General features: G+C 33.7%; 1 protein-coding gene across 2 annotated transcripts; it reads left to right on the top strand.

The window, feature by feature from the left end:
• The first annotated feature begins 61,149 nt into the window (after window positions 1–61,149).
• On the top strand, window positions 61,150–118,897 carry LOC129218090 (delta-1-pyrroline-5-carboxylate synthase-like). Of its 2 annotated transcripts, XM_054852284.1 has the most exons (14): window positions 61,150–61,476; window positions 80,258–80,401; window positions 82,238–82,348; window positions 82,919–83,089; window positions 86,933–87,151; window positions 90,169–90,331; window positions 92,431–92,574; window positions 92,684–92,901; window positions 101,240–101,377; window positions 113,322–113,517; window positions 114,906–115,027; window positions 115,103–115,289; window positions 116,915–117,010; window positions 118,146–118,897. In XM_054852284.1, exons 1-14 carry the CDS (start codon window positions 61,213–61,215, stop codon window positions 118,310–118,312), a joined length of 2,340 nt encoding a protein of 779 aa, XP_054708259.1. In that variant the 5' UTR covers window positions 61,150–61,212; the 3' UTR covers window positions 118,313–118,897. The 2 variants fall into 2 exon arrangements, with proteins under 2 accessions (XP_054708259.1, XP_054708260.1); XM_054852285.1 differs by lacking the exons at window positions 114,906–115,027; window positions 115,103–115,289 and having other exon boundaries at window positions 118,146–118,891.
• The last annotated feature ends 20,626 nt before the right edge of the window (window positions 118,898–139,523 follow it).

Below are 139,523 nucleotides of genomic sequence, written 5' to 3'. Positions count from 1 at the left end.
AACTAACTAGTAACCTAACCCAAGTGTCAATCACCGATTGGTACAAAACTTTGAACTTTTATTTTTAAGTGTTGAAAAAAACGAGCTGGGGTGTGCATCACATGACTTCCTTTTACACCAATTTAATGTCATTTCCCCATTATTGTCAATTTTAATGTAATTCAATTGTTTACTCTCTAAATATCACCAACAGTGGCCAAATTAAAACCAAATTTTAAAAAATAACCAAATTTTTTGCCAAGTTGGCGACAAAACTTGGCGACCAAAATACTGGCGATATATCGCCAACTGTCCGACAAATTATAACACAACTTGAGTTTACATCGAAATCAACAATGATTTCCCCCCAAAACGGGGCAAAAGACCCCCTTAGGAACATCCGAATGCAACCAAAAGGGAAGATGCACAACTAGACCCACTAAGAGTCTACGTACCAAATTTCAACTTTCTAGGACATACCGTTTTTGAGTTATGCGAGATACATACACACATACATACGTACATACGAACGTCACGAGAAAATTAACTCTGGGGTCGTCAAAATGGATATTTTGGGTGTTTGTACGTTTCTAGGCATATATCCACATGTGGTCGGGTCAAAAAAAAAAAAAAAAAAAAACTCAACATTCATTCTGGGGTGAGAAAAATGGAAATTAAGGCCGATTTTCGAGTGAATTTTTTTTTGCGAATACAACACTCCCTTTTTTGAAAAAAAAAAAGTAAAAAGATTTTTAAAAAACCTAATTTTTTTTATCGGCAAGAAACACTTTTAACGGGGTAAAATTTATTCCTTAATATTACATAATTGGTGTATTAAAGTGTACAAATATATATACTTTTTTTAAGTTAATTTCAAAAATTCAAATATTAAAAATTTGAAAAAACTAAACAAACTAAAGTTGACGTATTTCGGGATTTTTCTGAAAATGCTGTTTATAGGGGTAAATCGCAATCTTACCCCGTCGCGTGGCTAGTTGTCGATGAGCAATTCCATGTCAGATAAATCACCTGCACCGGTTCAAATACCTCACCATTTCCGATTTTCATAAAATTTGGCGCTAAGGACACATACGACTAGATAAGTAATCCTGTCAATTTTCAAAATTTTCAGATTTCTATTCTGAAAATTGTTTGAAATATAGGCCTGTAAAAAAAACTTAAAATGTGCGAAAAAAATGAAAATGTGTTTTTACAAATAACAGTAAACTACTCTCATAAACAGTATTTTTAGAAAAATCCTGAAATATGTCAACTTTAGTTTTAGTTTTTAAAGTTTTCAATCATCATTTGCATTTTTGTAATTGAAATTTAAACTAAAGGAATATATTGCCTCCTCTAATTTCCCAATTATCCAATATTTAGGTGGATATTTCACCCCGTTAAAACTGTTAGTGCCCGATAAAAAAAATACTTGTTTAATATTTTTAAGTGTTCTATCGATGTGCAAAATTTTATTCAAATCGATGATTCACACTTGGGTACGGTTACCAAGTAACCCTACCCAAGTACGGACGGTGAAATGGCCCTAAATGCTTTGTGAAAATATAGTACCAAATATATTTCTTTCCAGAAAGCAGCACTCACCCAAAGGGATATCAAACTCCCTGATTAAAGATATTGAAAAATAAATTAAAAATTCCTTTCACTTGTCCTTTTTTGCTGTGTTTAACACCAAACAGTTTCCAGAAAGAAACGAGCTGATGTGTGCATCACATGACTTCCTTTTACTCCAATTTAATGTGTTTCAATTGTTTACTCTCTAAATATCACCAACAGTGGCCAAATTGAAACCAAATTTTTTAAAAAACGCCAAATTTGTCGCCAAGTTGGCGACAAAACTTGGCGACCGAAAGACTGGCGATATATTTCCAAGTGTCCGACAAATTTTAACACAACTTGAGTTTACATCGAAATTAACAATGCTTTCCCCCAAAAAAGGGGCAAAAGACCCCCTTACGAACATCCGAATGCTAGACCCCCACATCCCAAACTAGACCCCACTAGGAGTCTTCGCACCTAATTTCAACTTTCTAGGACATACCGTTTTTCAGTTATGCGAGATACATACGCACATACATACGTAAATATGGACGTCACGAGAAAATTCGTTGTAATTAATTCGGGGGCGTCAAAATGGAAATTCCGGCTGTCTGTTACTTTCCTAGGCATATATCCACGTGTGATCGGGTCGAAAAAAAAACTCAACATTCATTTGGGGTTGAGAAAAATGGAAATTAAGGCCGATTTTAGAGTGAAAATTTTTTCGCGAATACAATACTTCCTTTTTTGTAAAAGGAAGTAAAAAAAAAAGTCATTCGTCCAGAATGAATTTTCTATTTTGAAACTTGCCATGCTGACATACAGGTCAAGTAATAATGTAATCTATTCTCAACTAAGTGGTTTGTTATTAAGCCGTCAAATGAAATTATTCAAAATTCAAACAACCCAAAAAATATTTTGGCCCATTCTAAATGTACATATTGAAGGTTGTTAAAATATTTCTAATGCTCTAAAACTTTAAATGATTATAATATTAACATATACCTCAGATCTTTTATTAAAAATCTCGTAACTATCATTAATACTTCATAAACTGATTATTTGACATCGAAGGATGGTTAGATATTTTTTCAAGTTCTCTAAATGTTTTATTAAAATAAAGTATCAATCCGGCAACTTTCCCAAAAGCAATATCACACGCCCTGACTAAGGATATTGAAAAATCGTTTTAAAAAGTAATATTTGTTTCTCACTCACTGCTTTTAAAGTTTTACTGTAGGAAATGAAGAAAATGCTTTCTGAGAGATTTATTTTCGCTATGAAATTCCTGCGTAAGCTGTGACAGTATTGGATTTTATCAAAATGATGATTTATGAAATTTTCAAATTTTATGTTTTTATTAAAAATTTTCATGTTATAACTTCTCCGTATTTAAAATATCAAAAGTACGTTATTAGTAACCATTGTTAAAGTTGAAATAATGAAATATATAAAATAATCATATTCCTTTTTAGTCTGAGTTACTTAAGTTTTTTTTTTTTTTCTTTCCTGAATCCGGAGTTACCAGATTTCCATGAACTTTTTGAAGAATTACAAGTCTGAAAATTCTATAGTAATAGTTCCATAAACTATTTAAAATTCGTATTCAGGGTCGGATAACAAAAAAACCTCTCAATTTGAAGCATAGAATTTTATCCCCCCGCCATTGGCATGCGCCTTCAGAAAAATTGGGGTATGCGCCTTTTTGAGGACCCAGTCCGACCCTGAACAGGGCCCTAAGTTATTTCAGGTTGGGGAGACTCTTCTTGTAGCTCGGACAACTTTGTCAACAACAAAATATTTTAAGTTTCCCCCCCCCCCCCCACTATGTGTTTTTTCATCCGTGTGCATGATTAAAAAAAAACAATTGCGCTGTCTATTTTTTTATTTTAACCTTTTAGAAGAAGGGGAATCAGGAGAGGAATGCAGGAACCTTCTTTGAGTTTAGGGTAGAATAACTCCATTTTTAGGGGGTCGGGGGTTTCTCCCCCGGAAAAATTTTTGAAAGATACTTAAAAAATTTCTGCATTTTGAGAACACAAAAACATCAGGAAAAAATAGGATCACTTTTTTACACTTACGCACTTTACTTACTTTTTGCAAATTAAGGCAATACAAAATAAAAATTGCTCTTGGTTCGTCAAATTGTTGATATTAATTGACAGTGAGAAAGAGAGGAAGGAGAAATGATGACGCATTGTCACTTGCTCACATCGACTTTTGATATAGTATATAGTTAGTTTTTGATCATCCCTTCAACCCACCGACAAACACAACACAACACTGAATGAACTCAAAATTGATCAAGATTGAAACAATGCTTAAATGCTTTAAAAGGAACGGTGGAAATATTTAAAAAATACGTTATGAGAAAGTAACCCTAACTATTTGGACAACTTATACTTTAAACACTTGGTAAGAAATAAAATTGAAGCACTTTTCAAGCAGTTTCAGAAACTTTTAAATTATTTTCAAGGCCTCTAGAACAATTAAATTGATTCAAAGCACATTTGTACTTTCCAATCTCGGATTTTTAAATACAGTAAAAACCCTCCTAACGGAAACCCCTCAAGGGCAGACGCCCCTCTTATGTGATCCATTTTTAATTCTCTGGTTCCAATGCAAATAACATTATTAAACCCCTCTCCTACGGACGCCCCTCTACTTCAGAGAAAAAATTTGTCCTGTTAGTGTCCACATTAGAGGGATTTTAATGCACTTGATTGTGTAGTTTTACAGGATTTTTCTAACTTAGTAAGAAACACCTATTATTCTGTACTGCTTGTGTTTTTTAATAACAAATATTGCAGAAAACGAAAAGGAAAGAGGTAATATTTTTTTCTCATTCTAAAAAGATTGTTAGTATGCAGTAGAAGTAATAAAAAAGCAAGCAATAACAGAATAACTTCCAAATTATATAATTCGTGTTGAATAAAATAGCAAAATGTGAACGAGCGAGTCACGCAAAAATATATCTCAAGCAAGCAATATGTTACAGAAACGTGATAACCATGCTTTTTACATTTTTGATGCAAAATGAAGCAAGGAGCTGAATTTGGACCATTTTGGTATTTCCACTCCTCGCCTCGCACTTGATAAGGTTTAAAATTTTCAAGCACATGAAATGAAATTTATTTAAAGTATTTTTCCTTTATTTATGATCAAATCATGAAACCTTTCGAAAGTTGGGTGCTCCCAAAGGAGCGGGGGACCTATAAATGCTATGTTTATGGGTAAATCCAGCACTGATTCTAATCAATGCAGTGACATAAAAGTGCCCCTTTTAGATATGCAAGGACGTTACACATTGATGAAGAATGCTTTTTTCAAAATGTTTCCCATTGGGCGACCGTTTCTACTCTAGAAAAAACACCAGAATTAGTTTTAAATTGTATAAGGGGACTTAAACTCAAATCAGTGCATATTTTAAAATCAGTTCTTCGAAGTGCTCCATTTGCCTGTGTTTTGAGTTTTGAAAGCTGAAAATACAAGTGCTTATGTTTGGTCTTTCTTTTTCTTTTTTTTTTTTTGCCCTTTGTCCATTTTACTAAAATTATGCTCATCTTTTAATAATATGAGATTTTTTTTTTTTTAGCCTTGGAATTCACGCAATGAAAAAAAAAATCTTATTCATTTTTGGTCGATGGTATCAAAAGGGGGCTATGAAGAAGGACAAAGAATTTCTCACTTCGATTTTGATCACTTTCACTGAACTCACTCCTATTGAAACTGTAGGAGGAAAAGTTCCTTCAAACTGAAAAGTCCTCTCAAAAAAAGGGAAATGGAAATTATTTTCACATTTTTATGCCCGCTTCGCGGGCCCCTCAATATCTCATGGACCCCTGTGCAATGCATAGGCTTGCCCCTCTTCTCGATGGCCCTGCATGCCTTTCTCCCCCCTTCCTAGCAGTCGGCCTCAATGACACTGCAGGGGCCATTAGGCATGCGTTGCAGAAAGCAAAAATGAACAACAAGCTGTACTAATGTGGGCATGAATGTAGAACAGGTGTGTTCATTGAAAATGCATTTAGTTTCAGAATGTGGTGGTTTTTAACATCTTAACTGCGTAGCCCGAGCTGAGCTCGGGATCCAGGGCCGCCGTTTGGGTGGGCATACCGGGTTTATAGTACCGGGGCCCCCGGAGCTTTGAGGGGCCTGCAATGTCATAAAGCTGTTTTTCCAAAAAATATTTTCGTAATTTCACTAAAGAAATAAAGCAATTTACTAAAAAAGAAACAAGAAGTTCCGTCTTGAACTAAACGAGCCTACTTTCCCGTATACCCAACACAGCTAAAATCGCAAATTGTTTCAAACATATTTTTTTGATATTTTAAGCTGATTTCTAGGAAAAAAATATGCCTCACCCATCTAAAAAAGTAAATGCGTAAAAAAATAAATAAACGAACAAATAAAATAGCAGCACCTATTCAACAAAGCAGCTAATACGTTTTTCTAGTTGAAAAAAAAAAATCTTAACCGCTTTAAAAAAGAAAAAAAATATTATTAAGCTCATGAAAATAAATACATCATTATACAAAAAAAAAAAAGAAAAGAAAAACGTTTATTTTTCCCCCTGTTGCCAAAAAAAATGTTTTTAACTGAATTAATGTACTTTCCAAAGTAAACAATAAAATATGAACTTAAAAAAATAATTTTTATTGTCGAAAAAAAAAATAATAATAAGGAGGCATCTACCTTCTAGTATCTGATCAATATTTTCAAACACAGCTAAAATCGCAAATTGTTTCAAACATATTTTTTTGATATTTTAAGCTGATTTCTAGGAAAAAAATATGCCTCACTCATCTAAAAAAGTAAATGCGTAAAAAAATAAATAAACGGACAAATAAAATAGCAGCACCTATTCAACAAAGCAGCTAATACGTTTTTCTATTTGAAAAAAAAAACTCTTAACCGCTTTAAAAAAGAAAAAAAAAATTATTAAGCTCATGAAAATAAATACATCATTATACAAAAAAAAAAAGAAAGAAAGAAAGAAAGAAAAACGTTTGTTTTTTCCCCCCTGTTGCCAAAAAAAATGTTTTTAACTGAATTAACGTACTTTCCAAAGTAAACAATAAAATATGAATTTAAAAAAATAATTTTTATCGTCAAAAAAAAAAAAAAAAAAAAAAAGGAGGCAGGACTAAAATTGGTACCGGGGCCCCATTCCTGGTAGCGGCGGACTTGGTTATGTATCCTCCTTCCCAGGGCTGATCCTAGCAGGTGTGCAGAGTGTGCGCCGCACAAGGGCGGCCAAAGCAAGGGGCGGCCGCAGGCCGCAACATATAGTTCTTATAATCAAGCAAAATTCCTCAAGAATTTCTCACAAGATAACTTATAATAAGTATAATAAATATGATGATTTTTAAATGTTCAATTGTCGAAGTATGTGTCGATTTCCCGACAGCATAGCATAGTTTAAGAAAAATAGAATGTTAGGGAACATTGTGTTGGTTTATTGTCCATTAATATCTACTCTTAACACACATGCTTCAATTGGTTGCAAAGTTTGTGACAGAACCGGTAATTAGGCATGGATACAGGGGAGGGGAATGGCCCCCTTCTGAAGCATAAAATGGTGCCGTCTAAAACGAGCACCGAGGGCGGCCACTAATGTTTACCATTCAAGATTTTATAGACCTAAACAATGAAGATATATTTCATTTATTAAAAAAAACTATACTATCGCAAGTATTTCAAACAACAAACTATGTAACCAACAGTGTGTTGAACAATCGTGGATGCGTGGAGAGAAAGTTAAAAATTGCGACTTCCTTGAGAGTAACATAGATGAATGACGAACTAAAATGTTGTACTTTTCCCTCTTTACGACAATTTTTCTGATTAAAATCTTGAATGAACTGCCCGGTTTCAGAACAGGTAGGATAGGCCCTTGCCGAGGGAAGCAAATTTAAATGTAGCTCCAAAACGAAGATCCAAAAGGATGCCATGACCTCCTTGACGAAACTAAAGAAGGCTTGAAATTGCGTTTCTAGGACTTTACTTTCGGAAAATTTCGCTGGTTGAACCATCGCTCTTAAGGATCCAATTAAGTCTCTGATTCACCTCTTCCACCTTAACTTAATCAAACATAGCCTTAAAATGTTGGCTCCAAAATCCAAAACGTGTTTTCAGATCACAACCTTTCCTATCATCAAACGTCATATAAAATTGATTTGGCATTTTCGAAATTTTTGCAGTGGAGGACCCCGAAATCCATTCGCAAACATTACTACGAAAGACAGTCTCAATTAGCGTCTTTAGAGAAGCCCCTAATTCCATCCCTTTCACTTAACGTATTGAAAAACAAACTAAAATTGCGTATTTCAAACATCAGTTTCAAGAACTTTTGGGGAAAGATCCCGAATCCCCCTTTTCTCCAACGCAATCACTATACCTGAAAATTTCGTTTTTAGACGGTTCCGTGGAGCCACAGCTTCCTGCCTAACCTAGCCTGAAATTGACTTCAGTTTCAAAAACACAGTTCGTGAAGGCACACTGAACCCCCGCCCGCTCTTAGTCCCATCGTTATCCAACAATGCTTAAAATACGATTTTGGGACTTATATTCCTAAAGAATTCCGGAGGAGAACTACCAGGCTTTTATGTAACTTTTCACGGCGCTAGGGCATATCCATCAATCGTCGAGGTGAGGTGGACAAAAGTCTATATTTTTCATACATTAATGTTGAAAAATATCCGAAAGATCCGTAGAAGCTTCCCAGTTTTGTTAACGTCACCAAAGATAATATAAAATTGCGATTTTAGAAATATCCGCTTAAGAGCTTCAAAATCCTTCCTTCCCAAAAATAGCCTATAAGGATTTCAGTTCCGAAAAATATTTTGGTTCGAAATATTTTCACGTTTCCCCTATTGTTTTCAAATCTAGCCAAAAACGGATTTTTAAAAAAATAGTGCCGAGAAATTACCGGAGGATAGCCGCCAGATCCCCTACACTGTTAAAAAAATTTCCTGAAAATAACGGAGAAAGTACCGGCAGCAAAGTTGCCGTAAATATTACGTTTACGTTCAATGACTTTCCGTGATTTAACAGAAGTTCCATTTCTTATTTCTCCGTAGTTAAAGTTTTCCGTTTATAAATTTCCCGTGACTAAACGAAAATTCCATTTCTTATTTTTCCGTTCATTTACGATCTTTCTGTGTTTTAACAGAATTTACGTTCCTTATTTTTTCATTGTGATATTTTTTCCATTTCTCACTTTCCCGTATTTAAGTAAAAAGATTTTATTTTCAAAAAAATATTTAAAAAGTTATGTCAAGTATTGACTTTTCATTTCATCAAAAAAATTTAGTTATTTAAAATGATATATAATACAGATATAGTTAACTTTCTAAAATTATTACTTTTTTTTATTTCCATTTGTTACTCAAAGATTTTTTAAATTAACAACTGGACAGAGAACTTACCTAACATAATTTCTACTCCGAGCATCCGTGACCAAAACTTTTTATATCAACTTCAGATGAATCAAATTAATCAAATAGTACTAGCAGAAAAATTGATGGATTTGAATATGACACCAATTATCCCTGCTGATACTGTTCGATATTCCCTTCCTCGTACAGTGTCTGGGGTGGCATGGAAAAACATACATAAAAAATATGATATTTTTATTTGCAGAATATGTCAAATGAAATACTATTAAAAGCAGGTTGACGTTATCATTTAATAATATACCTGATAGAGAGTACCGCATATCTATTGTATTTAAAAACAGAATCATTGACATGCACGTGAAGAATTTTTGATTCAGATGCTGCATGCCCTCCCCCTCCCCCCCAACGATATCCCAATTTTTCACTCATTGGAATCGCAACATAGATTTTCAGTACATAATCATCATACTTAAGCATATCAATATCAATCAGTTCGTTTTACCTGAACTGTTTTTCCAAGAAACTTGCAATAATCTCAAATAAGTTGTTGGATAAGAGCCTAACAAATTGAATTAAGTACTTATTGTTGCCAAAACTTTCATTGTATTTTCAAAGATCATTAATACACCTTTATTTAGAGATTTAAAATAGTGACTTTCAGCATTCCAAACTGTGATGCGAACCCCCCCCCCCCCCCCAAAAAAAAAAAAAACTAAAACTAAGTGATTTTTCCTATCTTGCTCGCACACCTCTCCGGTAGATATACGGCATTTAGCGTTAATGACTTTCAAGAATGCAATGCGTTAGAGCAATAAAAAATAACTTTATAATAGTTCAATAAATTCTAAATAAGCTAACATCGGAATTCTATCAAATGCATATTAACAAGAAAAATACATTTGTATATTAACATGTACAAAGATATTCAACAATACTTACATGTGACCAGCGGTGCTAAATTTAAGTATCTCCATTGCATCTGGATACAAGTAATCCAATAAATAGCCTTTATTTGAAATGGATAACACGAGATCCTAAAACTATTATCACCGCTCTAGAACACACAATATGACTAACGAATAGAATTGTTCAAAGTAGTGAGCAAAATATTAAAACCACAAGGATATTCTAATACTGACTCAGTAAAACCCACATCAAATCACCAAGACGATCAAAACACATCTGCCAGTCTAAAAATGGCGCCGACATTTTTCCAAACCTACAAAGCTCAAAAGCGTACAAACAATTTTGACATACGAGTACTATTACTCTCCAGACATGAAATAGCAAGCTATCTATTTTGTCTACAGCAACTGAGTTGTTATTCTAAATATGCTTTTAATTAGCAAAATGTAAAAGTGCGAATTATAAGCACTATCAAAAGTGATGTTTATCATGACTTGAAGGGTAAACAGAGCGAAGTACAGCACAGCGGCAACCCTAGAGATGGAAAAATTCTGTTTTCGTTACTTCTTTTCGTGATGTTTCTGTTATTATAAGGAAAAAATACGTTTTGAAGCATTACGGAAATATTCTGTTAAAATCAGTCAGAAAACCACCTGAATTTTCAGTTTTTTTTAAACAGTGTACCGTCACCAAAGACGGCCTGAATTTGCGTTTTAAACTTATATTTCAAAACCTTTCGATGGGAGACGATTGAATCTCCCTCCCCCTTTTTCAACGTCAACAAAGGTAACCCAAAATTGCGGGTTTAAAATTTCAGTTTCGGAGATTTTTCGGGAAGAACGCTCATCCTGACTAAGCTACGGTATTAAAAAATAACTTCAAATTGATTTCAATTTTGAAAGAATTTTAGGAAAGAACTACCACATTACTTTCACGTAAAGTCTCAAAAAAGTTCCTAAAATTGCGATATTGACGTCAATTTCGAAAATTTCCCAATCACCTTGAATATACTTGACTCGTTTGTCCTTGCAACCAAACACAACTAAAGATTAACTAAAAATATTTTTCATACGCCAATTTCGATAATTTTCTTGGAGCAATCCTCCTCCCCTAAACCTCTGACACCTCCATCAAGCTTCCCCTTCCTCCGTCCTTTCTCTGATGTCACCGAAGAAAGACAATAAAATGCGTTTTTACGACTAGTAAATTTTGGTATCTATTACTTTCTTCAAAGATATAAATTGTACCTAAGGAGTTTCTTACTGTAAAAAATTTCTTCCTTTTTATAAGATCATATTCTTCTGTCCCCTCCCCCCTTTTTTAAATTCGAACTTGGCATAGAAATTTAAAGAAAGATTTATATAGACGTTAAAGATTAGTCAAAGTATGCAAATTACTCTTGAAAGGCGGCACATTAGGTCTTTGCACACGGGCGGCCGACACTCTAGGATCGGCCCTGCCCCTTCCTCCGAGGACGCCAAGCTCCCGTGAACAGCAGATGCGTTTAGAACAAGTTTCAGATTTGAGAATAAATATTTGTTACTTTTTTATGATTTAATTTAAATGCTAGTATGCCTGCGTATGAAATAATTTCAAAACATTGACAAGACACAAGAATCCATAAATTTTCAGTCAATTACAGAAAACTTGAAACATATATTTGTACATGCCCGTCATTACAAGGAATACACATAAAAATACATGAAAAATGCAGTTACATCATATTTTAAAATCCGGGAAGAAATGGGGAGGGGGAGTTTGAATGACAAGCCTGTATTTATATCCGTTATTTATTTAAAACTGGCAAAAGGTTCGTGGCGTTGCCTATACCAATAACAATCAGAAACAATACATTTTAGAACTGATCTTTCAACATCAAGGTTCGTGACGTTGATGCCTATGCCAGTAACAATCAGAAACAATACCTTTTAGAACTGATCTTTCAACATTGCTCAGAACTCTGTTTTGGTGCAATTATTTTTGTGCGGTACATAAAAATTTCAATCAGATTGGGCTCACTTGACGAAATTCTTTTTAAAACTGACGAAATTCCCTTTAAAATAAACGGTGTTATTTATGCGGTCCCTATCCACCACACAAAAACAAGTTTGAGTGTTGAGCGGCAAATTTCAGATGGCAAAAAACTAAAAATAAAAAATGAAAAACTAAAATTCGAACCTTAGTTTTTTTCTTTGCAGTCCAAACTTCAGCAATACTTGAGAGTATGCTCGATAATTTAAGAAAAAATACATACAGAGTGTTCCGCTTTAACCTACAAGACCTTTATTTTCGCAACCGTTAGTCCTAAATGAAAACTTCCAATTGCAAAAATGTTCAAAATCAGATAGAGTTAAGCAGACATTGAAAGTTTGAAGTGAAAATAAAACTAAGTCAAAAAATACAAAATTCAACTTTTTATACGAGGTCCTAGGTCTTCTACCTTATCGGGTTATTATTATTATTAGTTAGAAGATCTAGGGTCGTATAGGTCTTCTAACTAATATTTAGAGGAATAATCTCCATTGAAAACAATAACTGACAAAGAACTTGACAGTTGTGCGACCAAAACTCAAGGAGATATTCCAGTTTAAAGTTTTAAGGGACCATACAGAAGATGAGATTGGAACTTATCGCCCTTTCAGAAGAATGACAGGTCGTCAAACAGTGGTGGCGCTAGGAAATCCACGACAGGGTGGCAAACTTACCCGACAGGGGGGCATAGCCAAATTTTACCTTTGCAAGATTCCCCCCCCCCCAGAGCCTGATCATCCTGACATTGGACATGGGGCGCATTTCAATTTCAGGAAATGCATTTTGTGCCCCCCTCCCATTTCAGTTTTTTTTATATGTTGAAGCAATAAAATATTTCGATACTTGCGTTTTTACAAAACCGTACTAAGTTTGGTAGTACCTCATATCACAATGTAATATATACATTTAAAAAGTAGAAGAGATATAGTAGTATACGATAAATATATAAATGTGGTTAAACTTTGCAGTAAACTGTAAATACCAAAATGATCTATCATATAACTTTTAATAGTAAATACAGACTGAATTAGGAGTGGTTTTCTGATTTGCAAAGAGATCACACTTTTAAGGCGAATTTTTAACAACAAATAGATTTTTTCCTTGTTTTGGCATTTGCAAAACTATGAATGATATCATTGTACTCTAGATTCTAAGTGAAATCATTATTTATTTTTAATTAACATGATAAATTAAGGGGATTTTAGCCCCCCCCCCTGAAATCTAAGAGGAAGGGCCTATGCCCCACATGCCCCTGCGGTAATCAGGCTCTGCCCCCCTCCAATTCAAGTGATAAAGAAACTAATCATTCTTTGCTTCTAAGAACACGAATTCCCTATAAAAATTAAAGGCAAAAAATAAAAAATTTAAAATAGATAAAATGAAATATGTAGGGAAAAAATCAAATTTAAAATGAAAAACATGAAACTAGGCTTTTGTGAGCAGGGTCATCGCGAGATCAATAAACTAGAACTGTCTGAGAATCAGGAATTGACGAAAAGTCTGACTATGATGTAAAATCATTATAAATGCGTGCTCAACAGAATTTTATGCAGAGAAAGAAACTTAACAACAGGAATTTAGTTGTGCTTGTAGAAATTAGGGGGGTCCGGGGGTTCTCCCCCAGAAATTTTTCGAAATTGTAGCTCTGAAAAAGCAATTTTAGATGATCTTCGGTAATTTCATGGAGAGAAGGATTTGGGTGCTCACCCCCAAAGAATTTTTAGAAATTGAAGTCGAATAAACGAACTTTTAGTCGATCTGTTATGGTATTTTATAGGGAGTGAGAGTCGAGGTGCACCCCCGAAAAAGTTTTAAAATTAAAGTATCGAAAACACAATTTTAGGTCATGTTTGGCAACGTTAGGGTGATGGGGTTAGTGAGCAATTAAGATACTGAGGGTTCCCCCTCCCCCTTCCGTAATCAAACCTTATAAACACACAAATTTACGGAGGCAAACTCCAGGGCTCAAGGTTATAGCGGTGCTCATCAACTAGCTCAAAATATTTATTGAGGAGCAGAGAAACCCACATCTTAAGGCTGCTCTTCAGTGGGAAAGAAAAACGATCTCGCTTGAAAATGGGCTTTTTCTTTAAACGAAAGCAATGTTCATCAGTGAAGTGATTGACACTTCAACAACCAACAGAACGAGCGGTGGCCGATGAAAGTGTGGATCATGTGACCTGTCACATTTTGCAGGGGGACAGACCGGACGCTCCCCTGCTGTGCAGAGTAGTCGAAGGAGGTAATAGCTGACGGCGAAATGAAACCGCAGCTTTTTACAGACCCTTCCAAGGAAATTCTAGTTCTTTCCCTCTTGAGTCTTGACTACATAGGTAAAAGAAAAATTACTCAGTGTAAAAGGCGCGGCATTTTGCAATCCCGCTTGTGATATTAATTTATTTGCATTCGCACTAAAATTAATTTTTGAAACGAAGATTTTTTCCCCATTAATACGGTTCCTGATCTCATCTAGGAAAAATTAACGAATGAATGAATATTTGCAATAAATAAATTTATAAATTCGTTTTATTTTTAGAAAAATGTTCGTTATTGAAAATTGATAATATCAAAAAAGGAAGGAAAAAAAAAGATAGCCTACATGACCACACTGAATTTTAACGAAATGAACTCCAAATTCTAACAAAAAAATATTCTTTAAAAATGGATGATCCTACTTAATAAATCTGAAAAATCGAGTGCCGAATAAAAGTGGGGACTAACTAGTTATCGGTTGGCGAAATTCTTTCACTTCCTCTGCCTGTTTGCCACTCTCCCCAACCCCATCCGAGTTAGCAGTAAACATTCTTAAAAATGAAACTAGATCCTCTTTGCATAGTTAATACTTGATTGTACAATAAACATTAATGCCACTAATTACTTACATTAACCTTTATTTGAACTGATAATATTTATATTTTAGTGCTAAATTAAATACTACTTTGTTGGTTAGTTACCTGTTTTACAAATGTAGTGGCGACTAGAAAAAAATGTGGCTACTATAAATGCCTTTTCTCACCACTGGTGACCAGAAAATTCCCCTAATCTTTATCTTTGAATCCTTTTCTTTTTGAAAAAATATTTATTTATTTATCTAAGTACTATATGCAGATGAGAAGGCTACGATAGCATTTCTCAAGGGGTTGTTATGGTGAAAGTTCTTTCAAATTGAGCATAACAACGGCAAAGTCGCGGACGGCTACGGATAAGGATTTCCTGAATTTGAAAAATTAAAGATTTTTCTCTGATCTTTGTATGCAAGGGTGCTCACCCTGCTCCAAGCTCAAAGGCAAAAATCACTCCTTCCCCCCACTCTCAATGTTTGTAAACTATCTTGCGTTGAAATTTTGCAATAAAACTAAACCTAGCACTTTTAGAGTCTCAGATTCCCAGTTACTAAATTCGGCAAAATACATGAGGTATTACATGCATTATATGACCAAAAGTATTGGGACACTTTCAAAAATTCACAATTTTACGGATTTCTCAAAAAATAAAAGACCAATTGCTCTCTGCTCTGTAATTTTTTTCTCATGAAAAGTATACTCCAGACGTCAAATCCAATAACAATTAAGTCTGATATTCATTTAGGGGACCAGCAACAAATAATCTGTTCTTATCATGAATCACTCTATAACGATGGCAGGAAAGTGTTGCCAGTTTGCTAACAATTCCTTACCATTCGTCGCCTATCCTAGAATTATAGAAATTCGGCTCATTAGATTGCTGATAACTTTTTTAAAATTTAAAGAAATTGCGGTGGAATTTTTTTCATGGATTGTAGGATGTATCTGAGCTTTGAATTATGAACGTTATAAATTGCTATCTTTCGTGTCTGCGCAGTGAAAAATTAATAGCTTTAACTGTTCATATTTCAACAAATTTTCAATATTTTAACTTCAAATTTTATTATTATGTTTCTCTAAAATGCTGTCAAATATTTTAAAAGTTTAGTAACGTTTGACGAAATACTCTGCGTAATATAAGGCGAAAACCTTCAAAAAAATTTTACATTTTTGAAAGAAATGCTTATATTTCCATGGGTATAAGAGATACTTTCACAAAAATATAAAAATAAGTTTTTGATAGATTTTTAACTCATTTCTGAAAATTATAGCTTATTCCCAGCAATTTGCAATGAAAAATTATCAAAAAACTTTTTTACTCAATTTGTTGTCGGTCCCCTAAATGAATAGCAGACTTAATTTTTATTGGAAAATGACAACTAGAGTATACATTTTATTCGAAACAAATTATAGAGCAATTGGTCTATTATTTCTCGAGAAATCCCTAAACATGTGAATTTTTGAAAGTGTCCCAATGCTTTTGGTCATATAGTGTATATAGTGCTCAGGCCCGTGTCCAGTATTTCATAAAGGGAGGGGTTGAAACTTTTTACCTATGTAACTTATGCTGTCAAAGGAAAACTAACTACGCGTGTTGAATAGTTCATTTTAGTTCGATAACTAGGCTTTTTTTTTATACGTTTTGCGTTTTTTCTTTTTTTTTTATGAAATCTTATTTGCACAGTTGAACATTTTGTAACAGCATACATATTTCTTTTATGCCACCTAATTCTAGTTTCTTTTTTTTTCTTTTGTTTTTCCATCAAATAACATTGAACAGGAATTTAATGAAAATAAAAATTGTGTTAAAAAATTGCTGTTCCGCATAGAAAGATTTTTCCTAACGTGTGAAACGACTAATTCATCCAACACTAAAGGCGTACCATAAAAAAAACAGTAAGCAAAGTAACCATTTTCCGTGCTCCTAAGTTTTTTTTTGGGGGGGGGGGACGTCATTGTCTAATATTCGTTTAGATAATTTTCCCTTGCATGCTTATAGCATTGCCGAACTTTCCAGCCATTCCATTTTTTCAAGCACTTAGAAGCGAAGGGGCTTGGACATCCCACAATTAAAGAAAATGGTAATTGTTAAACATGGGGAAATATTAAAGAGGGTGAATACTGTATCAGAGTTTAACTCTAAAATTAATTAAAACTTAAAATACGTTTTGGAAAATCGTTTAATGATTCATTGATTTTTTTTTTTCAATGGGAGGGGTTTAACCCCTAAAACCCTCCCCTTGGACACGGCTCTGATAGTGCTTCTACTTCAACACATTGAGTTTTTATTAAAATTTTCTAATGAGTCTTGTTGGTGTCTGATCCTCGTTAGTTGTCATAATAAATATTAAGGGTTGTCCTTTTTCTCAGAAGGCACGAAAATATTACCTACATGTATATCTGCCTGAAAAAAAAAAAAAAAAAAAAATCTCGAAATACTTAGATGAAAAAAATCTCAACGCCTCGCTCTGCCAGATTTTAAAGTTTTTATCGCTCTGCCTCGTTTTCATGCATCTTGCATTTAATGAATCAATAATAAAAAATAAAAAAAAGGGCAAGAAACAGATTTGCAGGAAATACATAAAGTTGAAACAAAAATGAAAATGAACAGCTTACATTTAGGAAAGCAATTATAGGTACAAGTAAGGGTTCACAATTAAAAAAAAAAAACAAACAAGACAAACTTTTTCTTTTAAGTTCTGTGTTACGCACTTCTGTGCCGAAAAATTATCGTATCATGTCTTCAGTCACAGAATAAAATGAATGTTCTAATCCAATGATTATCAAGTAATTTTCATTCGTATAGAACAAAAATCTTTTTTGAGATCCCACATTTTCTATTCTATTGACTCCTAGTAATATGTAAATACAGCGAGAGAAAGGATTTAGCTTCTTGTTTAGGAGAGGGAACCATTTCTATATTTAATTAACATGATCTTTATCGTAAGCATACTATTTACTCAGAAATACTCCCTATTTTCCCAAGCACTCTGTTTGGGGGCTATGCCTTTTAATTTTCTCGAAATTAAAATTTTTCAAAATGCACTTTTAGACGATCTCTGGTAGTATTTGGAAGTAAGTAAGAGGTCCTGTGATCTTCCACCAGCAAATTTTTGAACTTGATACGCCAAAAACACAATTTCAGGTTCTTCAATTCTGTTAGGAAACGGGGAGTTCGGAAGCTTTCCCCGGAATTTTTCGAAATAATCTAAAAACGCAGTCTTAGTGTGATGTTGGGGGGGGGGGGGGAGGCAAAATTTTTAAAGTGTTATAAACATGATTGTAGGCCATCTTTATTAACGTTGGGGACATGCAGGTTTTTAAAATCCAAAAATGCAACTTTTTTTTTTTTTTTTTTTTTTTTTTTTTTTTTTTTTTTTTTTATGGTCAAAGAAGGACTTTTCACAAACTCCCTTCCCGAAATTTTTTGAAATTAAAGCCATAAAAACGAAATTTAAGACGATCTTTAATGATGTTTTTTTAAGGGGGGGGGGGTGCTTATGTGACCTGAAAACCTTTATGCCTGTAATTAATTTTTTCTACATTGTATTAAAATGTTGATCTAGCTTCTGAGAATGAAAATAGAAAACAGTGAAAACTTGTAACCCCCATTCTATATTGTTCACATTTTAGTTAGCTTTGTCGGCAACATAAGGCTGAAAACGTCATTAAAACTAATACATACAATGCTTAGTAATTCTACCACGGTGTGTTTTTTACATTAACTGAATCATATTAAATTGCTAATATATTTTTCATGATTTTCTATGTATTTAATGAGTATGTTGGTGTACGGAATGTTTTCCGCTATTGAATTTTCCACCTCCCAAACCTTCTAAAGAAATTTGACGAGTCTGGCTCTTAAAGACACAAATAATTTTCAAAAATGTTTGTTGAGCTGTGGAAAGCACTTTATGTGTGTACCATTTGTAGTAACATAAAACACATGTAAAACGATGCAAAATACCCAGTATCTGGAATACGATTTAATCTATGTATAAAAATATTTTTCTACTGGAAGGGAAAAATGTCAACTTTTCGCATTCGACAGCATTGTAACAATGTTCATTATATTGTAAATAAACAATTTGACTCAGAAATATTCCTTTCAAATCTATTTCTTTTCAAACCACAAATTTGAAAAAAAGCAGATGTTGCGAATTTAACAGCTAATAGCACGCATCTACATGGATTCACTTTCAAAAGCACTTGATTCTTCACGAAAGCCTTAGGAAAAGAGGAAAGAAGAAAGGACGTCCAGCGGAGGTCATTGAGGGGAACTAATGAGAGGGTAATAAATCTTACACCCCATTAGCTTTTACCCCTCAAAAAGGGGAGGTAACTATTCTAGGGCGTGGCAAATGCAAAAAGTGAACGTATTTTGAAATTTTTTTCAATAGTTAGAACATGATATTTGTTTAAAAAATGGTCGCATTATTTCAAACAAGATCTCAAAAGAGAGCTGGAAATATTTTGCGTGTCAGGGCGTTCTTAAAATTTCGATAGCACGAGTTGCAGATGTTTTACAGAGCGAAATGTCCAACAGTACCTCGTTTTCGAAGAAATTCATTTTTTCTCGAATTTTAAAAAATCGGAGAATGGACACATCAAAAAAGTAAAAACTAAAAGAAACAGACATGGTCTTGAAAAATACTCAGAAAAAAAAAAACGGATCCGAAAACTTTACAGGAATTTGTAAAACAAGCTCCAACTTTCCCCGTAGGTTAACATTAGATCCGAATCTTTCAGACTCTCAGTGAAGAGCACCCTTAAACAAACAAAAGAAGAGCAACTAATATTAAGTTAAAAAATTCAAAAGAAACTTGAGCCCGATACCTAGCTTTATATTAAGATGAACCTCGCGAGTCAGAACATGTATAAAATTAAATTTATTTATATTTTCTTTCATTATGTTATTTTTCCGGGATAACTTGGGAAAGCATGGAAAAGGGGAAAACGATTACAACTACTAAGTTTTGCTAGCGCAAAAGCAGAATCAAGAGAAAAAATTGAAAATCTTTTGAAGAGCCTATTTTGCTAAAACCCATTACAAGTATTTTATTTGATAACAAATAGAAACTGGAAATGGATCAAAATTTTGGGCTAAAAAATTGGAAAAGGTGCAAATTTTTACGATTTTTAATTAATTTGTATGGTAATAAAAGGTCTACATCGATTAGGCCTAGCTGGTGGTGGATGGAGCCGCCGGGAAACCGGGCTAATCAGATAAATAATCATGATAGTTTCATAGGGGCCGCAAACATATTTCATTCCTAGATTTTTAAATATCATCGTACAAATCACAGCTATTTGGAGGAAAATGTGTGGGCCGCCTAAGCATGTTTGAAATAGAAAATAAAAGTTAAAATGTAGTGAGCGAGATTTAAATTATTGAAATGAATAGTCACACCAGCAGTTCTAAGCAAGATTACGGAGTCGGAAGAAAAATGACCGACTCCGACTTCGGGAAAGAGCCTTCGACTCTGATTCCACAAGAACTGGCATGGTTGCAGATTTTAAGGGAAAATGATCGACTCCGACTGTTGATTTTTTAAACCTTCGACTCCTGACTCCGACTTCTTTACCTCAAAATCAGTCCGACTTCAACTCCTCTCCGTTGGTTCTAAGTTTTTGAAATGTACTCAGTGGCGGCTCGTGCCTTCATTTGACGGGTGGGCCTGCTCTGTAAAGCTTTCACAATAATATTTAAACAGATAAAATGAAGAGAGCTATAGTAAGTAATGCTGAGCAACAAAATATAATCCTTGTGCAGTTTCTTTATTTCGAGCTTCTCTTCCAGCGTCAAAGTTTGAAATTGGTGCTTTACTAAATAATTCACTTGATTAATATTTTTTTTTCAATTTCAAGGTAAACAACCTAATTTTAAAGACAACCAACCCATGCAACTAGTAATAAACAACACACAGCATTAATCAAACTACTATTACACTCTTTATACCAACAACAATCAAGTTGATCGCGCAGTAGTATTAATTTCGACTTAGCCATGCTTCCTTAAATCAAATTAAGAAATCGGCAACAATATTTTATCTAGAAACAGTTTCATTAATTGACAATTTATTCTTCTTGATTATAAAAATCCTTGATTTTTTATTGTGTGAAACCACATTACAATACCTAGGGGCCACATCACATTCATAGTTCAATTCTTTTTTTTTTTTTTTGCATTTAAATAAAATGTGTAATTTTTTGAAATCTTTGCATGCGCTTACTGATTCATCAATAAATTTTTTTAATGCCATTAAAAAATTCAAAACACTTAAGAATATTTCAATTTTATAAAAAATTATAAGGCTTTTTTTTTGTTTTTGCACATATTTCAGAAATCGTTTTTGCTAAATGATCATAATAATCATTTCTTAAAAGCTGTGCATTTGCTTGCTTATCCTATTAAAAATGTTCTGTCGTTAATTATGTAAAAAATCATAAAAGTTCCATAGTAAATTTTGTTTACAAGGATATAAAAAACTCTCAACATTTTAGTAATTTATAAAGTGCTTATCCAATGCACAATTTTGTTAAATAGTATATTGTACTGACAGCAAAACGTATTACGTTGAAGCTGTATCTTCACTATAAAAAAAACCTTAACTATTTCAATAACATGGAAACGCACAAAAAAAAAAAAAAAAAAAGAACTTTGAGAGCTTGAATTTAAATTATGCTTTTCGCAATCGCAAATTGCGATAAGATCCTAATGCTCGTTCGGTTTCTTGTTTCTACTAATGGCTTTTATCGCAACCGTAATTTGAGTTCAAGACGTCAAAATTCTAATGAATGTCAGGGGCTGGATGTTGTATGCTGGTTACTTCTTTCATGTAAAAAGGATTGTGTGATTTCGAGAAGGGTCGTTTATAAATAATTTGATTCCGAAGCACATGGACACCTACCCTATAAGCATAGAAAAATAAAATCAAACGACGGATGTAATCCAACGGTCAAGTGAAAACAATAAGCAATTTGTGATTGCTCAAAAAGAAGTTCATCGAGAAAACGCGCACCTAGCGTGAGTGACTTAAAAGCCAATATTTTTTAAAAATAATTAAGCTAGTGCGTTGAAATTCCCATGATTTGTGAAACAATATGAAGTTTTCAAATGAACAAAACTCAATAGTTTAGTCATTTTTGAGGTAATGTAGCCGCTATGTCTTTTAAGGACTGAAAGCGATGTACCGGGTCTAACAGAAATAATTCAAGTTTGTTCCGCGATAGAATACTTTAACATAGAAAATAAATTAATAGAGGCTATTTTACGATTAGTACTTATTATAAAAATCTGCATCAGATGCGATAAATCCATAAAATTGTAAATCCCTTTCCGGATTCAAGACAAAAGATGGACGGAGGAAAAGAAACCCTTTTTTCATCACGTGGGCTCTCTTTTTTCTGCCCTCCGAGCTGTTTTTTCGTAAAATCCTTCCCCCCACCTTCTGCTGCCCTTCCATGGGCTAGAGAATTCTTGCTCACGGAGGATTAATTGGGGTGGTGCGTCTTGCGGTTTTGGTTTGTCTGGTAGAGTCGTCGTGATTGGTTAGGAGCGGAGATGTGGCTGGGGCAAACCAGTCGAAGCCCCAAGAATCATTCTCAAAGCTTGCAAGCGCGAACGCTAACAGTTGGAAAACTTCTAATATTTTATTAGCGATATGAAAAATGTTTTAGAGATTTAAATCTGTTTCACGCCCCCAATTCTTTGTTTTCTGTTGTTTTTTTAACTGAGATACAAAACGTTATTTATGAATAATTGATTTTTCGGTGCACAATTTTTCTGGGGGGGGGGGGGGGCAAGCTCACCCGGCCCATAGTGACGAGCCGCCCCTGAATGTACTAAACAAAAGTAATGTGTGTGTGTGTGTGTGTTTGTGCAATCCAAAAAAAAAAAAACGAAACTTGATAATATGATCGGCACTATGCTAAACTCGGTACAAACGAAGGTGAAAAATCGCGAATCTCGTTTTTCAAATTCAATGGTTTGCCGTAGTACTCAAAAAGGGCTATTACTACTGTACACTGCCCATTATCCGCGGAATTAGTGGCCCAAGTACCGCGGATAACGAAAGTCGCGGATAATGCGAAAAAGGTTTAAAACCAGAGGTAAAGAAGACAGAAATTATCTTTTGCTTGCGAATGATTGTATTGTAAATAAAACGTGAAACGTTTAAAAGAGATGCGGCAACATTAAAAAATATATGTATTTCAAGCTCTACAGAACTAAAATAAACTAAAATTTAAATCATGAGTAGGAACTTTCCGTCAACCTAAAACATTCAACAGCCCAGAAGTGATAACAGTGACCACAACAAAAAAGACCACCCCTGACAGAGAGTTCTCAATCGGAACAGATGATAAGGATAATGTCGTACGCTCCTTAGGGGATAAAGGGATAAACTAGGGGTCTTCAGTAAACACATGTGTTTTACCGAAATCAGCTGAACGCTTTCCCTTGAGGCACGTGCATACCGACTTTCACGTTTTTTGAAAAGGAGCACTTGTTGTGGGAAAGGGAAAAAAAAAATCTGGGACGAATTGATTTCAGATCCGCGTTTTTGAAGAACAAAATTTTTCAACTATTTTTTTTTCCGAGACTTTCGCGGATAATCCGCTCGTGGATAATCGAGAGTTTACTGTACTTCAAACAATAAGATTTACACTTAATGTTATTTATAAAAATCAAAACATTGAAAATAACTTAAGCGTCTGGTGGACAAAAATATTGTTTCGGCTCTCCTGAAAAGAGCCAATTTTCACATTCGGTAGTTCAGCATAGTGCCGACGATATTACGCCATAAACAAACTTATTAAGTATCAAAGTGATTAACATTAATTGCACTTGTTTCTTTTGTGTAAGGTTTTTCTTTTTTTTTTTAAATTAACTATATACCTAATTTGTTTATTTTTCAAAGTTTTTGAAGCATTCATAATTAGAAAATACATAACCATTAGTTTCAAACTTTTTATTGAACATGCCAGTTGAAATAGGTCATAATTTCAAATTTTAAGTTTTAATTCACTTCCCAGACTAAGGGGGGAAAATGTAAATTCAAAGTCTTACCCCAAAATTTATCTACATAGACCATTTTTGCAGATCTACGGAGTCGGAGGGAAAATGGCCGACTCCAACTCAGGGCCGGATTTAGACTTAACGGGGCCCTAAGCTATTTTAGGTATGGGGCCCCTTTTGCAGTTTTAACAACGTTTCTCTCGGTGGTGTAAGAGAGGCATTTTTTTTCTTTTTTACTATGTCTGTCTCTTTCATCTGATACATACAGCAATACTTTAATTTTTGATGATCGTGTTTTAATGTGTTTTACCTGATGTCCTGTGTTGGATTGACCTTAAGAGGGGAAATGTTATCAAGAAAGTCACACATGACTCCGCTTTAAGTGGAGTACAAAATATTCTCAATTGTAGGGGGTCCGGGGATTTCTTCCCCGGAGGAAATTTTGAAAAATAGATATAAAATTCCGCATTTTGAAGCCTTATAAGATGTAGTTGGAACTACAAAAATATCAGGACAGAAATAGGCAAACAAAAATTTTTTAAGTTATAAACTCTTTGAAAAATTAAGATAATACACAGTAAAAATTGTTTTTGATTCGAAAAACCAATGACAGCAGTCGACAGAGAGAAACAGCGCGGGAAACGAAAAGACAACGCATTGCTTCGTGCTCACATTGGCTTTCGATACAATTAGTTTTTAATCACCCCTCTAATTCACTGACAAACAATTCAACTCCGACTCCTTTACCTTAAAATCAGTTTGACTCCAACTCTCACTCCGACCCCGCAATCACTGGCAGTGTTACAGGCATTGAGGGAAAATGACTCCGACTCTTGGAATTTTTAACCTACAAATGCCGACTCAGACTCCTTGTCTCGAAAATCTGTCCGACTCCGACTGCGCAACACTGCTTTTTTACACTATTTTAGTACTTGAAAAAAAGCATATTAAAAAAAAAAGAATACAGCTTACAAAAAAAAAAAAAAAAAAAAAAAAAAGAAAAGAAAACTTAAGCAAGATTGAGTCTGGTATCAGTCTGTAAGTTGGTTTGATCGATCTCGAAGGAGCAATGTTGACTTTTGAATTGGACTTGGTCCGATCAAATGATTACAGCGCTCTGGGCTAAGCGCAGCTTTTACTTTAAGTTAGAAACATGTGTTTCGACTACAAAACAACATCTGAAAAAAAAAAAAAAAAATTTGGAAGCAAAATGTATGTTTTCAATTGCTTTTAACATATGACTTATTTATGTATTTAATTTTGCCTTTTCCAAAAGGTTCGCCCCTCCGCCTCCCCCAAACATTTTTCTCAAAAAGAACCCAAACCCGATGCATTATCAACCCGACGTTTAATAATCCAATGATTGTTTAGTTGTGCCAAGCCCGAATGTTTAGTAAATCATTCTCCATTCCCAACAAAACTATTATGCAGCCTACAAACGAGATCAATATCAGTTTTTGAGAAAAATGTATTTAAAATGTTAAACATTTATTTGCTTTTATTATATTAGTCCAAAGAATTTTTTTTTTCTGCATTTAGCATTTGCCGACAAGACATCATTGCACTAAAAAATTAAAACATTAAATCTACTTTAGTACACTTCCTTGTATGAGGTAAAAGGATCGTTTACTCATCGATATGTTTTGTTGCAGAATAATCAAAAATAATCAGAAAAGTTGTAAACATAACTATAGTAATAACTTACTTGTAACTTCTCTTTTGAGTGAATATAAAGTACTTTAAATCCTATCAATGAGTGCGGTCTGCGTCTGCGCACTTGACATGCCGATGAAGAGCTGTTTAGCGAATGTAATAGGAAAGCAAAAATCTCCGAAGCATGTTTTTTCTCCGATGGCACCCCCCCCCCCCCCCTCTCGTCTCGTCCTGGCTATTGTCATTCGGTACGTATTTGTCTCGTAACCCGATGACGACGCCTTAGGTCTGACCGGTAATCACCACTACATTCTGGTGGGACGGCGGACATTAATTACAGCTAAATCCTGGCGATTTTTACAGGGAAATTTACGGCAACCTTGACGTTTGGCGACGCAATGGTTTGGCGCGCGAACAAACGGTAGATACACGAGGGGGGCCTGAGGATTTAGGTGATTGTGAGGTACGTTTTAATGATTAATTTGAATTTATGTTTCATAAAAACACAAATTAACTCTTGAAATTAGTAATGTTGCAAGTTTCATTTGTTATTTCAACGAATATTTATTCAAAAACTGCCTAATGACTTGCAAAATGGTTTCGCTCGATCTTAAATGTCATAAATGTGATTTGATGTCAATAACATGTTACAATGTATTTAATATTGAGCTATTGAGATTAAATGATTAATTTATGTATTTCTCTTTCTTCAAAGTGATCTCGTAATGGTTTGGTTCTCGTGAACATGAGAACAAAGAGGATTTTGCTTTGATTCATAAAGGAAACAAACAATGGTACAATTTTATTCATATTTTAATTAAAGCATAAGTAAACTTAGATAACGGCTTGTAATTCAGTGTAGATTTCATATTAAATCAACTAATTTCTAAAGAAATGCATCTTAATAGTATCTTACAAAACGGTTTCGCTGAATGATGAACGTCATTATTATGGATATGAAGTAAATAAGGATTTGATTTCAATAATTTCTTGCTATGAACTTAATACTTTGCTCGTTAGACGAAATTTGATTTCTCTGTTAACTAATAACTATTTCTGCAATAGTTATTATATTTAGCTTCCTATATAGTGTATCTGTTTCATTTGAGTAAAATTGCAAAGTTACAGACAGGAGCAAAATATGGTATTTTCTAGAAGAAAAATAATTTATGCATTTTTCTGTTTCAAAATGCAGGTACCTATTGACCAAATTATGTTTTTAAACAGGAGTATATTCATCTGATGCAGATTCTTACCTTTTTGAATTATAAAACAGTTATCAAACAATCATTTTTTTCCTTCTAGCTTCTGCTATTTAATAGAATTCTGTGTAACGGAAATCTTAAATTAAATAATTCACTCATCATCCTTTAAAAGATCTGTCAATCATGCTTTTATTGCTGAATTGCTTCATGACTTTCAGAAAAATAACATGCAGATTTGATTTTCTTGCCAGTTCCAGATATTGTCACATGCTTAAGGATAAATACTGAAGTATTTAAATCAAAGTATCATGTGGGGTGCAGTAGCTGTGAGCAGCAACAAACGCTCCAGGTTAAAGTGCTTATGTGTTGAGGATTTTTACTGCTTGATATTTGTTTTTATTCTTGAGATTTTTTCTCCATTCGCAGAAAGATGTCCAATCTATTTTAATTTATTACAGTTCTACTTTTTGAAACTATTCTATATTGTTTATCTGTGTAATTATTCCTAGGCTGTTATGAAACTTGATCCTCAACTTGAATTGGTTTTGTATCATACTATAATTTGAGAATTTTCCTGTAATAAGCAGGTCGTGCATTCAATTCTTGAATAATACTTTTTATGAATTTGTCTTACTTCTATTCTTGATGTAATATTATGAAGCAATCATAGCTGAAGTATTTTTTTTTATAATAGATGGTCACACCTTAGTGTAATATACAACAAAAAAAGAGTTAAAGAGAATAAGCTATTGATAACAGCTAGTTTACTATTGTACCTGTTGAAGAATATTTTAATTAATAACATGTTGAGAAGCAAAATATACTAATTATTTTCTGAATAGGATGGATACCTATTTAGAACTATTGTATGCCATTCCAATAGCATTGTTATAGTGTTGCATTCAAATTTTAAATTAAGTTTTTCCTCCCCAGAGTCTAAAAACTGTTTCTGGTGTCCAGTTGCAGAGGCTGAAAATTCCTGACTGAATGGCACATAGTAGAGGGAATTGGTTTCATTTGCTGCCGTTTCCTCTGCTTATGCTTTTCGGTTTTTTCCGAGCTTGAAGAGTAATTACTGAATCAACGGAAGTGTGGGTATGTTTGATCTTTAAAATTGTTACTTTCTTATGGATGCTATTCTCTATTGTTAATCTGTGTAATTGGAAACTTGGGTTACTCCCAGACTGTTATGAAACTTGATTCTCAACTTGAATTGGTTTTGTGCCATACTATATTTAGAGAATTTTCTTGTAATACACAGGCAATGCATTTAATTCTTGAATAATCTTTCGTATGAATGTGTCTTGCTTCTATTCTTGATATAATCTCTATTATGAAGCAATCATAGCTAAGTAAATTTTTTATATAATACATGGTTACACCTTGGTGTAATAGATGACAAAAAAAGTAATAGCAAATAAGCTATTGATAACAGCTATTTTACTATTGTACCTATTGACAAAATATTTTAATTACAAACATGTTGAGAAATAAAATATATTATTTTTCTGAACAGGATGAAAAACAGTATTGTGTCCATTAGCATTGTATAATATTGTTGCTTTTAAATTAAATTGTTTTTTCTTCCCAGAGTCCAAGAACTATTTCAGGTGTCCAGTTGCAGAGGCTGGAAATTCCTGACTGAATGGCACATTGTAGAGGGAATTGGCTTCATTTGCTGCCATTAACTTTGCTTGTGCTTTTCGGTTTTTTCCGAGCCTGAAGAGTAGCTACTGAATCAACTGAAGAATGGGATTCTCTGTCTCTCTCAACATTCCAGGGTCCCCATACTTACTACAACATGGAGATTAACCAGTTGGATGAGGCCTTGAAGACAGTTCTGGTTTTTTGATTCAGACCAGGAGCCAAGCAACCCCTGATCCAGCAGTCCCAAAAGTATCAGTTTGGCATGGGAACTTGTACTTTAACCATGGATATATTTAACAAGCCCTGGTCACCACTAACGATCACTGAGGTCTTCAATCGTCAGGAATAAATTCTGGAACACATTTTTTTATTTGTGTTATACAATCAACTCTCAATATCTCAAATATTCCTTGAGGGGCTGTGGTAACTTCCCATAACTTGAAGTTTGAACCAGTCTGAGATTTGAATGTATTATATATTTTCACTAAACATAATGAAGTGTAACCAAAAGTGTGGGGAATTAGTGTCATTGAACCCCTTAATTTCCAATGACTGGCACAACTAAACTTTTTTTGTATGTGTGTGTGTGTGTTTTTTATAAATAAAGGTTTTTTTTTTCTCATATCACTTCTTTAAAAACCTCTCTCTCTCACTTTACACAACCTTTATAGAAATGTATAAAGCAATTTTACTCCAGGTGTGGGAGCTTCTTTGAACATCCCATGCTTTGCTCAGTGAGTCATCATCACAAGTAATCCCTTTTCCTTGATACCTCATTGCTATTTTTTTCATGTCCTGATATCTTACCCAAGGGTGCCTCTCATTGACTCAGCTGCATTCCATGTAGTCTAGTAATCAAAGCTGATGTCATTAACCCACATAATCCCTGATCTGGGCCAAAGGGAAAACCGAAGATTTTTGTATTGCTATATGGTTATCCTAAGGCTTCATGTTAAAAGTAAAGATGCTTTTGAAAAAAATAATGGCATCAACTGCACCACCTGCTTAGCAAGATTAAATCAACTTTATTAAAAGAGTTTTGTTTATAACCATGTATCAAATTTCTGTTTCATTAATCACAAAGTAAAGATTATATATTTTGAAATGGTGCCTATATTTTTTGTAGCTATAAATAAAATTCTTATATCCAAGTCGATGTGTCTGTATATTTAGTTTTTTCGACTAAATAGTTATATTTTTGCAAACCCTCAAATTTGCTACTTCTGTGTGATATCTTACAAGTGTGATCAAGTTACATCAATTTATAAACTTTATTTTTGCTATAAAGAAGCCAGAAAGGGGAGGGACCATTTTAATCAGGTGAAGTCTGGTTGCTAATGTAGCAGATAAGCATTAGTTCAGTTATGTTTGATTAAATATGAGTAGAAGAAATTGTCTCAGACATACAGTTCATCAATTGTTTGTATATTTATATATTACAGAGGATATGTTTCTCTTTTGAAAATGAACACTAATAAAAGGTATAATGAAATATTAATTAGAGAAACTAAGCATTAGTTTCTGACTAATTGATGAGTGGGAGAAATAGTCTCAGTCAGGCAATGTTCATCAAGGACATGCTTATTTATATATATTAAAAGATATGCTTTTCCCTTTTTTAAATCAATACATGAATTGTAAATAGAGCTCACTCATTTTCGCTTTCTCTGTTGTAATTTCTTAGTTTTCCAGATTTTGTTTATTTTCCAAACATTGGCAGGGTTTAATTTCAAATTAATACTTTTATTGATAAAGACAATGTATAGATTAAAATTAAAAACTGTTGTGTAACATTTGTTTATCACTTCAAATTTTCTGAAAAATTGAAAAAAGTAATATATTTTTATGGCTGTGCTAACAAAGGGCGTACCACAACTATGGAACCTGGGCCAAATTGAAAATATCAAAAAGAGATTAAAATTCATGATTGATATTTCTAAGTTCCACCAAAATGGAAGGGATCGGTGTAGTACATTCTGTCAAGAGGCCACAAAATAAAGGATAAAGTATAATATAGTTAAATAGAAATGAAAGAGACTAATTAGTTAACAAATATTTTATTGATTTCCTCCCCCATTTTGCGGATTTATATGTCGTGTATTTTGTTCATTTTCTCCCTTATGGAGAGAAAAAATTTTAAATATGTTTTTATTTATTTATTTATTTTTTTTTTCTTATGACTCAAGAATTTAAATGGAATATCAACGTCATTTTTTGCTGGTGCGGAGTAGAGATGCGACAATGCATTAGCATATCAGTCAGCGGCCACTTTAACAATTTTTTTCAGCCGATTTTTACCGATTAATCTGCGAAAAGATGCCACGAAGTGCCCACGATAACATTCGTACACATATATGATCAATAAAGACTGGGATGCCTCGGAAAATTATATTTCTTCTAAGGCTGCCGCGAATCGAAAAAGTTTGGGAACACCTGCGCTATGGGATAGAATCGAAACCAAAAGTGAAACTTTTCGGAAAACGATGGACCGCGTTTCTATTCCCTAGTTTTGAATGTATGAAAAAGAAAAAAAGCTACATTTTAATTTAAAAATGTAGATTTCACATGTTAAGAGCATCTGTTAAATAAGTGGAGACAAAACCAGAAAGTTAGAGAATGATGAAATTTTTTCAACAAACACTACCTTTATGTTGGTATGATGAATATGATTTTTGAGACTTTGATACTAATTTATATACCTGAAATTATTTTCGTTAGTAAATATTGGGCAAAATTTGACTATACTTAAAATTAAGCTGCCCAGCCACCAGAAAAAATGTCAATGCTTTATTGAAGGTATTTAATAAACGCCCTTTCATAATAATCGAAGCTTTCTTTTTTATTACTAATTTAAAATGGAAATATTTTCTTAGTTACTCCGTAAAATTACACATACAAATGTCTATGTATGCAGGCAGTCGAGGAGGGGGGCGGGGGAGGGAATAACAGTTGCAATTTGGCCTTGAGCTCACAGATTGGTCCTGTAAACGACAGAGCATTTTTTAAGGAATTTTTACTAGGCGACACAAGTTTTATCATAAAAGCTGTAACATTCCCAATAAGTTTCCTCTTTTTTCAACAAACGCGTGCATATATCGTCGCCTCAAAGTAGTATTTCTGTAAGTACTTTTTGTTCTGAGGTGATTCCATGGGACTTCTGATTTAAGAGGAAGCCGATGTGAACCTAACGTAAGTATAATAAACTCCGAAGTAAAGGGGGTCCGGGCATTGGCGTAAACTAGGGGGGGGGGCATAGGGGGGCAAGTGCCCCCCTACTTTTTTGAGCTATGGGCAAAGTATTATTTTGCCCCCTAGTTCTTAAGCAAAGGATTTTTTTAAATTGTTTGTCAAATGATCTATATATTATTTTCAAATGATAATAAAATGTAATTCACATATTATCAATGCAACTCTCATGAATTATATGCAAAAGATGTATCCTTGTCTTCAACCACCAATTAGTAATTTCAACCTATAATTAATCTGTTTTTAAACTGCACCAAGGCGGCGCAACTGAAGCTCAGAAGAGGCCCGTGTACCTGGATCGCCTAATCCCGAAGTGATAATGAACATCTCCGCCCCCCTCCCCTCACAATACATATAGGCATGTAATCCTAGTTTACTAAATTCAGGTAGTAAACTAGGATTACATGCCCAAAAAAAATGAGTGTTTTCGGAAAAGAGCGGAAATGTTGCTGCAAAATTCCGAAGTTTTTCTTAAAGCGAAATATACTTTTAATCCTTCAATTGGAGTTCGCATGAATAAACAACCAACCATGTAATAGACGGGTCAAAATAGAACAGTGGTACAACAAGAAAGGAAGCTTAAAGCCCGAGCCCCTTAGAATGTTTGAGTTGAATGTTTTTTAAAACTATTCTTTATTATTGATGACAAGACGTCTTTCGAAAACCAAGTAATTTTTAGAAATTAATAGTTATGTTACAGGAAAATCTAAATTTCTTTTAAAAATAAATCTTTGAATAAAAAATATTCAAAAGTAACAGCATATTGATCAGCAATCACCCCCGCCCCCACCACTCCGTCCTATTTTTTCTCGGTTTTTTTTTTCCCCTAGTTCGTCTAAAAATAAGAAAGTTATCAAAATGCTGCTCCACCGAAGAGCCCCCTCCCCTTCCCCCCACACACCGGAAGCATTATGGAGCATTTGACATTTCATTTTCAGGTTTCAATTTCGCGAATTTTCCACGGGAAAGCCCCCAATTACCGAACAACATCGAAAATCACTTAAAATTACGTTTTTGGAGTTTTAAGAAAAATTACTGGCCCTAACGCCCTAATATTACAAAATATGGTCTTACAACCGCGTTTTAAGACTTGAATTTCAGAAAATATTCGGACAAGGATCCCTATGTCGCCATCCTCCAATACCATAAGCAGTTTGGTTTTTTAAACTATACTTTAAAATTTTTTAAAAGTGGAATAGCCCCTGATTATAAAACATTGCTTTAGTTTTTAGCACCATAAGTTTAAAATTTTTACCAGGGAAGAGCTTTAGAACCTCCTTTCCGTAAAATCTTCAACGTTTGTCTAAAATTGCGTTTTTAAACTTCAATGTCGAAAGCAGGGGGAGGAGGAATTGATTTCAACCTATAAAAAAATCGATCGGGGACAATCCTTGAGCTCCATCCGTTACCCTAGCGTAGATAAAATATGGCCTATAATCGCGTTTTTAAAGCTTCAAGTTCTAGAAATTCCGCTGAGAACCCTGTACCTTTGTCACCCTAACATCAACGAAGAAAGTCTAAAATTGCGTTTTTGAAGCTAAAAGTTTCAAAAATTTTCCGGGGGAGAACCCCCGGACACCCCTTTCCTATCAGTTCTAAATTTTTCTTTTCTTTTTCGATGTGCCCCCTCCTCCCCCCCCCCTATTTTTTTTCTGGTTGCGTCACTGAAGAAGAATATTACTTTGGTTCAGGGCATAGGTCACTAATAGCAAGGTGTATGCACTGTACAGATTCTTCATTCCTGGGATCCTGGAAAACAACTTCGGAAAGAGAGAAAAATCATTTCCAAAGTACAGAATTCCTTGAACTTTCTAATTAGTCCATGGAATTATCCGAGAATTAAAACCAACGCAACTAAGAAAACTATATCCGTACTTCAGGATTTCAAAACGTAAGCAAAACTGTTTGGCGCCAGTGATCATGTAAACTATAAGTTCAACAACAATAGAGTATCATCATATTTTTTGGGAAAAAGTGATACTTCTCCGGATATATGTGCGCATTACTCTCTGTACCTCTATTTTGTTTAAACTAAATAACGTACATAGCGTTAAAAGTTATTATGATTTCTTAAATTCATTTATTTTTTGAAAAAGTACATTTTTTTTAGAATTTTAGTTGGATGGCAAAATATGAATCAAATAAATTTCCCTTGCAAAAAAAAGTTTCCCCCCTACTTTACGCGGCCAAGTTACGCCTCTGGGTCCGGGGAATTTGAAAATTTTCAAATTCGTAGTCTTAAAAACGCATTTTAGACGATCTTTGGTAATGTTAGGGGAGAAGAGGTTTGATGGCGCTCACTTGTTTATTTTTCGAAATTGTAGCTCTAAGAATGCAGTTTTAGACGCTCTTTTTGATGATGTTAGAGGGAGGAGAGATTTGAGGGCCCATCCAAGATAGTTTTTCTGATTTGGAATCTTTGAAATGCATTTAACTGTCTTTCGTAATATTAAGCGCTCGCGTGCGAACCCCCCCCCCCCCCCCCCCCGCCCTTTTTTCGAAATTGAAACCTTAAAAACGCAAACATTATGTCGAATAATGTTCAGAAGAAGGAGGTTCGAGGGGGTCTCTGGCGGATTTTTTTTTTTTTTTTTTTGCAATTGTAGTGATAAAAACGCAGTTTAATTCGATTTTTTCGTGATGTTACGTGGAGGAGAGATTCAAGGGCCCGCACCAAGTTTTTTTTTAATTTGCAGTCTTAAAGATGCATTCTAATTATCTTTTATAATGGTAGGGGAAAAGAGGTTTGGAGCGCTTCCCAGGAAATTGTTTGTAATTGTACAATTGTAGCTCTAAAAAGGCTGTTTTAGACGATTTTTGGTGATGTTAAGGAGAGGAGAGATGAAAAAGCCCATCCCAAGGAAATTTTTCTAATTTATAGACTTAAAAACGCATTCTAGACTATCTTTGGTAAGGTTAAGAGTTGAAGAGGCTCTGAGGTCTACTCTCAAATTTTTAATAAACTGCAAATGTAGGCAATCCACAGGGGTGCTCAACCCCCTAAGAGCAAGGGTTCACCCCCTTAAATATCGTGAAGATCCCCACAAAAGCAAGAGCCCCCCCCCCCCCAATGAGAAAAATACCCGTCAAAACACAAACACCCCCAAACTTCAATGGCGCAATCTGCGCCATGACCCTACCCACCTTCATGGGCACCACTGGAATCCATGATTCATGAGCAGATTTTAGAGGACCATCAAGTTTTCGAAATTGAGCTTCAAAAACGTAGATCTTGAAGACTTTCAATGATGTTAGAGAGCGAGGAGTTCTCCCCCGGAAACATTTTGAAACTCAAGCGCCTAAAACAAAATTTAGGCTGATCTTGAACGATATTGGCGAAAATGAGAGGGGGGCCTCCCCTGAAAACTTTTACAAGTTCTTTTTTAAAACGCAGTTTTTAGACGATCTTTGGCAATATTAACAAGAGGAGTAGTTTGGAGAGTCCCATATTAAAAAGGAAAAGAAGAATAATCACATAGCACTCACAGCATAAAGCCAGTTTTGCAGGGCTCAATTTCCCAATAGGCAGAGTAGGGAGCTGCCTAGGGCGGCAAAATTTTCAATGGCGGCAAATTTTGCTTTAACCACACATTTTTAAAATTATTTTTTTTTTCTTGAAAGTAAAATATTTGCATTCTTTTATTTTCCACAGAGAACAATTTTCTTGAAATTTAATAATGATTACTTTCACATACCTAATGATTTTTTTTTTTTTTTTTTGAATTTTTAAACGTGATATATTTTTTTCAAGTGGACAGTTTTCAAAAGCGGAAACTTTGAACTCTTTGCAATGTAATCCAGTAACAATTACTAATGAAATACTATATGAGTGAACGTAATAACAGAGGAAATTATTCTAATCGTTGATTTGTAGATAAAAAAAAATATTGTAAAGATGCTGTTATAAAAAAAGATGATAACTGATAAAATGGTTAACACACAAGACACTAAAGTTCAGTGCTCATCAAAGATTCAGCTATATCGATGTTAAATATCTAAGCTAGAGTTTTGACATCAAAACACAGTTGCGATCACAAGAGCACTAATACGTAACTTTTTTTAAAAACGAACAGAATTAATTCGAAAAGTCATCGTTTTTTCCCCCTGTTCTTTTTTTTCTCTAAAATCAAAAAGTATTTTTAAGCAAACGATGATAAATAATGAAACAACAAAGAACTTTGTTAATTAATTCCGAAAATAAATATGCTGTCTTATGTGAAACATATTAACATGCTTAGCATTCGAGACAAATCTCGCTTTCTGTTTACTTCCCCATTTTCTATCATTATATTTTCCCTTATAGGTTTAACTCATGTCTATATCATTTTTCAGTATTTCATTTGCGTTGTCATTATAAGGAAATGTTTTAAAACTTCAAAGAATGAAAGAAAACATGTTTTATGAAGCTATATTACCATGAAAAAATAATAACCATGTTCTATTAATTGTTAATTGTAAACAAATATACATATTGTAAATATTGTAACGGATCCGGTGCGGCTTCCAACTTTCTTGAAAAGACGACACAGTTCTTGATTAAAAATACAGAAAATTTTTTTCTTCTGTATTTCGATTTTTTTAAAGATTTTTTCCCTAATTTGAGGAAGAAGAATTTTGCTATGGACACCAATAATAGATATGCGTTGTGCAACCTCAGAGGCTCACAAGTTTCATGTACCTGTAGGAGCCCGTACCCCTGCCACCTTCTAAAAATGTGGTGCTGTCTACAATGGCTCTGCTGCGGACAGCCCCTTCCCTGATTATCCCAAGGTGTCACTTTCCTTTCGCTATATGGCCCAGGGCCTTGATATGGCCTTCCCTCAAAATCATTCCGACAAATGAGAGTGGGACGATTTCGAGAAAGGTTTATTATGGCTACTTATCATTGTTGACGAATGAAACTTTCCCGAGGTTCCCTCTGGTGTTGCATGGCTTTCTCCCAGTCCTGGCTTTCTCCGATGCAGTCTGCTTCCCTCAGGGGAGCCTCAAAGCAAACCAAACCAGGGCCTGAAACCACACTACTTTTGGTGTCCCAAGTCAGCGCTCCTGTACACAGGCGCGAAAAGCTTATCGGCTGTCATCAAGGGAAGCGCTAATGAGGTGAGGTGCTAATCGATTGTTGAATCTGTCGCCAAGTGCGAGATGACCCTGGGTGGCCCGTTTACGGTAGAGTTTACGGGCAAGGCCTTTCCACAAGGACAAAGCTTTCTTTCGGCAAGTACGAGTCAGCGGATTTAAAGAAGACGAGGGGCCTCCTAAGGTTTTACAAATATTTAAAAACCGTTTACAAAAATGAGTGAACCAATCTTGGATTTTCCTATGTCGGCCAGTGGTTTGATTTTGCATCTTCTAGGCGACAGATTTTTTTCACTACGCGACATTGGTGTCGCGTAGTCCCTATGTTAAAAAATGCTCTGGTAAACGAGATGTCTGTTCAAAATTTTGTTTTGCGATTTTTTTTCTTTTTTTTTAACTATGGGATTTTAGGAGTTTACTAACGAAAATTTTTTCTAGCATTTCATTTGCATTGGGCTGCGAAAAAACAAAAAAATAAATGCACAAAAAAAAAGAAAAAAAAAACTGATCTGATTAAAACAAAAAAATTATCTTCGTACTGAAATGAGAAATTTATATTAAACAAAGTATAGAATACGCAAATTTGCTATCCATTGCAAATTTTATTAAGGAACGGCTCCAGATGGGGACGGGTACCCCCCCCCCCCATTTGAGCTCAAGAAGAGCAATATATGTGACACGACCCCTCCCCCCTTTTCTGAATAACCCCCTCTAAAAGCAGAAGTTGGATCCGCCCTTGATTTATGCATGCTCTGACTGATTCGAGCACTTTATTATGTAAGCATATGTAAGTTTGTAGCAATGTGTCTTTTGTCCCAAAGGCCCGCCATTTCAAATTTTCTGGAATGGAGGGAGGGGGATAATGTCCCCCCTCCATTCTAGAAACTTACATTATAAGTGCTCGAATCAGTCAGATTGTGCGCAATGCATTTAATTTAAAAAAAAAAAAAAAAAAAAAACCACCAAATTCGTACAAAAATGCCCAATTTCAGAAACATTTAAAAAATCCAGGGGGAAAGGGCAATTGAATCCCTGATCACCCATATGACGAACATGGTTGTATGTGTTGGGGGGGGGGGGATTCATGGGACAGAACTGCGCTGCCATTAAAATTTTCTTTACAGGTATTTTGGTTTCGTTCTTGGGGGGGGGAGGGGTATCACACTCTTGAAGGAAAGGGCACCCCTGCAGATCATGGAACAAACTTTGCCGTTGATTTTTTTTTCGGGGGGTTGAGGAGTATTTAAAGGAGTCTTTTTTCTTTCATTTATGGTGTCTCTTTTTTGGGGGGGGGGGGGGACTTTGTACAGATAGCTCCAATGAGTTATTCGAGTCCCTGTATGAAAAGTTTATGACCCTATATGACTCTACCATAAGTATATTAATCAACTAACATTTAACCAAATTTCACGGTGAAGTTATAATAAAACAAGTAACTGCATTTAAACTGTGTTGTTTGTTTGTTTGTGGCTTATTAGTGCTTGCTTTTCAAACGTGGTACAATTCGATTTTTTAAAAATAATTTTTCATATTTGCCTCTTATGTGACATTAAAAATATTTTTAAATTAATTAAAACGAATTGGATGAATAAAACACAATTTAGGAATGGTTCTTAAGTTCAATTATAAACTAATATATTTAAATCATTAAAAATAAAAAATTGTTTTTGTTAAATGTTTTTTTTTTCTTAACTGTACACCATTAATGAAGTAACTTAACTTGATCCGTAACGATTGTATCAAAAGAATTGCTTCATTTTGCTTATCGCCAAATATGGCGATAAACAAAAGAATCTAGCAACCCTTTTCAAATATGGCGGCTGGATTTAGCTGTATTTAACGGACGGTTGCAGGGACGGGGATGGTACTCTTTTAGTCTAAGTGGACACCCTGAGGTCAAAACCAGCTCATCCACACCCTGCATCGACAGACAGAAATTTCAAGGATCAAAACACCATTTCCCCCGAAGCAATAGCTATATTTTGTCACCATCTGGACGACGTTATACGGACTCGGGCTAACCTTGCCTCAAAGGGGATTGATTTTTTACTTCCTTTTATATATATATATATATATATATATATATATATATATATATATATATATATATATATATATATATATATATATATATATATATATATATATATATATATACAAATATATAAGATACTTCTACTTTTTTCTAGTAATTTTTTTTTTCGAGTTCATATATGAGAAAATTATATCATTTACGATAAACGCCAAAGCAAACAGATTCCCCGACGAAATACTAAATTTTCCCCGACGGGGGGGGGGGGCAAGACGCTTCCGTCGAGGGGGCAATTGCCCCCCCCCCCCCCTGCCCCTCCCTTGGAGCCCCGTCTGTCGTCAAAGTAAGAAAAACAGGTATTTATATTTTCACTGCTATTCAAAAATAAATGCAAATGTTCTGCCGTGATACGCAAAAACACACTACAAATCTCGAACAATTGGAAGCACTCTCTATGCACACATATAATTTCCAACGCTTGTTAACCGCTGTATTTTCCCCCAAAAGGTGTTATTGACGGCGAGTGAAAAATGGTGTAAGTCACAAAACGCTGCGTTTCATGTCTCGGTGAATATTGGACGTACTAATGTAAAACTTTTTGTGTTGTTATTAGTTTTCAATGGAGATTATTTCCCTAAATATAAGTTAAGGGACCTGGGGTCCGTATAAAAAGTTTAATTTTGTATTTTTTGACTTATTTTTATTTTTACTTCAAGTTTTCAATATCCTAACTCTGCATCTTATTTTGAACCTTTTTGCGATTGGAAGTATACATCTAGGACTAACGGTTACAAAAATAAAGATCTTGCAGGTTAAAACGGAACACCCCTCAACATCGCCTGGGGTGACAAAACTACTAGAGCCGGTCCTGCACCTACACAATAGTTTGGAAAGACGCTGAACTCTTTAAATGTCCTCCCTTTGCTGCCTAGTCGTAATTTACTATTAATTTAGTTTTAAAAACTAAAGTGATTTAAAAAAAACAACTTAACTATTGGGGGAGTTGTTGTGCGGGTGTTATATGCAACTCTAAGCAGCTGTGCCGTTTATTTCTATTTACTCATATTTCCAATAACCCCAGCTGACGCTACTTTAAGCACATTATCTAAAAACGACTATTTTTGAACATCATTGCTGTTTGATAGTATCAAATTGATACTGATGGGACAATTTAAGAGGTAAGTTGTCCGCAGGTTCGATGCTTCAAGAATCTCTAAAATAAGATGTTTTATTTACAGCTAGTTCATAACCCTTGAATACTTTTTGTGTACACTCACTTAATGTAATGCACACTTCCAGTTTTATTCACATTGTAGTTAGACGTTGTAATGCCACGAGATGCTATTAATACATTATTTGTGGAAATGCAGTAATCAAAGGCGAAATCTAAAGTTAATATTTTATAAAGGAAAATACATGCGACATTAAAATTATTCGTAGAATAGTAGTTTTGTAACTTTGGTTTACATGCTGTAAAACTAAACCGTGTCCCAGTTCAATGATTTCCTATTCAGGCCGAGGAGTCAGTCACTTTTCTCACCTTTTGTCACCTTTTGAAAATTTGGTTACTTTTAGTCACCTTTTGCAACTTTTGTCACCTTTCTCACCTTTCTTGAAATGCGTCTTAGGATTTTTTTTAAATAATTAAATCTTTGAAAAGTATCTGAATGATAGCTTTAACAGTGAAATTAATTGAAAAATAGCCTTAAATATGCCGCCCCCCTCAGCCTCTGTCGTAAAGTGAGTTGATTTTTTAAACGTAGACACGGATGAACTGTTTGCAGTTGGTAACAGACTACCTCTTAAAGATCTCGTTGTTAGTGGAGAGGTGACAGATGAACTGTCAAAACTGAAAGAAAATGAAAAGGTTATGTTTTTAAGAGCTGTTAAAAAGCATTGTGTGACTGCATGCAAGTATGTAATAGAAAAAAGTTGCACATCAAACGGGTTACTGAAAAGTTTTAAATTTTTGGATCCAAAAGAGAGAAGTAAATTTAGAAGCTGTAAGGATTTGATAAAGGTTGCCAAAATCATGCCTTTTAATGTTTCACTCGATAAGTTGCAAGATGAATGGAAACTTTTGCAGCTGGAAAAAGATGATGAAGCATCCGAAAACAAAACCATTGATATCTACTGGCAGCAGCACATTTCAAAAAACGACTCAACTTCCAATAATCTAATGTTTCTAAGGTGATAAAAACTTCACTTCAGGGTTGGGTTTTGGACTATCCAAAACTGTTTTAGGACAGGACAGGTGGTTTTTACCGTCTAAAACTGTTAAAAAGTGTCCGAAACTGCCTTAAACTGTCCAAAACTATGTTAAAGTTAAAGGGGTGTAATCTAATCAAATCGTTTTCACTGCAGTATTCATGATGCATAAATAAAGATATTAATGAGGTTTAATTAATCTGTATTTGATAATATTTTTCTTCAAAATGTTCAGTTAAAAAACATTTTACTTAAAAAAAATTGCCAATAACTTTTTCACAAAAACTTATTTAACAGTTGGTAGAGTTTTGAAAGGAAATTCACAACACTACCAAGACAACTAATTTCAGTTCCATTCATAACACAAAGGAATATTATTAAATGTACAATATTTAGGTGCAAGAAAAGAGCTAAATTTTTTAAATGGTTTTTGCAAATAAGTTTTACATGATTTTTTAACAAAAATCATTTTTAAATCTTAGATTAAAGAACAAGAAATTGATGATTAAACACTTATATTATAAAACTTGTGCTATTCTTTTTTTAGTTTACGTTTTTAATATACATTCTGTAACTAAAAAAATCGTAATTTATTGCATTTAAGTCAATTATTGCACTATATTTTGAACACTTTCTTTTGCACACATGCATAAATATAGGGAAATTTTGTTCCTATTATCAAAAATAAATAAACTTATGCATAAAATTGAAATTTTTATCAAGAATTCAACTCCTATGCGACTAGATTAAAATCAGCTGCATAAGTAAGTGGAATGTTCTCATTGAATAAATGTTCAATATAAAACATTACTTTGATACATTTTATTCTGTTTTTTGATGTTTTCTCACACAATACTATTTTTCTTAAAATATAGTTTTGGACACTAGGGTTTTGGACAGGACGGTAAAAACCATGGTTTTCACCATGGTTTTTATCATAGTGTCTAAAACCTTGCCAACCCGGCTTCACTTGCATTATCACATGGTAATGCTGACATTGAAAGACTATTTTCTATTTCAAAGCACCTTTTTGGTGAAAATAAGACAGCAAGGACTGAAAGATTTTTAAACAGCACACTTATAGTTAAAGACGCTGTAAAAGAATATCCTCATTTGCTTTCTTTACCAATTGGTCCAGAAATAATTAAATGTGCGCAACAAGCACACGTAAATTACACAACATACATGGATGAATGTGAAAGGAAAAAGAATTTGGAATTGAAACAGAAGCAAAAAGAAGAGCAAAAAAGAAAGGATTGTGAAGAAAAAACTAAGAAAATAGAAAAAATTAAAACATATATTGAAAGAGAAACTGTAGAAATCTTTACAAAAAGCATATAGGCCTATTTTGGTAAAAGTCAGTAAAAAGGGATAATCCTTTTCTGTTTTTTGAGTTCTTAACAAATTGCTTTTGGTCACCTTTTAGTTACTTTTTTGTCACCTTTTAGTCACCTTTGTTTTCAAATTTGTCACCTTTCTCACTTTTTTCAAAGGTCATCAGCAGTCCTCGGCCTGTATTATCTATTGATGCATATAAATCTTAACAACTTCAGTACTATGTTATCAGTTTTCTTATCTTCTGTTCACAAATGATTAAACTAAATTGTGGAAGGAATTGTTAACACTTGTGTTGTATGCTTGCTATTGTAATATTTGTTTGGTGTTTAGTATCTTTCTTAGGTATTAAGAGCATGTTTTGGGCTTATCGAAGTAAATTCAGGGAAAGGATGAGTAATTGAGTTGAACTCTAGCGGAAAAGTTCGATGTTTAATAGTTTTTAGACTTCATTAGCGACAAATATTTACGTGAAATGTTTTTTATCATTTAAAATGTTCAGTCATTTTAAGTAAAAACAACAGGTTTAAAGGACACGTTTGCATGAAGAAAAAGGGTACAACATGATTCTGAAGATAATCAGCTGAGGTAACTTTTATTTCTAATTCTAATTTTAGCGATACGTATCTATTTACATTCGTTAATTTTAAAATTATCGGGAGTAATTATGTTTTTGTAGTACAAAATGAAACTATGTTTTGATTCAAAAGTACTTTTTTTTTAAGTTACGGTAAATGTGATAAATCAGTGATTGTATATAATTACCGGTAGCAATCACCAATGTTACCGATCACACAATCATTAATGAACTTGGTGAATGTGATCAATTATTCAATATTTATCACATTTACCGCTTTATTTATACAATTCCCGACTCGTGATGGGGAATGTAATAAATATGAATAACTCTGTAGAGTAACTAGGGTTTAATTCTAAAAAAATAATATTTTCAACACTAAAAGTTACTTTTACAATTAAAAACAAGGTTTGATATCCATCATAGCTTAGAAAAATATTTCAATTAAAAAAAATAATAAAATTTTACTTTAATTAAGTATCTTACTGCTTTACTTTAATTAAGTATCTTATAGAACAAGCAAATATTAGATGATATCATAAATAATGTAATCGGTAGCGTCACTATGGGGAGGGGACGGTGAGAGCGATCCCCCCGGATTACACCCTTCTGGGGAAGGGGGGGGGGGAGAAACTCAAAATAATCACAGTTTATATAAAATACAAATATGAAAACTATATAAAAAATTCCCAATTTCAAATTGCTCAATTTTTCGAATTTTAAAGAAAATTGGATTATAGAATTGCGTGGGCAATTTTATAAAATGTGTTCATAATTTATACTTGTCTTTCAGTAACGTAAATTTTCGTTTTACCACATAAATTGAAATTTATTTCTGACAAATGTATGAACTTCATGTTTGCATAAACAATATTTTTTTTGGAGAAAGCGGGGGGGGGGGGGGTACTGCAATTTATCGCCCCGGTTTACATAATCACAACTAAACATTGAATATTCATCAAATTTACTAGGTTTTCTTTTTTCTGCAATCGCCGCCGACTCGTAATTGGGATTGTTATAAATTCGGATAATTTTTCCAAATAAGATCTAAATTCCGAAAAGAGGAATATATTTTAAATCACTGAAAATGCGTTGTTAAGAATTAGAAAAACGTCGTGACGGCTGTTAAAACTTACAAAAATATCTCAAAATAAATAAATAAATAAATAACACTCTTTTACTTTAGTTTCATTAGATATTTTATGAAACACACTTTCTACACGTAATATGTATATTGTGAAATATATTGAAAAATATGAGCTGCTTCGTTAGCATTACTTTTGTAATTTCTTTAGGGCTCGTTTAACATTCTGTTTCTGCCACCATGGCCTACTGATAGATGTGCCTCATGAGTTACGATAAACATTTCTTCAAAATACACGTAAAATCTAACATTCTAGCTGTCTTATTTATGGGATAGATTAGTTTTTCAACATCGACAAAACTTTCGTTGAGTCATATCTTTTAAGTTTATAAATTTTTCGATTTTTTTTTCCACTAATTTTGTTTTTACTATTAATCACTTTTGTTAACAAGTCGTCACATTTTCCTTTCGCCCGCAAACAGCTGCTTACTTTTTTCGAGTTCATGACATTTACTAACTTGAAACTGAAACGTTGAAGGATATCAGCCATTATTAGAAACTCTATTAATGCGAGAAAGCAAACATCACGAATAAAATGTCTTGCCAACAGGACATCAGTAATACAGTAGAATCTCATTAATCAGGACAAATAGGGGATCCAAGTTGTACGAATTAAAGTACATTTTAAACAAAAGATCCAAAAAATGAGTCAAGGTAAATAAACTACTGTACGCAATAAAAATTGTATTTTGAATCAGGACCGGATTAGCCATAGAGCAGAAATAGCAAATGCTACGTGCCCCGCGCTCCTGGGGGCCCGTGCCATGAGAAAAAATTCCAGAAAAAAACTACTTACCGTACTTTAACCCATTTAAATTTCTCTCTATCTTTCTCTTTTCATTTAGATTTAGCTTTTCTAAATGCTCAGGTAAATTAAAAATCTTATTTTTTTCGATAGATTGCTTTCCAGAAATTTCTCTCAATTGAAGTCTTAAAAACGGAATTTTAGTTGATCTTTCTTAGTGGAAAGAGAAAAAGCTCCGTTGGGTCAGTAAAGTTTCAAAACTGACCTAAAAATTACAATTTTAGGCAAAGTTTGGAGATGGAAGAATTGGGTTTTCTCCGGATTTTTTTTTTTTTTCTTTTTTCAAAATGAAGTCCATTTTAAGGTATCTTAGGAAATTTAAGGGAGTTAGGGTCCTAAAACTTTCAGCTGTTCAAGCCTAAAAAAAAAAAGAGAAAGTTTTGGTTGTTTTATAACAATAGAGGAAGGGGGAAGGGGTTCTTTCCTGAAATTGTGCTCAAAACTGAAGTCAATTTCAGGCTATCTTTGGGAGGAAACGGTTTGAGGGATCGACCCATATGGTATAGCTGAAAACAAAATTTCGAGCTATGTGGGAAGATTAGAGAAAGGAATAACGGTCTGAACTCCCCCCAATTTCTGACTTCAAGTTAATTATGTGTAGAAGAAAGACTTTAAATATCGTTTTAATTTTTTCCTCTGAGTGGGAGGGAACTAAAAAGCTGCCACCCATGCCCTGAACCTAACCCCTTTCTTTTGCATCACCAAAGGTAGCCGAAAACTTTTTTATTCGAGCTTTAAATTCAGAAAAATTCAAGAAGAGAATTGTTTAACATAATCGAAAACCCGCTAAAACTGCTTCTGGAACTTTAGTTTCGAAAAATTTCCACGGGTGTAATCCCGAGCCCGATCCCGTCCTATAACGTCTTCTAATTAGGTGGCCTACAAATGCGTATTTTGGACTATAATTTCGAAAAGTTTCAATGGGAGTGTACCTCTAACCCTCCAACGTTGTTAACACTGGTCTAAAATGTACTTTTAAGACTTAAACTTCGGAAATTTTACGGGTTGCCTCGGAGAGTGCCTGAACCCCATCCCACACCGAAATGTAATCCGCGAAGGCCAACTATCTATCACGTTTTCACTTTCGAGAAATTTCCAGGGAATGGCTTTCGTGAACTCTGCCCCAAAATCACCAAAGAACGTAAAAAAAATACCATTTCAGAGTATATAATTTCGAGACTTTTTGCTTAAAATTGTGTTTTTAGATTAATAACAGATAATAAATTCAAAAATTTTCCAATGTGACCTCCTTGAACACCACTCTTTCCTTTCTCAACAACATCATTAAGGATAATCTAGAGTTTTATTTAAGACTTCAATTTTAAAAAACTACCTGGAGAATCGCTGTGAACCCAAATTTTTTCCTTTGATCTTACCTAAGATAGGATGCGATCGCGTTCTTTGACTTCAGTTTCTCCAAATAATGGCCTCCGAATCTTCTCTTCCTAATATGATCAGGGGTCGTTAGAATTGAGTTTTTAGAATTAAAATGTAGAAATTTTTCCGGGGGTAAACCCCCGGACCCCCTCCCTTTATATCGTCCAAAAATTGCGTTTTTGGAATTAAAAGTTAAAAACGTGTAGTAACGGGAAGACGAGGGGCAATAGAAGGGGATTATAACCATCGTAAAGCTCTAAAACTATATCCACATTTATGTATTCATGCATGTTATAAGTACACCTACCGTCTCCATGAAGAAGTGCTATATCGTTTACTGTATTATTCAAAAAGAGGGCCCCTTGGAATAATTTGCTACGGGCCCCGTTCTGCCTTAATCCTGCCCTGTTTTGAAGAGAAGAAAACATAAAACTGAAGAGAAAGTTTTAAAAATGCATAAAAAGATTGCAAAATACGGCTTTACAAAGATACATTATTACGCTAAATCGTGTTTTGTTAATAGTGCACATCTAAATGGCTGTACAGATTAATCGAAATCCAGTTTAATAGGGTTCGGATTAGTAAGGGGTTACTGTGTTGAATTAAAATTAAAATCTTGCTATTTATTTAGAAGCTAAACAGCTTCACATACATAGAGGACTGCTTGCCGAGCGCCTTGCACCCGGACACACACAGGAAAGATTTACAACACAAGAGAAGTAAATAATACATTGGGCACCGGCGGGAATCGAACACACGATCTCCGGCTTAGAAGACGAAGCTTCTACTACAGAACCATGGAGGCGCTAAAAGTCTACTAACATGGTAACTAAAAATACGTAGACGGAGACAAGTGCACCCCACATCGAACCCTAGTCGCGTAGGGATACTACACGCCCTAGAAAAAGCCAAATAGGAATTATATACAGTAAATTATTAAAATTTTGCTATTACAACCTTCTTTCTATTGTGTTTAATTTTGGAAAAATATTTTGCTTGTTAAGTAAGGAAAGGAAACTTTCTTCTTCTTTTAAAATATTTTTAAGACGGGTTGCTCTTAAGCTACATGCCAAGTTTTTAATTCATCCAAAAATATAAAAAGATGCTGGAGAAAAAAAAAAAAAAAAACTAAACGCACAGTAGACGTTAACTGTAAATATACGGGCTAGTAAAATGTCCTTTTAATTTTCTACTACAGACAAAGCCGTGCGGGTACCGCTGGTTTAACTATAAAATATTATGTAAGTAAGAAAATCATAGCTTCAGTACATATAGGTTTGAATGAAGAATTCAGAAACTACTTTGTGAATTTCAAAACAATTGCTGTTTTTTTTTTTTTTTTAATTTTAAATCTACATGCCGTTTCCATTAATATATTGGTTTTTATTAATGGAACACATTTTAGTTTGGAGCACACATTTTTCTTAAAAATGTTAATTACTGATTCCATCAAAGAAGAATTAATAGACGAATCGCACAATACAGCCATGGAAAAAATTACAAGGACCCGTTGAAAAATGAGTGTTATGTGTGAAATTAATCATCAACTGCAGTCAAATTCGAACATAATTTACTGCTTGTAAATAAGAAGCATTAGAAACCTGTTAGTATGAAATTAAATTACAATATAATTGTTAAATCACAAGTTAACTCAAATGTATTAGATGAAACATGGAAAAAATTATAAGGACATTAAACAAATATGTCCAGAAAAATTAATATTCTACAAAATCACTGTTTTTCCAATTACCCTCATCAATCGTCCAGTCGTTGACACAGAAAGTTCATTTAAAGTTGATTCAGAATTGTTTTTGCATTCCAATTCAATGGATGACGTCGGTTCGTCCTAATTTGCATATTGTGTCCCATCCTTAGACACTTTTCTAGTTAAAATGCCCCACAGATTCTCTGTGGGGTTTAAATAAAGACTTCTTGTGGGTCAGTCCAGAATTGTCACTGAATTGTCCTCAAACCATGAATGTGATCCACAAGACACATGGCAACTTGCATTGTCTTGTTGAAACAAATAATCACCACCTGTGATAAGGGGTGCTTCAGTTAATAAATTTTTAGCTAGTATATCGACATCTGATTCTGAATTCGAGGGAGATCGAATAGACACAATTGGTGGGGCTCCATTAGCTGCAAAACCTGCCCACACCCATCCCAAAACCGTTTCCAAATTTTCGTTTGGAAAAAAAAAGTTTCGTTTTGCAAGTCATGCCAGTAATGGTTAAAATCATCTGGTTCGTGCAAATAAAAGTTTTGTCATCAGAAAATACGACATGTTTCTATCGAGACCCCAAAAGAAACGTGTTTCTTACCGAATTACAACCAAAGCTTCTTTTGAAACTTTGTAAATGGTGAATGTGACCGTAGTTTGGCATATGTTACATTCTTTTGAATTCTTTTGCAAAACGCTGCGCACTGTTCGGCTAGTGCAAGTATCTTTTAATTTGAGTAGAAGAACTCTGCTTTTTTTTTTTTTTTTTTTGAAGCAAACTCCATGAAGAATTTCTCGTTTCTGGCGCTTAGTAAGAGTGGGAAGCTTGCCTGTGCGCTTTTCTTGCCATACTTTTTTTGGATTCTTCAAAAAAATTATAAATTACTGTTTTAGATATGTTACCTTCCTTGCAATTTCACATCCACTTGTTCTAAATTTTTTGTAAGCAACAATTTGTTGTTTTCATATTCAGAGAGTTGTGTGCTGTTTCGCTTGATAAAGAACGAGATAAAGTGAACAATCTTACTGCGTAACACAATTTTGAATTATTGTAAATAATCATATGATATGACTAAGTATGCAAATTTTTGTTCCCGGTCTCAAAATAAATGTGTGTCCTTATAATTTTTTCCAAGTTGCAAACTAGTAAAACTTTAAAAATTAATGCATTTTAATAATTTTCAAAATTTTTTAAGCAGTGTTTGAAAATGTTTTATTTCATGTATTTTTATCGCGAAAATATTTGCATACTTCTCTAACCAAGTGGTGCCAGAATTGGAAACTTTTTGCTTGACCTTATACTTTTTTCCATGGCTGGACGATGTCCGTTCCTTTGAATTTGAGAGTAGTGTATTAAATGTCCTCTGCCACTCTGGTCTCTGACTCAAGCTTTAGTTCTTTAGTAAACAAAAATGCTTTTATTTAAATATCTATATATATAAAAATCTCGTGTCACGATGTTTGTTCGGGGTAAACTCCGAAACTACTCCACCGATTTTTCTCAAATTTCATACCTATGTGTCATTTGGTCCAACTTAAAAGATAGGATAGTTTTTATAATTTTTTATTGCAAATTTCATATTAATTATGCAATAATAGTGTGAATTAAATGTTTAGTTCTAAAAATTCTTAATAGATGGCGGTGTAAGTTAATTAATCGATATAACTCTAACATCGTATGACTTACTGCTAAAAACACCATGATAAAAAAACTCAGAAATGCTGCTTAGAATTTCCATATAACGTTTCGGGATATTACAGGTTATTATTTACTTCCTGAGAAAATCAACCATATTTTTCAAAACGTTTCCTTGAATTGCTACAAATTTCAGATTTCAAAACTGTTGTGAAAAGTATTTTTCTCAACCAGTATCAAGATTAACTAAACGTATTTAATTGGTGTATCGGTTTCGTGGTGATCACGGATCGTCCAGATTGTCTCAACACCCAATGAGTGCGAAAAGATATATGGATTACGAAGCTTTGCAAGAGTTGCAGAGGAGTTACATTCGAGCTACTTGCTTGAGAGTCTGTCTTCGCGTTGACAATGCGTTTATTAATGCTTTGAGAGCTTTCTTAGAAAAGCAGGAATGTTCCAGGCTATTGTATTAAACCTGCGTTAGGCTTCTCTGAAGGTGCCAGAATCATAACTGCTTTTAACCAAGAAGACTACTAATTTCTTCAAAAATATTCCAGATTAATTTCGGGAAGGTTAATGAATTTAAGCGGAAAACAATTATTTTCTTTATTTTGTTCCCCAAGAAATTTTTAATATCATTAATTCTTGCAAAGATACGTTCGAAACAGAAAATTGCAGTGACAATTGCATCGTCAAGCATTGCTGCTACTTTTTTTAGATGGTAGACGAACAGCACATTCAGCTTTAAAGTTGCCTATTAGATATTCATAACAAACAAAACGCAATGTGTAACATTAAAGAAAAAAAAACGTGGTATGGCTGTAGTGTTGCAAGAGAGTGAAATTATAATTTGGGATAAGTGTACTATGGCTCATGAGTAAAAGCATTCATTCGAAGCACATCCTAGGATTGTGCAAGATTTGAACGGCAACGATAAACTTTTAGGCGAAATCATCTGAATACTGTCTGGGGACTTCCGGCAGACATTGCCAGTTATTCCGATAAAACGAACGCATGTTTAAAACAACAGTGTAATGTCGAGATAATACGATTGGCCATGAACATGCGAGTATAAACGCAAAATAATCTAATCGCATAAGTATTTTCTAAGCAATTGCTGAGTATTGGAAACGGTGAAATTGAACTGTATCAAAATATACAGTACAACAAATAGCCAGACAATTTTTACACTGCCGTTGAGACGAAAAGTGAACTAGTTGAGAGTCTATTCCCAGATAAATTTATATTTTTTTTAAAAATCATAATTGCCTCTGTAATCGCGCTGGTTTTGTAGCCGTTTTGTTTTCGGTAAACATTCCCGAACAGACAGGAATATTTGTGGATCGTCAATTGTCGACTGTCAAATACATATCCCGATGCATGTCGAAAATTGTGTTTATTGGTCGCACAAAGTCATTGGGAGTTGACATTATCTAATGCAGGTTTGACATAAGGAGAAACAGTATTCGTCAACTGTTTAAAACAATTTTTACGACATACTATCCAACACAGTCATTATTTTTTAAGGAGAAACTATATAACTTTCACGTTTGAAGATGTATTTCATAAAGTTTAACAAACACACAAATGTCCAAATCCAGATTTTACACCAGAGTTGAATATGAAGCTTTAGTTTTAACTGAAGGTTTTTGCATTTCAATTTCAAATTTGTCACTTCGTTATTATGATATGCCGTCACTTGATAGTTGGGCCACCGACTTAGTTAACACTGATTTGCGACGTATAGCAACAGAGCAATGACGCTGTCATAGCTACAATTATTGCGAATTATGAGCCATTACTGACGGCTGGAAAAAAAAGCTCCCCATTGATGCTGAACAAGCCTATACAGTTGTCGATGAAAACAAAGCAGTAAACATTCCAACTGAATTTTTAAATTCCCTGGATACACCAGGAATGCGACTACACGATTTCCGGTTGAAAATTGGCTCAACAATTTATTCTTTTTCGCCATTTAAACCCACCTAAATTTCGCAACGGTACACGTTTCTTCATCAAAAGTCAACAATTTTGTTGGGAAAGTTTAAAGGAGAAATGTTTGTGTTGCCACGGAATCCATTAATAGAGTCATAATTTTCAAACACATTTGAAAGGCTTCAATTTTTGATTCGTTTAGCTTTTGCAAAGACCTCAAATAGATTTCAAGAACGAACAATGTCTTCTTTCGGTTTGGACTTGAAACATGAATATTTCTCTTATGGGCAACCATATATCGCCTACTCACACGAGGAAAGTTATCATACTTTTCGTATTAGCAAAAGACTGGTAAAGCAAGAACTTTGTGCACAGCTTAGTGCTTAGACAGTTTTCAGTTTTCAAATAATAGAAACAATAGTTCGAATTCAATGTTATCTACTTCATTGAAAAAATTTAATTTTTATATGTTTTTAATTTAGTTAGTGTATTTTGTAAAGAAGTTATTGATTACAAACTATAGAGAAAGCTGAGGCGAATAAAATGTAGTGTAGAATCTAAAAGTGTATGGTGGTTTACGCTTAGTTTCTACATTCGGTTGTTTTACAATTAGTTTCGATATTTAGAATCACTTTCAAGTTTTTTTTTTTTTTTTTTTTTTTTTGCGGAAGTCATACCTACAAAATTTACTAAGCATAAGTATAGTGCTTTTTCCATAGAAAATTTAGTTAGTACTTACTGAATTCAATAAGTACTTTCTTCAGCCTGCACTGTAAAAAAAAAAAAAAAAAAAATCCGAAACGTTACTGAGTAAAAATTTTCGATACTTGCTTGCAGTTCTGGCTAAGCTTTGGCTATGTTTGCATTACTGCTTATAGAAGTTCCTCAATAAATCAGAAAGGTGCTAAGCTTTTTTTTTTTTGTACCCCTTCCTAAGTTTACATTAAAGTTCCAGAAACACGACTAACTTCAAACGGGAAGATCTTCGAATTTTTCAAGAGGCTTCCGAGATGATTTCAGGAAGGTTATTAACTTTTATCGGAAAACTTTCCGGGTTTTGGCATGACATGTTACTAGCAGAAATTGGCCACATCAGCTGCCCATAATTTTCCAGGAACATTTGCGAATCGTTTTTACATTGAATCACTCCCATTATCAATCTCATATGTTTTAAAATCGGCTATACTATTTTAAGCTCTATTAAAAATATTTATTTGATTCTATCAAAATAATGAGTAAAAGTTTATTTTAATCCAACTTCTTTGCCACAGCAACGCGTGGCTGGGTCAGCTAGTATATATATAATATATATATATATATATATATATATATATATATATATATATATATATATATATATATATATATATATATATATATATATATATATATATATATATACTAGCTGAAAATACTAGCAGCCACGCGTTGCTGTGGCAAAGAAGTTGGATTAAAATAAACTTTTACTCATTATTTTGATAGAATCAAATAAATATTTTTAATAGAGCTTAAAATAGTATAGCCGATTTTAAAACATATGAGATTGATAATGGGATTGATTCTATGTAAAAACGATTCGCAAATGTTCCTGGAAAATTATGGGCAGCTGATGTGGCCAATTTCTGCTAGTAACATGTCATGCCAAAACCCGGAAAGTTTTCCGATAAAAGTTAATAACCTTCCTGAAATCATCTCGGAAGTCTCTTGAAAAATTCGAAGATCTTCCCGTTTGAAGTTAGTCGTGTTTCTGGATTTTTAATGTAAACTTAGGAAGGGGTACAAAAAAAAAAAAGCTTAGCACCTTTCTGATTTATTAAGGAACTTCTATAAGCAGTAATGCAAACATAGCCAAAGCTTAGCCAGAACTGCAAGCAAGTATCGAAAATTTTTACTCAGTAACGTTTCGGATTTTTTTTTTTTTTTTTTTTTTTACAGTGCAGGCTGAAGAAAGTACTTATTGAATTCAGTAAGTACTAACTAAATTTTCTATGGAAAAAGCACTATACTTATGCTTAGTAAATTTTGTAGGTATGACTTCCGCAAAAAAAACAAACAAACTTGAAAGTGATTCTAAATATCGAAACTAATTGTAAAACAACCGAATGTAGAAACTAAGCGTAAACCACCATACACTTTTAGATTCTACACTACATTTTATTCGCCTCAGCTTTCTCTATAGTTTGTAATCAATAACTTCTTTACAAAATACACTAACTAAATTAAAAACATATAAAAATTAAATTTTTTCAATGAAGTAGATAACATTGAATTCGAACTATTGTTTCTATTATTTGAAGACTGAAAACTGTCTAAGCACTAAGCTGTGCACAAAGTTCTTGCTTTACCAGTCTTTTGCTAATACGAAAAGTATGATAACTTTCCTCGTGTGAGTAGGCGATATATGGTTGCCCATAAGAGAAATATTCATGTTTCAAGTCCAAACCGAAAGAAGACATTGTTCGTTCTTGAAATCTATTTGAGGTCTTTGCAAAAGCTAAACGAATCAAAAATTGAAGCCTTTCAAATGTGTTTGAAAATTATGACTCTATTAATGGATTCCGTGGCAACACAAACATTTCTCCTTTAAACTTTCCCAACAAAATTGTTGACTTTTGATGAAGAAACGTGTACCGTTGCGAAATTTAGGTGGGTTTAAATGGCGAAAAAGAATAAATTGTTGAGCCAATTTTCAACCGGAAATCGTGTAGTCGCATTCCTGGTGTATCCAGTTAATTTAAAAATTCAGTTGGAATGTTTACTGCTTTGTTTTCATCGACAACTGTATAGGCTTGTTCAGCATCAATGGGGAGCTTTTTTTTCCAGCCGTCAGTAATGGCTCATAATTCGCAATAATTGTAGCTATGACAGCGTCATTGCTCTGTTGCTATACGTCGCAAATCAGTGTTAACTAAGTCGGTGGCCCAACTATCAAGTGACGGCATATCATAATAACGAAGTGACAAATTTGAGATTGAAACGCAAAAACCTTCAGTTAAAACTAAAGCTTCATATTCAACTCTGGTGTAAAATCTGGATTTGGACATTTGTGTGTTTGTTAAACTTTATGAAATACATCTTCAAACGTGAAAGTTATATAGTTTCTCCTTAAAAAATAATGACTGTGTTGGATAGTATGTCGTAAAAATTGTTTTAAACAGTTGACGAATACTGTTTCTCCTTATGTCAAACCTGCATTAGATAATGTCAACTCCCAATGACTTTGTGCGACCAATAAACACAATTTTCGACATGCATCGGGATATGTATTTGACAGTCGACAATTGACGATCCACAAATATTCCTGTCTGTTCGGGAATGTTTACCGAAAACAAAACTGCTACAAAACCAGCGCGATTACAGAGGCAATTATGATTTTTAAAAAAAATATAAATTTATCTGGGAATAGACTCTCAACTAGTTCACTTTTCGTCTCAACGGCAGTGTAAAAATTGTCTGGCTATTTGTTGTACTGTATATTTTGATACAGTTCAATTTCACCGTTTCCAATACTCAGCAATTGCTTAGAAAATACTTATGCGATTAGATTATTTTGCGTTTATACTCGCATGTTCATGGCCAATCGTATTATCTCGACATTACACTGTTGTTTTAAACATGCGTTCGTTTTATCGGAATAACTGGCAATGTCTGCCGGAAGTCCCCAGACAGTATTCAGATGATTTCGCCTAAAAGTTTATCGTTGCCGTTCAAATCTTGCACAATCCTAGGATGTGCTTCGAATGAATGCTTTTACTCATGAGCCATAGTACACTTATCCCAAATTATAATTTCACTCTCTTGCAACACTACAGCCATACCACGTTTTTTTTTTCTTTAATGTTACACATTGCGTTTTGTTTGTTATGAATATCTAATAGGCAACTTTAAAGCTGAATGTGCTGTTCGTCTACCATCTAAAAAAAGTAGCAGCAATGCTTGACGATGCAATTGTCACTGCAATTTTCTGTTTCGAACGTATCTTTGCAAGAATTAATGATATTAAAAATTTCTTGGGGAACAAAATAAAGAAAATAATTGTTTTCCGCTTAAATTCATTAACCTTCCCGAAATTAATCTGGAATATTTTTGAAGAAATTAGTAGTCTTCTTGGTTAAAAGCAGTTATGATTCTGGCACCTTCAGAGAAGCCTAACGCAGGTTTAATACAATAGCCTGGAACATTCCTGCTTTTCTAAGAAAGCTCTCAAAGCATTAATAAACGCATTGTCAACGCGAAGACAGACTCTCAAGCAAGTAGCTCGAATGTAACTCCTCTGCAACTCTTGCAAAGCTTCGTAATCCATATATCTTTTCGCACTCATTGGGTGTTGAGACAATCTGGACGATCCGTGATCACCACGAAACCGATACACCAATTAAATACGTTTAGTTAATCTTGATACTGGTTGAGAAAAATACTTTTCACAATAGTTTTGAAATCTGAAATTTGTAGCAATTCAAGGAAACGTTTTGAAAAATATGGTTGATTTTCTCAGGAAGTAAATAATAACCTGTAATATCCCGAAACGTTATATGGAAATTCTAAGCAGCATTTCTGAGTTTTTTTATCATGGTGTTTTTAGCAGTAAGTCATACGATGTTAGAGTTATATCGATTAATTAACTTACACCGCCATCTATTAAGAATTTTTAGAACTAAACATTTAATTCACACTATTATTGCATAATTAATATGAAATTTGCAATAAAAAATTATAAAAACTATCCTATCTTTTAAGTTGGACCAAATGACACATAGGTATGAAATTTGAGAAAAATCGGTGGAGTAGTTTCGGAGTTTACCCCGAACAAACATCGTGACACGAGATTTTTATATATATAATATTCAAAATTCTACTTTGAAAGTTTATAAATGAATATACGAAATAGAATTTTTCGCAATTTAAAACCGAGCATAAAGTGTCATGTCAACTTATAAAATTTCCTCTTTTGTAGTATGATTTTTTTTCCCAATTTCCATGAAATTGCTCAGGTGTCTTCTAAAATTTTGTGATTGATGTTAAAAATTCATATTCAAAATTTAAAAGTTTCTCTCTTTTGAAAGAAGAAAAATGCTTTAAAATTTTTGGAACTAAACACTTAAGGGATGCTACGAAATAATAGCGTCTTATTATAAAAATCATGACATTTTGTTAACGTGTAATAGGACGACAGATTTTCACCAAGTCTAGTGGAATATTTTGGTGCTCTTGCAAAGTAAATGCTAGTAGGGTAAAAATACACAGAATTTCGTTGTTTCAACTTCATTCTTTCCTTTGTTTTGGATGAATTGAAAAGTAAAACTTTGCGCATTGTGTCCAAGACTACTACACTTTCTGAAAAAAACCTGGGTATGAAAAATTTGACTTGATAACTGTTTGTTAGCGAATGAAGTCATGTTTCCTTTTGCCCCGGCATGTTTCCTTTTCCCCCAGAGACTAGCGGGTAGATGAACACACCCCATTTATATCCCCATAAGATTGATGTGGATACATAACCGCACTGTACACAATCAGTTTAGAAGCCTAAAAAGTTCTACAAAAACAGAAATATTCTTTTAGCAGTGAAATAAGGGAAACTAGGGAGACTTGACCTAATTTTTTTTTTTTTTTTTTTTTTTTTTTTTTTTTTTTTTTTTTTTGTAGAATAGTTAGAATGAAATTAAAAATATATATGAATAGTTTGCCATTTTGCGCATTATTATGGCTAAAAATAAAAGCATAACTCTAAGTAGAAATGGTACAAAAAAAATTATATTCATCATGTGGTCGAATGGGTCAAGTGTCCCTAGAGCTAGAGAGACTTGACCCAAAACGTAGGGAGACGATATGACCCCCCTCATGAATGTAAGAAGACTCAATATTGAAATCAAAAACGCAAGTTTTATGGTATTTTTTGTTTAAATAAGTGATACTTGAAGTGGATATACAAAATGTTCACTCTTTAGGTTAAATGTTACATTCATATATTTTTTAAATTAATCTTATCAGCAGGAAGACTCATAGAGATTGAAATCAAAAACACAGGTTTGGTGGTGTTTTTTGTTTTAATAAGTGATACTTGAAATGAATATACTAAATGTTCACTCTTTAGGGGAAGTGTTACATACCGTAAAAGTGGGTGAGAATGGTTTGGAGGATGAGAATGATACAAACCTCAGTTTTGACGTAATTAGCGTTCGTAGTGCACTTTGGGCTAGCCCAGTTTTAATAGGAACTATTGTGCAACCTTCTCTGGTAATGAGAGAGTTGTTATCACTGTCAAAATGACCCGCCAGACGAATAACCTGGTGATTGTGAATTTATTTGTGGTGAGCAACTGGAGCCAGGTGTTTGTAGTTAGCTCGGAAATGATGTTGGTGGACTTTTAGTGCAGATGAAATCACAATCTCGTGTGTACCTTTCGCTTTCATATTACATGAAGAAAGTTACTTCCAATTTTCATTCAAAAATAAAATATTTTGATGTAGCTACAGTTACAAGTGTGTAAAGTTTACAATTTGGAGGGTGAGTGTGTTACAGTAATTATTTGAAATTTTGGAGCGTGAGTTGGGTTCTCAGGGGAAAAATTACCCAGGAAATATCACGGGTGTAGATGCAAGTGAGTTTGAAGTTTCAATAATGTTGAAGCGAGGTAAGTTTTGGCAGTGGCCTGAAGAAGATGATAAGATTTGGTATCCATCTTCAAAAATTATGAAGAAAATAAAGCTTTACGATTTCCTGATATACTTGATTCTTCGAAGTTCAATTTTCAGCATAACTTACATCTACAACTCTCCCGTTAAAATATACGAGAGGTAGAGTATGGTATCTGTTGTACAAATAAGTTTTAAAGGATTTTTTTTACAAGTTTAACACTTCGTTGTGAAAAAAGGGTTTCATGTTCAGTTTCCGAAGTATTGCCCATCGTTGGCCACTACCTATTCCCATCTTTCTGGAAATTTTCGGATGCCTACACGAGAAAACGACGCGTCTTTTAATGCAACCCACGAATCGATTCAATTTTGGACTTCTTCAAAATAGCAGTAGTGCTGATTCTCAAGAGCATGTGTCATCGAAGAAAATAAAGAGTAGTCGGAAATGGAAATGTCTGGGCTATATATCGGGTGGGGTAGGATTGCCTATTTCAGGGTATCGAGATATGTTTTGACCGGTGGCGCGACATGTGGCTGAGCGTTATCATGTTGCGAAATTACCTTGTGTCTCTTCTTATATTGTGACCGTTTTCTCCGCAGAGCTCGGCTCAAACGCTTTAATTGAGCTCGGTAAAGTTGTTTGACACCAGTCTTCGTCTAATATAGCCTCCAATTCGGCATCTTCAAATTTTTGCGGCTGTCCGTCGTGCTCATAGTCATTGGTATCAAAATCAAAACTTTTAAAACGTCTATACCAAAACTGGCTTGTGGAAATCGATAAAACATGTTCACCTAAGCTTTTTGCGGCATTCGAGTGCCTTCAGCCGCATTTTTCTTCAAATGGAACCAGAAAAGCAAACTTACCCGCAAATTCTGTTTTGTTGGCGCAAAAGTTGACACATTTAGGGCACTTAAAAACTATGTTGTTTCCACTTCAGCGAAATGTCACATACTGAAAATGAAAGCCTAATGATGAAGTTATTAAATGAAGTTAGTTGCAACATTGTCTGTTTCGATTTAATACCAGTGACGCCATGTCTTGAAAATCCTTTAAAACTTATTTGTACACCAGATACAAACCACCAAAACCTATATGAAAACGTTTTAACATGTGCTGTACCATTCTCACCCGCAATTAGAGGGTGACAATAGTACAAGGAAAAAGTGCTCTGGAGGGAGTGTGAGTAAAGTTTCAAATTATTTCGCAGTCGGAATCGAAAGCCAAGGTCCTAAACTATAATAATAATGCAACTTCATTTTTTTTTCGAATGAATGTTGAGTAATTATAGTCAGAAATGTACTAAAACTGTGCCATAGTCAGCCACTTTTACGATATATTTGTTTTTAAATTAATCTTACTCCATATCAGCAGGAAAGCAGAAGTCGAATTCAAAACTTTATCAGATCAGACTTAAGCAATATTTCAGTTATTTTACTAATTAACAACTCATTGAACTTAAAAAATTATTACTATTTTAGTTATTTGTCAAATAAAAAATTTTTCTTAGACCAACATATTGTATATTATAGTTATATATAATAATGAAAAAAAAAAAAAAGTCTTCATATTCACAATATTTGAGTGATTGCATGAATAAAATCAAATCATTAGGTCTAAATGACCATATTTTATCTATTCAAAAAAAAAAAAAAAAAAAAAAATCATTGAAAAAACATCAAATTAGTCTTTGGGTCAAGTATCCCTAGTTAGCTTGGGTCAAAGCTCCCTGGTAAACAAAATAATGTTTACCTTATACTTTTAACAACTTAAAGTTATATAAAACTACTGTATATCAATAGATAGCTATATAGAAAAGGGACTAAAACATGTATACTTTTAAAATTAATATCCCTAAAAACTAGAGATTAAAATCTAAAATAATCCAAAATCTTCCAACTTTACTTTTAATGTGCAGTATCATTTAACGCAGAATTTCTTGAAAACCACCGATAATTCAAAAATGGCTTATCCCTGCAAAATACTGTTGTGTGACTGGTCAACCAATAAAATGTGACTAAAATTTTCTCTAAATATCCTTTTCATGGAAAAAATCCTCATGGGTCAAGTCTCCCTATGGTCAAACCTCCCTAGTTTCTCCTACTTCAATTTAATTCACCTGTCACATTGATTATTTTCACTCTGTTAATAAGGCGTGCAGACCATTGAAAAGTTCAAGCTATGTCCTGAAATAAGTTTTATTAGGAAAAATAATCCAAAAGTTCATTACAGACTTTGAACAAGCGTGAAGGAGCAATTTTTACTGGATTTTACGCAGCTCCGTCATTTGGGGGTGGGTGGGATTTAGAGAAATTAATGAATTTTACGTATATATGGGTGTGATGTTTGGTGCTTTTCGATGCAAAAGACATTGAGTATATAACTAGGTCTCCTACCCGAATCCACTTCGACTAGAGTCATAATGATTGTAAACTGTTCCAAAGGGAGCAGTGGGACGCTCATGTACCCGTTTAATTAGAGGGAATCCCATAACCCTCGATGATATGACCCGGTGTGTCCGCCCCTCATAGTATTGTACCATTTGACTCTCCTGGAAATACCTGGTATAAAGGGGCCTGATTTTATGTGGTAAAAAAATCTATTTTTTTCTCACGTGAAAAAGAGCAATGATTTGTAACTGTATATGATTCTAAAATTAAAATTTTATGGTGTGATATTTTTTCAGATTTCGAAAGCCCCTCAACGAATACCTTAAAGCGCCAAAGTACCTTCGTAGCAATTTTTGTGAAGATCCGACATGAACATGATTTGATAAAGGAACCATATACACATATGCACATTGCACACATCATATATACGTACTGTTTTTTTTTATATAGAATAATATATTTTCTCTTACTTGATGCTTAAATCTCGCTTTAATGTTACATATTATTATAATTAAATAGTTCATGAATTATTTGATTATATTTTCCTACTTTTATATCTGCGAGAAAGATTTAAAAATTTGTTGTTTTTTTTTAAGAGTGGAAATTTATTCTGTGTGTGTACCTGACTTATTTACGCAGATTACATCTATCTGGTTTCCACTATTTTCCAGACGAATAAGCTTTTCATGCGGGTAACAGATCTTTGTAACAACAGCTGTTCATCTATTAGTCTGTCGTTGCTTTTTAGCAGCGCTTGCGTTTCATTCTTGATACATTGATTAATGAAAATTGACCGTCTTTCTGAGCTGATAGATTTAAACTCAAATTTTCCTCGACTAGGTCATCAACACCATGTTGCGAACAACGCTGTTAAGTAAGCATGGACAGAAGTTCGAGCGTATTTGCAAAAGTACAAGACATCTTAATAGTAATCGAAGATGCCTGTCATCCCTTCATAAAGACTTAGATGGCAAAGAATCCAGAAAAGGCGCATTTAATTATCGTAGTCAGCTAAAAAATGCCAAGCGAGTTGTGGTCAAGTTAGGTTCTGCTGTTGTAACACGTGCAGACCAATCCGGATTAGCTCTCGGACGATTAGCGTCAATTGTGGAACAGGTAATATTTTTACTGTTAAAATATTTTTTCCATTTTTAACGCATTGTTTTCATAACTTAAAACAATCACTATTTAAATATTTAAAAATGTACTCAGAAATTGTTAAACGATTGATTTTTTGGGTGTTTTTTGTTGTCAACATTATAAAACTTCGGATAAGCAGAGACTTAAGAGGACTCATCAGACAGAAAATTTCTAGCTTTCGGAAGAGAGAGAGAGAAAGGTGTAGCGTTTTACTTCCCCCTCTACGTGGAGCGGCTGACAGGTTTTGGGGGACGTCTTCCCCTCTATGCTGTCACCGCTCAAAATTTATTGGCAGGGGAAGAGGGTCCGTGTATAGTATTGGATGACCACATACAATTTTTGCGTTGACTCTTTTAGCGCATTTTAGTTTCGACCGAAATCTTCTACACAATCGGTGTTTTGTGCCTAACTTTCCTTTCCTTATGCACTGAAACTCGAAATTTTGTTAATTTTATATTCGTTATTTGTTTTCTAAATTTGATTTATTAAAATGCTTTCACATGCTACTTTTTATGCACAAGAAGGATATGCAGTAGGATCATTAACATGTCGTTTTCCTTCGAAATGCAGCATTATCAATCTGCAAATCAAAAGCATTTGCAGGATTGATAAAACAAATTATGGATCACGTTGCGATTCGAATTTGCCGCTCTTGTTCATCATTACCGCCAGCACCAGGCAAATGGGCGCGAAATTCCTGCAGTCTGGCTGAACTCACCAAAATGAAACAATTATTCAAAATTTAAGGAATGTGCCAAAACAAGGCCCCCACCCCCTTCCAATTTTAAAGAAACGACTTGGACTTGAAATGATATTTTCGAATAAAAGCAAAACTGTTACTTTTGAAAACAGTTATATTCCAGTATTATTTTAATCTTTTGCAATCTATATTCTGTAGCATTTGATCTATTTCAGCCTCTGCATAACATTTTAAAAGTCGATAATGAAAATTACGTTTAAGAACTTCATTGGCCGCTGCGACACCATCATTAACTTTCTAACCAGAAGTCAGTAAATTTAATAATCAATTAAATTTATCCTGATTTAATTAAACACACTGGTATGATAAATTATAAATTCATTTGTAGAAAAGTGAATCGAAATAAAAGTAACGGAAAAAGAATGATTATGAAAAGTTTTCCGCATTAATTTCCATATTTGTCAAGCTGTATGGGAATGACAGAATCCTTAAACCCCTCCCCCCCACGCCACTTATCGATGCGAATTATCAGGGAACGTATTTTTCGGACTTGAAACATACTGTTTTAATTCATAGGGTAAATTTTAGAATTAGTAAAGCGTTCGAAAAAGAAAATCAAATTTGTTTCTGAAGTTTTTTGATCAAAGATTGCAGTCTTGAATCATTACTTACCTTTTTTTTTTCAATGTCCTTTTTTTCTCTTTTCAAATTTGTGCGTAGTAGTTGATTAATGTATGTTTTCAAAAGCAAGAGTTTTGAATAAATTTCAGGTTTTTTTTTCAGATTTTTTGTTTACGCTAAATGTTTCTCGAAAAGAATACTAATGAATCGGAACAGTGTAAAAGTTATACCATAAGAACAGTGGCACCCAACCTGCAGCTCGAGGGGCACATACGATCTGTGAAGTTGATACGTGTGACCCGTGGTCTTCTTTAAACTCAACAAATCGAAAAGTACGTTTAATGAGAACGTCAAAAATTGAGCTAAATATTCAGAATTGGTTTCTGATAAACTGATGCAATTAAAAAAAGATGCATCAAGTAATGATTACATCAATTATTGGTTTTTAGTTTTCATTCTTTTTTCCTCGTTTTCACATGTTATTTTAAAAAATGTTGAACATTTTCACATTTTAGTTATGTTCTGAACCGCGAGAACCATTTTAATATGAGGTGCGGTCTCAAGTAGAAAAAGGTTTGGCACCACTGCCATAAGAGATTAAAAAATCATCAAAAATACTTTTTATTACAGTATGAAGTATGAGTTTAATAATTTTATTTCTGGAAACACTTCGGAAAACATACGCAAAAAAATGTCCCCTGTGGCCCAAGCTCGCTTATTATAACCCCAGTTTATTACGTTTTATCTGCAATCTTAGAAGTTTGGATTTTGAAAGATTGGAAAATTTTGTGTATTTGCCATGAAATGAAATTACATACCTTTAATAGCATCCGTTTTATTTCTACCTACATTCGTAGCATAAGATGGAAAAACGCAGAACTTCGTGGCTGTTAAGCTACCTCTCTCTAAATGTTAAAATTATGAGCTCAAACTTCACAATAATTATTTTTTACATAGGTGAAACCAAATGGGAGAGTAAAACCAATAAAATAAAAAAAATAAAAAGGTCTATTTTGGACCACGTTAATTTACCATGCTGTTTCGTATAAGCTGAAAACGGACAGGATACAGAAAAATCTTTTGGAGGAGGCACGGAAAATTGAGTCCCTCCCCCCCGCCTATTCGATGTTTAACAAAAGAGTTTTAATGACTTTATTTTTAAATGGTTTTGCGGTCAATGAATCTACTTCTAAATGTAGGAATATTATGCACTAATATATTTTGAATGTGGACGGAAAACATCTTCAACGTCTCAAGCCAATTAAATACTAAACCCAATTTAATGTCACCGAGATGCTATACAATGAGCGGTTTTAATTAGGAACATTCAGGGCAATGTTATTAAATAAACACATCCCTCATTTGAGATTTTATAAATTAATTTATATTTTAACTACAAAATATTATTTGAGTAAGAAAATCATAACTTCATAAAACATAAGTTTTATTGAAGAATTCAGAAACTATTTCTGTGTGAATTTCAAAGCAGTTGCTGATTTGTTTTTAAAGTCATGACACACTTGAGATAACATATTGATTCTACATGCCGTTTCCATTAATAATCATGATTTTTCCAAGAAACTACCATCATGTGATTTCTATCATTTTGCATTTTTTATGAGCTGAAAAAGAAATCTATTATTTGGCAAATAGCTGCCTGGATCAAAATGACTTTTTTAGGTGAACCTACACATTTTTTTAGAAATGTTAATTATTATTCCATAAAAGAAGAATTAGTAGACGAATGGCGATAATACGTTCCCTTGAATTCGAAACCAAATGTATTCTGCCACTCTGTGCCTCTGACTCCAGTATTACTTCTTTAGCAAACAAGAATGCTTTTATTCGAAATATGCTGTGTGTGTTTTGTGTTAATAACCTATATAAAAAATGCAAAAAACAATTCAATTAAAAATAATTAGTAAAATAGTTAAATTAATCTATCCCTTTGGGGGGGGGGGGGCTGCCTCACCCCTAAAATCCTCTACTGATCATAAACTTATGATTTCCTTTCTGACCCGCCATAACTCTTCTAGGTAGGCACATACATATGCATTTTTTTTAATGTTAATTACTAATTCAATGAAAAAAGAAATAATAGACAAATCGCGATAATATATACCCTTGGGTTTAAAACCATTGAGTTACATATCTTTTTTCGCACTGTCCTTAAATTCCAATAATACTCGAAAAGCAAACAAAAGTGATAAGGGTAAGTTCAAATTTTCTTCTAGGTATATTCAAATATTCTTTCCTTTTTATATGATGTAATAATTAAAAATATATATATATATATAGTTACATTGTGACAAAATTAATTAAAAATTATTTAATGAGTGAGTTCAATTTATTTTATCCCGTCGGGAGAAGAACGTAAACTCTCAATCACCCCCTCCCCAAAGATTTGCAACTGCATGTAAATCGTGATTTAAATACTTTTAAAGCTTAAATGTTGTGTTTATATACATAATTTTACGAAAAAAACGCAATTACTTATTAAAAAATAAGCAAAATTAAAATTATTTAAGAGCGTCATTTTTGCCAGGTTTTTTCCTCGCAATTCCTCGCAAAAAAAAATGCTTTCCAGACAGCTATTTTGGACGGTTCTACCCACGGTTCGCTCGGGCTAATCTCCCCTAACCTGTCACGCTGGAAGAGCAAACTGAACACCTGCTGTTTGGAGGGAATTTAGGGAAAATTGGTAGGGGAAACATTTTGGAATAGGGATTTTTCGCAGGACTGTTTATGTAGCGCACAGGATATTCTACTATTTTAACTTGAATTACTGAAGTTTGTTCCAAAGGAGCGATGGATAAGTTGTTTTATGCCGATGCAGATTGTATTCATGTAGGAGAATAACTGAAATAAATTACAAAAAGAAATAAAATTTAAATTTTGATAATCTCGAAAATTCAATTAGTTTGTTCCAGAAGTCTTTGATTTTATGACTTTTCTAAAAAGCATTTTGGAGTTTTTTTTTCTCCATTCATCCTACAGTTATTATTATTTATGCTACTACATTATAATTCAGCAATTTTTCGGAATTGAGTGGTTTTTTTGTATAGGATTTTTTTCCAATATTTTTACATTTTGTAGTGAAGTTGAATACTTCAAACTTTGAATTTTACTTAAGTACAGATTCTAAATATGTTTCTGATAGAAATTATTAAATATTTTTCTTAATTTAAGTATAAACACTTTATTTTAATTTTTTTAAAGGCGTTTTTTGCTTTGGGAAACTTAAAAACTTTTTAAGGCATGAAAATTCAATTTTTTGAAACACATACGAAAATAGCCTATACACTAACTTATTTTTAGAAGAAACGATTAATAAGAGCAATTCATTCAATTACGTGTTCTATCCTTTTGTTAAAACTAAGTTTGCACTGATAAGCAAATTGGTCGATTACCGATTAATTGGCAGCCGGTGACTTGATCCGATTAATTATAACACAAAAGCGAATTAATTGCAAATAGATATTTTTAAAAAATAATGTTTTTTTTTTCAAAGTGACACTAATTTCCATATAGAGTAGTACTACAATTAAATGAAAAAAATATTGTAAAATAATAATATTGCTTCAATAATCAATTTATGCAGGACAAAAAGTATCAGTTTTTAAAACAAATTGCAAAACGTATGTCGTAGTGTATTTAAAAGATGAATATGAAGACTGAATTTTTTTTTCTCCGAATAGTATTCCCTCAAAAGTTAGAGAAGCGTGGAAAACTGAGACAGAAATGCATATAACCATTTCATAACCATCAACTTTGCTTTTGAACAATAGAAAAATTGTATTTGTGTATTGGGCTTGTTAAGAAAGTCATCCTGCATATGTCCTCGTTCTAAGCATTTTTAGATAATAGGGAAGTTTTCGATTTTTCAATTTTATTTTTATATGATAGAGTAACATGTATGAACATCATAGGTGAAAAAATTTTTGCGATACGATAAGTAGTTTTTTTTAAAATTAATTTTTAAAGTTCAAGCGCCTGTGACGTCAGATGGCATAGGAAGTGACGTCCGATAGGAGAGAAACGCTAGCGAACCGGTTCCCATGTCATGGGAGAAATCGAAGTACGTGCATTCGACTTCGAAGATGAAACGTAAAAGGCTTATCTCCTCGCGTTTCTGGAACATTAAACCTCTCATCCTCTCGGAAATATTCGAATATCACCATTAATATTATTTGAGGAAGATTATTTAGATTGTGCTTTAACGAATCCGGCCTCCATAGTGTGTTCAAAAGGATTATTGAATTTCTAAAAAATAAAAATATCAACGCGCTCAAAATGTCCCTAGCGAAAACAAGGGATCTTCGGCGGAAGGCTGCCCATTCGCGCCCTGTGACGTAGGCTCGTGACGTTTCAGAAGAGCGCACTTTTGCGCGTGGATTTTTAAAAATTCATTAAAAATCAACCACGGTGTTTTAAAATTCGGCGATGGTGAATTTTTTAGTTTTGAGGGTCAATTAACAATATGCAATAGCCAAAATATGAACATTTAATAGGTTGCAACTTCCCTATTATAATTAAAAAAATAAATCCATTCGCTAATTAATTAGCTAAAATTGGATATTTATTAAATATTTGGCAGTGTGACCGATAACCATTATGGCCGATTAATTGGTTCATCCCTAGTTAAGATTAAGGACTACTTATTTACTGTTAAGAAATATCCTTTACTGTTAAAGATTTTCAATAGAGATGGCATGGAGCACAGCTTGGCCAAAGCGTCGAATACTGAAGCTTTTAAAAGATATTTTAAAAAGATGCTCCTTATTTTAGTAAAAATAGTACATTAAATTATGTACTGAAAAATATTATAGGAAATCTAAAATAAATACTTTACTTACAGTAACTAGTTAACATAATAATTCTAAGAAATTATTAAAACCATCTTAAAGCCATATCTAATCATGATAAAACTGCAAAGTTTTTATGGAAATAATTTTAACTGAATTTTCAAGCAGTGTAATTGTTGCTGCGAGAATAACAAGTTAGGGAAAACATAGAAAAAATGTAGTTTTACCTACCTTAATAATAGACATACATAAAACAAATTTAAACCTTTTTTTTAAATCAGAACTTAAGATCTCATCAAAAGTAAATTTGCAAAGAATGGGCATGCTACTCATATTTTGCTTGATAAAAAATGAATAAATATTCAGCTTCAATGTCATTTTTGTTAATTCTCAGAATGATTTAGGACTTAATCATCTGGATCAATCTCTACAAAATGACTTACATTTTGTCAACATAATAAATTTAACAAAAACTGAAATTTTAAATCTATAATTGAGTTAAATAAAATATGACTTCAAAAGAAATTCTTGGCCTGGTAGATGGTAAACACTGGCTTTTTAAGTTTCAACACTAGAAATGTTAAAAGGAAACTACTGACTGCTATCTTCATATTAAAGCTACAAAAGTTGTTAATATAATTATTCCCTAAACATAACTTAATGTAACTCATTTTATAAGAACTTTTAAGTTAAATAGAATACACTGTTAATTATTAAATAGTTTCTGGTTTCATGGGTTCTATATACACAATCATTTTAATTAAACACAATTTATTCTGTGCTAACTGTGTATAGCTTAAAGGAAGACATTTTATGTGATTTTTATTGTAAAATGTATGATCACAACATTATTATAGGTCTAGCTTCATTCCATTTTTAGTTTGAATAAATAGTTCTAATTGAACGTTATTAGTAATATGTCTATCTATTCACTTATCCATTTTGAATTTTAATTTTTTATTGAAAATAAAACATACATATTATTGGACTTACCTGTACATTTTGTTTATTGGCAAAGTTGGCTCCACTACTCTTCTGTTCTTTAGCTTGGAGTAAAACATCTTTCTTGTTTTTTTTGCCGTGTCTGGCTTGTGGTTATGGACATCGCGATAATTTTCAATGCCATTTTCATTTAGAGCAATTCGCGATTTGCACTGTGGGTCTGTACACATCCAATATGATTTTGCATTACTTCTGTAATGTATCCTGAATACATAATCTTCGAAAATCAACAATTTCCCTCCGCGTTTTGAGGAAATAAAAGAGAAATCCATTTTGCAATTGAAGGAGCTAAAAAAACGGTCAACCAAGAGAGATATTCCTTACACGTGTTGTTCAAAGGGAAAGGAAAAATCCCTATTCTACCCTTTTCTTGCTCTCCCTCAGTTTGATTGACACTAATCCCCTCTGTGGGCGATGCCCACTCGTCAAGTTTCCGCTTGACTGGAGGGACGAGCGAACCGTGGGTGGCACCATTTTGGTTACTCGATCTGTGGACAGCAGGTGGAGAAGAAACACGCCCACAAGTGGGGTGCTGACCGTTTCCCGAAAAGGCCATAAATCACTTGCGTAGAGGCGAATCTCGTACCTTCGTAAAGGGGGATGGAAATTTTTAGTTTGTGAATTTGAATAGGCTCACCATTTATTTGATTACTGTTGTTCAATTGAAGCTATCGAAAATATTTTAACATCTTTAGAAAGCTGAGATTATACGCTATGCTTCTACTTTTTTAAAAATCCGAATACTCCTCCTGGTTCGTCAAAAATTCACCTTTTCTCAAAGTTCAACTTCAAGTTTGTATAAAAAATTTTTGAATTATTTTAATGAAAAACCGCAAACATAGAAGCACTCTATAGTCGTCACAGATTAAGTCAGAAAAAGAAAAGTTTGAAAATCTCAATTTCCCAATGAGCTATCGTAAGAATGAGAAGACATTCTGCCCCGTAGGTTAACATAGGGATGCGAAAACCGGGAATTTGTCTGATGCGGCCTCTTAAATATTATTTCTACACTTAGACCTGCTCAGACAGTGTTTGCACCAGGGGTGCCCACAGAGGGCGATTATGGTGCAAGTTGCGCCATCAAAACTTTTGGGGTAGATATTTAAATTTTTTTATATAATAATTTAAATTTATTTATTGATGAATTTTTAATTTAATTTATTTATTTTATTTTATTATTTTCGTATTTTATTTCATTTATTTATTTATTTTGTGTGTGTGTGTGTGTGTGTCTCTACACAGCACAGAACTTTTCTGATAAAATGATAACAATAATAATAATTTAAAAAGAGTAAAATAAAAAATAATTATTAAATAAAAACAAAAACCCAATGCGTAAAAACCAAAAATAGTAAAAAAAAAAAATAAGCCCAGTAGTTTAGAATGTTATTAAGTATTATTGAATAACTACTCCAATGAAATAGTTTTATAATCGATACACACATAAGACAAATCATAAATTCAAAAGCAGAATAGAAGGATCAACAGTCGGGGCCTATTCCTTTTTGTTTGTTATAGAGTTTTGTTCATGAATTAAACTCTAACAATTTGTTTTTTTTTTTTTCTTTTTTTTGATTGTGTACGAACTCTAGATGCGGAAGTGCAAAAGACAATATTTATCAGTTTGCTATTAATAAAACTTAACCTTTCTGAAGAGGATTTCTCAATACTGATAAATGAATAATCAAAGGTATTTTCATTTTATATCGCAAAAAATGTGCTAAAGAACTTTATCACTTGAAATATTTTCTTGTTTTGTTTTGCAGTGTTTGTGCAATATTTTTTTTTCGTGTTTTCATATTTGCATATGATTTTTGAAAATGAAAAATCAATTCCACTGCGAGCTGGGTATGAAATTTCATAAGTTGACAAATATGATTCAAATGCAATACTTTTCTGAAAGGCAGGTTTTTAATTGATTTTAATTAGTATTTTACTTTAATATGAATTTAACATAATGTTTGACATTCATTGTTGATGTTAATATCTGGTTCGTTCTTATAGGCATACATAGTGCTATATGTTTTTGCTTGAATTTGGCAATTTCTTTTTTTAAATTCATGGTATTCTACTTTATTTTGCTGATGATTTATACTTGCTGATGATTAATAAATAAGATGGAATCGTCAAATAAGGCCAAGTAGACTAAAAAGGCCACCTCCCTTTTTTTCTGAGTAGGAAAGCAAAAATTCGCTAGATCGTGATTTTATCATCAAAAAGTCAACTGATAATAAAGCGTGATCAACAAACAATTTGTTATCAACAGGTAAAAGTGTAGCAACAGTTATTACAAAAGGATGTTGTCGACTTTGTCTGATCTTATTTCATAGTAAATTTTCTTTTTTCAGGGAACATTGTAGTTTGTTAGAATAAAAAATTGTTAATTGATCTAGAAAGCCTAATTTATGTCGTTTAACGAAGTCAAGATAAAAGTAGCTGTGTAACATCATTTTTTCTCGTGATTTGATAACCCTACAAGAGTAGATTGTAACCCGACAAGGCCATGGGTTCATCTTATTAGCACTCCGGTGTCGTTATTTCGGTCACCGGAGTATCGGGTGAAGGATGTGATCCTGTGCCGTATATCCTGCACATATGTGCACGAACTGTGTGCAGGAGTAACCAAACACAAAAAATACTTGTCAGTGCCCCAAATGGGACGATTGATCTTTCTCCCTTCCATGAAAGTAAATACAGAACTTTTGATAATGGTTTTGAGTTTATCAAATGCGGTTTAAAATGTTTTCATATTGACAGTAAAGAGTTTTTTTTTTTAAACTTTTTTTAGTTTGCCAGTATTTTCTGGTGATTCTTCAGAGTTGACGGTATTGGGGAATCATGTTCCCAACAAGGGGAGTTGGCAATTGTTTTGCTAAACTGTCGACAAGCATAATTTAAACTAAAATTTCAAGTGGAATGGTTTTTGTTTCCTTTTTTTTAATTAGTCATTTGATGAATGCACAAAACCTGGAGCCAATTGAATAAGAAATGGATAAGATATTAGGCCATGAACGTTAGGTTGGCCTTATTAGGCGCACTTTCCTTATAGTGTGCCTCTCATAAATTGAATTTTCATCACTGAAGTCTCTCAAAACAGATAAACTTTGCCATTGTCAAACCTCAATTAATCAGAGCCGCACTGTAAACTGAGTCTGCATATTCCAGTGTTGCGAATATAATTTAATACTAGTAGAACTAGTAGTAAGAATTTAATTCCAGAAGAAATTTTTCTAATGACTTATATTTTTTAACAGAACCTTGATCCAAATTCCCTTGAAAAGAATTTTAATCACATTACAGGGTTCTGAATTACAGTTCTGTTGCTAAAATCAGAGAAAAAAAAACCCGTTTATTTTATATCTGTAAATCGCATTATATTTTTCAAAGAAATATTTTTACAGAATACAGCGTGTTCAAAAACAACGATCCATTTTCACGAAGAGCATGGTTGCATTCGTTTTAAGGAAGGAAACGAATGCATGCTTTGATCAGGAAACGTATATACATAAGAATTTCAACATGTTCAACATCTCAACCTGCGTGTCAACGCAGAGACCAATGTTCCACCATCGAATCAAGCGCATCTTTTAGTTGATTTGATTAGCTATGATGCTGCTGACTGATTCCACAATTCTCCAGCACATGATGCATAAAACCCTAGATCGCAGCTTAAGTAGCGACACGTCCGCCATCTTGGGGCTAAAGGTTTCCTAGGAAGGAAATCGCCAATCTTCGGCGTGGCGCAGCGCTCTGGACATGCGCACAAGTCAAATGCCGTTTTCCTGCTATGTCTGCTATTATGAAGTAGCGCGTATTGCTTCTTAATTATGGTATTGCTTGATTGTGGATTAACATAGAGTTAATAAGTAACCACAAAGCACACATTCATATGGATATGGCATTAATGGTGGCTGAGTAGAGGGACCAGGGATTCCTGCCATTGGTGACTTGTTGATGGTTGGCAACTTGTTGATGGTTAGAGTCTCTTTATCATTCTCAGACGTAGCTGCTGTGTTCTTCAGCTCTTGAAGTTCCTCAGATTTGCTCAGTGAGGGGGCATAGTCTAAATCACTGAAAATACCTTTAACTAGTGGCAAAATACCTGTGCACTTGAAACCAGATTGAGCCAGTTCCATTTGGCATATTCTGGAAAAGGCAATATTTACCAAACCTGCTATGTCCTTCAAGGCAATTTTTAAGTTAGGATATTTTCTCATCCAGAGAGAGCAGGCCTCGTGATATGCGTTTTTAAATGGTTTCATAATGGTTCGGTCAAGTGGTTGTAACTTATGACTCGTATGGGGGGGGGGGCAAACTCAGCATATGAATGTGGTTGTTCTTGGCAAACGTTATCACCGCAAGGTCTTTGTGGCTGGAATGGCCATCTACAATAAGAAGGGCGGGGTCTTTTTCAGTTGGGTTCACTCGACCTTTAAAGAGTTGTAGTCATTTAAGAAAACCCTCGGCTGTTATCCAGCCGTTTGGTTGGTCATAAAACTCACTTCCTATGGGAGCATCTTTTTTCAAGTCATTGTCTAGACTTTTGCGGGAAAATACAAACAAGGGAGGTATGAACAAGTCCCCAGAAGCATTTATTGACAGCAACAGAGTGACATTTCGACCTCTTTCGGCTGAGGTCAGTTTCCCCACTTGTTTTTCCCTTTCACAGACAAAACTTTATGCCGATTAGAATGCACGCAGGTTACGCCTATCTCGTTAGCATTAAAAATTTTTGACGGACTGAATTTAAACTTGTCCATCAGCTCAACTAATTTACCCAAGAATCTCTCTACCTGTTCTTTACTGAATCCGGCTGCTCTTTTGTAAGCTTGTCGATTCAGCTGTTGTTAGACTCAAATCTTCATGTCTTTTCATAAATTCATAATAAAAGTCTTTACCAGCTTTCTTTGTTTCTCTATCAAAACGGTGTTTGATATTTAGTTGCTCTACATATTTGTAAACCAAAGCTAAAAACTCGTTCTTACTCAAAGGCATAAGTTGACTATATAAATTTTTAATATGATCATAAAGTATTTTTTCTTGTTCATATGTGAATGTTCTTGGGAAAATTTTGTGATTCCCTAAGACAGGCTTTATTACCACTGTTTTGTTTTCCCGTAAAGCTTTGATCCTATCGCCCAAACTACTTTTTGAGAATATCTTTCACTATCTTCTCTAATTGTCATTTTATTAAGTCCAACTTTTTCATTGGCTTCTTTCATATTTGTTTCATCCCATTTATGTCGTGATTTTTTCCATTTCAACCTGTTGGACAAAGAAAAACACCGTCAGTATTTTATTTTGCTGCCAGTAACTTTGTCCGATACAACCCGAAATTGGTTTGTCCGATACAACCCGACTGTAAAGCTACAGTTGTTTAACCACCACTAGGTTATTACTTAAGCTAAGCTAGGCACTTTTATAGCTCATAATTCTTAGATTAATATACTATCATTCTAAAGGTATAACAATGAAACAATACAACTCACTCTATGTGTAAATACAGGGTGCATTATGAAAGTAATGAGCATAATGTTATTGTGACGCGACGATAGATGGCAGCACGGTAAAACCGGCTGGGAAATGTGGTGCGGGATATGCCCTTTCAATGCATCCAGTCGTCAGTTGCTTTCGAGCAGTGTGAGCGGAGATAAGTGCCTCCGCTTGAAGTATGTTTTCAACTTTTGTAACATAACGCAATGGAGCGTTCGCTTGAACAATGATACGCCATAAAGTTTTGCGTGAGGTTTGGAAAAAATGCAACCGAAACATTCCAGATGCTGCAAGAAGCCTTCAAGGACGATTGCATTTCAAGATCACAGTCTGGGAAGTGGCACAAGGCATTCAAAGAGAGCCAGGAGGAGGTCGCCGGCGAACCCCGTTATGGCTGTCCCCCCCCCCCCCCGGTGATCCCTCACCACCTTACAGTCTCTACTTAGCTTCATGTGACTTCTTTTTGTTTCCGCGACTCAAGAGAGAGAGAGAGAGAGAGAAGAAAGGAAAATATTGGGGAACCTTGGGAAACATCCAACACCATGTTACAACGTTCCTGAGAGGCATTCCCTTGGAAGAGTTTCAGGATGCCTTTCAGGCGTAGCAAACACGTCTCCGCAAGTATATTGATGCAGGAGGAATGTATTTTGAAGAATATTGAACATTTGTACAAATTACGATCAATAAATATATTTTGCCAGTAAATGCTCATTACTTTCATAATGGACCCTGTATATGCCCCAGAAGTTAAGTTTGTGCACAGCAATTCTCTCAACAAACAAACAACTAACTTTTGCACACCAGAACGAACGGTTGATTTGAACCAATATGGCGTCTGTGGCTTTCTTCCCCAATACGGCATACTATGTTGACCCAGTACGTGCTGCCTCTGGCGGCGGAATTAAGAAGCAGCCCTTGTCCGATCTACCCGCTGTCCGATACTAAACGACCTTCCCCTATTTGTGTCCAACTTGTTGAACTTGTCGACATTGCAATTAATTGACAATATAGTTAACTGTTTACGTTTCTGAGATAACTATGAGTTGTACTATTATCTTTCTTATGTACTTTAAAGTATCGCTTCTGTTTTTTTTATTGAAACGACGGAAAAAACTATTGTGTTTTTCCAGCATTGTCCCTAAGAACAGGATTATGTCACCAGTAACAACTGCTGTTAAACATTTGTAGCACAAATATGTTCAATATTTGTTTTTGAATCTGCTGAGAAAATTTTAGTTTCAATGTTTTTTAGTCCTTCCTTTGGACGGATAGTAAGCTACTACTAGTAGGTACTAATCCTATTTGTAAACTGTGATAGGAAAAACTAATGAAATGGTTATGAATTGATATACCCTTTTAATTCGTTTTACGATAACTTTAAGTAAGTAATATACCGTATGTCTGATGTTTTTAAACCGATAACTTTCTTTTTGACAGCAGAAAATGGAGGGTGACCCAATCGAAACAACACAAAAACAAGATTGGAGAGCCACCCCGAATTATTGGTTGCAATTTATTTCTAGCTAAACTTAAGTCTGGAAGGCATATTATTTTTGCTAGTTTTCTATGTTGATTTTTAAAGATTTCGTGAGGGTTTTGACAAGCCTCTTTATAAGTTAAATTCAAAGAGTTAAAAAATAAATTTAAATTAAAAAAAACACTATTAATTTGAATTATGGAAATTCAAATAATGGTTTTTGCAAGCAAGAATTGAGACAGCCCCCCCCCCCCCCTTCGTCGGGTTTCTTGTTTTTACAAATGGCTTCCATCGTAGTCATAATTGCGAAAAACATAATTTGAACTTTCACAATTCAAGTTAATGAGAGGAGCCCGATAGTGGATAGTGTGTGTTGGACGCTGAATGCTGGAAGATGTGTGATAAATGCTGAATGTTGTTTGTTGGATGCCAGAGGTGGTACGCTGGATTATCGTTCAGACATTTGAGACATTTGGGTTATTTAGGGTAGTAAAATTCGCATTTGGCAGATGAAGCTGGTATGTGTCCAGAAGTTAGGGAGGCGACGCAAGTGTGACAAAATATCCAAAATTTCCATCATCAATAGTATAGAAAATAAATTTCATCAGTTCTTCTGTGAATGATTCATAAATAAATCTGAGGAACGATAGGACATTAACTGCGGTCAAGTGAGGACGATAAACAATTCGTGATTTCTCAGTAAGTAGATAAATAAATAAATTAAAATAAAATTCCTGTAAAATAGGTTCAAAATGTTTAAGAAACTACTAAAAAATTGAAATATTTTTCCCATTCAAAGTTCAGTGATGTTTTACAATTTTTGTTAAAAGTTTAAATACAAAGCAGGGGCGGACTGGTCCTAAAATTTTTATGTGGGAAAATATTTTTGCCGGCCCTACCCAAAAAATCTTGGTTGTATTTTTCCAAACCCAAAAAGTTTCTGGTTGGGTTTTTCATTAAGAACAAGTGTTTTCGAAGACAAAATGTCTTTTAACCCCGCACCTCACCCCCCCCCCCCCCCCCCGTCTTGTAGTATGGACAACTTTTCTCTGGCTGGTAAAAGAGGCCATATATTAGTTTGTTTAAAGTCATGCTTTACTTCTTTGTTCGTTTTCAATGTGTGTTGCCCCTGGGGCCCTGGGTATAGAATATCCCCAATTTTCGGGGGTCCGTTGGTTTCTCTCCCGGATTAAATTTTGAAAAAAGGTGTAAAATTTTGCATTTTGAAGCCTTATAAGGGGTAATTGGAACGAAAAAAGATCAGGAAAAAAGAGGAGAGCAAAACTTTTTTATGATTGTTTCACTAATTAAGATAATGAAACTTGCTTTCTGTTCGACAAATCAATAACAGCAGTCGACAGTCAGAAAGAGTAAGGGAGGAGAAAAGATAATGCACTGTTACTTGCTCCAACGGGTTGCGGTACAATAAGTGTTTGGTCACCCCTCAAATCCACCAACAAATACAACAATGAATTAAATACGAACCGATCAATAGTGAAAAATGCTTTAAAAGAAATGGTGTACTGTACAGATTTAAAAAATGGGGAACGAGAGAGTTACATATTACCCATTTTTACTATTCATAATTCAAACACTTGATGAGAAATAAAACGAAGCACACTTTGCTTAGGAGCTTCAAAGACTTATCTAGTTGTTTTCAAGGACTCTAGACTCTATGTGATGTAGTTTTAGACTCCGGTCAGAATATCACGAGATCTAATCATTTCGTTTAAAAGTCTAATCATTTTTGTTTTCGGTCTCAAAAATGATAATTTCAACATAAACCATTAAGATTCAACAACTCTAACCCTTTCAATTCGAATTTTTACATCACGTATTTTTCCAAAATAAATATTTTAATTTTTCAATGGAAATAAAATATAACAAACAGAACATTAAACTTGTTTTTTTTTTTTTTTTTTTTTTTTTTTTTTTTTTTTTTTTTTTAATTTACGCTACAACACTCTCAAATTTTAGTAATGAAGCAAATGGTATATTTAAATAGTAAAAATGTCTCTCAATAATTTCTGCTGATCTGTAAGAGAATTATATTTTGTTGACTCGAATATAAAATGAATTTAAAATTTTAATTAGAAACCTAAATGGATAGACTGCACTTGTAAGCTTTTAGTTCTATACATATTAATTCCTGCTTTTTATAATAATGAGAAAAAAGGTTTTTGTATTCAGTATACCACAGCATTTGCAGGAAAAAAAAACTTGTTTCGAGACTACAAACTGCAATTACGTCTCGAAATTTCGTGAATTTTCAGACAAAATTTGCTGAACAATTAATTTTTTGGGCGGTCACAGCAACCTCCCGTGACCTCTCATCAGGCGCCTCTGGTTAAATAACATTCTTTTTTGCATTATTTTACTTTTATATGCATATGGAAAACAAGCAATGATATGCTTGATATCCAAACTTGTTGTTAAATTTTAAAAAAATGAATAATTGAAAAATAAAAAAGCAGCACTTTTTCCCAAGTTATATTTGCATTTAATTATAAATATGCATCAAAAGTACCGAAACAATGTTCAAGTTTGAGACCTGTGATAAAATGTAAAAAACGTTTTCAATTTTAAAGACTATACCTAAAAGCTTGGTTCGCACTAAAAGTATATGGTTTCTTAATTGCACACTAAAAAACTGGAGTTCTTATTATCTTTAGTTTAGGGTTATTCTAACACATCCAATAAAATTTAAATTAAAAATTCAGAGAAGAAGAAATAGAGGCGGTATTATATAAAAGTTATTCATAAAAAGCTGCGTACCGCCTACTTCTTTTTCTCTTAAATTTTCAATTGGAACGTTATTGATCGCTTCAGAATTTCTCTAAACAAAAAATATTATGATCAACTGTAATTTTTTAGTGTTTTAATCAAGAAATCATACTTATTTTGTTTCATACTTTTTAGTGCGAATCAAGCTTACAGAAATAGTTTAAAGAAAAAAACCCATTTTATCTATTTCATTTTTGCGTTTTGAAATTTATTTGAGGTGTGCCTTTTTGAAATTAAAAAATTATTTACTAGTTACCTATCCTTCTTTGAAAAAAAAAAAAAAAAGAAAAGAAAGAAAACAACGGTATTGACTTTCTTTTGAGTATAAATGAATTGCTCATAAAGTAAGAATAGCTAATATTTACTATTCATCTATATTTTCAATATTGTTCATTTGTATGCTCGAATTTAGAAGCATTTTGAACAAGTAGTGAAAAAAAGCGCTTTTAAAACATCCACAAATATATTGTTTATTAAGTTCAGCTTTGAAATTAATTTGATAATTTTATTAATATTTCATTAATTCGTTTTTTTTTTTGGCAAAAATTAAAAGCAGAAGTATGATAAATGTTTTTAACAACAATTAAAAACTGGAAGTAAAACGCCGGGTTTATGACGAAGAAAGTAAAATGAAAAATAGCCTTTAATAATAAAAATACCTGAACTAGGCCCCAGAGGAAATGACATACAACCTCCTCATACACAACCTTTACTCGCAGCGCAGCGAAAAGAATGAGAGGGGGTCAAAACACTCATTAAAAAAGTCATAAAAGTACTATACGTCATACAAACACAGACACACGCACATATAAATATGAAGATGTTTTATAAGGGGGCCACGGCCGCTGAGAGTCGATGCGGAATTCGTAAAATGTATACTGCTTGGACCGACAAGAGGCCATGTCAGCCAACCTACATGTAGTTTTAAACTAGGCACCCGGCACTTGAAAGGGCCTGGATCGGAATTGGAGTAGCATAAGTTTGATAAGTTTTCTGTGAAAGTGGGCTCGGTGACCAGTCTGACAAGGAGCCCGCCTTGGCACTCGGCGGCCCTTTTTCCGACTAGGCTAACATGGCCTCGCGTCAGCACTGACCTTGGCCCCCATGAAAAGTTCTTCGGTACACCACAATACTTTAAAACCTTTCTCTGAGCTATCGGTATCCCTTTGGAGCCGTAGTCCGAAAATTTCTCTCCTGCTGCTCTGATATCTTTTCGGGGAACCGACCCGTCTGGCGTTTGCCCTAATGCCTACATAGCCAGTCCGCCCCTGCACTACACAAAGTCATTGTTTCCTCCCTTCGTAACAAGATACGGCAATAATTCGGCAAGAAAAGAGTGACCACTGGATGAGGAAAACCATCTATCAACATCCTCTTCCCCCAATTACAGTTATGACTGACTCTAGAAACACGAGAACGGCCTAGGGTCTTAGAACGGTCGGTCCAGCTATTTTTTTTTTTTTTTTTTTTTTTATCAAAGAAAAATTGAGGAAAACGATACGTACACGTTAAAAAAAAGAAAACGGCCCAAGTTAGGTGCGGCCCATGTGGAATTTTCCACATCTCCCACATGGCCAGTCCGCCCCTGATACAAAGGTATAATACACAAGTATAATTTTTTATTCCGTCAAAAATTTGAGAACAAATATAGATTGATTAAAATATGGGTAGACAAACCAGTAGCAGGTTCGCATTCTAAACCGTCCTTAACCGAAAAAATGTAGCAATATATTTTACATCAACATTATCTTCTGCTACAGATTAAAAGGTTTAGCAAACCTGTTTGATTACTGAAACAAACAATTGAGTATTTAATTCAGTTAAACGTTGAGCTATGTAACTTGAATTTTTTACTCTTACAATGTTTCAATATAGGTATCTCATATTCAAAATGAAGGAAAAGAATGTCTTGTGGTTTCGAGTGGCGCTGTGGCTTTCGGAAAGCAAAAACTGAAAGCCGAAATGAAAATGTCTATGTCTATGAGAGAGACATTATCACCATTGGAGAGTGGATTCAAGGTAAATTGTTTCAAATTAAATAAAAATGCAATGTCTTTACATATGCTTTACGCAAATCTATTTCAGCTAGTAAAGTTGAATGTTTCATCGTACAATTAATTTGGGAGCTTAGAATAGAAAAGTGGTTGAGCGACTTGGGAGTCAACCGTTGGAAGATAATAGTTTCGGATGGATCACCATGGCGTAAGGTGACTAAGACAATCTTGTCTGGCAACCGGCTGTAGTGCTTGAGAAGAAGAAGATATATTAATTCATGTCATTATACACTATAAAAGCACTTTATTTACTTACCTACATTGTTAAAATTTAAGTTTTATGTTTCACCAAAAAACTGGTGAAATCTAACAAAAATTTTGCCGCAACATATTAGTGATAAGTTTCACCAATTGAATAGTGCCTTAATAAATGCCATGAAACTAGTGATGTGCTGAACTAACTTCATGGTGAAAGGCTGAATCACGTTTAACGATTTTCTCAGCCAAGAAAGAAAGAAGTATCTCGAACTTTTGCTTCCTTTGGGTTCATATCGAAAAAAATTTCGGTTTGCGCCATATCCATTCAACCAGAGCTGGACTGACGAACCTAATGTTTGATTTCTTTATTTAAAAACTTTCGAAGGAAACCCCCCCTTCAAAATTGATTTCATTCCTAAACTGTTTCTTGCTTGCCATTACTTGCAGTATCATATCATTGATGCTGGAATGTCACTCTTACATTTTTTTAAATTTCTTTTCTTTTATTTTTTATCGTCAAATATTTACGGAAATGGTAAAATTTCATGCTTTTTCCAGGTAAGCCGTAACTTCCTTATGTACTACATTAAACTTCACAAGTAAGGCATCATTTTCAAGGTTTTTTCACCGCTATCGAAAAATAAACAAATAATTCACATTTTGGCTGTTTTTCGAAAAATTCTACAAAGGAAAAAATTACAGGATCTTAGAGTTTTCACCTAGGCACTATCGATTGAGAGGAAACTGGAATTTCTTTATGATATTTAAAAAAAATCTATCCTGATGTTTTTTTTTCTTCCCAAGTTTTGAAGGGAAAAAAAAAGATTTATAGAAACGGGAGAAAAATGTGATAAACGAGAAATCGGAAGATGGAAGAATGGATTACTAATTTTGAAAAATCGATGTCGAGTCAATATCGTTTGATACGTTAATTATTTTACGTCACATTTAATTACGATATAACGATTTGTATTTATTTAGTTAAATAATCACTGACTGCTTGGAGCGTGTTCGAGCGCAGATGTTTCGCGCTGGTCAGCTAGCAATATGCTATTTCTGTACCTCAGAGTCAGACTGACGTAAATCCTAAAATTGTGATTTTCTATTTATTAGTGCATTGTATGTAGATGCCTATTCCGCATCGAGCCAGGTGAACGTAATTCTTTTAAAAAAAAAAAAAATCTTTAAATTTTTTTATCAGGGTTTGAAAAGCGCGTTTCCCATCCTTTGCATGCGCCACAAAAAAAGTTTTTCCTCTCTAATAATCTCCTCTGTAAAATGATCATAATGTGACTTACGTCCTTTTGGCTCTGAGGTACAGGTTTGTCTTTAAAAGAGAAGATAGTTATACAATTTTTTTTTACATAATGGTTTAAAGGTCCGCCATTTTCTCATTTGAATAGAATCGATACAATGGTGAAAATAGGGATTCGCTGATCAAAATCATTTTCACTGAACAAAGATTATGGTGTATCCTTCTAAAGATCCACGGATTAACTGAAATCTTGTGAAATATCGAATCTAAATTTTGAACAGAGTAAAATATGCATTTGCGTAAAAGTTCAAAATGCAAACTTCAGTGATTTGTTTTAATTTTTTTCAGGCTGTAGGGTTGAATCGTGAGCCTAGAGCTGCTGCGGCCGCAATTGGACAAAGTGGCATTGTTGCGTTGTTTGATGTAATGTTCAGTCAGTATGGTGTTTCTATAGCACAAGTAAGAGCAATCAGCTAAATATTTCCATTTCATTTATAGTTTAAAAATTGCTCTTTAACTGTGCATTCTTTGTATTGGCAGCTGAGAAAGAATAAAAGAGCTGAGAAAAAATACTACAAAACATGATAAGCCAAAAAATCTAGCCTGAGTACAGCCGTTCGTGATCTCGCAGAAAAAATGCGGTGTTATTGGGCACACACTGTATTTTTTCTCTTGGGGGAATTACTGGATTATTTAATAAACTAAGTTTCATTTGATATAAATTTTTTCAAGTATTATTTTTAAATTTTTGATAGCATGATTTTCAGGCAACAGTAAGCAATAAAAGAAAGTTTTCACAGCTCTGTAAAAGCATATATTTTTAGTTTAACATGTCAATATTGCATTGATTGACACTCTTTCATGGAAGAGAGTCAGTCTACTGTTGTCAACTGGAGCCAATAGCTTTTTACGGAGTAAATGAGCAAAACTTCAAAGAAAGATTATAATTTTTCTTTTGACGAAAATAGCAAACTTTCGTCTATTTATGTGATTTATTTTGCTTGTTACTTAATGAATTATTTGTTACAGGTGCTGGTAACGAAGCCTGATTTTTATAATCCGGAGAGCCGCTACAACTTGAAAAATACTGTTTTGGAGCTACTAGGCCTAAACATTATCCCTATCGTTAACACAAATGATACCGTTGTTCCTCCAGATCATGATTATGCTGCCGAAGGAGCAAAATATAATCAAACTGGAGTGAGTACTTTTAAGATTTTCCAAAACTAAATTGCAGAAGTTTAGTTACTTTTATACTTTTATGTAGTCAAATATAAATAACCAATTGAAAAACGTAGCAGAGTCCGTAAAGGTAATGAGGGGGTCCTTAATTTGCACGGGTAGGCAAAAAGCTGTTTTCTAATTTTTCCCCATTAAATTATAGAGGATGTCTCTTTCTTAAGAATAGGATTTTCAGCTTTGAATTCCAAATGTTAACTGTTTACAATTACGCACAAATTGAGGTTGATGACTTTACACGGAAATTTGGGAGGAAGTACGACAATTTATTGACTGTTAATATGGGGAAGAGCAACAGTTAGTTACAAAAAAAAAAAAAAAAAACAAATGTTGGTTTTGAAAAAACACGGAGACATATATTATTTAACACAATTATAACTTTAGGAATGAGCGTACGCAAAATCAATATTATTCTCAGAAAAAATGGTTGGTTTCGATTTGGATTATTTAGATTTCTTGATCTTTCTTTATTGTCTTTTTGCGTCAGTGGGAAGAAAATATTTACATCGTTGCTTACTGAATAGATCAGTGATCATTTAAGTACTTGTTACTAATTGAGTTTAAGAACACACTACCACGAAATCAGTTGCGAATTTCGTACCAGAGAACGCTGAGTTCATATGACAGTCATTTTTACGACTGATTATCAATATATTAAAACTATGAGAACAAAAATTCGTTTGGAAGCATAAGTTTTCAAAGCAAAATTTGATTTTTAGAATAAATTGCTCACAATAATGCACGTCAATTAATCAACACATTTTACGGTGCTGCAGTACAGTTATGGGAGATTTTCAGATTCGTTTACTCTTTAATATACAGGGTGTTCCGTTTTAACCTGCAAAGACCTCTATTTTCGCAACCGTTAGTCTTAGATGCATACTTCCAATTGCAAAATTGTTCAAAATCAGATGCAGAGTTATAAGATATTGAACGTTTGAAGCAAAAATAAGTCAAAAAATACCAAATTTAACTTTTATACGGACCCTAGGTCCCTTAACTTATATTTAGGAAAATAATATCCATCGAAAAACAGTTCCAACACAAAAAGTTTGACTTTAGTTCGACCAATATTCACCGAGATATGAAACGCAGCGATTTGTGACTTACATCACTTAACTCTCACCGTCAATAACACCTTTTGGGAGAAAATATAGCAGTTAACAAGGGTTCAAATTTACACTGGTGTCCAAAAGTTAAGTATAATTCATAAAATGCGAGAAAAATCTGTAAATTTTCGTAAAATTATATAAAGTTACTTATGGAGATTCATTGGTTGAAGAAGAAACAATATGTTTATGCAAAATAGTATAGTCGATGGTGTCATGCGCGAATTAGGTGCGCGTTTCGGAATGTGGATAAAACAGCTCGTACGCTTTAGAGAGTTCAGGTGCGTTTCATGCAATTGCTGTACCAAGAAACATTGGATCTGGTGAAACAGAACTAATAATGGCACAAAGACGCCAATTGGACATGTTTGCGAAAGGAAGAATCGTTGGAATGCTAGAATCTGGACGATCATAAACTGAAGTGTCTCGTATTCTTAATGTGCCTCAGTGTGTAATCTCGAGACTGTGGCAGAGGTTTTCAAATACGGGAGATGTTACCCGCCGACCAGTACCAGATCGGCCAAGAGTCACAACCGCAAGCCAAGATCGTTTTCTGGCAATTTCTGCACGACGTCATAGGGACAGCTGTGCCAGAGAACTGGGTTCGGCGCTCAGTGCCGTCACAGGAATAACAATTTCGAGGCAAACTGTTTACAGGAGACTCAATCATGTCGGTCTGTATGCCAGAAGACCAGCAGTTTGCATTCCTCTCACATCAGCGCATAAACGCGCTCGTTTAAACTGGAGCTTGAAACATCGGCATTGGAGTCTGGGACAGTGGGCTAATGTGATATTCAGTGATGAGTCCCGCTTTACTCTACAGGGTGATTTTCGTCAGGTAACAATCTGGAGAGAAAAGGGGACTCGTTTCCAACCGCAAAACATAAGAGAAAGACATCACTTTGCGTCAGCAGGGGTAATGGTGTGGGCGGGCATTATGTTGGATGGCCGCACCGACCTCTATATTTTTGAGACAGGCTCAGTCACTTGTCAAAGATACAGAGACGAGGTTCTTGAGCCTTATGTTCGCTTGTTTCGAGGTGCTGTTGGTCCTGAGTTCATATTCATGGACGATAACGCGCCATGTCACCGAACAGCTGTGGTCGATGACTTCCTCGAATCAGAAAATATCCAGCGAATGACGTGGCCTGCGAACTCCCCTGATCTGAACCCTATCGAGCATGTCTGGGATATTCTCGGGAGACAACTTGCTGCCCGTTCGCCCCCGCCAAGCTCCGCTCCGGAGCTAAAAAGAGCTCTCCAGCATGCTTGGAACTGTTTAAGCCCACAACTCATCCACCAACTCATAGAAAGTATGAGTAATCGTTGTGCAGCGTTCCTGGCAGTCAGAGGTGGCCATACACACTATTGAACTTCAGCATCATCTTTTAAGGAAAAATTTTTGTGCAAAGAGTAAACTCCTCATATGCCTAATTTTCATTTAAACTATTTTTTGGGATGATAAAAGTAAATATTACCGTTTTTTTTTTTTGAGTAGTTTCCTTATTTTGTAACCGTGTTGCACTCGCATATCACGTTTCCCTCTATTTCGATGTATATTTCTCACATTACTCACATAAATAACAATTATGCTTAACTTTTGGACACCAGTGTATATGTGTGCATAGAGTGTGGTTTCTCAAACTGTTTGAGATTTTGTCGTGTGTTTTTGCGTATCACGACATAGCTTTTTCAAAAATTTTTAAATAGCAATGAAAAATATAAAAACTTTGCTTTTTTACTTCGACAACCTGTCATTCTTCTAAAAGGGCGATAAGTTCCAATCTCATATTCTGTATGGTCCCTAAAAACTTTGAACTTAAATATCTCCTTGTGTTTTAGTAGCACAAATGTCAAGTTTTTTGTGCTAGTAATATTTTTCAATGGAGAATATTTCTCTAAGCATAAGTTAGGGGACCTAGGGCCCGTATAAAAAGTTAAATTTTGTATTTTTTTGACAATTTTTTATTTTTGCTTCAAACTTTCAATATCTTAACTCTGTATCTGATTTTGAACATTTTTACAATTGGAAGTATGCACCTAAGACTAACGGTTGCGAATAGAGTTTTTTGTGCTAGTAATATTTTTCAATGGAGAATATTTCTCTAAGCATAAGTTAGGGGAACTAGGGCCCGTATCAAAGGTTAAATTTTGTATTTTTTGACAATTTTTTATTTTTGCTTCAAACTTTCAATATCTTAACTCTGTATCTGATTTTGAACATTTTTACAATTGGAAGTATGCATCTAAGACTAACGGTTGCGAAAATAGAGGTCTTGCAGGTTAAAACGGAAAACCCTGTATATAAAACCTTCTGATTTTCTCTATAACAAAACTACCGTACTTACTCACTTGTAAAAAAAAAACTTTTAAATCACTCCATACAGTATTATAATATTTTTCTGTTTTGCTCCAAGGAAGATTTTTAACGGAAATTTATGGTAATTTCTATTCAGTTTTATGCTATCAATCAAATCGGCATTTAAAAACTGCCAGTTGAGTAAAAAAAAATGTTAGGGCTTAGTGTAAAATTTTTTGAAAACTATATGTTTTAAAATATGTCCTGGTGAGAATAAAAAAAATTAAAACTGATAAGCGTCACTTTGGAAGGAACTTGACATGATTACAGAAATGAACTATACAATCTATCGGCGTTGCAACTAAAAACTTTCGCATTATTTATTTATTTTTGCAGGCAGTGATGAATATTAAAGATAACGACAGCCTTGCAGCTCATTTAGCTGTAGAAGTTGATGCTGATCTGCTCATACTGATGAGTGACGTGGACGGTATCTATACCTCACCACCAGGTGATGATGGTTCTCGACTATTGCACAGTTACTGCCCACCACTGGATGGTAACGTCATATATGGCGTAAAATCAGGTGTCGGTTTAGGAGGAATGGAGTCAAAGGTGCTTCAGTTAATTTTGTTCTAAGAATAACTTTTTTTGCTCGTCTCCGCTTTAAAAACTTAAAATTGTACTTCAATTTCATATTCTGATGTTTTGATGTATTGATAACATACATTTCGAGTTCGTTTACTTGGTCACACAGGATCCGTTTATGGACTCACGTCTAATATGACAGATAGCACAATACAGGCACATAGTGTAGGACAGAATTAACAGCACAAAGAAGGAAGTTACAACCAGGCGAAAGGGCGGGAATCGAACCCACCACCTCGGGATTACCAAAATGACGGGCCATAACTTTCTCCGATCAGCCTCCCCTCGGAGAAAGCCATGGACGGGCAAACGAACAGCGCTACCGAGGTCCCATTTCTGATGTTGTTTAAAAGATTTTTGAATGAAATGTTTTTGTTCATGCGATTTTACATTTCGAATGAAAACGAGCAGTGTTCAAAATTCACCACATACATACACTCTCAGTCGTATTTCCGTTCAAAATTCTGGAAAAATAAAACTTTTGGATTATATACTATGTTAAATAATCTACTGAAATGTCTATTGCTTTCTTGTTTTAGTAAAGTAGAATATCAAGCCTTAAAAGATAGCTAAAGAAAAAATGTAATGTTTTTCACTCAAATAGCCGCATACATAGAAAATTCAATGACATGAAATAGCAACTTTGCGGTGGGAAGAAAATCTCCAAAATGATATTTTATTAACACGGAAATATTTCTTCTTCTTCATCTTTTTTTTTTTTTTTTTTTTTTTTGGTGTCGTTCATACTACACTGTTAAAACCAGAAGTGCCACAGGGGTAAAGAATTTCACCCTAGGGTGAAAAAACGGTGACTCAGGGTGCAACAGAGGCTAGGAAGTGTCGTTAAGGTGCTTTTGGTTCCTCAGTGGGTGAACAACGTTAACTCAAGTGCTAAAAGACCATTCAATAGGAGAGCGACTCGTTGTGCATGCGCCCTGACAACAACTCCAACGACAACTTCAGTTTGAATGGCGAACGAAGGAAGTTGCAACGAAATTTACTTTCACATTGAATGAAGTACAAAACTGAAAATTTCGTGGATTAATCTTCGAAACCTCGCGTAAGTAAAGGCATTTGATCATATTGCAGCTCTTAGAGCTTTCGAACATATTTAAAGTGTTTAAAGTATGTTGACAACTGCTTATTGTTCCGTTTACCTTATTAAATATTTAATATCTTGCTATTTATATCCTGCAAAACTGTTACCTAAAACTCTCTATCAGTACTATCTTGAACAACAACAACATTAAAAATAAAAACTTTAAATCTGCTGATAATTGAATAGCTAATTCTGGAATAAAAATGCATCGACGCGACGTGAGCAGCCTATATACCAATGTATATTTCTTCTCAATGAAATAACTACGTAGTAAAAACGAACAGAGCAGCAAAGGCGGAGGGGGAAAAAAAACCGCGTAAAAAGAAATCTCTCTCACTCAGTGTGACTCATGAGTTTCACATCGTGTCTTGGTTAACGTATCTTCCTTAGGCATTATTGCATAAAGCGAATGTAGTTATCTACTCGTTTTTATTTTTAATCTGAAGGAAAACATGACATTGGAAAGAAGGGCTTTTAAATTAGTATTTATCTTGTACGCTTAAGGATACTCAACTATTAAACCTTATAATAAGTATTGATATGTTACGCTCGATTAAAATTTTAAGCGTTAATGAAACGCTTTTATTTTCCCATGATTCTAATCTTATGTTACCTAATATTTCTGGTTGTTCCGGCAAATGATTGATAAATACCTTCCCTGTACATTTTCAGTACGGATCATGCAGTAAAAGTTGTCAACAACATATTAATTACTGAGCAGTCCAAGTGTGAATGCAAGAAAGTTAGTGCACGAACAGACAAATTAAAGTCATGAACACTTCTAAACTATGTTCGAAAGTTGAAATGTGATCAAATGCCTTCGTATATATAAATCAAAAATAAATAAAACACAATTGTATTCAAAAACTCACACAACACGGGGGGGGGGAGATCTCTATAGGAAGCAATAAAGGTGTCATTTTTCTCACCTAGGGTACCATCTTTCACCTACGGTGCACGTTAGGTGAAGGGAGCCAGTTTTTCACCCTTGCTAAAGGTGCAATTTCGGCTCTCTTTCGGGTGTCGCTGGTGAACAAGCGTTTCACCCCTGAAAGGTGCCAAACGCAACCTGTAGTTTTAACAGTGTAGAGGAAAAAGAAAGCTATTTAAACTAAACCATTTCATATTCTCTGCCAAAATTATTCGGATAAAACTTCGAATCGGGAGACATTCAAATAAAATCCGCTCGGAAAATTTCATGGACGCCTGCATTTTTATGTCGAAATTGTATTTGGTATGAGCAAATTGGTTTACCTAGAAAATTTGTTCTTAATTATACCAGTATCGTTAGCGGAATAAATCTAAACTTTTATATCAGGATTCACTGCTATATCTATAAGCAATTTCAAACTCGTAAACGAAATGTATCAGAAACCTATTTAAGAGCTAAAACATTGACAGCAATATTAAAAAATCTTGACCTCCACATTATTTTTCCACCAAATTATAATATAATTTTAACTCATTTTTTTTTTTCCAGATATTAACTTCACCGTTCATAATACAAAATAAAAATGTAGTAACTTTGTAGAAAAATGTGTTTTTTCTCCTTAGGCTGTTTCAGTTTAATGATCAGTAGAAGTTTACTGTATAATTTTTGGTAATATCAACAACTGTTAAGATGAAATCTTCCATCTTCCTTTAAAGGAGTTCATTTGATCTTATAGAGGTTTCATTCAACTGAGACTGTTATTTAACTAAACTCTCGACTCCAATAACAGTTCTCTTACCAACCACTTCAAGATAAAAATGAACTGTCTCAAATTTACGGCTACTATTACCAGAATCAAACTTTTTATTTATATTTTTTTAAAAAATCGATTTATAATAAGCAAGCTCTACTTTTTTAACCTTTTTTTTTTCTTTTTCTTAAAACTTGCTATAGGTTCAAGCTGCAAGCTGGGCTCTGGAGCGAGGAGTTGCAGTAGTTATCTGCAACGGTACTGCGGATCAAGCTATAAGTCGTATCTTTGAAGGCAAAAAAATAGGAACTTTTTTCACAGATCATAAAAGTTCGACAGAGCCGGTGGAAAACCTTGCGGTGAAAGGTTTGACAGTTTTTCAAATGTGGTTGTATAGTACTTAAACTCAATGGCTGTAGTTTAATAATGCGTATTGCAAAAAATTACTATGAAACTCATCTTGCTGGTTTTATTACTGTAAACAGAAAAAAATTTCATCCTGTGTTCTGGAAAGTCATACAGCATCTTTGAAAACAGATTTTAAGGTTATTCGTTCTTAAACTTGTTAGCGGCAGAACAGGAAGTTTTTTTTGTTTCTGATATTGAAGCAATGGATCGTACTTTCTGTTAGGTAAACAGAAAATTTTCATTTTGGTGAAAAAATGTACTGCACTCTAATCTGATAATATATCTGTTTTGCAAATACAGCTTCTACGAAACATATTTTACATCAATTCGGTTTCTAAACTTGATAGCGGAAAAAAGGACTTGTTCTTTGGCTCAGAGTTTGAAATAACAGCCCGTTTTCGTTTAGGTTACATTCTGGTTATGTATTTCTAAAATTCGAAAACTCAAATAATTTCGTGTCTTGTGTTACAAAAAACATTTATTTTTTTAATCGTTGTTTGTTGACTTTGATTTTGAGTGGTAAAAACAACGTTCGACGTGGTAAACATTCTTTTCACATAAAAATGACAATATTACTCTCACTTTAATGCTAAATATAACATTCTCTAACATTGTGTTCAAAATCCAGCATTTTTATAACGACACTTTAAGTATAAGCTAGATCAGCCAAAGGTGGCCGTGTTCTTAAGGTAGACTACTTCCAAAAAGTTGAATAAATTATATTTTTATCTCAAAACGACAGTATATTGCATTGTAAATCATGTATACAAAGTGCAAATGGAAGCAGATATCTAGATCGGTTGCTATTCGATCCAGTAGTTTCACTTTTGAGATGGAGTAGTTCTAATTTCCAGATAAGAACATGTTTTTTTTACATATGTTTTTTTCTTAGAGCTTTGAGTTATGATATGTTTTCTGAAAGATTATTTCTTTTTGTTTTACCACATTCACTTTAACTCAAACAAATTTAACAGATTAATATTTTTACGTCTTGTAAATGGTGACCTCATGCATGTTTTGAAGGTGGTCACTAGAAAGTAAAATATGTAGTTGAATATATTAAGGTAATTTTCCGTGCCCCATAAAATTATTATTATTTTAACATTACAAATTGTTCTACTATTATTTAAAAAAATATCTATTTATAAAGATTAAGTGAAACCATGACAGAGTGTTATCGAAATATTTTGTATTGTAATTTTTCCCATGTATTTTCCTTGCAATTAAATTTTTTCTTTTAGAAGAACATTGTAGTATTCTTCTAAAAGTAAAACGTTTTCCGATATTTTAAAAGTGAGGTCAACAAATGGGTCCCCTTTGGAACATTATGCTCCAAAGGTGGATCACAAGTTTCAATTTTGAATTCGTATCACAAAAATAGTTAAATTTTGTATTCCAAAAAAAAAAAAAAAAAGAACACTTGATATGTGTAACAGGTAAGTGAAATTTTACACACACATACAAAAAAAAAAAAAAAAAAAAAAAAGTCAAATCCACCGAACGAGAAAATTATAAAAAATGATCAAAGAGTTCCTACTTTGTAAAAATAGACCCTCAGAAGGTTTCTGAGTATATGGTCAGTAATGCATGTACGGTGCATGAAGTTTTGAAAAACTTTTTTCAGTATTTCAGATGCTTCTTTCTGTAGTTTTCCGGGAAAAACTAGAAAAAATTGGCGACTAATAAATTTGTTTCTACTAACCACTGATGACTGAAAAACATTTGTAGTCTTTGTCTTTAAGAGCCACTGATATGAAAGCATCGATAATGTAAAATATCACTGACTCGAAACGTCTTCTTAATACACACATTTTTGCAGTTCATTTTGACGTGTAGCAAAAAAGAAAAAAATAGGCTTTCGACAAGTACATTCTTTGAGGCGACGATTTATTCGTACAATTAATTCTTAAATGAAGTAGCAAGTTGTTTTTCTGTTTGTAAATCTTGATCATTAAAAATCTCAGCCTTATCACATGTAAATAGATATTTTTAAAATAATATATTTTAAAAATATTTCATGATATTTTTTGAGCTTAACCGCCTTTTACTTCTCAAAGCAAGGAGAGGGGGAAGACGATTGCAGGAATTATCAAGTTACCAACGTGCAGAAATTATTTTAACAATAGCTGACTTTCTGGAAAACAGAGAAGATCAAATACTGGAAGCCAATTCTAAGGACATTCAACTAGCAGAAGAAACAGGTAAATATTGCTAAAAATGGGAGTTTATCGTGAAAGACAGCAAAATTGAGAATTTTGGAAATCAAATTGTGCAATTTACATAAAACAAATTTTTGTCTTCGATTTTCAGGCTTGTCTACACCTCTTCTGTCTAGACTTAGCCTTAACCACGCTAAACTAAACAGCTTAGCAGATGGTTTACGCCAGATAGCCGAATCATCTCATAAAGTTTTAGGGAGACTGTTAAGAAGGACACAAATTGCTGAGGGAATGGAGCTTCAACAAATAACTGTTCCGATTGGGGTCTTATTAGTAATTTTTGAATCTCGTCCAGACTGTTTACCGCAGGTAAGAATTCAAAGGAAATAAATAAATTAACGTTTTTGCTGTAGCAGGCCATCTTCATTTTTAATTATCCAACAGATGGCGCCAGGGAAGACATGTTTTTTTTTTTTTTTTCTTGGACTTCCACATACTAAGTTCAATTATTATTATATGCAAAGAGAAATTTTTTATATTTTTATGAGCTCTTAAATGGCATGACCGTAATTATTTGTTGTATATCCCCGGTTATCGAAAGATATTTTGAAGTTATGCTTCTTATCGCATGTTGTGTGGCCGGTGTAAACTGAAAGAAAAAAAAAAGAATTAAAAAAAAACTGCATAAAAAAACGTTCGATCTGCTATCTCCAACGAGCATGTACAGAGCTTTGTTTATATAACTTCGTTTGACAATTCATCTTCCGCGAAGCCTCCGTGGTGCAATCGGATTTCGAGGTTTCCAAACCTTTTCAATTCGCACACCCTTTGATGTGCAGTCGTGTGTCAACTTACGCGAGGGATGCGTTCCAACACTCCTCGAGTAAGTCGAAATTTCGCATTGTAGAAAAATGTATGTCCTACAATTTTTTTTAGAATCTTACCAACTTTTTCAAGACACTGTTAAACACCCCTTAAACTGCTTTAAAGCATTCCTCAACTATATATTACATTTTCGTACATAAAGAACTGAACTTTTACTGTTTTTAAACAATAAAAAAAGCCATTTTATTCAACATGAAATACTTTAAGATGCCCAAAATGAATGATCAATGGGATTGAATGCCATAAAATAAAACAACATGGCACGCACAGTATGTAGCAATAATAAAATCCTGCACTGTAATAATACTGTACAATAGATACAGTAATAATATTTATGAGTTGAAAAATAAAGATGGTGATGATTTATGCTCCATAATCCGATCGTTATTCTTTAAAAAAAAATAAGAATACGATTGCTTCGCCTTTTTTTTTTATAACATTTCCATTTATTGCAACAGCCTCTCTTCCAGATCTCTTTAATCCACAGTACAAGAGCAGCTTTCATTTATATTTACTTTTCTTAGACACTACTCTGCAAACTACAATTCTGAAACTAAGTTCTGAACTATTTCGGATACCTTTCTGTTTTGACTTTTAATTGTACGTATGGAAGATTCACTCATAATTATTTTCGTAGTTGTTCAAGTATATCGAGAATCCTTACCTTTATTTATTTATTTATTTATTTATTTATTTTTTTGGCAGAAACTTTCATTTTCTTCCCATGTTCAAACTTTGGATGAAACAGCGCACTAAAGTGTCATTATATTTCATCAACTTTAATAATTAGAAAAACAAAACATATAAATGAAAGATTCTGAGTGGTTATTTGATGCACTAACAACGCGATGCGTTAACTAGTATGGTGTGAGAACTTTCGCTATCAGTGATGCTAAAGGAATGTTATAACATTCACGAAATCAATATTTAGTAGCTAATTACGAAACCGATGCTTCCTTCCAAAAACATTCGTGTTGTCGACGAGGAATTCGCGTTAGCTCTAAAATTCGTTACTCATGAAAAATTCGCGTTATAGTCCTTTCGTGTAAGTCGAATCGTGTTGTAGCGGGAGTCTCGACTGTATTAGCATTTTCTAACGGCACCCTAGCCTATTTGTTACATTATACACACTCCTTTCCAAAATTAAGGTCACAAACATGTTGAGGTAGGGAATATTTGACGTATGGGATGGCCCTCGAGGTCCCCGAATCTCAATCATATTGAACATGTTTGGGATGGTCTAGGAAGAGCCATTGCATAGCTGGTGTACTCCAAACTCGCCAATTTCCTTATGGGGTTCAGGGGATTAACTACTCCCTTTATTGTTGACCGCGCCGGAGGTCAACAATAACTAAGGTTGGGGTGAAGGAAACTGAGTCTCTCTTCCTTTGTGTCAGTGGTAGATTGTGAGAAAATTAAAGAGCTGGCGAGATTTGGCGATTTAACTTGTAATTCTCCTTAAGTATCAGGGTTGCTTTCCAATCTAAACCCACGTGTATTTTAGGTGACCGTATAGTTTTAAAGGAGGTAAATAATCAGCTGTGCAAATTCCCATAACTACACAGTTTTCCGAAAATGCCTCAGTCAAATTATTTTTAAGAGATGGTAATATTGGAGACACTGTAGTTATACAGCAGGTAAACTTTGCCCAGAATTATGCCACAGGTTCTAAGTTGGAAATTAAAAGTCTCATTAACTACGGTATTTGGTAAATTACAGGAATTGAAAAAGACTGGAGCTTTATTGCAATTAGATTTCGGGATTAGTTATATGACTTTCCACGAATAGGCATTATAAAAGTAATAGTCATATGCCTTTTTTTTAAAATATAATTATCGATGTTTGAAGGAACTGACCACAAAATAATGCTGATTTTTTTTTACACAAATGAATAATAGAAATGAAACTATAGATATATACACTGTGCGGCAAAAAAATACCTTAAAAAATCTTCTGGCATAACTCTTGCTGATTCTTTTGTAAAATGACCCCCTAAATCCAAATATGACCACCGTTTCCCCCCAACACGTCCCACTTTTTGGAAATGATGCCCCCCAATTTTTTTTTTTAATTTTCACCAGTTTCATAGCCATTATATTTATTTGGAGGGGAGCATTATGTTAGTTGGCCGTTAACAATCTTCTTAAGGGCTAGAGGGGTGAGTGAGTTCAAAATCAAGAGCATTTAGTCCAAGTCGAGAGACTCATGGGGACTATTCCCCCCTAAAATATTTCAAAAATCATCAAAAGCGATCTTTTTTTTCTAGGAGTTTTTACAATTTTTCACTTTTTTTTTCAGCATAAAACCAGAGTATAGGACTCACTGTTATGAGCCTCATATCCGAAAAAAATTTCACATTGTAAAAAAAATATATATATATGGAAAAATGGAGCTCAAGTGAACATGGTATGTTTTACTAAGATCGCTTCAAGCAAAGAATCTGGAAAAATTTTCAGTTACGGACAGTACCAGTTGTATCTCTTGGACAAACATTTGGAGCAATGAGCCATTTTATGTTTCTGTGGTTACAACTTCTTTGTTTTCGCAGGTGTGGAAAATTTTTTATCAGTCTTCTTCAAGTGATAATATTTTTAAAACTAACTGCTAATCTGAATCTAACTATTACGAATCATTGCATGAACATTCAAGTAAATTTATGACAATGTTTAAATTTTTTTATTAAATTAAAAATTCTTTTTTTTTGCGAATTAGCTCTAAAGTAGACGATGGGGCACTTGTTAACGCAACATCTAGGTGCACAAGTGAACAGTTCCCATAGCCGCTCTCCTTAATATTATTATTAGTGCAGGATATTGTAAGTGCTAAAAAATGAGTAAATATTTACAATTATTATTTTCCTATAGTCAGATTGAAAATTTACTGTCTATTGTTATTAATATTAATAAACATAAATAAATAAATATTTAATATTTCATTTTTAAAATTTTTTTGTTACTAGATATTTGATCCATAATTTAGTGTTATATAATACTTACAAGAAATAAAAAGACACAAAATATTTTCATTTAATTAAAAACTAAAGTTCAAAATCATTTTAAAATACATTATCAAACAATGTATGAAGCTAAAAAGCAAAATATATATAGAGTAACCCTTACATAAAAAAAAATTCTTTGCATTATGCAGTCATATAAGTTTTTGTCTAGTCTATTCAGTGATCAGAACAGGCTACGAGACTTCAGAATTTGAGATTGACAGTGCGCACTTATATATTCGGGAAAAATATTTTCTTAGTGAAACCATAACTGTATAATTGAAACTGACGCCGTATTGGTTACAAACCCTTCAACGTATTTGTTATTTTGGTATATGTTTCATATTGAAAAATTTCCCTTTAAAATATGATGCTTCTGCTGCATTTTTACCCGTGTTCATATGTGCTTCAGGCCTGTTCACATGTTCCCCCCTCTAGGGGCACATGTGAACAACTGCAGACTTTTTTAAAAGACACTATAAAGTAAAAAAATAATTTTTTAAAAAAATCTCAAAAAAAAAATCCATGACGCAAAGAAAAGTGTATTCAATCATGGGGTCACTTTTGCGTTGAGAAATTGAAAATATTTTTTGAAAAATAAAGAAATGAAAAAAAAATGTTCACATGTGCCCCTTTTTCCCCTATATATATTCGAAGATTCGTATTTTGCATAGTCAGACTCGCATCGCAGATCTTCAGTAAAGAACTTTATCGCATTATTCAGTTAGCATTCCCATATATAAATTATGAATAAAAATGAATCTTGGTTTGCGCTGAAAAGTATGAAATAAAATAAGTATATGGTTCCATGATTAAAACACCAAAAAGTTGCAGTTGATTTTAATATTTTTATATTTAGAGTAATTCTAAAGCACCAATAAAATTAAAATTTAAAATTGAGAAAAAAAGAAATAGGTGCTACATATAGCTTTTACTTCACCGCCTCTATTTCTTGCTTCTCTCAATTTTCAATTTAATTTTTATAGGTTGCTTTAGAGTTTAGAATTGCTCGAATAAGAATGATCAACTGCAACTCTTTAGGCGTTTAATCAAGAAACCATATATTTATTTTATTTCATACTTTTTAGCTCAAACCAGGCTTATAGAAATAGTCTTTAGAATTATATATATATATATATATATATATATATATATATATATATATATATATATATATATATATATTTATTTATTTATTATTTAAAAATTTTTTGGACTTTAAATATATTTGAGGTGAAAAGTTTTTAAAGTTCAAACATATTTTCTTGTTACCTATCCTAATTTTAAAAAAAAGAAAAAAAAAGAAAAAAAAAGGATGACACCTTTCATTTTAATCTAAATGTACTGCGCATAAAGACAGAATAACTTTTTTTTTCCCATTAATCTTTTTTCAGTATTGCTTGTTGGTATGCTCGAATTTAAAAGAAATGTTATTGAAGTAGTAGAGTGAAAAAAAAAAAAAAAAAAAACAAAAAAACTTTCAAATGTCCCCACAAATATATGCTTGCTTTAGTTCAGCCTTGAAACTGATTTGTTAAAATGTTTGACAATTAGTTTGTTCATTTTTTCATTGTTTATGGCAACAATTAAAAAGCGGAAGCAAAACGCAGGATTATGACAGATAATAAAATCTAAGAAATAGTATTAAAAAAAAATACTTGAACTCATTAAACATGGTTGCAGAAGATGATTTTTTTGTGAATTATACAGCTATTATAAAGTAATGTATTTTCACGTACAATTAAATAAATCTATAATAAATGTGTGATATCAAATGTTATCGTATCTATTTAATGAACTCAACAATTTGCAAAATCTTTGTTTACTGGTGGCACGTGATACCGCATTTTTTATCGTAATGAATTTCATATGAGGCACGGAGCAGCAAAGGAATGTAAGTGGACTTTTTAAAGTTTTTGGAAAAACTTATTTAAAGTTCAGAGTCTAGGTAGGCTTTCATTGAATTTTTATTCAAAATCATGCTGTATAGCATCACCTACTATGGCTACTAGTATTAGCTCTTGTTCCAAGACAGAGGAGAAGTTCTCTTAACATTTGCACTAGTTATCTCGAAATTTTTAGTTTTGGCACTTACATATATCCCTTTGCTTCTCACTGCCTCATATGTGTTAAGTAAACAATACGTGGAACATAAGAATTTAGCACCAATTGATAATCGTGAGGCATAAAAATTAGAAATATTCATAACCCATTTTCTAATAATCAGTGAAAGTTCAGGTACTTCTCATTTCTGCTTCTTTTTGGATGGGTTCGTTCCATCAAACGACCTTTATCGCTAACTTCGCGTAAAAACAATAATTTTTCTTTTGATCGTGGTCATTAATGGCGAATAACTGGTCCTGCTTTTTGAATTTTCAGCTGATAAGAAAACTCCGCTGGTGGTGTCAACACTGGGGACAGATACAATGGTTTGATGTCAATGGATTGACAGCTTAGAGTTGCCATTTTGTCGAGTTTGGATATCACCGCATAGCGCAACAGCTCTCCTAATGCATTCCGAAAGTTAAAACTTTTGAAGAATGAACTTTGTTGCCCCAAGTCAAGTCTGTATTAACAACCTCGTAAACAGTATGAAAGTTCGTTCTGAAGCTTGTATAGCTAGCTGTGCACGGTAGTCACACTCCATATTAGACAGGATTTTCCCGAGATAAATACTTCGCCTCTGATCCATAATTTTACACTTTTTGATGTACCTTGTTTATTTATTCCTAATTAAAATCTTTTCCATGTTGTTATGTTTCTATGTTTTTTCTCTCTTTGTAATGTACCTCTGAGTCAAATTTTGTGGGAACACAGTGAATAGTTTTTCAGTTTTCGCAGATTTTTTGTTTGTGACCTTAATTTTGGACATGAGTGCATTGATATCATGGACTCTTCACGGCACCCCTCGCCTCTACCTGAGGCACCGTAAGGTACCACGGTATCCTGTTTGGGAACTCGTGGGTCAGCACCAGCGTGTTCGACTGTTAACCGAAAGATTGGTGTTTCAAGGCCATCCAGATGAATGATTTGGATTATATATTAATGTATTAAAAAAAAGCCGGGGGGGGGGGGCAATCGCGTTACTGGCCGACAGAAGCTATGTTTTCATAAATGTTTGTTATAGGTATATTGTATAATTGTGTAGGATATAGTAAAAATTTTTGATGCATTTAAACTGCATAAACTGAAACTTAATTCTATATATCTTCAACATTATAAGCTTATTTTATTCAGTAACCTTTAGTAGCCCCCGCCATAGCTTCTGTCGGCTAGTCCCGCGACTGGCATTTGTTTCAACAGAATCTAAAAAGGACTTTTTCATTTAAAATTTTAAAATATCCTGCTTTACCGATGTTCATTTTATTAGGATTTTTTTAAGGAATTGGGATTTATTGGGATTTTCTTAGGACAAAAAAAAAAAAAAAAAGTTTCCAATACTTAAAAGGGAGAGAGAGAAAAAAAAAGTGCCAGCATCTTTTTTGATTATTTGTTTTGTTTCTTTTATTTTTTTTATTCTGCAATTCTTCAAAAGTATTATAAGATAATACTTTTGTCTAAAACTTGCTTGAAACCACACTTTGACAGCTAAGTAACATACATACCACTTTTTAATCACTTTCAGATGCTCCGTACGGCGACTAACAAAAAGCCGACTTTTATAAAATTAATATTTTCGGTAATTTTCATTAGAATAACTGGTGGCGATATTATCTTTGGCAAGATTTTACTAAAAGTTTATTGAAAATGTATCTTATACACACACACACACACGAAAAAAAAAGTAAAATGCAAAATATCCAGCCTTTAAAATGAAATGACGCAGCATAATTTAAAACTCTGTGACACCACCGAAGAATTAAATCGCAGTTGAATAAAAAAAAAACGCTCTTTTCGATTGATTCAAGTAAAAATGAAATTTTTCAGAAAATACTCTTTATTTAACGCAATGGGAGCATATATTTGACGCACAACGGAATGTGAGCGCAATGTGAACTGTGAACAGAATGCAAGTCTGTATCCTTTGTAGTGACGTTATAAATTGGAGCTATTAGACATTTTTCATTTATAAAAAAAATATTTCATTTAGCAAAAATTTGCTCGGTCTTCTTTTCGATGTTTTGATACTGCATTTTGCAAACATTTTTCTTTGTTCAGAAAGCAAACTGTGTCTTCATAAAGCTAAGTAAAGACAATGTAACATTTCAACGCGCTGTAATACTAAAGGGTGTTTTTTTAGAGATAGAGAACTTTAGGTTCAAATAAAACACAATTAAATGTTGTTAATTGCTATGAATGTTGCTTTATTAGAAAGATGATTCTTTGCCATTTTTATTTAAATATGATTTCTGGCATATGGCCACCTCGCCTGGCTCGGAGAAAGTCTAATCGGAAAGTTCAATTTTCTCACTTTTTGCAGCAATAGAGGCCGTATGTCAGTAATAAGGTAGCGAATGTTCTCTTCCAAGACGTCAATCGTCTCTGGCTTATCGGTGTAGACCAGAGACTTCACATAGCCCTACAAAAAGTAGTCCAGCGGTGTTAAATCACATGATCTTGCAGGCCAATTCACGGGTCCATTACGCGAAATTGTTCGTTCACCGAACACTTCTTTCAATAAATCAATTGTGACACGCGCTGTGTGGCATGTTGCACCGCCTTGTTGTCTATTCATGATGAAATGGCAAACCGTACTGAACACAAAACAAGTGACAACTATCAAAATGGCACACATATCAAACAGTGTTTCCAACTTAAAGTTCTATACCTCTAAAAAAACAACCTTTATTTCTTAGCTGTACTTAATTTTTCTTACATTTGTTACAGGTTACTGCTTTAGCTATTGCTTCGGGAAATGGCTTATTACTTAAAGGAGGCAAAGAAGCAAATCACACAAACGCCTATCTTATGAAATTGGTTGAAGACGCACTCGCACAGCATGACGCTAAAGACGCTATTTCCTTGGTAAAAAATCAAGTTTCATGATTTTATTAAGTGTCTTTATTATATGTGTAATTTAATTTTCAAATCTAAAAGTAATGAAGCTAAAAACTATGCTCTACGAATAAGTAAGGTTGAAAGAATATCCTTTGTTTTATTGAAATCAAATCTAATCTTTTACTGATTCTTGGCGCCATTGAAACCATTGAGCTAATATACAACTAGAGCGCATGCTTCTTCTCATGCAAAACTGAAACTAGCTTCAATAGGAGGAAAAAGTAGGGTTCAAGTAGGAGACGGGGAGTGCTCCCGTATTTGGCATCTTTCTCGTTATATCATGGTAAAGTTAAAGTACGTGTTTAACTCAGTTTGTGCACTAGACCGTTGCGCTAGTCAAGCAATAGTAGTCAAAACGACTTTCATCTGTACAGCCAAAATGTAACTAGCGAAACCCTAATTAAATTGTATGCTTCTGGAAACCATTGACGGACTATCAGGGATTGCTCACAAATTAAACTTGTTGGCAATCATTCTGTGTTGCTTTTATGAAGATTATGATAAAATATGTTTGTGAATAATTCCTTACCTTCTATATTGTTTACGAGAAGAATTGTACAACTCTGCCCGAAATAGTTTTCTGCATTTTCATGTTATTGAACAAGAATCGATTACGAAATTATGAAAAAATAAAAATTGCTAACATGTGTGTGCAGTAAAAAAAATCCTTTAATTGTTCAAATTTTATTAAATAATAATCAGTTTTTTTTTTGAATTTTCAGTGCAATTTTCATCTTGTTAATTTTAAGTTAGGCAAAATTTGGGTTAACACTTTCTGCCTTATAAGTTAAAAACATGCGAAACAAATTGGCATAAAATACTTATATCTTTGTGTGCAATTTTTACGAAAATCCGTAAATGAATTGTGCATAGCAAGTAAACTATCATGGTATTTGCAACAAATTGCTAGTTTTTTGTTTTCTTAAATGCACGGGAGATTGAATTTGTCATGATTTCTCAAACTACTAATTGTTATGAATCATCAAAAAAAAAAAAAAGAACCGTGAATAGTTGAATTTTTTTTCTCGCTCTTGTAATTATATTTTCTATCTCCTATTCAAATTGAAAAAATAAATGTATGCTGTAAGAGGCTAAACCTATGTTAGAGAAATGTGCTATTATTATTCAAAAGAGGTTTACTATGTTAGTAAATTGACTTGCTGATTTAGATTATGATTGCATGCTCCAGGCTAAAAAATCTTAATATTTAGTCTCGGAGCAACGGTTTCTCCAATTATTTAAACTTATAAAAATGAAAGATGATGTTTTCTTCATGTCAGAAACTGGCTCATCGTTTTAAGCTTTTTACATCCAAACTAATCTAGATAGTCGGAAAAAAAAATCTTGAATTGGATACTGGGCGTTTAAAACGGTTTATTGAAAAGAGCAGCTACTTTGCAATGGGGTAACTAATTTTAAGAGGGCTATTGATGTTATAAGTTTTAGCATCCTCCACGCCGTTTTATGTTTAGAATAAAATTACCACATAGAAAAACATAAATAAAATTTTAAGATTGTGAGCAAAACTGTGTAAAAAAAAAAAACCCTACCAAAGTGAAAATGATCTAACTTCAACTCTTTAGACACCTGGGACCAATAACGCTGCTAAAATCTTCAAACAGCATCCAATTAATTTATTCTTCACCATTTATTTAAACAATTAAATGGTTTAATTTACTCTCCTTTCTTCTATTTTATGTATCGTTATTCTTTGCCTGATATATGTATAAGAAATGCGGAAGCGGTTTTTAATTTCTACCTTTTCCCGTAAAACTCTTGCCATGGTAGTTTTTAATGATCCTTTGCATTGATTGAAAAGCATCTGTCAACATTTAATGTTAACTTTTGGTGAATAAACGTTTTAGATCGAGTCCTTGTATCTAAATACTTTAAAATAACACAACACTTTCTTCAACCCCCCCCCCCCCCCCATTACGGTATCACTATAATTTACTAGCTGTATTCACATGGATGTTTTCGTGCTATAAGGTTGAAAAAAAAAACACTATCAAATTGTATATAAATTTCCTTTCCCACTCAAAAATAGAAAAAAAATTCTGTTTCGCTAATTAAAATGTGTACACATAATTTTGCCTAAGCTCCAAGCGTATTCCACGAAGTAATAAAAAAATCCTGCTACAGTGATGGACATAATTATAAGACAACTATCTAATTTGACAGATAGTGAAAAGAAAAAATTCAGAGCTTAAAAGTGTTTTATCAAATCCGTCAAAAACATCAATTTATTCTATTATGATGTATAATTATTTTATGTAATTATGATATTTTCCTACAATTTCATTAAAAAACTTAAAAACATATTGGACAAAATTATAAGACACCAATCGTTTTTCTCAAATACAGTATTCAACATAGTTAGCAGACACTAATGGTCTAAAAGAAAATCCTCTCACATGGTTATTCAATATTTGGAGGAGTCGCCATTGTTTTTTATAGCATGAAAGATTCAATTAGGCATCGAATCTATCAATTCTAACAAAATATCGCAAGACAGTTCTTCCCAAGCAGATTTCGTAGTATTCTTTCGGTCTTCACCACATATAAACGGACTTCCAATTTAGTATACCGCTCGAGCTAAGATCCCCCACGGTAGAACATAGATACTTTGCTCTGAATTTGTTTTGTGTGATGCATGAATCGGCGCTTATCGTGATGAAAGTGTGGTTTTTGCAACAAGAAGTTCACCATATATGGCTAGTTGATCTTCCAAAAAATTCTTATACTTTTCGAAAGTCATTCTTGAATGAACAAAAACAATATCCGTTTTCCCTTGAGTTGAAAAATCAGCTCAAACCATTACTGAGCCTCCATTCATTTAGCGGCTCATTAGTACCTAAGTAGACTTCTGTAAATCATGCTAATAATATTGAAACCCGTCAGGACCAACCAGGTTGAACATTTTTTTTTCATCAGAAAATAACACAGTGCCATTTGGAGGTCCAGGCCATAGTTTGTTTAGCGAAGTTTAGACGTTCATTTTGTGCCGACTTAGAAGCGGTGGTTTTTTTTTTTTAATGTATCAATCCGAATACGAATACATTCGTATTCACAAGTGTGAATTCGAATAGATTCATATTTGCAAGTGTGAATCCGAATACGAAATTCGGATTCATACCTATGAATCCGAATCCGAATCTATTCAGATTCAGACCTATGAATCCAAATCATTTCTGATTCACATCTGTGAATACGAATCCATTTGGATTCACACTTGGATTCACTGAAAAATTCATTTCAAAAGCTCAATATAATAAATAAATGTCTGTCTGTACCTCGCTACAGCTCGAGTTTTGGGTGTTAGTGAATTTCTGAAGAAAAATGACGATATTGTTATGGGTCCAAAAATTTTAAAAGTGGAATTCTACCAAAGTAATGTAAATTGAAACTTTTATTTGTTTATATAATTTTACCACAGATAATTTTACAACATATTATTCACGTGATGTTTCAATCTGATGTTGCTGTGTGATGTTAACACTATTGTGTATGTGAGAATCTTATGAAATCAGTCTTGAATTCATGAACCCTTGATAGAATGAATACACAGTATCTTCCCGTCCCTTGGCAACGCAAAATGTTGTGATATCTACCCTTTTTTTCCCCGCATTTTCTGTTTTTCGTGAAACATTTGGTTAGTAAACTCACTAGTAAATAATGAAAACGCTAACTTGATTGAAAGGTTGATAAACTTAATCATAATACAAATTTGTTAGTCAAGTGCCCATGGGCTGGTACACCTGTTAGTACTTCACCAGTAAGGAATAAAAGGTGTTACATAATAAATTAATAGTTTTCTTATGAGGCTATGTGAGTTGAACTTTGATGTATCAGTTTTATGGGTTATTTTTATGAGTTTGAAAATTTCAAAAAAAATTTGCAACTTTTAAGTATGGAAATAATTTTGGTTACCTACGCTAACTGAGCAGCATTAGTTTGAATTCGTTTCACAATTCGTTTCGAAAAAATATGCAATTTTTTAGTATGGAAATAACTTTGGTTACCTACGCTAACTCAGCAGCATTAGTTTGAATTCGTTTCACAATTCATCTCGATTATGTACCTGTGTCTCTTTTGAGTAATTCATTTGCACCCAACTAATTCAGTTGAACATATTTATTCATAAATTTGAGAAATTGCAAATATGTTCCACACTTGGGACACTGTTCCAAGTTAAGGCATTAAATCATAAATAGTGTGTATAAAGAGAAAATTGAGGGAAAAAAAACTGCATAATTGTATTAATAAAAGCGTATGGATACAAAATTTTATAAATTCAGTGATATTTTGATGACAATAAATATGTCATACCATAACAGGACAGAACAGTTGTCGTTGGTAAAACAAAAAAAAAAAAATAAAATTGAAACTATTCATGAACAAAAAACATTTCTTCAAAAAAATTCATTTGTTACGTCTACAAATGAAAATGAGTCTCTAAGTATAGATCAGGCTAATTCATTTGAAGTGAATTTAACGTTACTATGAAGGAATGAAAAGGAATGTGAAATGATGTGAAATGAGGAACATTAAAAGCTAAAAATAAGCTGTACTAATAATTATTTGGGTTTATCAATTGCTTTTATGTTTCCAAGAGGGGAAAGCAGAAATATTACATTCAAAAGAATTAAGAAGGCAGGGGAGACCTTCAAGGTTTTCAGAGGCAAGTGTATATTCTGATCATCGTTGAAAGTTTACAGGAGCATATTATTTCTATCTAATGATATTTTTTTCTTTATTGGGTTGTAAAATAAACTTCTTTAAAACGACAGTCGGTGTCCCAAACTATTATCTTTTGCTGAATACATGAAAGAAAGATCAAAATAAAAAGTGTCCCAAGTTAGGGAGAGGGGTGCCTAACTTGGAACAATGAACATTTTTTTGTTTTATTTTTAAAGGGACAAATCTATACACTTATACCTTGTCTTGAAGGGACGTAGTAAGGCACATCCTGAAAAATAGAGTACTTCGTTCGAATGGAAAACGTATGATTAATATGCTACTAGAGGTAAAAGTTCAAAACTGTCCCAAGTACACTGTCAAAAATGAAACGCTCAATTTTGACGATTCTGCAATCCTCGAGCACTATTTCGTTATTTTTGACGATCCTTTCGTCATCAAATCATGTGATATTTGACAAAACCAGAAATCTCAAATTTTTGATGAAATTTTTTCGTCTTAATTTCGTTACATTGCAGTGCATTCTGGGAGTTTTCGTTCCACTCTTGTACTTGCTCGTTAAGTTATCCAATTATCCTACGGAAAGTATACTAAAAGATTCATAAAAGTTAGTATTTATTGAAATTTGTATGTGTGATAAGTCCTCTTTTGTTTATTGTTACATTTTTGTTTATTGTTGTATTGAAAACACATTAAAATTGAAAACGAACTGTTCGATTTGGTTTGGAATTCTGTGAGTCACCTCCACGTTAGGCTTAGCTAGCGTTATTTTTTTATTTGCAAAAGTAAATGTGTGTTTGTTGACATTTGTTTCCGAAAACGTACTTCCTTTATTTCGGTTAGACAATTGACAAAGATGACCAAAGCATTTTTACGAATTTAAACTTACATTAAAAATTCCACCGTAGCTACAGTAACGCAGATGATAAATATAGCGCCTTGATAAATAGTATAGAACTTTGAAGCATTTAATTTCAACGTTGAATATGTTACATGGTTATGTGTTTTCATTCTTCTTTGTGAATGTTATTAATATAATTCTGGTGAACGAAGTCTTTTTGTTTAATAATTCAAAATTGTTTTACTCTGTAATTTTATTTTCTTAAACAACCCCCCCCCCCCCTCTAAGTATTGATATTTTTTTCTTCTTGCACTCTACATGTAATATTTTATTCAATAATGAAGCACCGTTTATACGTTTTTGAAGGGACTGTATGAAAAAACGTATAATAGGTATAGGTTAATGTGTATTAAACTTTGCAGGGACCAATTTTAAAAACGTATAATTGATAAAAACGTATAAAAGAGAAACGTATAAACGGTGCTTCAATAATAATTTATACAATAGCTCTCCCAAAAGTGTACGTAACACTTATCATTTTCAATGAAATATTGCTCTACCCATTAGGTAAGATTAATATTTTGGAATGGGTAAACAATAGATCCACTATAGTTAATTCTTAACAAAACTACACGAAATATTTCAATAGCAAAATATAATCTGATTTTGAAGAAATTAATAATCAAAAAGTATTAAGAACTTTATCTCACAAAAGTGTTCATAAAAAATATTTTTTAATAATTGTTTAGCAACCTTTTAAACAAACCCATAAAAATCGAGGGAAAAAAGCGCTTAATGCAATAAAAAACAAATGCAAACTGGCTATCAGCTTTTGGTTCGGAAATGATACCCCCCCCCCTTTTTTTTGTAGGCTTGTTGACCGGACTTATTAAAGTCGCACCCCATGTTGTTTATGTAATGTCTTTCCCTTCTGCAGCTGTCTCCTGTTTATGTTGTATCAATACTTCCTTATTTGTTGAGTCTGTTTCTTTTCTTTTTTTGAATGGTTTTACTTGCAAAATAAAACATGAAGTAAAGTAAGTATTAATTTAATACAAAGCATTTTAAGTTACAGAGAAAATATTAATTTCCATAAAGAACTATATCTTTGTGCTTTGCAGCTAAATATTTTCAATATTTTTTCAATTTTTCCCAAATTTAAAATAAGTTATTGAAGGTAACCTTGATTTTAAAAAAAAGGTAAGACAGCAGCATGTTTGAAAATAATTACAATTATAAAGCAATCTTTGTTGTTTATTTTCACATTTAGTACGCTAAATTCTATGTTAATTTGTGTTACCTGATTTGTGATAATTATGAATTTTTCCATTATACATAGTTTCTACTGCTGAAATAAATGCAGCATTAATTTTATTGCCATATTTGCTGCCTCAAGGAATTGTCAACAAAAAAATTGAGTTCCTTTCAGAAGTATTTTATAGATGAACTACCAGTAAGTCCAAATTTACGTTAGAGTAGTGGTTTTTGTTGAAGACAAAGTAAAATGTCTATGTAAAATTTCAATTGAAAAATTGAAAGAAAAATAAAAACTATATGATAAAAACTAGCAAGCTTTGACCGATATGCTAGTCACTGTTTTCATTACATAACTTTGAATCTCTTACTTGCAATTCTGTCTTAGCGTTGGACATAGTTGCATTAATGCTTATGGAGTTATCTTAGTAAATCAGGAAGGTTCTAATCAATTATGTTATATAAAGGTACCTAATTTCCCTTGAAGTTCCAGACAGGTAAGTATGAAGTATGTACCAAAGTACTTCAAAGTATGAAGTATGTATTACAAGCAATAATACAGTTCCTGTATTAAACATAAATTTTGCCAAACAAGCATTCTACATAGAAGCAAAATTAATAAAACAAATAATCGATTAAAAAAAGAAAAAGGTAAGCTTTTTCTCAAGATTATAATTTCATTTTTTATATCTAATTTTCGAACAAAGATATACAAACTTAAAGCTGTCCATTTTATTGCACTATTTCTTTAAAATTTATGGTATTCGTTTGATAAAAATCTTTTTTTTTTTGGAGGGGGGGGGGATTTTTTCATGCAATGCAATGAAGAAGTAAAACCGCAGCAATTTTCTCATGAGCAAATATTGATGTAAATGTGCTTAAAAGTGACCCATGTCTTTTTCTTCCAGAACCCAATGTCTGCCGAGGAAGTAGCACTTCTATGTTCCCAGTAGGGCTGAGCGATGTAGGAATTTTTACATCGTGATGCATCGCCAACCTTACATTGCAAGTAGTTCAAGCAGTTTGAATTATTCTTCCTGCTATAGGCGGCAACCCCCCCCCCCCCTTAGGCGTGATTTTCTTGCAAGCATCCAAGCTTTTGTCAGATTTTTCCCAAATTTGGCACGAAAACTACCCTATGGGAATTCACAAACATCAAAGGACAAATGTACCAAATTTGGAATAGATCCGACAAAAACCCATGTGGGGGAATCCCCCTGCATAGCGGGACTAAAACGGGGGAATTCTCGAGCATCAAAGGAATTCTGTGCTCAATTTGGAAAAGATCTTATAAAAACTGGTTTTTGAAAAAAAAAAAAAAAAAACAATAGCTGGACGAAAACAACCCAATGAGAATTCCTGAGCATCAAAGAAGTTCTGTGCCAAATATAGAAAAGATCCCACAAAAACTTGTTTTTTATAAGGAGAACACCAATGGGGGTTGCCCCCCCCCCCCCGAATAGAGGAAAGAAAACTACCCTGCTTGAATTCCCGAGCATCAAAAGACCTCTGTGTAAAATTTGGAAAAGAATCTACAAAAACGTGTTTTTTATAAGGAGCACCCCCATGGAGTCCCCCCCCTCATAGAGAAACGATAACTGACCTTCGAATTCCCGAGCATTAAACGACCTCTGTGCCAAATTTGGAAAAGATCCCACAAAAAAATTGGTTTTTACAAGAATAACCACCATGGGCGTTGCCCCCCCCCCCCCCATAGAGAGATTAAAACTATCCTGTGTGAATTCCCGAGCATCAAAGGACCTTTGTGCCAAATTTGGAAAAGATCCCACAAAAATTTGGTTTTTATAAAAATATCCCCAATGGGGGTTCCCCTCCCCCCGCCCCCCCCCCAATAGAGGACAGAAACTATCCTGCTTGAATTACCGAGCATCAAACGACCTCTGTGCCAAATTTAGAAGAAATCCGACAGAAACTTGTTTTTTGTAAGGAAAACTCCCCCCAGTGGGTGTTCCCCCCCCCCCCTCCATAGCGGGGCGAAAACTGCCCAATGAGTATTCCTGAGCATCAAAGAATGAACCTCTGTGCCAAATTTGGAAAAGATCCGACAAAAACTAGATTTTTTACAGGAAAACCCCCTTATGGGGGTTTAGTTAGTTACCATGGGAGTTTATGGGGCCCGACTAACATGCGGGTTTCCGTGCTTTTTTTTTTTTTTTTTTTGCTTGGATAAAGAAAAAAGCTTGGATGTAAGCAAACTGGTGGAGCACACCGAACTATCGGTTTAAGGGTTTTTATTCTAAACCGGTGTAATTATGTAGAATGTACTGTACACCGGTGTTTTTTGCGATGTATCGATGCATCGCCCAGCCCTAATTCCAGATATGATTTCACATTGTTCTTTAACTTGAATCTGCAATAATTTGTTTTACATTTTAAAGAAATTGTTTGCTTGTATTTTTACATTAATAAAAATTGATTTAACATCTTTAATGTGCCTCTTTTTTCAACAAATACTTGCCTTTTGCTTTAGGCGGGGGGGGGGGGGGATGCGGGTCCGTTATTTCGATTTTTTTCCAATTGTGGAAGAAGGTGTATACTCTTCAAAAATTTTATAGAAAATCAACTAAATCCACGACCTTTCGTACTTAAAGACATAAATGTTCAAAAATCAAGGGGAGGGGGGAGGTGAACCCCCATGAATGACCCCCCCCCCCCCCGTGTAAATGGCGGGTCTGTGAGCGTGACTATTCGCATCAAAGTGGGAAATTATGGTGGTAAGATTCTGAAGTAAAGATTTGACTAAATCTTATAAAATACAGTCGAATCTCGTTAAAACGAACTTTAATGGATCATTAAAATCTCTTATTCTTAACAAAATTCGTCTTATCCGAAAAACAATAAACAATGGGACTGGGATTACAAAAAAGTCCGTTTTAGAAGTTATTCCTTTTAAGCGTGTTCGAATTAACGAGGTTCGTCTGTATTCTCAAAAAAATAAAAGAAAGAAAACTAATCATCTCAAGAAAGGAAAAAAAAAAAGAAAGGAAATAAATAAACTCAAAAAATTACAAAATTAACATGCTCAAATATGACGAAATTAATTTGACGAAACTAATACTCTCAAAATTACGAAAATGATTGTCGATTTGACGAAACTAAAATGAAGAAATATTTCTTTACATTTGACGAAATTCGCATCTTCAAACCAGAGACGAAAGCAGTTTCCTCAATTTGACGAAATGTTCGCTCGGAGCATATCCCTGAAAGCGATTTCGTCAAAAACGAAGAAAATTTTGTCGAATTTGAAAGTCTATTTCTGAGAGTGTATAGGCACTTGACTGTACAAAAAATTAGCGGAAATTTTTAGCGTTTATGACCAATCATGATTTTTAACTTTTTATGGACTTCTAAAACCTGGGTCCAGTCGTATTCGACTTGGGACTCCAAATAGTAGGAAGTTCATTTTCGTGTCAATTACTTAGTTTGACGCCAATAAATATACTTTCAAAAACTCGCTAACACCCAAAATTCGAACTGTAGCAAGGTACAAACAAACATTTATTTAGTTATATTGGCCTTTTAAATTAAATTTTTCAGTGAATCCAAGTGTGAATCCAAATGGATTCGTATTCATAGATGTGAATCACAAATGATTTGGATTCATAGGTATGAATCCGAATTTCGTATTCGGATTCACACTTGCAAATATGAATCTATTCGAATTCACACTTGTGAATATGAATTTATTCGTATTCGGATTGACACGTTAAGGTGCTGTGAATCAAAATCGGATTCGGATTTACGAATACGAATCTGCCCATCTCTGCTCATGGTATGTTTGTTAATGCTTGAAATCGGTACTGACGTCATAACAGATTTGCGTATTGCACATTATTTTCGAATGACGGCAGGTGTTTTAATTAAAATTTTAGGGTGTCTTATAATTTTGTCCATGGTATTTTTAATTTTTTTAATTAAATTCTATTAAAATATCATTTCTGTAAAACAATTACTGTGATACCAAAATAAATTTATGTTTTTCTACGTATTTGATAAAACATTTTTAAGTTCTGAATCTTTTCTTTCACTATTTATCAAATTAGATAGATGTCTTATAAATATGTCCATCACTGTTTAATTGCCGGTCAAAACTCCCTCTCTCAAGGAAAAAATATCTAATTTAAGTTATCTTTAATATCATTCAAAACCAGCGTAGCTAAGTGTTTAAAGTCAAACAATAAGATAATAACATGAAATTACCCAACCCAGAAGAATTTGTTAGTAAAAAAAGCAAAGAAATAATAATAATAATGGAAAAAAAACACTAAGTCTGGATTAAACAAACTAAAAAAAAAAAATCACTTTAAGATGCAAGCCTTAAATTGAAAAGTTAGCTCTAAATCTGCAAGCGGAATTTCCATACTTTAAGTTTTGATAAGTTTTGGATCTGTTCGCATCACAGCAGTTATATGCATTATTTAAACTTCGTTTGCCTTTTGTCTTCTACTCAATCAACTTTCAAAAACGAAAGGATGAGACAAATGGCTGCTTAAAAAAATAAACACCGAGTCACTGGTTTTGTGTTTTTAAAAGTTTGCACTAGATCCACAGGTGGAAATTCCATGTTTCAGATTTTGATAAGTTGGAGTTTAGTTGATAAGTTGGTTTGTATGATAGCCAGTGGTGTTCCCACAGGGTATTAGACTCCATATACGCCGTATACTCTCATACATTTTTTAGACATATAGCGTATAACCTCAAGCTTCATTAATTTTCATATTATCACATACTATGTATATGATCACATACACAAATTGTGCGTAGTGGATTACGGGAATTATACCCTCAGAAAAATTGATGGAAACATCACTGATGATCGCGAGGCTATATTTAGTTCGAATTTTTCTTGCAGTCTGTTTTTCATTTAATTAACTTTCGAATACGAAGGGGACTTTAAGCCTATAACACTAAGGTATAAGCTTTGTGATTGAAAATATAGCACTGAACACATAGGCCGAAATTGCATATTTCAATTTCTGATAAGTTGTTCGTATGATAGCAGTTTCAAGCGTATTTCTTAAACTTTGCTTGCATTTTTTCTTTTATCCAATTAACTTTCAACATCCATCTTTTACTCCTAACTTTTATGAATTTCAGGTGAACAGCAGAGAAGATGTTGGAGAATTGCTTCAGATGGAAAATTACATTGATTTAGTGATTCCAAGAGGTTCCTCTGAATTGGTCAAAAATATTCAGCAACAAAGTCATGGCATACCGGTGTTAGGTCACAGCGAAGGAGTCTGCCATGTTTACATAGATGAACACGCAGACAAAGATATGGCAAAGAAAATAAGTAATTATTGTCCTTTGTATTTTAACCTTTCAAACCGCTTTTCTTCTAAAGGCATGATTTTTTCTTTGTACAATGCGTTCTCGTTTAACCTGAAAGATCTTTATTTACGGAACCGTTAGTCCTGTATACTAACCAAAAAACTGCAAAATGCTCGAAATGAGATAAAGAGAGAAGATACTGAAAGTTCGGAACGAAAAAAAAAATGTAAAAAAATACGAAATTCAACTTTTTATATTTTACCTATGTCCTCCCATTCATACTTCGGAAAATCACAAGCATAAAAAAGACAATTCGAACACACACACACAAAAAAAAAAAAAAAAAATCAGCCTTAGTGCGACGAATATTCACCGAGACATTCAAAGTTCTTAGTGCGACGAATATTCACCGAAATATCCAAGTTCAAAGTTCCTAAGGGATCGTTGGTGGCGAAGTCGCCAAGTCGATATCCCTCAGTCACTATTAAAATATGTGCGCTTCTATCTATGTTTGTCTGTCTGTGTGTCTGTAACTCTATCTTCTCTGGACTATCAATGTCTAGACGATGTTTAGTCACGACCTAGACGATACTGGTACATCTGGGGTGCAAGGGTACCGGAGGAAGCAATTCCTTCCTGCTTCACCCCCCTAAACCTAAACAAGTCATCATGAAATCATGAAAATTCCATTAAATTCCTCAATTTGTGCTCGTTTTTTTTGCCAAATTTGGAGAAATCGGTGTTCGAATCTTCGCTGACAAAGGACGGAGGTTAGCGAGTAATGCGAGCTGGGAGGAGCTCTGATGTATGTAGTAAAATCTGAATGATATTATTATTTTTGAATTTTTGTTTGCCCACACACAGTGGAACCGTTAAACGACAGGTGTCGAGGAATATGATTTAGGCCCGCGCATTACTATAATCCATTTGCATTAGATAAAACCCTTTTTTACTTAATGCAAATTAATGATAATAATACAGTTTGGTAAACGTGACACAAACAATAAAAATTGTAAAATAGTAAAAGAGCTGGAATGCTAAGAACAAGGAATAAAATTTGAAGGGATGAAATCCTTTTTACAAATATCGTTTCAGGCCTACAGACCATTAAAAGTCATTTTGTAACTTGGAAAAGAGATAGTTTCGTAATAGAAACTGAATCTAAAGAGTCATAGCATCATTTTTTCTCATGCAACACAAAGAGTTTGCAATGCAATAAAAAATGGTCTTAAAAAAAATGTTTTATAATATGCAAAATTAGATATCGTGAGAGAAAACTAGATTTCCACCCACCTGTCTGATTCTTCGATGTTTTGCAATCATAATGAACTTAAATTTTACATTGTTTTAATTATATAGTTACTGCAACTATGGTCTTCTTTTGATTGCTGATTTGAATTCTGATTGCAGTTAAAGATTCTAAAACCGATTATCCCGCTGCATGCAATGCGATGGAATGCCTCCTCCTTCACAGATCACATTTAAGTAACAACTTCTTTGAGAATATTTGCAACGCTTTGAAGAAAGAAGGTGTAAGTTCATGCAGATTATTTTATTTCCAGTGACGGAACTATCTTTAAAGATTTTAATTTAGGTTTTTTCGTCAGGTCAATCTTTATTCGGGACCACGTCTTCACAATTCCTTGACATTTGGGCCACCACCAACTAAGTCACTGAGAACAGAGTATGGGTCATTAGACTGCTGCGTGGAAATTGTAGATGGCGTTGAAAGTGCCGTCAATCACATCAATACGTATGGTAGTGCACATACGGACGTTATTATTACTGAAGATGGTAATTTTTCTTGTTTAGCTACGTGTTTCTAGTGCTTAAATCTCTTATTAACTGACGGGATTTCTGAGTCTCGCCATTTTTCTCATTTATGGTCCTCCAATTGTAAAATGGCAGCACTATCAAATGTTTATTTTGAACAGACAGATAGGGGGGGGGGGGCGAAAGCGGCAATAAATATTTAAAAGAAATAAAAATAAAATGAATAAAAAACTGCTTTACCCTACTAACTGCTTTCTCTCCTGCCTTTATGTTTTTATCACTAGTCAAAATTTTGAGCACAATTTTCTATTTTAAAAATCAATGGTTGCGAAAAAAAGAGACACTGTTTTGCATTTCCCCTCATTGTTTGAACATGCCTATATTAGTGAAAATCTACTAAGTTGGTGTTATGTTTTATCAAACTAAGTATTTCAAGTCAGTTCCGTTGATATTCGGTAGTCTTACGAACATCAAAGATTTAATTTCAAAAATTAATTTTACGGGAAAAAAACTGAGGGAAAAAGAAAAAATGAATTTTTCACACATACACATACACAAAAAGTTCGATCGAAGAATTACAGTCAGGAGCTAAAGTATCTTCTAAATTATAGTGCACTTTTACCTTCTAATTTATAGTGCAAATTTGAAAATCATGGGACAATCTCTTACTCAACAGCATGTGGTAGTAAACACTGGTAAAACTCGGACACTGAAATAAATAAATAAATAAATAAATGAATGATTAGACTGTCTCGATACTTTAGTTTATTCTTTATTTCATTAAGAAGACATGGTGACACAACTCGACTTTGAGTTCAATACTAATTAATTAATTAATTAACTTTTGGGCTTTATAACTCCGCATGTCTCTATTATCTCTACCTCTAATCAAAAGATTAATTTATATACTAAGCCGTTCTCTGTACAATGTACTATGGTTTACATATGAGGCAGTGAGAAGCAAAGAGATGTAAGTGGCAAAATTAAAAGTTTGGAGATAACCAGCACAAACAGTAAGTGAACCTCTCCTCTGCCTTAAGCCAAGAGATAGTTCTAGTAGCCCTGTTAGGTGCTGCTGTACAGCATGATTTAGGAAAAAAAATCAATGAAAGCCTACCAAGGGCGCATATTTACACGCATTTTACTCAAAACTTGAAAATGTCCACTTACATCCCTTTGTTTCTCACTGCCTCATATGTTTCTAGGTTGTCCCATAAATTCGTAAACACTAGCTATTTAGCACACAAGAATTTTTAACATTTTGGAAAAAGTTTTGTTGTTTTTGACGTAAAATTTCATTTTTTTGCAAGTGTTTACAAACTTTTGGGACACCCCTAGCATTAAGAATAGTTTATACTAATATGAGTTTTGTATATTAGAAACAATTTCCAGTCGACTGTAATTCTACGTTTTTTATCTACGTTGCAGCAGATCATAAATGTAAATTCTTCACATTTACACCATTTAGGGATTTCGTGAATACATTTAATATTTATTATTTTGTATTATGCGCAATATAGCTCTTGTTCGTTTAGAGTTACGGATACATAGCTTATGCTCAGGGTTATTCTTAAATGCTTGAAAGTAGAAAAATATGAAAAGGCATATAAAAGGAACTTACTCTTTTTATGGCATTCTAATTGCAGATGAAGCAGCAAAGAAATTTTTGCAAAGTGTAGATAGTGCTTGCGTATTCCACAACTGCAGTAGCAGAATGTCTGACGGTTATCGTTTCGGATTGGGTAAGTAATTAAAAGAAATACTGAATCTGCATTTTACTCTCGAAATTTCACACTTAGCCTTTTAATTTCTATTTATTTGAATGTACGGAACCATTAGGCATCTAGATACAAAGTACCAACTATCTGAAAACATTAAGCAGTAAGTTACCACCCAAGCCAGGGTTAAGGACTTTACTTTATCTACCAGTTTGTTGGTACTCTCGTTTTTTTTTTTTTTTTTGTTTTTTTGTTCATCACCCCGAAGAACATTCTGTGTTAATGAGGCGCATCGAAAGCAATGTGCATATGTTTATCCATGTTTGCCAGCATAAAAACTTTTTTGGCACATAAGATTTTCTGCATCAATGGCTATGGCATCTTCCTGCTCTACGCGAAGTGAACCTAATGTAGAAAAACTCTCAGATTATTCAGTTTACAACTTACCCAAAACAAATGTCAAATAGAACTAAATAAACACATTCTAATAAATCAAAATAGTATCACGATAATTCAAGTTTTCAAAAATCAGACTAAGTGCTCCCTAATGGCAACACAGCGGACTTGTTTTATGAAGTTTCCTCAAATAAATAGTGTGCTTAACTGTAACCGGAAAAAATATCACCCGTGGCGACATCTAGTGTTAGATCAGAGAAACTTAGGGCAACGAAATTGGGCACAGGGAAAAAATATGGCTACTTTATCGTATTAGTATAGACACTTTGGAGTCTAAAGAAGAGAATTAAATCCATTTTTAATGTAAATTAAGAAATGATGTTTATGTTGGCAATGCTTCCCTTTCAGCTTATGCTTAGTAAACTCCTCAAAAAAATTACACTAAATGATTCGCAAACATACAATGTCAACGGACGAGCGGGGTGACCTTGGAGCCATACTTGGCGGCAGCATGATAGTTCGCATTGCCATCGCTAGAGAGCTTTGTTACACAGACAAATTTTGATATTTTGGCCCCTGTGTTTCTCTTGCTAATTAATGCTTTTTTTTTTTACGTAAGCGTCAACTGCCAGTAGTGTCAACTACTGGTTCTTTTACCTTAGTGGTAGTGTGTTTTTATATACTTCATTGAATCTTTATAGTTGGTTTTAAGGTATGTTTGCTAATTTGATTTGGTGAAAACTTTTTTCTCTACGTTTTACAGGTGCTGAGGTTGGCATCAGCACCACCCGGATTCATGCACGTGGACCTGTTGGGGTGGAAGGTCTGCTGACTACAAAATGGGTATTATATGGATCTGGAAATACAGTTGCCGATTTTAATGCTGGGAAAATGAAATACATACATGAATCCTTACCACTAGAATCCTGAAGGTGTTTTTTCTTACATGAAAAATTTGATTTATAGAGGCTTTCTAACCGCTCCTTTCATGTGAAACGTACCGTTATATATATTTGCAAAAGAGCTGCAATATCAACTCTTGGCGCCATAATGGCCGTTGCGTTTTTATGAAGCTCCTTATATTGTTTGCGCATTTGTCTCCGGTCACTGCGCAAACATTTCCGCAAGCAAAACACCTGCTGCTAAGAGATTTTCCTTGCTCAGAGCAAGTTTTTAGCGAAGAAAAGTTTGTATTTTCTGGTACAGACTACAGACTTTAGTACTGTAACATGAAAACGTGGAACTGAAGCGATTTGTTTATTGACAATAGCAATGGACAATAGGGAAATTTTTACATTTATTTGAAATGTTCTTTTTAAAATAACGCTTAAAGAACTTGATCATCATTTAAAAACATAAGAGGAATTTTAAAGGAGCGTTCAGGTAATTAAGGCTTTTTATGCAAATACTTATAGTTCTTCTGAAGAACTTCTTTACTTCATTTGCTATTGTAAAAACTAAAAGCTTCCTGAATTCAATTTACTATCAATGCAAATGCTTAATAAATGTTTCGTCAAACTTCAAGCAGTTAATGTTTTCTTTCGAGCTATTTTCATTTGATTCACTTAGTATTTTCATTTTGTTTTGTTTTTACCTGCTCATTCATTTTGTTCACCCACGAACATTTTCAATTCCTCCTACAAACATTTTGTAGATGAATTGTTATAAGTTAAGGGGACACTTTAAATGTGCATTTGAACATTTCCATTCATTGCAGAAATAATGCTTGAAATTTAATTTTTTATTGCTCTATTAAGAAAGTCATTTTGACATGGTTATCAAAAATAACACAGTACCTCATGTTATTTGTTTTTAAAAGAAAGATTCTGGTCCTTCAAAAATTTATTTAAATGTATTCAACTTACTAGATTATTTTAGTTTTCTTCCCTAAAACCACTGTTCAAATTTAGTACTTATTTTCGTGGTGTATTGCTTTTGTTATATGCTACCCAGTAAGTAAAATGTCTTTCCTCCGTATTGCATTAAGGTTGACATATCAGTAAAAATCATCTTGCCTTAATGCTCCCTCAGTATAGTTATGTTACTCCTTTTATGTTGTCAGCAAGCTGCCACAATATTGTCTGACAAGGTGTATGCAGCATGATATTAGGAAAATATCAAGGTAAGCTGCGTTAGTAATGCTGCACACATTTTTTTATAACAGAAAAATATCAAGATGTTGTCATGACAGCATGATTCCAGTCTCTAGGCAAGATGTGCTTGCTTTTGACGTCATTTAGGAACGAAAAACATTTTTTTCAGCCATTTCTATCATTGATCGCACATATGGCTTGTCTAGTACTGCCAATAAAGAAATACAGTTATGAGTCTTTTATAAATAATTCCTAAAACAACAATATTCCACATTAATAACTAAGCAATTGATTCTTAGCGAAGCCTATAAATTGCATCGCCACGTGCTACATGCGGAGCTCCTCGGCCGACTGTATAGAAGAAGGAAGAAAAATAGTATTTGTACAAAAGCTTCGTTGCAGATAACTGTTGCCCATGCTATAGATGTGTTGCATGATGGACATTTGAACTTTTGATTCTATAAATGAAGAATGTTTAAATAATATAAATCAAAAACAAATTAGGTGTAAAAAGGAGGCTCATTACAATAAACATTTCCCGATACATTTTTGTTGAATTTGTGAACTAGATTATCTTTCTAGATTTACCTTAAGAGACGTTTTACTCAACTTATCGTCGATTGTTTTACGACATAGCAACCAGCGAATATTATAATGTATTTATAAATACTAGAAACGAGGTTGGATCCAAATTTGTCTTGGAACCAAAATGTTGGATAAGTCAACCTGTCCTTTTAAAGGGGTTCTAACCTGTTCTATTGTGTACTAGTTACCCTGACGGCGACAGAATGAAATCAGTAAAATCTTGACGGCGTCAGCATAGATGCAATGCTGATAATGTAAGGAATTATCAATATTGATATTTTAAGATGAATACAATGTTGCATAGGTGTTGTTATTGTAATAATGTTTTTTAATCTTTATGGAATCTTTATGCAATATGAAACACGCTCATATTGACGCCAAGATAATAAGTATCATATCAAGATCTATATAACACATCACTTTCTAGTAACGAAAGTTTTAAAGTTTTTATTCTGTGCAGGGTTAATCAGTAATGCTTTTGTGTCTCTGAATGCCACATAAGCTTAATTCAAAGCTTGTGAACTTAGTGAATACAAAGATAAGAAAACGTGAATTGGTGTGAAATGTGATAAAATGATTTCAACATTTTTCTGAACTCTGTTCTGTATTAAATAGGCAAACATTTTACCGGTATAATTGGATTAACTTTTTGATTTGGTACTTTCATTAACACGTATTTTTTCAACGAGTATTTATCAGTTCTCAGAATTCTTTCTACAAAAACTCTTGTTGTATGATTCAAACTTTAACGCGCGATCCAAATGACACCCCCTCCCTTTTTTTTATTATCAGTGTGCCATTTATATATATATATTTTCCAGGGGTTATGTCAGTAATGCAGGCGTTACGAAGGACATGAAATAGACTCGTTTACAGGTGATTAGTTCAATATGAATTTTACAAGCCGGGTAATTCAATGCCAACTGGAAAAATAGCTCCCACTTGACCCCCCCCCCCCCCCTCATGAATGAAATTTTCGCCGAAGGAAAAAATGGTTGCGGAGCAAGAAGTGAAATGCTTACGACCAAACGGCACGACCTTGAGGGTCACAGATTTGGACGAAATTCTAGATATAGGTCTCTTCTCACTAGATATGAGCCCAGGTAAGCGGTTTGACTGCATAGGTCTTAGTTTGACTGCAAAGAGGGTCCAAAGTTGCTAGTTTGGCCCCGGAAATGCTATGGCCATTTGAATTTCAGACGTCGGCACAGTGTTCTTCCTCCCAGCACATTGACCTTTTTTGTTAGCACAATGAGTGGATGGGAAAACACCTATTTGGGCATTATTAAAGCAACTTTAAAAGTCGAAACAATCTTTTTTTTTTTAAATGTGCCATGTGCAATAAATCAGAGCTTTTTCTCTTGTCCCATTTTTTTCTTGTCATTCTTGATTATTGATAACAGACGATAAATATCCAGTTAAAGTAAATGTTTTTTATTAGCAATAAATACGTTTTACTCGAAGATGATTACCATAAAACGAAAATATAATTAGTTTCATTTGCAAACGATAAAATATCCTGTAACTATGTTATTTTGGTATTCAAGTTATTGAAATTAAAAGAAGCATCCAATTTAAATTTGAGACCCATTTATTAAAAATTAGTATTCAACGTAATTGATTCAAAGGCATACAAATGGCTCATACTGCAGTACAATAGCAGACAAATAGATAAAAATGGTAGCTCTAAAGGAAACTTAGTTGCATTTCTAGGTTCAAGTTATCAATTTTGGACCCCCGTAGCAGCCGAACGAGGGCCTATGCAGTCAAACCGCTTTAGGTTCATACCTAGTGGGAATTGACCTATATCTAGAATTTTGTCCAAATCCATGACACTCAAGATCGTACCGTTTAGTAGTTAGTTTATTCGATGAATAGTAGGCTGATTAGACATTTTAAGAAAAGGATTAATATAAGAAAATAATGAATGAAATCTATAGTAGTTGTTTTTTTAATGAATTTTTTCATCACTGTGTGACGTACGCTCAGAGAGCACAAAACCTCAACTGTACCCCGACCCTTGATGTCCTTTCGGCTCAGCAGTAAAAACACTGGGTTACCATTACAAAGGTTCGTAGGTCAAGTCGAACCCCGTCTCTGACACATTGCTCATTCTGCTATCCACATCCGTTCGCCACTTGCGTAAGACTTTATAAATACCACATATACTAAGGTGGTCCTTAGCTATAGGGCATTTTTTGAAAGTCAAAATTTCATTGCTCCCAGCCTCTTATCTTGTTCCAATGGACAAAAGAACAGCCTGTGCAAAATTTCCCTTCAATCGGACAATTTCTAAGGGTGCCTCAAATGCATTGAAGTTCAGTCAGTCCTAAAAATCTAATAAATTTTTTTAAAAAATTGCATTTTTCTTTAATATCATAACAATTTTTAGATAATAAATACATTTTATTAGAACTAATAATTTCTATTGAATAAAACATAGTAAAATAAACCAATGTTGAACATTATTTTTTCATAAGTTAGGATTTAGTGTCAGTACGGCAGTTTTTACGGTCTTCAGCAACGATGTGTGAAACAAAGTTTTTTTCACTCACTTTCATCTTCTGTGGGAATATTATTGTGTTCTTGAATTAATATTACACCTCTTTCTGCAGCGTCATTCGCAAAAATTGTTTTGTCAAGTTTTTTTGTTCCTCTTATAACATACAAATTCATCCTTCCAAGTTGAAGCCTTTGTTAAGGAAATCGGAACTGATAGAAAATCGGGTAAAGAAATATTTTGTAACAGGTATTACAAAATATTTATCAGCTTCCAGTATAATTTGAGTCATAATTCTTTTAACAGTGTTTGGAATAATATCATCTAATAAGGAAAGCCATAGTTTTGTGAGCCTAATTTAAGCTATGGTTTGAAATTTTTTTGAGAGTAACTTTACTGATTTCTGGATCAATATTCTGATAATTGAACAGTCGACGCATGAATAGAAAATCCGGATAGGGATATCCTCTCCCTTTTAGATAACTAAAACTGACCCTAAAGTAGTTAAATCTTGCGTACATAAAGAGCCTTTGCCTAGCACTCGATGATCATCACGCTGTTGTTTCTGAATAGAAATGTGTTGTTCAAGATATCCGAGCATGGTTAAGAATATATCATCAAATACTTCCATCGGTACCAGATATACTGTTTTTTTTTTTGTCAAATTTTGTCCTTGTTCTCTGTCACTGTCATCAAAACCACCGTAGAAGCTAAATCATAAGCTGTTGATGAGACATATTGTTATTCCGTTTCTTCATAAGTTCTTCGAACAACTCCTTTTTTTTTCTCTTCTCTTTTTGTGCTAGTTTTTTGTCAGCACCAACCATGGAGCACGGGCTTCTCTTTTTGCACTAAAGAATTCAGAATTTCCTATCCTTTTCCTTTTTGATCTCTTTCAAAGCATCTGCATACGCAATGTCAGAGAAATGATTCAAAATTTCAAGTCTCTCCCCTCAAAAAGATCTGTTCTTCTGCTTTTTTAAACCTGAAATTCTTGAAAAGAAAAAAAAAATCTGTAATTGTGTCGTACATCATAGAGTAGACTTATTAATCAATTCAGTACTCGTTCTTCTAGTAGGAATTCGTGATTTTTTTCATTATTTTTTTTATCAGAAAACGGAAATCCTTGAAACAATAATGCTGTACTTCTTGATTTTTTTTTGTCATTGTAAAAAAGAAAGAAAAAAAAACGCTTAAAACTTGCCTATTTGATGGTATTTTCGCTCCAACAATTTCATTGGAAATGTAATCGAGAACATCAATTTAAAAATATCTTCAAAACTTGCGGGAACAGCTACCGGTAAGCGCTGGTGCTATGTTAAAAGCCTAGTTGGATCGTCACAATAGTCAGGCAAAAGTTACCAGAAGCACAAACCACTCTTTTAGCGATAAAAGACAATGCTGTACTTGGTTAGAAAATAAGTAAACGACACACATTTTGTGAAAATAGAGTTACCGCAAAGTTTAAATTAATGTTAAAAGATTATGTTATACTTACTTAGAAACTAAATAAACCATACACATTTCATACAAATAGAGTTACAAATTTAGTTTATCTAATCACTTGAAAAAAATGCATGGATTTATTTTGTAATATCAGTAATACTTTACCTTTCATAATCCTTTCATAAGTGCAATAAAAGTAAATCGTTAGTTAACGTTATAGAAAACACTCTATGCTAACAAAGTTAATAAAACTCAAACTACATTATGTTTCTAATTAGTTTTAAATGCACTCATAAATTTATGTTGTCTTACGAAAATAACTCGACTAAAAACTAACAGTGAAGCTATTGGGAGATCGTTGTAGAAATGATTGCAAAAACGTCATGAGTCGCGATAGTCGTCATGGCGAAAAAGCTTCACCGCCTGAAAAGGAACCATATGAAAAGCAGGAAAGCTATACAAAGTCACAGGAAAAGCAGAACAGGAAATAAGGCCATCAAAAATCCAGATCTGCTAAAAATTTGTTTAACTTGAAAAAAGATGAAAAAAATGTCTTATCGGTGAAAATTCTATTATCTCATGCTATTTGAGGCTCCCTTTAAACTTTTCCGATTGAGCTAATATTTTACACACATCATTTTTTTGTCCATTGAAACAAAATAGGGGGGGGGGGGTGGGAGCTAACTTTTTACAAAGTTGAAAAATAAGGGACACCCCAATATATATTTAGTAATACGGTTTAAAATGTAATTTTCCTCCAAACATTTGTATAAAAATTTATTGAGTGATTAATATGATGTTACATAAAAGCTGTTACGAAGTAGGCTCTGTTTTCTCTTCTGTCGGTGGTAAATGGGTGGATTTAACATCAGATGTACTTGATCTTCTTGAACCAATATTTGCTTGACCAGTTTTTTTAGGAAGACTGCTTAAGCTGAGACTCCTTGAACACTGTTGAGGACTGAATTTCGGTGGGCACTCTGTATGTTGCTTTCGCTAAAAAAAAATATTGTTTTAAAAAACAGTATTTATTTAACTTACCTGTAATATATTTATCCGGAACCTTTCATAACACCTGCTCATACACCCCTTTCCTTAAATATGTGGTTGCAAGTTAGTGTAATTACTGGTTCGGATTACAGTTCGGATTTCAGCAGTTTCGAATCAACTTCCATTTCAATTTTCACTTTTGTATAAACGATCTTTATTTATCTCTTTATTTGAGGAGAAATAGCTTTAAAAAAATCATTTTACTTTCTCTTTTTTTACCCTGGTTTGGTTCCCCATGTGCTTTCCTTCAAGTTACGTCAATGCTTGGTAAAACGAAGTAATATAAGAGCAGTATAACCAGGGGTTGTCTATCCCCCAAAACAGCATTAGTACACCACCCCTAAATACCCAAATACCACGAAGACCCTGCCAAGAATGAGAGATTCTGACATAACTGGAGATAAAGAAGTAAATTTTTTTATAGATATGTAAACTCAATTTGACAATAATTAGCGCCATATACCACAATGTTGAAAGGCTTCTGCAACAACAGTAAGCAACGTAATTTAAATAATTATATTCTCAAACAGATATTTATGAAATTCGCAAAACACATAACGATAGAAAGTATGTGAAATCCCAGGAAATTTGATGATATAAAAAAACTCAAAAGAGAAATAAAGTTCATTCAGATTCAGTTCTCATAAATGTAGGCTATGGCTGACTACAAACAATACACTTTTAAAACTACAGGTTGCATTCGGCACCTTTCAAGGGTGAAACGCGTGTTCAGCAGCGGCACCTAATACGAAGCCGAAATGGCACCTCTAACTAGGATGAAAAACAGGCACCTTTTAAAAAATAGGCAGTCGGGGTGAAAAGAAGAAACCTTCAGAGAGAGAAATGACACCTTACTGTAGATCCTCCTCTCCCTCCCCCGTATTGTGTGCGTTTTTGAATACAGCTGTTTTTTTTTTTTTCTGAATAGTTTTGTTTTGATTCATGATATTTTGTGTTTTGGACATTTTCCCGCATTGAATTCAGTACTGGAAATGATTAAAACTTGTCATTACAGCATTTGATCATATTTCAGAGTTTTCAACATAGTTAAGAAGTGCTCATAGTTTTAATTCATCTGATCGTGCTCTAACTCAATGTTTCTCAACCTCTTTTGACCCACGGGCCGTTAAAAGCAAATGAAAAACTTTGCGGACCAGTGAAATCTTTATCCTTTTCTTAAAAATTCATGAAATAAATAATAATAATAATAATAACTCTGGGGCCGTTAAAAACTTGTGGAAAAATTCTGCGTACTGATAAGTTTTTTTTTTACAAAGAAATATTAAAAATAAAGAAAACAATAAATATCTACTCCTTTACTTGGTATCAAAGAGCTGTCACAAATATATTATAGTTTAAAGACGAGCAATTATTTAAATAATGTGAGAAATTATACATTTACTACAACGTGACCCGTACCGAAAATGAAGTATAGAGGTACTTATGAATTATTTACATGAAGAGCCAAAAATATTCTGGGATATTACAGTTAACGGAAAAACAAAATCGTTTCATAAACGTTAATCAAGAGTAACAAAATAAAATGCACATGAAGTTTTTCGTCCGTTTAAAAACCAAAAGAAATTTCTAACGCTATCGAGACATTAACCGCTAACAGGAAATGATTTAAACACTTGAATGAAAGAGCAAAACAGCTAGACGGAGAGATATTTTTTTTTTCCGCTTGCTCTTAGACGAAGCACAAGAATAATTTTTATTCAGGTTTTCACTAGTTGATTATTAATAATCTTAATGTCGGGTTGCTTATCGAGTACTCAAAAAAACAATGATAGATATTTTTAGTAGCGTTTTGAATGATGGAAATTTCCTGACAGTAACGGTTAACTGAAACTAAACAACAGTAATGGAAACTGAAAAGCAGTAAATATACTTTTAAGCACTTGTAACTATGTTTGAAAGCCCTAAAAGCTACAAAGTGATCAAAAGCTGTATTTACTTGTCATTTTGGACGTTAATCTTAGAAAAGTTGAGTTTTAATCCAAAAGTGTACTTTATTCAATGTGAAAGTCACATAACCCTATTGGAAAAAAAAAATGATACCGGAAAAAAATATACCGGCTTATGAAACACCGGAACCGGTATCATACTTCCGGTATGTCAGTATTTATACCGGAACCGCTGTTCCATAAGCCGGTATAATTCAGATCCCGGTATCCCATACCGGAACCGGTGTTCCATAAGCCGGTATAATTCAGATCCCGGTATCCCATACCGGAACCGGTGTTCCATAAGCCGGTATAATTCAGATCCCGGTATCCCACACCGAAACCGGTGTTCCATAAGCGGGTATAATTCAGATCCCGGTATCCCATACCGGAACCGGTATTCCATACCAGAACCGGTGTTCCATAAGCCGGTATAATTCAGATCCCGGTATCCCATACCGGAATCGGTATTCCAATAATACCGGTTTTCCATACCGGAACCGGTGCTCCATACCAGAACTGGTATTCCATGCCGAAACCAGTACTCCATACCAGAACCGGTATTCCATACTGGAACCGGTGTTCCATAAACCGGTATACTTCATATCCCGGTATTCCATACCGGGACCAGGGCTCAATACCGGAACCGGTGTTCCATAAACCGGTATACTTCATATCCTGGTATCCCATACCAGGACCGGGGCTCAATGCCAGAACCGGTGTTCCATTAGCCAGTATACTTCAGATCCCAGTAGTCCATACCGGAACCTGTGTTCCGGTATACTTCAGATCTCGGTAGTTCCTACTGGAGCCGGTGTTTCATAAGCTGGTACTTCAGATCCCGGCACTCCATTTCCGAACGGTTGTTCTATTTTGGAATTTATTTGGTTCTTCAAATCCCGGTAGTTTTAGCCAGAGTTGTTGTTCCAACTTCAGTTGTATACCGATATTTCTTTCTGGTACTGGTACAGCACATTTCGTTACTTCCTATCGCGGTAGTATATTCTGGTGATTCTCCAGAATGGTCTGTACTGACTAATGATGCGGGAATAGACACTGGTGCAGTCCATTTTGATGTTAAAGTGTACTGGTTTTGCATAAGCTGGTACGGTGCACGGTGCCAGTAGCATACTGAAGTCACTAGAATACCAGCATTGCATTAGGTATATTTACGAAGCACAATATTTTAATGTAACATAATTAAATCAACTAAAAATGTGACTTATCAATATCCAAAACTTAAAAGAAGGGATGCAAAATTACAATATTAATCAAAGCTATATGTAGTGCATTATCGAGTAAATGATTAAAAAGTAAATATATTTAGTCAGAACAAAAATGTTTAATTGCAATATATTGTTATGAGTCCAGCCACTTCAAGAAATTCTTTAAATGACAATAGTTCTTGAGAAAATAGAGAAGATTTATTTATGACAAGAAATATCGTTAGCAACTGCTAAATTAACCATAGCAATTAGGCAAATTCCATTAACACCGTAAACTCAATGGTCACACACGTATTTACATCACAATACGCAAAAACAAAGCATAAATCTGAGCATGATACGCAAAATCTGAGCATGTTTGGCACCTCCGTTTTGTGCACTGTATAAACAGCACACTCTGTACAGCTAAATTGTACAATACTTTTCATATGCAATCACAATGCTCAGACTTAGTGCACTTTTTTACATAATGTTTTCATTGTGTAGAGACTACTTTTTGTCCGCAATATTTAAAATGAAAAAAAAAAGAAACTGAAAATTAAAATTTCTTAATTTTAGCATGTTTATTAACAAACAATTTATTTAGGAGAACATATCATAAGTATTGTTCAGTTTTTGATGAAATATAAGAAATTCTAAAATAAAGCCTGTCGTGGAGTGGAAATCATCTTTGTTACCAAAAATCTGTTTATTACTCCTGAAATTCAGCAGCAGTTTTACAACAAATTTTATGATAAGTTTTTTTAAAAAAATTAAATATTTTCACAATTTAAACTTTTTTTTATTTGTTCTTCATCACAGACAGTGGACATAAAAAACGAATTTTGAACTTCAGTGGTATTTCTTAACTCTTTATGGCATTAAAAAAATACTTCAAAGATTTTAAATAAATATATTTAACTTTTTTCTTTAACTGGTCAATAAATAACTCAAATTGTCTTGACTAAGCCCTGTCACGTCTGATTTTCTCAATATTTCTAGTTTGTACAGAGGAAACTACTCTAGCTAAAAGGCTCTTTCATTTGAATTATTTTCTGCAAACCAACACATCACAAATCTCGAATAAACAAGGTATATTTTTTAAAAGATAACAGGCATTACAAACGGTCAGACAGAAAAGAGAATAGGATGTACAGTATTTTCATTATCTTATGAAAAAGTTTAATATTTCTTACTCTGTACACAGAAATAGAAAATAATTTGTGGGTCCGAAAGTCATGCAATAAGTCCCTTGCTAGCACTTACCTTGGGTGGAGGGTATTGGAGACCCTCTCTCTCCTTCAGCAGCATATTGTAATTGTAGGGATATCAGCAACTCACTTGACGTGGCCTGACAAAGTAATTAAATTGATAGATGCTGGCATCTTTTGGGGCTAAGTGTAAAGACCCATAACAGAATGAAGTTAAAAAATGCTACAGGCCTATGTGAACTTAAAGTAAATACAGTAACACCTTTAGTGAAAATACAGGGTTTTGTATATATTTAATTTGAATTCTTGATCCTGTAATTATAAGTCATATCTTCTTATAGAAAATCTTTGAATAACTTCGTTTATTGACGTAGAGTGGATAAATGAGATGAAAGTTAATAAGGTTGAAAATTAAAAATTTTATTTCAATTTTTTAATTATTATGACAATTCTTCTGATTACGTGATAAAGCAATTAAATTGATAGTTGTCGGGGTCGTAAAATGAAGTCACAAAAGCACTACAGGCCTGAGTGCTCTTAATGAAAACATAATATACCTGTAAGGAAAATATTGTGTATTTTCATTAAGAAATTTGAAACCTTGACCCTGTAATGTAAAAGTTCTCTGCTAATGGGAAATTTTTTAAGAACTTGTCGTGCACTGAACAAGAGTGGATAAATAAGATGAAAGGAAATTGGAATGAAAATTTATATTTTTAAGTGACATCAGTCGAATCTCCATAACTCCAATATTTCTTTATCTCGAAGTTTTCATCAGGTCTCAAACATTTGAGACTGTTGTGGAAACTTCCCGTAACTCGAACATTTTAGCCGGTGCCTTGGGACTTAAGTTATCAAATTTGAGTTGACTGTATCTATATTTTTTAATTTTCACGATAATTCTTCTGATGACGCATGCCTCAGTTTCCGATTATTATCTTTATAGAAACATATATTGACAAAAAAAATTTTGAAAATCAATACGCGTGCATTTGGAGCCATTCATTTGTCTAACGCAGAGAGTAGAGTCCCGGCACTTGAATGATAATCTGGCTGAATCTAAGAAACGCCCTCAGCAGCAAGGACGGATTCAGGAATCCTTCGAGGGACAAAATTGCGCTTTTAGAACTTCAATTTTGGAAAAATGGGAAGCCTATGAACCCTCTCCCTCACCATAATCCAGTATCGTTTAAAATAGTCCTTTTGGGACAATAGTTGGGAAAAATTAACAGAGGAAAGAGATGGAACTTCATTCCCTTACCAAAGCCTCCTCTTAAACATTACCAAAGATGATTTAAAATCGCGTTTTGAAATTATTCCAAAAATCTTCTGATTAAAAAGTTCCATAAAATTTTTGGCAGATTAACGAAAAAATACTTTTGAAACTTTAATGCCGAAAAATTGCCTGTAGAGTGCTTCCCTTGTATCCGTCCATGCTCAGTAGGGCAAAAAAACCTCCACTAGCAGACTTATTGATAAATACCCATTAACAATACATTTATACTACATCGACAAAAAATTTATTTTTGGATGCCCGAAAATCATGAACAATAATTAAGAACAATCATTCAACAGAATTCCAAGATTCTGGAACGGAAAAACTGCATGAATTCAGCAGAGTCCAGAGTATTCTTGAGAGAATTTTCTACTTATATGGGGAGAAGAACCCAAGACAAAAAATAAATAAGTAAAATAAACCTTTTTTTAAAAAATGAATTGACGAAAATCAGAGTCCGCACAACAATCTAACAGTGGCCTGAAAATTGCGCAACCTATGGTGTAAATGTCTATTTACTTTGCACGTTTTAGCTAATTCTCTGATTTGTTAACATGTCCTATTTTCAGTAACTTATAAATTAAGTCATGGATATTTTTTATTTGTTTTGGTAACACGCATCTCATTTTCCTTACTGATGTGTACAGTAAGTAGAACTACTATTATCCAAATTTTTTCCAGAAAACGAAAATTAAGACAGAAACTAACGCAAAATATTTGTAGAAGTGATTCACAAAATAAATTATCTGTCTAAGCGCTTTTCCTTCTGTGTGCTAGTTAAACGCTAGCTCACACTAGTCACTTTGACAGAGATAATATGCTAGAATTAACTCAGACAAAAATTAAAAACAAAGCTTAAAATTAACAAATATTTAAAAAAAATTAACTTTATATTAGCACCTTAAAGAATGAAACAAGGACAGCGCAACACTAGTAAAGAAATTACATGACAAAAAAATCGCTAGAAATAATAGTAAGAAAAAAAAAGAATGAAAATTTTTCGAAAGAGACATACTGAATTGAATGAACTAAAAAAAAAGAATAATTTAGCGAAAACGTGATAAGCATTAAGCAACAGTGTAAACAAATCGACCGCATGGCTTCATGGCTACGTGTTCGGTTGAGTTGAAGTCGGAAACTGATTCGTTAGGAGTGAAAGAAATATGAAGAAATGCTTCATAAATTATTAAATATTAGAAAATCTAGGACGAATACAATTTAAAAAACTTCGTTAGGCAAACCGCTGGGATGTAAATTAATTTCGTGTCAATCTATATATATAAAACGCTTATGCGTGGCGCAAAACGAGCCTTTATTTCTTTCTCTCCGTTGGCAACAACCCGCTTTATTTACGTACGATCTTTGTTTACGTTCTGCAGACTCGCTTCTATCGTTAGATGTCTAGCGTTAGAAGGAGTGTTTTTAATCACTTGAATATAATTTTCAAAGAAGAGAGATTTTCAAAGAAGAGAACAGTGGACTTGGGAGTCTTAAGATGTTTCCAACCACATTTTTGTATATACAGTGAAGCACCGTTTATGCGGTTTTGAAGGGACTATTTAAAAAATCGTACAAATGAAAAAACATATACTTGGTAAAGGTTAATGTATATTAGACTCTCCAGGGACCAATTTAAAAAATGTATTATTAATTAAAACGTATAAAAGGGAAACGTATAAGCTGTGCTTCACTGTATTATGTTATTCCACATAGACTAAATGAATTTATTGAACAATTCTCATTGCAAAACATGTCACTTAGTTTTGCAAAGCATTGAAGTTAAGAACTGAACAAGAGAAACATTTCACATACTTTTGCAATGGCATTGATGTTAAGAACCGAACCACAGTGACAGAGTAAAGCAACAAATTGAATCGTGAAACCTGATTTTACTGCTAATATGTTTTCATAAAATCATTTTGACCCTGCTTTATTTATAGCCATTAGGAAGGCTAATCTAACATGAAATTGTTTACGTTTGAATTTAAAAGGCATATTACTATGGGATGAAATAAGTGGTATCTGAGGTATGACATAAATATTAGTGTTATATAATAATCACTAATTTTTTTGCTACAATAATATTTTTCTTCAGTTTTATAATTATCAGTCTTAGGTCAACCCTTTTTCTCCAGTAAAGTGCATGATTAATCTGTAAATGTGTTCGGAAGCACTTGTGGAATTCTTTTGATTTGAAGTACACATTGTGCATTTGTGCACCTTAGCCTATCAGCAGCATTTCTGACCGATCTGAGTTTAGATTTTTCATCCAGGGCCAGATTTGGAAATGTGGAGGCTCCTAATCAGGGTTCGAAAAAAATCATCATATTTTCGAAAATATCCGATACATTGATATATATTCGAATATTTTGATACATATATGTATATATCCGATATTTTCCACCCGTGAAAGTTAGGATATTTTGTAAAAATTTTACTGTGGGGGGCCCCTTTGTTGTGGAGGCCCCGGGGTAGTAGCCACGCCTGCTCTTCTCTAAATCCGGCCCTGTTTTCATCTAAAAACTCCGTAGCCTACTGCTCTCTTCTTCGTGAATTATATTCAAGTGCTCTGAAGCCCAGTGACTCAGTGGTAGTGTTTCGCGCCAGGACTTTATAATACTGACAAGGGCTGGTCCATACGACTCATTCTCACGTCCACGGTGAAAACCTCCCGTGACGTCATCATGTTGACACTCCGCTCGCTCTCAACGAAACGAATACTGAACACACCGAAACGAAAGTTTTTCTCTTGATAAAACTCTGTAAATTAGAAGAGAAAAAAAAAGACGCAAAACGTCTTTTAAAAATTAAGCACTAGTGTTTAAATTTTGGGAAAATAATAAACGCTTTTAATATAACTAATAAAACGCTTATACGTTTATAGATAGCCAATATTTTAATCTATTGCGCAGAGAAACCTGGAATAGATATTCAATTAGGTAATAATTCCCCTGCTTTTTTAATAGTTGGTTCTAAAAACCGAATGTTTTGTATTGGCTCTGGAAAGAATCGCTTTTTCAAATGGTTGATATGGAATTAGGTAATAATTAATAATTTTATGTTGGTCCTGAAAAGAACCTTTTTTATGTTGGTTCTGAAAAGAACCTCTTTTTTATGTTGGTTCTGAAAAGAACCTTTTTTTATGTTGGTTCTGAAAAGAACCTTTTTTTATGTTGGTTCTGAAAAGAACCTTTTTTTTTATGTTGGTTCTGAAAAGAACCTTTTTTTATGTTAGTTCTGAAAAGAACCTTTTTTTATGTTGGTTCTGAAAAGAACCTTTTTTTATGTTTGTTCTGAAAAGAACCTTTTTTGCTTTGGCTCTAAAAATAACCTTATTTGCTTTGAATCTGAAAAGAACCTCATTTCTTTGGCCCTTAAAAGATCCTTTTAATGCTGTAATTGAGAGTAACATTTGATGTAATCTTATGTCTAAAAATACATTAATCGCTGTCTTAAAGTGTAAAAAGTTTAGTTGTACGATTTAGTTGTAGTAGTTTATGCGTTTTGAACTGTTTTATTTTCTTCGGTTTTGAGTTTGCTGGATAATAGCCATTTTTTCATTTTTTTATTCGCATTTCGTTTTTCTTGATCCCTTTCGCGATTCAAATGTCTTACTCTGATAAATGTTCTAATTCTTGAATATTTTTTTATTGCAGCTTTGCAAACATTAGGGAATTTCTTTTCCAAAACCTCTTGCAATTCTTTTGTTACATTGGGACCCTTATGAATGCTATCTTTGCCATTGATTGCCCTGAATATCTCTTCAAACTCTTCGGCATACTGAAGCCAAGTTTCTGACGGTACTGTCAATCCACCCTTAGAAATACTTTTCAGCCAAACTGCTGAATCTAAATCTTCAACGGCATTTGCTAAAATTGAACCAAGTGTTGGGTCTTCTTTCTTTGCTTTAAAGGCAATCCAACCTGAAACATATTTCAAAGCTTCGTGTTCTGTAAATGTCATATGACTATCACTTTTATTTATTTCCGCTTTCCAGGCCATAGGAATTTCTTCATCATATAATTTATTGCACGCTATTAGATCATCATCTTCATATTCCAATTCTTCAATTATTTCTTGGACATCTTTTGCTTCAAAAGCATTTTGCAGTATTTCTGCAGTTAGATATGCTCCCAAGGAGTTTTCATCTTGTGTGTTAGCTTTAGGAGACAATGCTGGTAATTTATTTGCGAGTAGTAAATTTTTTAATCGAAAGATGACTTCTACAGGAGATGGATGATCATAAAAGCTACCAATACCTCGTATTTGACTGAACAAGCTTTCTAAGGCGTCTTGTGTCAGTCGTGAAGTTAAAATATATCTTTGTCCTTCAGACTCTAAGTCTTTCTGAAGGCCTAATATAGACGAAATCGAAATTATAATTCCTTTTTGAAAAGGCAGTAAACTTTTTTTCCCATCTACCCTTAATCCGGAAATTGTCTGTTTCATTTCCAGTAATTTTTGTTCCTGTTTCTCAAAGTAGGGATCGAGACCAAAAGCGGCTTTCAGGGGTTTATGACTTGCAGGTATAGGATGGCTGCTGTTCATTATGTCGAAAAATTCGTCTACTAATTCGAAAAAGTCAGTTTTTTATCTCCAGTCAATAAAAGAATGGCCTTTGCCGTTGTGGCGGAGAAAAGGGTTTTCGCAGGAGCAACCTTCTGCCTTTCATTTCCTTTCAAAGTTAAAAAACTGGGTTTTAGCTTGTGACACAACCGTAATTCTCCACGATCTTTTTCAAGAACGCTCTTGATGACGTTTTGAGTAATTTTTGTGCCGTCTTCTAATATTAAGCCTTTATCAATGAAGTGATTTCTTAAAAGCTTCAGATAGTGAGGAGGATCAGCAAATACCCATATTTTTCTTTTAGGGTCATTTGGGTGGTCGAAGAAGGATTTTTCAACTGAAATATTTAGCTGATTCCACAAAGTGGAACTTCCACCTAAATCAGACACAATCGCTGAAACCAAAACCCCTGTGCTTTCCAATGCCTTAATTATTTTGAAGAGTAAGTCCATTTTCATGCATTGGTCAAAATCAAAATAAACCGGTTGCTTCCAAGGAGACATGATTCCTCTTGCTAGTACAAATTGTACCTTGGAATGTGGGCCCAAAACTTGGTCTGCTTGATTATCATATGCCAATTTGCTGTCAATGTGCATCTCGTCAAAACTAAGGATACAAAACTTTTCTAATTTGCTCATATTTTCACATTTTTCTTTCATTAACATTAAAACTCTTTCCAAGATTCCCGGCCTAATTGAAATCTTAGAACACCATCGTTTAAGAGTGGTGCCACTTGGCATTGGAATTCCAATTTTGCCTCTCCAAAATTCGTAAGCTTTTCTTGATATTGCCCTGGTCACAATACCCCTAGAAATGTCTTCCGGTTTCCATTTTATTTTCTTCTTGCTTTCCATGATAACCTTTAATTGCGAAGTAGTCATCACCTTCTTCATCTTTGTGAGCATTTGTTTATTCTCCGCTTCCAGTGACTTGACTTTTTTCTTCAATGTACGATTTTCAATCAAAACTTTGTTCATTCTTTTACTTCTTTTTGTACGTTTAATCCTTTTCAATTTTAATAAATGATCTCTCTCTCGCTTTATCTTTTCAAGTTCCTTTTCTAATTTTTTTTTTTCCATTGTTCTTCTAATTTTGCATTAATATTATTTTGAGGGGTGTCTTCCAGATATTCAAGTTGAACAATAGCGGCACTATCGTCTGATAAATTCTCACAAAAATCTACAGCACGCTTTTTAGGACTGATCATTTTTAATCTTTCTTTTGCATTTTCAATTATAGTTCTCTTTCTTTTTCTCGCAGTTCTCTCGGTCACAGTTGTTTCTTCAACGTTCTTGTGGCCAACTGTAAGTTTTAAACTCGGCACGGCTCCAGTTTTCAGAATTTTATTAGTTTTCAAACCAAGCAATCTATTTTTCATATCATCTTCATAATCATCTGTTGTGAAATGTTCGCTGCAAATTCTTGCATTACTTTCATTTATAACATCTTTTCTTTTGCATTTTTGCAGCCATATATTCTTTAATTCCAAATCTTTTGGAAAAGCGTGATAAACAATATCAGTGTTCTTCGTTTTCCGATAATAATTCTCACAAACAGCTACAGCACAGCTAGCCATTTCTCTCTAAAATTCTTACAAAGAATGAACGTAGGATCGCAGGAAAGGATAGAAATGCAATGAAGTTGCTTGTCGTCAACTGCTCGCTCTGTCAACACAGTGACGTCAAAAACTGGTTTCTCCCTACCAAGACCAGTCGAAAGTCGGCACTCGTTTCTACAAAGGAGTGGACCAGCCCTTCTAAATATCTATAGTCCTGGCTTCGCGCTACCATGCTGTAGGTCCGGGTTCAATCTCCCGGTCAGGCATGATTGATTCAGCCATTCATCCCTTCAGTGCGTCAATAAAATGAGTACCAAGCATGCTTGGAAATTAAACCCTGGGGGTTCTGCATTAGGCTGACTTCTTAACAGGAACATCTGCCTAGCTCCCCAGAGCAATGGTATGCTTTTTGATAGGAACTGTCTGGGGAAATTAACTTTAGTTTTGTTGCAAAATAAACCTTAAATTATCTGGCATGCCGGAAAATTCAAATTTCCGGCATACTGGTCAACCTTGCTTTTCGGGGTAATATGGTATTAAAAAATCAAGATTAAATTGATACTCGTTTCAAAATTCCCTCGTAAGATTTCATACTGGCATTTAAATTTCCAGTGTGGTTAGTTACAGGTTTAAAAATTTCTAGTACGTTTAAAAACCACTATTAAAAATCCAGATTAAATTGATACTGGTTTCAAAATTTCCAGTATGTTTCAAACTAGCATTAAAAAATCCAGATTAAATTGATTCTGGTTTCAAAATTTCCAGTACATTTAGAAACCAGTATTAAAAGAACCAAGTTAAATTGACTGGTTTCAAAATTTCCAGTATGTTTAAAAACCGGTATTAAAAAATCCAGAATAAATTGATACTGGTTTCAAAATTTCCAGTATGTTAAAAACCGGCATTAAAAAATCCAGATTAAATTGATACTGGTTTCAAAATTTCCAGTATAAATTGATACCGGTTTCAAAATTTCCAGTATGCTTAAAAACCGGTATAAAAATCCAGATTAAATTGATACTGGTTTCGAAATTTCCAGTATAAATTGATACCGGTTTCAAAATTTCCAGTATGTTTGAAAACCGGTATAAAAAAATCCAGATTAAATTGATACTGGTTTTGAAATTTCCAGTATAAATTGATACCGGTTTCAAAACTTCCAGTAAGATTTCATACCGGAATTTAAATTTCCGGGATGATTTTCTTTTTTCCAGTACAAATCATACTGGGTCCGGTATCATTTGGATACTGGTTTTAGGATTTTTTTCCAATAGGGAATAGATGCAACTTATCATTTGTTCGCCTTCGCCATATTGAAGTGGTTCAATGTATGTTAAGGCGTATGCGCAGCGAGTCGTTCTGCGATTGCTTACTGTTTTGTCTCCCCTGGTCTATTTCCTGGCCAGCATGGCACCCTTGGGGACCATGCTTTCACCTTAGAGGGAATATATTCACTCCTCTGGAACCCCTGATTATAACAGTGTACAGGGTGTTTATAATGTCTTCCACTGATAAAGAAAATTTATTGAAAAAAAGAACTGTTAAAGATTTTCTGCATAACTCTTTTTTATATTTTAATATTTATTTCATCAAGTTTATTTCCCATTAGTATAATATTAACAAAAGACATGTTGGTGGCGCTAACATCGATAAATGAAAATAGCGTCTATGAAAGATTTTTGAGGGTCAAACTCCCAGAGCTTTTGCATTTAGCATACATTTCCAAAACTAATATAAACATTAAAATCAATGTAAAGACTGTTATGACTAGACATTCACCCCACCCCCAGTAGTTAAATTCTGGCTGTGCCAGTGCCTGACGCGAAGTTGAAAATCGTCTAAATCTTCTTCGAACTACGAAAAGTGTTCGAGACGATGTGTATTAACGTGCAGAAAAAAAAAAAAAAAAAACCTATTTGAGAAATGGATTAAAAAAAAAAAAAAATACGTTGAAATTTGAAGTATTTTTAAATGAGTTTTCTTTCTTAGTCTAAAACTTCATGAACAACATGTATTATTTGATTACAATCCATAGACCAAAACTTTAAATAAAAGAAAAAATATTTTTTGAGTGAAAATTTCAGCTCAAGGTTACTTCATCGTTTAACCTTGATGTTATGAGTTCAGCAGAAACATTAAAAGTTCTAGAAGATTTAATTTCTACATGTGTCGTATTTACCCTTAAATCTATTCAGTACCATCAGGTGCGCCTGCAACTCAATTTCGTTCCACAATGTTTTCTTATACACTAGCATTATCTAGCGGCTGTTAAAGTGCAAACAGAACTTAGAAAATGTTCTATCGTGCTGCGCTAGTTTGCAGATAGTGATGCGTGTTGCTTTTAAGTCAATAACCTTCTGTCTGTGACAACAAAACATATGAATGAGAAAGCGGTGTTGTGTACATTTTTTCTGCATTATCATCAGAGTCTTGTGAAAAGCAACTATTTCAAAGGATTTCTTATTCCTGGTGAATTTAATATTGTACTTCTACGGTATCGGAGGTAAATATCCCGAAACCGTCTATTTTACAGTTTGTTTTGAACAAGTGGGATATCAAAGTTATTTAAAGTTGTGAAAAACGTGTTACATCTTTGCCACTAGTTTCCGTGACTGAAACTAGTATTTCAATACTTTTCGTTCTTCTCCATAGTTTTGGGAAAATTCAACTTCTTCAGCACTATTATTATGAGAACAGAAGGACAA

This window comes from Uloborus diversus, chromosome 3, assembly GCF_026930045.1.
Source record: "Uloborus diversus isolate 005 chromosome 3, Udiv.v.3.1, whole genome shotgun sequence".
In the NCBI taxonomy this organism is placed as follows: Eukaryota; Metazoa; Arthropoda; class Arachnida; order Araneae; family Uloboridae; genus Uloborus; species Uloborus diversus.
The sequence above is the reverse complement of the archived record's forward strand: the minus strand, read 5'-3'. Positions and strand labels throughout refer to the sequence as shown.

Excerpts from the sequence above, each read along its gene's own strand:
- LOC129218090 (XM_054852284.1), top strand. The coding sequence starts at position 61,213 with ATGTTGCGAACAACGCTGTTAAGTAAGCATGGACAGAAGTTCGAGCGT. Across the intron at positions 80,402-82,237 it reads CATTGGAGAGTGGATTCAAG|GCTGTAGGGTTGAATCGTGA; the intron begins GTAAATTGTTTC and ends AATTTTTTTCAG. Across the intron at positions 90,332-92,430 it reads GGAAAACCTTGCGGTGAAAG|CAAGGAGAGGGGGAAGACGA; the intron begins GTTTGACAGTTT and ends TACTTCTCAAAG.